Here is a 144,131-nt window from a genome sequence, read left to right on the forward strand (position 1 = left end):
AATTATTTCAAAACTCCCCACTCACGTGCCACGATGCAGGAAAACGTGGCACGATCATCGTTCTGGGTAGCAACGTGCCACGATCATAGAACCATCGTGCCACGTTCATAGTTCTTCCAGCAAACGTGCCACGTTTTGAGAGTGTTCGTGCCACGAAATTTCCAGTGGCGAACAATGTTGGAGCCATTCTCAAAACGTGCCACGATGAAGAACCATCGTGCCACGTTGGTCTAGGTTTTCAAATAAAAATTTCTTTTCAACTTCTAAAAATATTTTTGCTGTTTTTGTTTTTATAAAAAAAATGCAATAAATAAATAAATAGATAAATACAATACCTGAGTGGATTTAAATCCGATGGGTTGCCTCCCATCCAGCGCTTCTTTACCGTCACTAGCTTGACTTATGATGACCCCTAAGGATCATTCAACACCACTCCCGCTCTATTCTTTGGGAGTTCACCTCCAAGGTATGGTTTCAGCCTTTGTGCGTTTACCTTGAAAGTTTCTTGCTCACCAGGCTTACTAAGCTCCACTGCTCCATAAGGAGACATATCTACAATCACGAATGGTCCGGACCACTTGGATTTTAACTTCCCGGGGAATAACTTCAACCTGGAATTAAACAGCAAAACAAGTTGTCCAATATAAAATTCTCTCCTCACCAACCCCTTGTCATGATACCTCTTAGTTCTCTCTTTGTAAATTACGGCGTTCTCATACGCACGCAATCTCATCTCCTCTAGCTCATTAAGTTTTAATAACCTTTTCTTTCCAGCTAAAGTTTGATTAAAATTTAGGGCTTTGATAGCCCAGTAAGCTTTATGTTCCAATTCAACCGGGAGATGACAAGCCTTTCCGTAAACCAACTGATAAGGGGACATCCCAAGGTGCGTTTTAAACGCAGTTCTATATGCCCAAAGAGCGTCATCTAACTTCCTAGACCAATCTTTCCTAGAAGACGCTACAGTTTTCTCCAAAATTTGTTTCAACTGACGGTTTGAAACCTCCGCTTGACCACTAGTTTGAGGATGATAGGGAGTTGCAACTTTATGTTTGATATTAAACTTTTTAAGCACAGTTTCAAGAAGATTGTTGCAAAAGTGCTTCCCCCCATCACTGATCAAAACTCTAGGGGTTCCAAACCTAGTGAAAATATTTTTCTTCAAGAAATTAACCACAGTTTTAGCATCATTAGCAACACATGGTATCGCTTCAACCCACTTGGTAACATAGTCAACACACACAAGTATATGGAGATAAGAGTAAGAGGAGGGAAATGGTCCCATAAAATCTATGCCCCAACAATCAAAAGGTTCAACTTCAATGATTCCAGTTAGGGGCATTTCATTCCTCTTTGAGATACTACCTGTTCTTTGGCATTCATCACACCTCTTTACGAACTCTTGGCAATCCTTGAAGAGAGTGGGCCACCAGAAACCACTTTGCAAGATTTTCGCAGCGGTTCTTTCCCCACTATGGTGGCCTCCATAAGCTGAGCTATGGCAGTGCCACATGATACTGTTAGCTTCCGTACCTGCAACACAACGTCTAATCAAACCGTCAGCACTTACCTTAAATAAATAAGGATCATCCCACAGATAGTGGTTTGCATCCTTGAAAAACTTTTTCCTTCGGTGCTGTTCCATGTCATCCGGAATTATATTACCGGCCTTAAAATTCGCCATGTCGGCGAACCAAGGCCTTTCTTCAATCGACATCAGCTTTTCATCCGGGAATTCTGCTGTGATAGCCTTTTCTTTCTTCGTCACCTCCTCATTTTCCAACCTTAAAAGGTGATCAGCTACTACATTCTCCACTCCTTTCTTGTCACGAATATCGAGATCAAATTCTTGCAATAAAAGGATCCACCTCAACAACCGAGGCTTTGAATCACCTTTTGTCAAGAGATATTTAAGAGCTGCATGATCTGAAAAAATAATGACTTTGGAGCCTATTAGATAAGAACGAAATTTCTCCAATGCAAATATTACTGCAAGCAACTCCTTTTCAGTAGTGGAATAGTTAACTTGATTTTCATTTAAAACCTTGCTTGCATAGTAAATTGCATGGAAAAATCTGTTCTTTCGTTGGCCTAAGACTGCACCAACAGCATAATCACTTGCATCGCACATAAGTTCAAAAGGTAAATCCCAATCGGGTGCAATGATTATTGGTGCAGTCACCAACTTGGTTTTAATCAAAGAAAAAGCATTTAAACATTCAGAATCAAAATCAAAATCATTTTCTTTGACCAAGAGGTTACAAAGGGGCTTAGAAATTTTTGAAAAATCTTTTATAAAACGCCGATAGAAACCGGCATGCCCCAAGAAACTCCTAACTCCCTTAACATTAACAGGTGGTGGAAGTTTCTCTATAACCTCTATCTTTGCTTGATCCACTTCTATGCCTTTAGCACTTATTTTATGTCCCAAAACTATACCTTCGGTAACCATAAAATGACATTTTTCCCAATTTAAAACAAGGTTAGTTTCGGTGCATCTTTTTAGTACTTCATTTAAGTGGAATAAGCATTGGTCGAAAGACTTACCAAACACAGAAAAGTCGTCCATGAATACCTCGATGTTCTTCTCTATCATGTCAGAGAAGATGGAGAGCATACACCTTTGGAAGGTCGCCGGCGCATTACACAGCCCAAAGGGCATTCTCCTATAAGCAAATATACCAAACGGACAGGTGAAAGCAGTCTTTTCTTGATCTTCCGGAGTCACTGCAATCTGATTATACCCTGAGTACCCATCCAAGAAGCAGTAAAAGGCTTGACCAGCCAATCTCTCTAGCATTTGATCCATGAATGGTAATGGAAAGTGATCTTTCCTTGTTGCAGAATTCAGCCTCCGGTAGTCTATGCACATTCTCCAACCGGTGACGGTACGTGTGGGTATCAATTCATTCTTTTCATTAGCCACTACCGTCATTCCTCCCTTCTTAGGCACCACATGAACAGGACTTACCCAAGAGCTATCAGAAATAGGGTAAATCATACCTGCATCGAGCAATTTTAATACTTCCTTCTTGACAACTTCCTTCATTGTTGGGTTTAGTCTTCTTTGAGGTTGAACCACAGGTTTGTATTCAGCCTCCATATGTATTTTGTGCATGCAATAGGCTGGACTAATACCCTTTAGATCAGAAATGCTCCATCCCAATGCGCCTTGATTACTTTTCAACACCCTCATTAGTTTCTCTTCCTCTAAAGGTGTCAATGTATTACTGATGATTGCTGGTTTGGAAAAATCTTCACTAAGAAAGACATACTTCAAGTGTGGAGGGAGTTCTTTCAATTCTGGATTTTTTTCTTTTTCATTGTTCAATGTTTCCGATCCCCCATATTTTTCACCAAGTATGTTTTCAAGTGGTGGGTGGTGCATTTGTTGCTTGCTTGCCTCAAGCTGCTTGACACAATCCTTTACCTCAATATCTTCAGTATCTTCATCATTCTCTATAGAATTAACTAATGTTCTCTCTAGAGGTTATGTTGGTTGAGGCTTACGAGAGTCATCTTCAATTATCTCATCAACAACATCAATTCGGTAGCACTTCGGATTTTCAGCTTGATGCTTCATGGCTTCAAAAATATTAAACACAACTTGCTCGTTGTGGAATCTCAACATAAGCTGGCCCATTTCAACATCAATCAAAGCTCGACCGGTTGCAAGGAAAGGTCTTCCAAGAATGAGTGGCATGTCTTCATCTTCAGCCATGTCTAGGATTACAAAATCAGCAGGAAATACTAGCTCATTGACCTTAACTAGCACATCTTCAAGTATACCAAAAGGGTAAAAGATTGACCGATCAGCTAGAGTAATGGTCATTCTTGTTGGCTTTGGCTCCCCACATCCAAGCTTCTTCATCATTGAAAGAGGCATCAAGTTGATACTTGCCCCTAAATCACACAACGCTCTACCAATGTCTACCGGTCCAATAGAATAAGGAATAGTGAAAGCACCTGGATCTTTTAATTTGGGTGGAAGTTTCTTTTGAAGAATTGCACTACAATTTTCTGAAAGTGCAATGTTTGCATCATCTTTTGGTTTCCTTCTTCGAGTCAGCAAGTCTTTCATAAACTTAGCATACATGGGCATTTGATCAAGAGCTTCACCAAAGGGAATGTTCACCTGAAGTTGTGAGAAAAGCTCCATGAACTTCTTGAATTGACCTTCCTCCTTCTTCTTCTTTTTGGCTAAGTGAGGGTATGGAAGCTTCACATATGATGGAACAACTTGTGGCTGATCTCCATCCTTCAATATTTGACTCTTAGACTTCCTCAAGATTGAATCTTCATCAATCAATTTCTCACTTTTTTCTCCCTCTATTTTTTTCTTCCTTTCATTTTCAACTACTCCTTGATCATTAACTTTTTCAACTACAACCTCATTATTCTTTTCAACTTCACCTTCTTCTTCTTCCTCCACTACTACTTCATCAGCCTTTTTTGGAACTTTTGGAACTAGAGGTGTCAAGACCTTCTTGCTCCTCAACTCAATAGCATTGCAAGACTCATTTTTAGGGTTGTCTTGTGTGTTACCTGAGAATCCGCCTTTGTTTTGTTCAGCCAATTGTTTAGCTAATTGCCCAAGTTGAGTTTCAAGCATCTTCCTGGAGGCTTCATTGTTCTTTCGCTCAGCCTCTTGACTCTTCTTCATCTCTTCAAAGTTGCCTTGAGTCATCTTCATAAAGTTCATCATAGTTTCTTCAAGAGCTGAAGGCTTCCTTTGTTGTTGTGGAGGATTAAGCATCTGAGAGTTCAAAGCGTTGTTATTTGAGTAACTGAGATTTGGATGCTTGTTGATACCTGAGTTGTAGTATTGATTTTGCCTTTGATAACCTCCCATGAAATTAGCTTCCTCACTTGATCCTTCTGGAACACATTCACCATTGGGATGTTCTTCACCGCATAAGTCACATTTGATTGCAGCCACCTGTTGTTGCTTATGAGCCAAAGTAAACCCTTGAAACTCCTTAGTAAGAGCCTCTATTTGTTTGTTCATGGCTGCTTGGTTAGCTAGGATTGCTGTTTGTTCACTTACCCCAAACACTCCTCTTTCTTTCTTCTTAGCTTCAGCACGATATTCATTACTCGCCATATTTTCAATTAAGGCTTGAACTTCATGATCAGTCTTGCTCTTAAGACTTCCTCCCGCGGAAGCATCTAAGAACATTCTAGTGTTTGGTGTTACCCCCTCAGTGAAGATTTGGAGGTATTGTTTCTCGGTGAACTCATGATTAGGGCATCTCTTCAGAAGCAAATTGAATCGCTCCCAAGCATCATACAATGATTCACCTTCTCCTTGCTTGAAGTTAGAGATTTCCATCTTCTTTTCCCAATATTTAGACATAGGGAAATATTTCTCCAAGAACTTCAGCTCTAACTCTTCCCATGTTTGGACAGTCCCGTTTGGAATTGTTAGCAACCAATCTTTTGCTCTTCCCGTCAAGGTGAAAGGGAACAGCCTTAGTTTCTTTTGTGCTTCAGTCACGGTGGCTGGTTGCACACAAAACTCGCAAGTCTCAGCAAAGCGGCTCAAGTGTTCATGAGGACTCATAGCTTCAGTCTGTTTTATCTTGGTTTTCGGGTGTCAAACATTGATTACGTTTGAACCTTTTAAACCGGTGATATCTTATTTTTTCTTGGGAAGGGAAAAAGTAAGCAAAACCCTTGAGAATCGAGGTCCGGGAGTTGTTTTCGCTACGGGAAGGTGTTAGGCACCCATAACGACTATAGTAACCTATAGGAACCGTCTTTAATTTCTACGCGCGCGCTTTATTTTTAAATGCTATTTGAAAGTATTTATTAAACCTAAAAGATATTCTAAGTGAAGAAATTGGAGGGAGAAGAATGTTTTTGGATTTTTATTTGAGTTGAATTGAAGGAATTTTGTTCCTTGCCTACGTACCCGTTTAAGGGATCAAATCCACCGTAGTTCTCTCTCAAAAATGTTTTTGTTTTTGTTGGTTGATTTTAAGTTTGAAAATGGATTTTGAAGAATAGAAAGAGGCCTCAAGGGCATGAGATTTAGAAAAGAGTGGGGTTTGATTAGTTATTTGCAAAAGAATGGTCAAAGTATGATTATTTTTATTGGATTTTTGATTAAGAAAACAAAAGGAAAATTCAATGGGATATTGGATCCCAAGGTTTATTTGGAAAAGATTTGAGTGAAGTTGTTCACATTTGTTTGAAAAATTGATTTTTTCTAAGCATGAATCCTAGGCATTCATCTAAACATACAATCCTAAACATACATCTAAACATGCATATTCTAGCTATTTACCTAAAGTGGTGTGTGTGCATGTGTCGGTGCTTGTGTCGGTGTACATCATTAGAGTCCATTGTCCTTTACATCATATCCTAGATACATTCTATGGCCTCTTTGCCAAGAAATTAAAATGACATGAAAGTAAAATATTACAAAACTCCTAAATCTTTACATTCTAAGTATTGCATGAATGGTAAATTGAAAGAAAATTAAACTAGAATATGAGATGAGATGAGCTTGCATGAAACATGAAATAAAAGGGGTTAGTAGCACAAATGATATAGTAGCAAAGAATGAAGCAAGTAAAGCAAACAAGAACACATTGAAACTTGACACTTTTTAGACATTTTGAAAGGGCAAAGTCATAGAAACGATAAGGCAATGGCATAGAAATAACCAAGAGATTATGAGCATATATTTTGACACACTTTGAAACCAAAGATTTACCAAGAGCAAAAGAAAGATTAAAATGCAAGAAATTGACATAACCACGTGTTTAAAATATATCATTATGAATCTTGTAAAATATCAATCCAATGACCTAAAATCATAACCAAATTTTCAGTCATGATGCAAGAATCAAAGGACTAATATCTCGCAAAAATTCACAATGATTCCCATGAGCGTAGTCATCACATTTATTCCCACACTTTTTATCAAGACCCAAATGCAAATTCAACAAACAAACAAGAATAAAACTCACATACATTTTTTATGTTTTGGAAGTAAAAATTTAGTATGCACAAATTCAAGAAACGCACGCAAGAAAAACTATGCAAGAAATACATGATTAATTTGGAGTTTTTTCCTCACACTTTAACAAAAATGAAAATCAAAGGATTGACAAAAACATTATTTCTTCACATATTTTTTAGATCCCAATTAATCATGTATTAATGCAAAAACATACTAGAGTTAACAAGAAAAACATTGCAAAATTTTAGAGAGTTTTAGTACAAGAATTGATCAAACAGGGGTGTAGACAGCAAGAAAACAATTGAAAAGCACAGGAATGGGGGTGTACATAGCATACTGGGAAAAGGGGGCGTTTGGGCTTGAACAAGCCTGAACCAGATGCGAAAATGGGCATGGGTTAACCCAGCGGGTCGAACCGGTTCAGTGGGTTAATACCCCTTCTTCCTCATCTCTCACGTAAGACACTCTTTTCTTCTTCTCTGCATTCTCGCCAACACCACACACACAGTCCTCTTTATCTCTTCTCTTTTCTCCATTCTTTTCAATTTGACTTTCAAAATTAAAGCCCCAAATTCCAAAAGATCAAAAACAAAGCATAGGAACAAAGGGATATGCATCTAACACATCAACATCAACATCACGTTCCTCTTCTTCCTAAGCACAACCGCACAAACTCTCTTCTTCTCTCAAAGGTTTTCAAATTTCTTCTTCTTTTCAAAACAATCAATCATACAAGCCAAAACATACACATGAACACTAAACACAAAGCTAATCAACGACGAACCTGTGAACGGTGGTTCTGATTCGGTGTGAACGAGAGCCGCAAACGAAACCTTCATCTCCGTCGTCTTCGCCGTCACCACCACTTTCCGTTTACACTTATCAAACACCTCAAAACTCCCTCTCCGTACATCTGCAGCGTAAAACCGGCTTCAGCGACGACAAGCATGAAGTAAGGGAAAGAGCTTCTCGAAATGAGAAGAGTGCCGTCAAGATCAGCGGCAACCGATTCACGCGACGAAGATGAGGAAGTTTCTGGCGTCTTCAATTTGCAATTTGCGAACCACTAAGAGTTGGAAGTCGAAGTTGAATGGGAATTGGAATTAGGATTTTATTGAACCTGAATTTCTTTTGGTTGATTCTTTGCGTTTGTAGATGAAATTGCTGGAATTGAAACTTTGTTGGATTGATTTGATGAACGTGTTTGAGAATTTGTGTTGATTGGTAAAAATTGGTGGAATGGGTGAATTTTTGATGGTGGAAAAAGGTGGTTAAGGTGGTTTTGGGTGGTTAGAGGTGGTGGTTGAAGGTGGTTATGGTGGAGGTGTGGTGGTTATGGAGGTTGTTGAAGCTTTTGGCTATGGTGGAAGTTAGTTAGAGGAGAGAGAAATTTGTTAGAAGAGAGGGAAAATTGAGAGAGAATAAATATGAATCTTGATGATTTTTGTGGAGTTTTTTGTGAAAATGGCTAATTGTGAACCTTGACCATGACTTTGACCCATTTATAGGTGATGTGGGAATGCTTGGACCAATAACAACCTGCCATGTGGCGTAACTAACTTTTGGACCTATTTGCAAATGACTAAGAATAAAGGACTAAAATGCAAAAATGACAAAAAGGACTTAAAAGTAATTAATAATAAAATTGGTAAAAAACGTAATTTGGAAATAAACGTAAAGTGAAACGATTAAAATTGACAAAACGGACTAAAACGAACCAATGGCCTAAATGAGGTACTTTAAAGTACCTCTCTGCCGAAATTTCGTGTGAAATGACCAAAATGCCCCTGGGGGCTAAAACGACTAAAAATGACTCAGATGCAAATTTAAAATGGATTTTTAACAAGGAATTGAAGCAAAGACTTATTCAAGCAAAATTAACAGACTCAGAGACAATTTTTAGGATTTAAACAGTACTTTGACACTTGAAAAGACTAAAATGCCCCTAGGGGCAAAACTGACTCAAAATGACTTCAAATGCTATTTTTGAAATGGATTTTGACATAGAATGAAACAGAGGCTTATTCTAACCAGATGAAAAGACTCAAACAAAATTTAAAAGACTGAGAGAAATTTTGACATAGGAAATGACCAAAATACCCTTGCATGTGAATTTTGCAAATAACATTGAAATAAAATGCAGAGAAAGATGCAATTGATCAGAGATATGTCAAATGACTTATAATGCAAGAGAAGAAAAATTGACTAGTATTTTTAGGTCCAAAATTAGGGTATAACAGCTGCCCCTATTTAAGTTTCTTTGTCCGGAGAGTCAAGAGACGAAGTCTTAGAGTTGACGGGACGAAGATACTTAAATATTAACATTTGCACTGCTTTTGGACATAAAAATACGCTTTCAGAGTTTCAAAGATATGAATGTTATGCAATATTTGATTATGAATGCAAGACAGACAACTGGAGTCTATGGAACCTATCATGTCACTGGGGATTCAGATAGACATTGGCAGGGTAGACAAACCAGGGATAGAGAATAAGGTACAAGCTGTTCTTGGAATTGAACTTGGCACTTGACCGAGGGATACAAAACAAGAGATAGGTGCAAGCTGTTCTTGGGTTTGAACTTGGCACTTGACCGGAAAACATAGACATATAGGCAGATACCAGTTGTTCTTTGGATCGAACTTGACACTTAATTGAAAATACAAACAGATAGACAGACACAAACTGTTCTTTTGGATTGAACCGGCTGTTTGGCTGGGGACATAGACAAAAGGGTTAATACAAGCTGCTTCTTTGGATCGAACTTGCTTGTTGGATTATCACCACATCATGTGGGAAGGTGCAGACTGTTCTCTTAGATCGAACTTGTCGTTTGACCGATAACACAGCATAAGCTGGGTACAAACTGTTCTTCAGATTGAACTTGCCGTCTGACTGATAACAAAGCATGAGCTGGGTACAAACTGTTCTATCGAACTTGCCGTTTGACCGACAACAGAACATAAGCTGGGTACAAACTGTTCTATCGAACTTGCCGTTTGTCCGGAAGCATAGGTATATAAGCAGGTACAAGTGGTTCTTTTTTGGATTGAACCTGGCACTTGACCAGTAACAAGATACAAATTGAGAGTCTGGTTTAACAAGATACCAATTGAGGGTACATTGTCATTGACCTGGTTTGAAAATAGACATGACCATTTTTGTTGGCCCAAGAGTAAATTGACATTGATTTGAATTGAATTGAAAGTTGAAATTGACATTGACATTGACATCGGCTTGGAAATTGAAATTGGAAATTGACATTGACATTGTCATTGGATGTCAACATTGACATTGACATTGACATTGCCATTGGATATTGACATTTGACATTGAAATTGACATTGACATCGGCATTTGACATTAACATTGACATTGGAGATTGACATTGAAATTGGAATTGAAATTGGAAATTGACATTGGGATTGGATTGAAATTGGAATTTGACATTGGAGTTGACATTGGAATTGGAAATTGGCATTGGAATTGGAATTGGAGATTGACATTGACATTGTCATTGGATGTCAACATTGGAATTGAAGATTGACATTGACGTTGTCATTGGATGTCAACATTGACATTGTCATTGAAGTTGAGATTGCTTCGAATTTGACATTTGACATTGAAATTGGAATTGAAATTGGAAATTGCTTCGAATTTGACAGTTTGACATTGAAATTGGATTTGACAGTTGGAATTGAAATTGACAGTTGGAATTGAGATTGGAATTGTCATTGAATTTGACAGTTGACAGTTGGACATGCAACATGTATGCATGGTATAGCAAGATTGTATGTATGAGCACATAAGATGCATGATTATGCATGTATGAATGCTTGGAATGCATGATTGGTTGGCAATTTGGCAGAGAAATTTCACAAAGGTAGACAAGACATTGGAAGATTGGGCACGTAGTGGCTCGTGCTGCAACATATTCACAGGGGAAACCTCTTTGGAGAGACCGTCGTCGAGAGACGTATCAAAACCATGGCTGAGGGCAATAAAACTTGTAAAGGAGGGACCCTTAGAAAGTCCTTGGATACAGGTCGCCGTTGCTAGGCGTGTCAGTGCTGGGTAAACATTGGGTGTTCGCATCTGTGGTCAATGCTTTTCAATATTTCATTCTTTCATTTTTCATTTTCAAACCCCACTTTTGCCTGAACCGCCCTTTCGGGTTTTCGATTCACCGGGGAATAAATTCTTTTGCATTGCCCCATTTTTGCCTGAATTGCCTTCATAGGTTGTCAATCAGCGGGGTGCTCATTTTTGCCTAAGCCGCCCTTTCGGGTTTTCAACTTAGCGAGCTTTTCATTTTTATTTTTCATTTTTTTCATTTTCATTTTCATTCTGTTTTTTTCATTCTTGCCATTGACCACAGATCATCCTGGGGAGTAACCTGCTTGTAACGTGTATTGTAATAGACATTGATGCTCATTCATTCATGCATGTTTCATTGAAATGTACCCTATTGCTCAGGTTTGTTTTCAAAATAGACATAAAAAGATTTTTTAGTTTTCAAAAGATGTTTGTTTCAGATATTGACATTATCAAAATAGAAAGAAAATGTTTTGTATATAGCATTGAAAGTAGAAAGAAGAATAGAATTTCAAACAATAGCACAGGCTCAAATTGATGTAGAAGAGTGAAAGTCAGCCAAGGGCATGACTCCACGGATTTACAAAGCTTGGAAAATGGTAATTTTATTGGTTGGTGATACATTGAACACGATGACCGCTACATTTCATAGAAATTTTGAATTCACAAGTACAGAAGCTTCTGATGAAGACGATCATTGACAGTTGCAGATGTCCCAAGGGGTGATGGTGATTTGTCAGATATAGTTACTTGTCTTTTATTGTCAACCTCACTTTTGCATGAACCACCCTTTCGGGTTTTCGGCTCATCGAGGCGCTCATTCTTGCCTGAGTTGCGTACAATCTCAGCGAGCTCTTTCATATTCATTTTTTTTGTCCCTAACTTTTGCCTGGATCGCCCTTTCGGGTTTTCGATCCACCGGGAAGCGCATTTTTGCCTAGGCCGCCCTTTCGGGTTTTCGACCTACCACGCTGTTCTTTTCTTTCTAGACAAAGTATTTCTTGACTATATCGGCATTAACAGGGTTTGGAAGCTCAACACCATCCATGTGTGTAAGAATCAAAGCACCACCAGAGAAAGCCTTCTTGACAACATAAGGACCTTCATAGTTAGGTGTCCACTTGCCCCTTGGGTCGGGTTGCTGACTTATTCTTCTTTTCAATACAAGTTCGCCTTCCTTGAATTCTCGAGGTCGGACTTTCTTGTCAAAAGCATTCTTCATTCGCACTTGATACAACTGTCCATGAGTCATAGCATTCATACGCTTCTCTTCAATCAGATTCAATTGATCATACCGACTTTGACACCATTCAGCCTCAGTTAACTTTGCTTCCATGATCACTCGAAGAGATGGAATCTCCACTTCCAGAGGGAGAACTGCTTCCATACCATATACAAGAGAGAAAGGAGTTGCCCCGGTTGAACTGCGCACTGTAGTACGGTAACCATGCAGGGCAAAAGGTAGCATTTCATGCCAGTCTTTGTAAGTAGTGACCATCTTCTGAACAATCTTCTTGATGTTCTTGTTAGCGGCCTCAACTGCACCATTCATCTGAGGTCTATAAGGAGAAGAGTTGTGATGTTCAATTTTGAATTCTTCACATAAAGCTTGCACCATGCTATTGTTCAGATTGGAACCATTGTCAGTGATGATCTTGTTGGGAACACCATATCGGCAGATGATGTTATTCTTGATAAACTTGACAACCACTTGCTTGGTCACATTGGCATAGGAAGCAGCTTCAACCCACTTGGTGAAATAGTCAATTGCCACTAGGATGAAACGATGTCCATTGGAAGCTTTCGGTTCAATCCTTCCGATCATGTCGATGCCCCACATAGAGAAAGGCCATGGGGAAGATATAACATTGAGAGCATGTGGAGGCACATGGATCTTATCAGCATAGATTTGACATTTGTGGCATCTTTTGGCATGTTTGTGGCAATCACGCTCCATGGTTATCCAGTAATAGCCGGCTCTTAACAGTTTTCTTGACATGGTGTGACCCGAAGCATGGGTCCCAAAGGTACCGTCATGTACATCATGCATCAATTTCTCAGCTTCTTGTTTGTCAACACATCTTAACAAGACCATGTCATAGTTCCTCTTGTATAGGATTTCTCCGTCCAGAAGGAATCTACTAGCCCATCGTCTCAAGGTCTTTTTATCCCTGTTGGAAGCACCAGGTGGGTATTCACGATTCTGCAAGAATTGTTTGATGTTGTAGTACCAAGGCTTTTTATCATTCACACCTTGATCAGCTTGATCTGGCATATTTTCAATAGTAAACACATGAGCGGGTCTGTCAAGACGTTGTACTTTGATTACAGGCACATCATTCCAGTGATTGACACGAAACATGGAAGACAAAGTAGCAAGAGCGTCAGCCATCTGATTTTCATCCCGAGGGATGTGGTGCAGCTCAACCTTGGTAAAGTATGTCAACAGACGTCTTGCATAGTCGCGGTAAGGGATCAGCTTCTCATGATGAGTCTCCCATTCACCCTTTATCTGATTAATAACAAGTGCAGAATCTCCATAGATGTCAAGGTGTTTGATTCTCAGGTCAAGGGCTTCTTCAATGCCCAAGATGCATGCTTCATATTCTGCTATGTTGTTTGTGCATTCAAAAGTTATTCGTGCAGTAAAAGGAATGTGGTGCCCCTGCGGAGTTACAATGATGGCCCCAATTCCTTTACCATAAGCATTAACAGCACCATCAAACACCAATCCCCATTTGCTATTGGGATCTGGCCCTTCATTGATCAGTGGCTCTTCACAGTCTTTTGCTTTTAGATACATGACCTCTTCGTCAGGGAAGTCAAACTTAATCGGCTGGTAATCATCAAGAGGCTGACAAGCAAGATGCTCGGCAAGGATGCTTCCTTTGATTGCTTTCTGAGCTTTGTACACAATATCATATTCAGACAACAACATCTGCCAACGTGCGATCTTTCCAGTAACAGCAGGCTTTTCAAAGATGTACTTGATTGGATCCATTCGGGATATCAACCAAGTTGTATGATTCACCATATAATGACGCAGGCGTTTGGCAGCCCAAGCTAAAGCACAACAAGTCTTTTCAAGCATTGTATACCGAGTCTCACAGTCGGTGAACTTCTTGCTCAGATAGTAGATAGCATGCTCTTTCTTACCAGTCTCATCTTGCTGACCGAGAACACAGCCCACTGAATCATCTAACACTGACAGATACATAATCAAAGGCCCTCCTTCCACTGGCGGGACAAGGATAGGTGGCTCTAACAGGTATTCTTTAATGCTATCAAAAGCTTCCTGACATTCATCATTCCATACAACAGGCTGATTCTTTCTGAGCAATTTGAAAATTGGCCTACAGGTAGTAGTCATGTGAGATATGAATCTTGAAATATAATTCAGACGTCCGAGGAAACCTCTGACTTGCTTCTCAGTTTGAGGGGCCGGCATCTCTCTGATGGCTCGGACTTTATCAGGATCAACTTCAATGCCTCTCTGACTGACAATGAAGCCTAGCAACTTTCCAGATCTTACACCAAATGTACACTTGTTAGGATTCAACCGCAGCTTGTACTTTCTCAGTCTTTCGAACATCTTTTTCAAATATACAACATGCTGCTCTTCATCACTTGACTTCACAATCATATCATCAACATATACTTCAATCTCTTTGTGAATCATATCATGAAACAGAGTGGTCATACCTCTTTGATAGGTAGCACCAGCATTTATCAAGCCAAACGGCATTACTTTATAACAGAATGTTCCCCATGGAGTGATGAAGGACGTCTTTTCTCTATCTTCCGGAGACATTCGTATTTGATTATAACCAGAGAAACCATCCATGAAGGAGAACACTTTGGATTGAGCAGTACTGTCAACAAGCACATCAATATGAGGCAATGGGAAGTTATCTTTTGGACTGGCTTTGTTCAGATCTCTGTAATCAACACACATTCGAACTTTCCCATCTTTCTTTGGTACTGGTACGATGTTGGCAATCCACTCAGGGTATTCAGCTGTCATGAGGAAACCCGCATCAATTTGCTTCTGTACTTCAGCCTTGATTTTAAGAGCCATGTCTGGACGAGACCTTCTCAATTTCTGTTTGACAGGAGGACATTCAGGTCTTGTCGGTATCCGATGTTCTACAATCTTGGGATCTAGACCCGGCATATCTTCATAGGACCATGCAAAGACATCTGGATAATCATGGAGAAGCTGAATGATCTTCTTTTTCACTTCTGGCTCAAGTGCAGCACCGATCTTGATCTCTCGCTTGTCTTCTTCAGTACCCAGGTTGATGAGTTCAATCTCTTCCTGGTGAGGCTGAATGGCTCTTCTTTCTTGCTCAAGCAGTCGAGTGATCTCATACGGTATCTCTTCATCATCATCATCCTCATCTTCAGCTTCATATACAGGGAATTCAAAATTTGGAGGAACCGTAGGGTCACTGTGTTCAACGGGTTTATTATGGTTCAATCTGCATAATATGATTGGGATGATTTTAGAAAAAATGTTTTTTATGCAGACTTTAATAAGAAAATACAGATGTTTTGGTTTTTTCTGGCATTACCATTATTTCCAAGAAAAAGGCACTAAAAAGTAAAAAACAAAGAGTCGTGAGAAAGACGACAACTTTTATTGAAAACGGCAATGCCGAAACAAACACGCCCTTACAAAGATATCACTTTCGCCTTGGGCAGAGCGAAAGGATTGTTATTTTGAAAACAAAAAACATGAGCAACAAAACACATTACATGGAAGCATGCATGACTAAAGGAACATCAATGGCTTCCCAATTTCTCACAGTGCCTCCTGGTATAACAAATGCAGGCACATAACCACCTTCAGCAGCATCTTCAGTAATAGCATTGATGAACCCAGCACTGTAGAAAGTTCCCTTTGAAACAGCAGATGTCGGGGAGAATCCAAGGCCCTCTTTACGCTTGTTTTCCAGAATCTGAATCACTTTGCCCCAGCCAGCAGCTTGCCCTGCTTGAACAGCCTTCTGGGCATCTTTCAGTGAGGCCATACTAGCACCAGCCCTCCGGGGCTCTGCACCCTCAACAGTCAAGCCTTGAAACGACGTCCCTTCAGCGGACCCTGCTTCAACACAAGAGAACGATGATACTTGGCTAACCAGAAATGCCTCCTCACCATATACAGTGACAACCTTACCGTTCCTCATGAACTTGAGCTTCTGATGCAAAGTGGATGTGACTGCTCCAGCGTCATGGATCCATGGTCTTCCGAGGAGACAGCTGTATGAAGCATTGATGTCCATGACTTGGAAAGTAATTTGAAAGGTCTCAGGACCAATGGTAATCGGTAGATCTACTTCCCCAAGAACATCTTTGCGGGACCCATCAAAAGCTTTAACCAGATAGCTGCTACCCCTCAGAGAAATTCCATGATGGCTCAATTGCCTTAGTGTGGATTCAGGCATTACATTCAGAGACGATCCAGTGTCCACTAACACATTGGATATCATGTCAGATCTGCAGTGCACCGAGATATGTAAAGCTAAGTTGTGGTGTTTCCCTGCTTCGGGGAGCTCATCGTCACCAAACCCCAAGTTGTTGCAGGCAGTAATATTACTCACTATTCCATTGAATTACTCCACAGAGACTTCATGATCAACAAAAGCCTGCTCCAGTATCTTCATTAACACCTTCTTGTGAGCCTCTGAGCTCATGAGCAGAGACAAGATGGATATCTTTGACGGAGTTTGCAGCAGCTGGTCAACAATCTCATAATCACTCCTTTCGATAAGCCTCAGAATTTCGTCTAGATTAGACTCTTCAGTGGGCTGGCCCGAGGGGCTGGCATTCTCTTCCTCAAGGTTAGCCATGTTTCTTCTCTTGTACAATCTTGTCTGATAAACTCTATCTGGTTGGTGAATCTTGCGAGCACGAGCCACCTTTCAGACTGCGGCAGAAGAACCAGGAGACAATGAGCACGGGAAGCCATTTGTGACCGATGAATGATGCATATGATGCATGGTATGCAAATGCAAAAAGACTCTTTTTTTGTCAGAAGGCTTGTCAAAGTGGTTGTGAACATCACGGAGAAACACGATTTTATTTGAAGATCTTGAGCAAAACTAGAAGTTTAGTTGAGATGGTATCACTTGGTGTTCACATCCGTGATGTTCAAAAGATGACTTGTCTAAGTCCTCTGATAAATGCATGGGAAAAAGTTTATACATGTATGCATGTATGCATGAATGCATGATTATGTTCAAGTTCGGAGAAAACATGGTGGGTTTGAAGTTCAAAGTCGAGGAGTCATGGGTGGACACGGTGTCCGGTGAAACTATGGTTTTAGGATAATAGTAACCGGGTTCTAAAAGGTTCCCAAGTTGCAACCTCTCCGACGTATCTCATGGTGTCACGAGACAACCCTCGCTCCATGATTATACGTGGAAGGTCTAACTTGAGTGTAGTATCGCGTGACGACTAAAACTCGAGACGACACTCGGTTTAGCCTCCGCACTACGTCCTAGAAAATGGCCATGGATGGGTTTGGTTATCTACGGTTCATAGCGTCATAGAACAATTAGAAGTAAAGTGCCTAAACGCGACAACCCGCGCCGACAACATCACCTCCAAAATGCCTCAGCTATGTGGGATTGATCGCATAATCCAAAACACGAGGCAACCCCCGGAATGAATTGTCGATTATATCCCTCCTAAATCCTAAGTTCACTCAGCCCGGGTGCAGGACTTTTGATATTCTCACCCCACACGTTTGCAAGAATTTAAACATTTATTCACATAGGAAAGCAAGTAAAAGAAACAAGTAAAAATACAAGCGCAAGCGTGGAAATAAAGACTAGGCGTAACCCTCGAATCTCCCCAGTGAAGTCGCCAGCTGTTTTATCTTGGTTTTCGGGTGTCAAACATTGATTACGTTTGAACCTTTTAAACCGGTGATATCTTATTTTTTCTTGGGAAGGGAAAAAGTAAGCAAAACCCTTGAGAATCGAGGTCCGGGAGTTGTTTTCGCTACGGGAAGGTGTTAGGCACCCATAACGACTATAGTAACCTATAGGAACCGTCTTTAATTTCTACGCGCGCGCTTTATTTTTAAATGCTATTTGAAAGTATTTATTAAACCTAAAAGATATTCTAAGTGAAGAAATTGGAGGGAGAAGAATGTTTTTGGATTTTTATTTGAGTTGAATTGAAGGAATTTTGTTCCTTGCCTACGTACCCGTTTAAGGGATCAAATCCACCGTAGTTCTCTCTCAAAAATGTTTTTGTTTTTGTTGGTTGATTTTAAGTTTGAAAATGGATTTTGAAGAATAGAAAGAGGCCTCAAGGGCATGAGATTTAGAAAAGAGTGGGGTTTGATTAGTTATTTGCAAAAGAATGGTCAAAGTATGATTATTTTTATTGGATTTTTGATTAAGAAAACAAAAGGAAAATTCAATGGGATATTGGATCCCAAGGTTTATTTGGAAAAGATTTGAGTGAAGTTGTTCACATTTGTTTGAAAAATTGATTTTTTCTAAGCATGAATCCTAGGCATTCATCTAAACATACAATCCTAAACATACATCTAAACATGCATATTCTAGCTATTTACCTAAAGTGGTGTGTGTGCATGTGTCGGTGCTTGTGTCGGTGTATATCATTAGAGTCCATTGTCCTTTACATCATATCCTAGATACATTCTATGGCCTCTTTGCCAAGAAATTAAAATGACATGAAAGTAAAATATTACAAAACTCCTAAATCTTTACATTCTAAGTATTGCATGAATGGTAAATTGAAAGAAAATTAAACTAGAATATGAGATGAGATGAGCTTGCATGAAACATGAAATAAAAGGGGTTAGTAGCACAAATGATATAGTAGCAAAGAATGAAGCAAGTAAAGCAAACAAGAACACATTGAAACTTGACACTTTTTAGACATTTTGAAAGGGCAAAGTCATAGAAACGATAAGGCAATGGCATAGAAATAACCAAGAGATTATGAGCATATATTTTGACACACTTTGAAACCAAAGATTTACCAAGAGCAAAAGAAAGATTAAAATGCAAGAAATTGACATAACCACGTGTTTAAAATATATCATTATGAATCTTGTAAAATATCAATCCAATGACCTAAAATCATAACCAAATTTTCAGTCATGATGCAAGAATCAAAGGACTAATATCTCGCAAAAATTCACAATGATTCCCATGAGCGTAGTCATCACATTTATTCCCACACTTTTTATCAAGACCCAAATGCAAATTCAACAAACAAACAAGAATAAAACTCACATACATTTTTTATGTTTTGGAAGTAAAAATTTAGTATGCACAAATTCAAGAAACGCACGCAAGAAAAACTATGCAAGAAATACATGATTAATTTGGAGTTTTTTCCTCACACTTTAACAAAAATGAAAATCAAAGGATTGACAAAAACATTATTTCTTCACATATTTTTTAGATCCCAATTAATCATGTATTAATGCAAAAACATACTAGAGTTAACAAGAAAAACATTGCAAAATTTTAGAGAGTTTTAGTACAAGAATTGATCAAACAGGGGTGTAGACAGCAAGAAAACAATTGAAAAGCACAGGAATGGGGGTGTACATAGCATACTGGGAAAAGGGGGCGTTTGGGCTTGAACAAGCCTGAACCAGATGCGAAAATGGGCATGGGTTAACCCAGCGGGTCGAACCGGTTCAGTGGGTTAATACCCCTTCTTCCTCATCTCTCACGTAAGACACTCTTTTCTTCTTCTCTGCATTCTCGCCAACACCACACACACAGTCCTCTTTATCTCTTCTCTTTTCTCCATTCTTTTCAATTTGACTTTCAAAATTAAAGCCCCAAATTCCAAAAGATCAAAAACAAAGCATAGGAACAAAGGGATATGCATCTAACACATCAACATCAACATCACGTTCCTCTTCTTCCTAAGCACAACCGCACAAACTCTCTTCTTCTCTCAAAGGTTTTCAAATTTCTTCTTCTTTTCAAAACAATCAATCATACAAGCCAAAACATACACATGAACACTAAACACAAAGCTAATCAACGACGAACCTGTGAACGGTGGTTCTGATTCGGTGTGAACGAGAGCCGCAAACGAAACCTTCATCTCCGTCGTCTTCGCCGTCACCACCACTTTCCGTTTACACTTATCAAACACCTCAAAACTCCCTCTCCGTACATCTGCAGCGTAAAACCGGCTTCAGCGACGACAAGCATGAAGTAAGGGAAAGAGCTTCTCGAAATGAGAAGAGTGCCGTCAAGATCAGCGGCAACCGATTCACGCGACGAAGATGAGGAAGTTTCTGGCGTCTTCAATTTGCAATTTGCGAACCACTAAGAGTTGGAAGTCGAAGTTGAATGGGAATTGGAATTAGGATTTTATTGAACCTGAATTTCTTTTGGTTGATTCTTTGCGTTTGTAGATGAAATTGCTGGAATTGAAACTTTGTTGGATTGATTTGATGAACGTGTTTGAGAATTTGTGTTGATTGGTAAAAATTGGTGGAATGGGTGAATTTTTGATGGTGGAAAAAGGTGGTTAAGGTGGTTTTGGGTGGTTAGAGGTGGTGGTTGAAGGTGGTTATGGTGGAGGTGTGGTGGTTATGGAGGTTGTTGAAGCTTTTGGCTATGGTGGAAGTTAGTTAGAGGAGAGAGAAAGTTGTTAGAAGAGAGGGAAAATTGAGAGAGAATAAATATGAATCTTGATGATTTTTGTGGAGTTTTTTGTGAAAATGGCTAATTGTGAACCTTGACCATGACTTTGACCCATTTATAGGTGATGTGGGAATGCTTGGACCAATAACAAACTGCCATGTGGCGTAACTAACTTTTGGACCTATTTGCAAATGACTAAGAATAAAGGACTAAAATGCAAAAATGACAAAAAGGACTTAAAAGTAATTAATAATAAAATTGGTAAAAAACGTAATTTGGAAATAAACGTAAAGTGAAACGATTAAAATTGACAAAACGGACTAAAACGAACCAATGGCCTAAATGAGGTACTTTAAAGTACCTCTCTGCCGAAATTTCGTGTGAAATGACCAAAATGCCCCTGGGGGCTAAAACGACTAAAAATGACTCAGATGCAAATTTAAAATGGATTTTTAACAAGGAATTGAAGCAAAGACTTATTCAAGCAAAATTAACAGACTCAGAGACAATTTTTAGGATTTAAACAGTACTTTGACACTTGAAAAGACTAAAATGCCCCTAGGGGCAAAACTGACTCAAAATGACTTCAAATGCTATTTTTGAAATGGATTTTGACATAGAATGAAACAGAGGCTTATTCTAACCAGATGAAAAGACTCAAACAAAATTTAAAAGACTGAGAGAAATTTTGACATAGGAAATGACCAAAATACCCTTGCATGTGAATTTTGCAAATAACATTGAAATAAAATGCAGAGAAAGATGCAATTGATCAGAGATATGTCAAATGACTTATAATGCAAGAGAAGAAAAATTGACTAGTATTTTTAGGTCCAAAATTAGGGTATAACACAGTCCCATCGAATTGCTTGTCCCTCAAACCGTTGAGGACAGTTGTCTTGATGTCGAAAGCAACGGGGTTAGCTGGTTGAAAAGTGTGGGTCAGTTGACCGCGATGAGTTGCTAACCCGTAGTCCCCTAACTTTGGTCTTGGTGCAGGTTCTCCCATGATAGCAGATTGAGGAGAAGCAGATGTTTCAGATTCAAGTGAGAGTGGCTCAGGTATTTGTTCTCGAACACCCGGTGGAACGGAATGAGACAACCTTTTCAACCGGGCAGCTTTCCGGAGTGCTCTAGCAGTCCTTTCTATTTCCGGATTGAATTCGAGATCTTTGGAGCTCACTTTACCTCGCATAAACAGCAAATACCTTAGTAGCACTGCACAATACAAAGTAATCAAATGAATATTGAAACTAAAAACAGAAAAATAAAATTGCAGAAATCCTAAATTATAACGTAATTGCCTTGTTGAAACAAATCAACAGTCCCCGGCAACGGCGCCAAAAACTTGATAGATATCTGGCAAGTGTACCAAAAACTATCGAAGTAGTAAAAATATCGATCCACAAGGACTGTGTTAATTTCAATTATAGCAAGCGCGTTATATGTTAGGATGTGTAAAGTTTGTATTTTGTTGCCCTAGGCAGTAAAGATTGGTTTTAATCAGAGTTGATTAAAGTAGAAAGAATTTGAAAGAAAATTATATTGAGATGAATGGTTAAGCCGGTGAATCCACTAATGCTTTATATGAAAAAGTCTACCTATCTCTACTCTCAATTACTACTCAGTTTTTACGATAAATTAACTAAGTGACTTTGATCAATCCCTCGCATCAAAGTCCTTTCCTAAGTTATAACCCTATTAATCTCTTAACGTGATTGAATAACCGCGGAAGCAATATTGGAACGTTAATTCATGTATCATAACCCTCAATTTCCTATCTCTAGGTTCCTAGTGTTGAGTTAAACAAAATTACTATTTCTGGATTAAAAGCTAGGGCTAATAGTCATTCAATTCCTAAGATCGATTCATGTGATTGCAAGAAGCTAGGGCTAGTAGTCATACAAAACGATAACATGAAAAGCAATAAACACAAGTAATTCTGAATAAAAACTGAATAGCATTGATAATAGAGAGAGTTCAACTACAAAATCATATATTACAAAAGTTTCATCATGGCTTAACCAAACTAAAGGTTTAGCTACTCATAGCTAAACAATCATAAGTATTAACAAGAGAAAACATACATAAATCTAACCAACGGGGTGTTGGTATGAGATTCAGGGCTCGTTCCTTGGTCTCCTGTCGTCCTTAGTGCTCAAAATCGCAATAATAATCAGTACCAAAACCCTTGCTAGCAGCTGGATATTTATAGAAAGAAATTAGGGTTTCAGAAAAGCCCATCATCGTGCCACGTTGCGGGTTGGTCGTGGCACGATGCTTCATTGATCCTACGTGGCAGCAGACAAAATCAACCATCGTGGCACGTTGCATGTTGCTTCGTGCCACGAAATTTCCAGAGATGAATCTTTGTCCCACGCTTCCTTCAACGTGCCACGAATATAACCAAACGTGGCACGATGCTTTGAGTTTTAGGCAATTTTCCTTGGTTTCTTGAAGTTTCTTCTCTTGAGCTCTTGTTCCTGTTTTGGCTTGATTTCACCATGAATCATTGCAGTTGACTCTCTAAATGCTATAATAAAGACCTAAATATGACTAAATAACTAGTGTTGATGCACTGTCATCAGTCACCTTGTAGAATCTCATATATTAATCATTTTATTACCTCCAAAACTCCCATAGTTTGAGCTCTCACAAGCTTCCCTTAAACAAATATTAGCCCCAAGACAGCCTTGCTTATTGAAAAGAGATGAAGTGACTTACTCCCTCTGGTCGCATTTATAAGCAAAAAAGCACTTTTTAGATTCATTCAATACTTAATGTATTTGGTCAATATATAGACCAAATACATTATGTATTCAATGAACCTAAAAAGTACATTTTTGCTTATAAATGTGACCGGAGGGAGTACATATTAGCCCCACTTTTATATAAAAAAAACATTTTTCCTTTTTCTAATTATTTTTTAAATATTGTTTGAATTTTATGAAAAAATAACGAAGTTTCAATTTTCCTAAATATTTTTGTTTTCAAAAAGATTTAACCCAAAATAATTTTCTTATTTATTTCCTCATTTTTTTTTTTAAATTACTCATAGTTCAACGAGGCTAATCTTTTCTTTTGGAAATGAATAATACTTTCAAAATTTTAGATATTGAGTTTTCTAGAATAAAATACTTATTTGAATAAAATCAAAAGTTATGTTTTGCATAATACTTTCAACTAACATATACACCCTCCGGTCACTAATATAAGCAAAAATCCAATTTCTAGGTTCATTCAATTAATGATGTATGTAGTCTTTATTATAGGCTACATACATCATTTATTGAATGAATCTAGAAAGTGGGTTTTTGCTTATATTAGTGACCGGAGGGTGTACTTCCTCTGGTCCTTTTTATAAGAAGAGAAACCAAAAATCATCAAAACCAAGATAATCATTAGTTGTTGCAATTTTTTGAATTCTTTTTACAAATATACCCTCATAAAATTTTGTGAAGTATTAAATATACCCACTATTATTAAAAAGACAAACATTAAATGAGGGTTAGAAAAGTCTCTTAAACAATAAATGTACCTCAAAAGCTGTGACTTTTTCTTATAAATTGGACCAAATTTTTTTTTGAAAATTTTCTTATAAATAGGACCGGAGGGAGTATATTTTTGGCTTAATTGCATAAATGGCCCCCTAAATAATTTTCAGTTTACATTTTGGTTCCATAACTTGTAAAATCAACGTTTTGGTCCCTCTTGTTTTGCTCCGTTAGTCAAAAAGGTCCCTGTTAACTTCAACCTCAAATGTCTATGATGGACCAACCTAAAGAGTGGTCTACCATAGATCCTGTTAATTATTTTAATTTAAATCGTTTGATCTTTTTTTAAAAGGAAAACCATTAAATTACGCATGTGTATTTTATCTTATTGTGAATCAACATGAACAAATTAATTTTCCATTTCTACATCTTCCAGGTGGATTTCCTACTCACACAAACTACTCAAATTCTCAAGTTTGGGAATCCACACAAACCAAATTAATTTGGAAAATCCACAAAAATGATTGAGAGATGAGAATCCACAAGGTGACTATGGATTCTTTGGAAAAATATTTATCAAACCAAATTTTGTACCATTCCATATTAGTAGAAAATGTGTCTAATTGACTTCTAAAATTATGCAATTAATTCTGCTACAAGACAAGTTAATTTTGTCACTCATATTTTAGTAAGCATGTTATGCTAATCGCCAAAAAAATTGATTGGCAAAGCTTATATTTTTTTCTTTAAGAAAAATCTTATCTTATTTGAAATGTAATCAATTTCTTTATTGTAAAATATAAAATTAATAAACCAGTCGTGACTTTGTCAATTGCCACAAACAAGCCTGGAACATTTTTTTTTATTGAAGGAAAGCCTGGAACTTTATTAAGTAAAAAAAAATAGTATTATATTTTAAATTTGTAAAGATATACTTTTTGGCACAATTTGTAAAGATATACTTTTTGGCACAAAAAAGACCAAGCTCATTATAAATTATTACTTGTAATTAAAAAGAACGGATACATTAATAAACAGAGAAAAATGAACAACAATTTCACCTAAAAGAAACTATATGCAATACCACTATAAAAGATCATATATTAGTGCATATTCATCATCCATAATCATAGCAATATTTATTCTCAATTCACATTTAACTTACCTTCAAATATTTATGAATTTCTTCATCACAACGTCTAAGAAGGTTAACTTTTAATCCATGCTTCATGTAAAGTGTCAAAGAAAGCTTAGGAACAACAGGGTGATTCTCAACAACCTTAACATGGTAATGAAATATGATGCTAGCTGCAACATATTTCATTTGATAGTATGCAAAATCTTTGCCTAAACACAACCTCGGTCTTCCATTGAAAGCAGTGAATTTGTAGGCAGATTCGATCATGAAATGACCATATTTAGTTAGCCATCTTTCTGGCTTGAACTCCAAGCAATCTTTTCCCCATATACGTTCCATTCTTCCCATGGAATAAATTGCATATATCACTTTTGTTCCTTTCTTTAGTTTTATTCCATTCGGGAATATGTGTTGGAACATGTGTGGAAATTGAGTAAAAAGACTAAACACAAATTCCCATGTTGGGTAGAACTAGTGTTGTGTGAATTGAAAAAAGTGGAAGTCCCACATCGGATGGAACACACACATTAGTAGTGTTTATATAGTGGGGGTGTACCTCTAATTAATGGGGGGGTACATAAGCACTAGAGAAAAAATATATATTGATATATATTTTATTATTTGGAAATGATAAATTAAATAATTAATTTAATCATTATTAGAAAGTGCTTTCTTGGTCCCCAAGTTTTGCTAAAATATTTTGGTACATAATATAATATATTTTTGTACTAAATTTAATATATTTTAGTACTCAATTAAGATATTTTTGTACTAGATCTAATATGTGAATTTCTTAATCGCAAAGTAATATGTTACTTGTTCCCAAAGTTTCTCATATTACTTGTTCCCAAAGTTTCTCACTTATTAGTTGTGAATTTTCTCTATAAATAGAGAGCTCACACAGTGCATTCCACACACCGAAAAGAATTTCATTGAGTTGTCGGGAATTCTTTTCTTCTCTTCTCCCTCCGACTTGTGCTAAACGAGTTTCTTCTGCTTCTACTCCTTTCTGTCCCTTTCGGTTTCAAATAGAGAGGTTACGTACCGTATCGAGTGGCTTCGATCAATCGATTGAACCATATTTTAAGAGTGTTCTTAAGACCATAGTCCCTTTTTCGGTTTAATGTCCCTTCGGAATTAAGAGTGGTCTTAAGTTCATAGTCTCTTTCGATAATATAAGTCCCTTCGGAATAAAGAGTACTATTAAGATCATAGTCCCTTTCGTAATAATAATGTCCCGTCGGAATTATGAATGATCTTAACAGTATATAAATTATTTAAATATTTTTCTATTTGAGGAGAAATGGTGGTATCACCATATTTGAGTGGTCGTAGTACCATATTGAAAGTTTGGAGAACTTAAAGGTTAGAATGGTGGAAACACCATATTTGAGTGGTCTTAGCACCATAATAGAATGGTAATAATATCATATTAAAGTGGTTTCAGTATTAAAGAGTGGTCTTAGTACCATATTTGAAGGTGTAATTCTCGAACGATTTTCTACAGTGCAGTAGTTAATCGAACAGTTGTAGCTGGGCTTGTTTTATCCTGGAGGCGGCGTGGTTGATAGTCTACCTTGCACAATTTTGGGTAGTGCCACGAAACGTCTTAAAGAGAGCGACCTGGTCGTGACTCAACCTAGTAACAACTTCGGTAGATAATAGAATTTGGAAATCCAAATACAACAGTTTGGAAATCCAAAAACAACAATTTTAAGACGTTTCGATCTGCTATGTCTACTGAAGAAGTTACATATTGAGGTTAAGTTGTCCCTAAACACATTAAGGATAAATCAAGCTATAGAAATACATCTTATGACTGAAACGATGAAGTGATTGTTGTATTTAAATAACAACACTAAAAATTCAAATACGTTGAATTTGTTTGAAATATGGTTTCGAAATCAGAGTCATATAGTGAAACAATAATTTGTTACAAAACAAATTATTTGTTACAGAACCAAACAAGTTTAGTTTCTTACGAAACATAAGAAATTGTTTGGGTCCGAAAAGAAAAATAATACGATCTATCGAGTACTTTTGTAACAAGAAAATAATTCTTCCAATTGTTACTTAATGGCAGGTACTTACGTGATGCTTTTCAATTACACGAATTGCCATAAACTTATGTGAATGGTCTAGGTGAAGTTATGGCATATTGGGTATACAAAGCAAGTTAGCATATTAAATCGGAAGAATTTAGAATTCCAGTTTTCCTGATGCTAGTGCTAACGTGTTGCATGCTATAAAAATAAGAAAGAATCTGAATTTCAGATTTCTATTGAATAAGACTGAGTTGACTCAGACTTAAGAGAGACTTGTGTACCATGCATTTTTGTGAGAAAAAACTGCGCCTTTGATGGTATGTTAAAAATTAAATTCTCCTTCTATTTTGTTAGTTGTGTGATTTTAATATTTGACATATCAAAATTGATCACGAACAAGTGTTTAAAAACTTGAGTAACTTGAAATTAATTCTAAAGTTATATGATTGAACAATTTTATTTATTGCAGTCAAGATATATGAACCAAAAGTTCATATAAATCAGAATTTAGAGAATATGAATCTCTAAACATAATAAATTATGATATGTGTGAATTTGATGACACATAAATTAGAAATGATAAAATGATATTTTTATCATATTTATTGATGACTGCGAATTTTGGAAAATAAAATTGATATGTTTGATATGTTCAATTTTTATAACGAAAATTGAAATTTATGTTGGATAGAGTATCCAAGTCTAAGAACAAAAATTCTAATTAAGAATTTTTTGAAGAAAAGACAACCCAACTTGTCTTATTTTTGAACTTGGGATTGTCTGGACTATATTTTGACTCTGAACCCCAAGAGAGTTGAACTCACTAGTAGAGCCTATGAATATGTATGCACTGGGTATGTTACAAATAACGAAAATATTTTTATGTAAATGTTTACCCCTTTAACTAAAGAATAGTGGGGGTACTAGTGGGGGCTCTAATGGGAGCACGACATTAGTAGGGGCAAAATAAACTCCCTTCTAAAAATTAAGAACTAGTGGGGGCACTATATCTAATCACATTCATGTAATTAGAAATAGTAATGAAAACATCATACGAGATGTTATAAAACCTCAAGGAGGTAAGAAAGCTAAAATTGCTAAAGAGTATGAACTTGGTTTATACATTGGAAGAAGATTCATTAAGCCTTAAAGAAGTTATATCCTCATTGGATGCTGAATTATGGCAAAAACAATACACGATGAAATGAATTTTCTAGAGTCTAACAAAACATGACACTTGGTTGACTTGTCTCATAGTTGCAAAACCAATCGGTTGTATTTGGATTTTGGAAAAAGGAACTAAAACCTGATGGTACGGTTGATGAATACAAGGCTCTCCTTGTAGTCAAAGGTTTTAGACAGAGAGAAAAATATAGACTTCTTCGACATTCACGAAAATCATATCCATAAGAGTACTAGTCCCTTTAGCCGCCGTTCATAACTCGATAGTACTCCAAATGGATGTGAAAGTTGCCTCTTTTTATGGTGAACTAGAAGAAGAAATCTATATAGAACAACCTGAAAAATTTTGTGATTCATGGACAAGAAAACAAGGTATGTAAGTTAGATAATTCTTTGTGAGGTCTAAAATAAACTCTTAAGGAATGACATGAAAAATTTGACATTCTAATGTTATCGAATGAGTATAAAGTGAATGAAAGTGACAAATAATATTTGCACGATCATATGTCTCTATAAAGACGACTTGCTCATATTTGATTTAAAGATTCATGTTATGAATTATGTGAAATCATTGTTTATCAACAACATTGATAAGAAAGACCTAGACAAAGTTGAAGTAATTCTTGGTTTCAAGATTACTAGATCAGAAAAGAGAACTTTTTTGATAAATCTCACAAAGTTGAGAAGATCTAAAGGAAATGTAATTATTTCACCGTAAACTTGAATTCATATATTATGATCCAAGTGTAAGAACACTTGAGATGGAGTTAGAAAAACAGAATATGCGAGCATCATTGGTTGTACTTAGGTATGCCACTGAATGTATTAGATCCGACATTGCCGATGTCATGAAACTCTTATGCAAGTTTACTAATAGACGGATGAGAAGCATTGCCATGCTATAGAAAGAGTCATGAGGTGCCTTAAGAAAACAATGACTCTAAGATTACTTCACTAGGAGTAACCTATTGTACTTAAATGGTACAAGATATAAAATAGAACATCTTTCAGATGAATATTTAGCGACTAGTGTTTGTATATTGAGCATCACTAGAGGAGTTGTTTGTTAAAACAGATGATATTGACTCAGTCCACTATGGAATGAATCTGAGATGAGAACACTAGAGAAAACTAGTGAAGAAGCAAGTTGATAAGATGCTTGCTAATTGAGATCCCTTAGTGGATAAAACCGTTTCCAGAAGTGTTAAATCATTGTGATAGTCTGCAGCTATTACAAAAATTGAGAATCGTTAGAGACGATAATTAAGGCATGAACACATAAAGGATTAGAGAGCTAGCTACTCTCAAAAGGAACGGTTAAAGTAGATCATGTACGTACTGATTAAGAATTAGTCAATCCTTTGACGAAAGGAATTACTAGAAAGAAAGTCCTAAACACATCCAATAGGATGGGACTAATGCCCAAAGGTCATAAGTGATGGTAACCCGACCTACATGACTGGAGATCCCAAGAAATAGGTTCAATGGGTAATAACAAGTCACAAGTGATAGAACATGCTATGATAAAAGTAAGAAAGCATGATTCCTGCAGCGATAGAAGGATGAGATAATAGAAACTCTTAATGAGATCTATACTCTATTTGGAGTGGAGTACATAGCTATAGGAGTACTCTTGATAGACTCACCTATACGAATGTGGAACTAAGGGCCGGTTCCTATGGAATTCGGGGCAGAATACCTAGAGCGTTCATTAAAACTGGGATACACGTGCAAGGCCATAAACGCACGGGCTTTTAGAATACACCTTATGAAAAGGTTTGTGTGTGGGTTCTATGTCTGAGATAGAGATCAATGCTGTAAGCAACTCTTGTTAATCAGAATTTTACTCGCTATGCAGAGGTTCAAGTTGTAGGCGACACCTTTGTTTACTAGCAAATCTTATGGAGACGTTTTTTGACGTTATTTATGAAACCATTTTTTAAATTCAAGTGGGGGATTGTTGGAACATGTGTGGAAATTGAGTAAAAAGACTAAACACAAATTCCCATGTTGGGTAGAACTAGTGTTGTGTGAATTGAAAAAAGTGGAAGTCCCACATCGGATGGAACACACACATTAGTAGTGTTTATATAGTGGGGGTGTACCTCTAATTAATGGGGGGGTACATAAGCACTAGAGAAAAAATATATATTGATATATATTTTATTATTTGGAAATGATAAATTAAATAATTAATTTAATCATTATTAGAAAGTGCTTTCTTGGTCCCCAAGTTTTGCTAAAATATTTTGGTACATAATATAATATATTTTTGTACTAAATTTAATATATTTTAGTACTCAATTAAGATATTTTTGTACTAGATCTAATATGTGAATTTCTTAATCGCAAAGTAATATGTTACTTGTTCCCAAAGTTTCTCATATTACTTGTTCCCAAAGTTTCTCACTTATTAGTTGTGAATTTTCTCTATAAATAGAGAGCTCACACAGTGCATTCCACACACCGAAAAGAATTTCATTGAGTTGTCGGGAATTCTTTTCTTCTCTTCTCCCTCCGACTTGTGCTAAACGAGTTTCTTCTGCTTCTACTCCTTTCTGTCCCTTTCGGTTTCAAATAGAGAGGTTACGTACCGTATCGAGTGGCTTCGATCAATCGATTGAACCATATTTTAAGAGTGTTCTTAAGACCATAGTCCCTTTTTCGGTTTAATGTCCTTTCGGAATTAAGAGTGGTCTTAAGTTCATAGTCCCTTTCGATAATATAAGTCCCTTCGGAATAAAGAGTACTATTAAGATCATAGTCCCTTTCGTAATAATAATGTCCCGTCGGAATTATGAATGATCTTAACAGTATATAAATTATTTAAATATTTTTCTATTTGAGGAGAAATGGTGGTATCACCATATTTGAGTGGTCGTAGTACCATATTGAAAGTTTGGAGAACTTAAAGGTTAGAATGGTGGAAACACCATATTTGAGTGGTCTTAGCACCATAATAGAATGGTAATAATATCATATTAAAGTGGTTTCAGTATTAAAGAGTGGTCTTAGTACCATATTTGAAGGTGTAATTCTCGAACGATTTTCTACAGTGCAGTAGTTAATCGAACAGTTGTAGCTGGGCTTGTTTTATCCTGGAGGCGGCGTGGTTGATAGTCTACCTTGCACAATTTTGGGTAGTGCCACGAAACGTCTTAAAGAGAGCGACCTGGTCGTGACTCAACCTAGTAACAACTTCGGTAGATAATAGAATTTGGAAATCCAAATACAACAGTTTGGAAATCCAAAAACAACAATATGTCATCTTCCACCACCTAAAGAAAAATCATAATGCATTATGAAGTTCAATCAACAAGAGATAGTTGAATTCAGTTATTACTCCTCTATTTGATATTAAGTGGTCTAGTTTTTTGGGGAAGGAGGCATGCTAATCCAAATTTTAACTTTCTCTTTGTCATCATTGAGAAATCAATTATCAAATGAAATTATAATTAAGATCAATACTTTTAGCTCTTTATCCTAAGAGTTCTAGAAAAAAAAGTGTCCGGACGAATTTTGAGAGGAAATAAAACATGACAAAAGATTGTTTCAATCTTATGAGAAAAAAAAATTGTTTCAATCAACGATTAAACTTGAATACTACCAAAACAACCTGACCTTAGTTGAAGTGCATTAATCAAGTAAACAATCATTTTAGTCTCTAAATGCGAAGTGTAGTCACCACAGTCCTTAAATGTATTGAAACTATAAAAACATCATTTGATGTATCTTTTGTCATACTAACAAATGAAAGACTCATTTGAGAACTAAACTGACTAACAAAAGTCATATTTAGACTTGTTTTTATAATTTTGTTACATTCAGTAACTATTGTGTCTCACAAGAATCAAAATGATTGTTTACTCTGTAAGCTGGGAGAGACACTTCTTCAGTTGCTTTGAGTTGGTTTTTTTGGTTGGTTGATCTGAATCATGAAGTGGAGGAGAAAATATTAGAAGAGATTTGTAGGGTTGTGAGTCAGAGGGAGGATATTAACATGGAAGTGTTCAATGATTGTTTGAGATTCAAGGCTGAGGAGATTAAGAAGATGAATTATTTGCATGCTGCTCTTTCAGAAGCTCTTAGATTATATCCTTCTGTTCCTGTGGATCATAAGGATGTAATAACAGTACAATTCTAGATATTTGTATTTCTGTATTCATTGACATTCTTCATGTATTTTGTGTTGTATTATTGATTTTGATTTACCAAGTGATAACTTACACATATATCCCTCAAAAACTTATCTGAATATGACTTTCCATTTTCATCCTTAAGCCTCATAAACACAGTTAACAAATCCGATTTTTCCTTATCATCTTCATTTTGCAAAGAAAGTTCTTTCTTTCTTGCCCTTATAACATTCTCAGCAAATTCATCAACTTTTTGTATTGATTTCTTAAGCTTTCTTTCCATACCTAAGTTAAGAAACCTCATAGCTTTCCATACACAAATCGGCACGACAAATCGAAACAAAATGCTTCTGTTGCATCCTCAAAAGCTGCTGCAAAGGGAATCTCAGGCAAATGAGCTTGTAAACAACCAGGATCAACACCAAAAGCTATCATACAAACATTATCAAAAGTCAGTCTCAACAAAATATCTTGAAGATCAATTGCAACATTTTTCTTCAATGATGATTCTAAGACAGGTATTAGCCTATTGTTCACAAGCTCAAAAATCGACTCAATTGTTAACTTCCTAAAATTTGTCGAATGAAACTCGATACTCGCAATTTTCCTTTCTTTCTGCCATGTTTCATTGTCAGCAGCGAAAATACCGTCTCCTAGTAATTCAGAAACTGTCTCTGAAGTAGTTTCCTTTAGGGTAAATAGTGAACTTTGTTTTGAGAAGATGTTCTAAATTTTGAGGTTCCGAGGTTATAACGTAGTTGAGGCTCATGAACCATGCCCCTCTGAATCTACACGTTCCATTATGATGTTTAAGAATGTCAGTGATCCATTCATACAAGTTGGTTTTGAGTCCTTTGATTAAATAAGGCAGCATTCCCAAAATAGGGCAATTGGGTAGGCCATGACGTTTTTACGATCTTAAAGAATGAACGAATATGAAAACTATGGCTGCAAGAATGATTTCCTTGATTTGAATATTTTTCAAGAGGAAGAAGATGTGAGAAAACAAGATTTCTGTGGCTACAGCCATGTTTGAAGTGTAGCATGAAGATGTGAGGTTGAAGTTGAAAGTGTTAGTTTTGGTCATGGTATTGGAATGTGGAAATGCATGAACATTGTAAATTTCGTGTGTGATATAATGTTATGTTATTGGTGTGTTTTTTTGTGTTTTCTTGTGGTGATTAAAATTTACCTTTTGGTTTGAATTTTTTTTAGCTGAAATTAATGTTTGTGGCAACATTGGTTATTTTTGAAATGAGTAATTAAGTGCCTTGTAATTGAACTATGGTTTTAGTTTTGTTTTTTGGGGACTTTGAGAATGTTTTGTTGTTGGGATTTGAGAATAGAATTCTTGGTACAATATTGGGTTCAGTGTGAAACAAGAAATATAAACGGGATGACATAATTTTGTTGTTGAAGCATCTAAATTTGTCCGTATATAACAAAATTTGCTTAACTTGGTGTCACTTCTAGTGCACATTTAAGTTACAAGAGCGCTTAATAAGCAGCGTGCGATACATAATTTTCACCTTTACTTCTTTTTTTCACCTTTACTTCTACGATAGTAAAACACATAACTTAACCCCTAGTTGAGTTTAATAGAAAGGATTAGAGTTTTAATGATGAATCAAGATTTAAATTTTAATTGGAAGAAGTATATATATTTGGTGTATAACGCAACTTGAATAAGATTATTGAAGTTATCTGAAGTTTGTTTGGAATCTCATATTGATTAGGTTCTCAAATTGATGTATAAATGTGTTTGTACACCCTCTTTAAGCTAACTTTTAGAATCTAACTTATTCCTAATCCTAGTTAACATTCCTAATACCACTCCCAACCCTAATTCCACTTATTTTGGGCGCCAATAATTCTGGACCATTGGATCTAATCTCTTAGTGCGCCATTAATTTTCAACCCTCCATTTAATCTTGATTATTTCCGGCTCACATCACAACACACAGAATATTCAAATTTTCCCTCTCTGTTTTACGTTACAGTATGCTTTGAACTCAGACTTTCCAACTTAAGCCGTCAAATTAAAATGGCTTTTGTTTTCCCATGCCAATGTGTTGTACCGAGGCCATGAGCTTTTATGGCATATGATTTCATTGATGGTCCAATCAGCTTATATATATATTTTCCTTTCACTCTGTTAAACTCACATCCTTTCTAAATCCCAATCAGTTACGTTTTGCAATGGCTCTGGCTGATATTCAGGTTTTGCTTTCATACTACTCCATGACCGGTATGTCATCCTCTTTTTTTTTTTTTTTTTAATTTCTGTACAATATCAAACTTTAAGTGCCACCCCGTTTTCCCAACGTAAAAATTTCATAATTAAAAATCAGAGTAATTCCACTTTAAACGGAATGCTACACTTCTTAAAAATTCATAAACTGAATAAATAACAATTTATTCTTCAAAATCATTTAACATAAGTAATTCAAAACTTCGCAACGGAATTAGTTCATTCAACATAAAAAGTCTTTGCCACGCAGGCCTCATCAGAAAATCTCATAAGTCTTAGTTCAATATTTATTCATAAAATTTCATAAACAATACGTAAGGAATAGAAGTAAAGTCAAGTCTCATCCCGTTACGTATCAGAGCACCCAGACACACATGTGAGAAGTCCACTCACGACGCCTCTAATCTTGATTACCTGCAAGTTACCCATACGAAGAGCAACATTTCCAAGCAGAGGGGTGAGATTTCTCAAACAATAATATAAAGCATATAAATCATATAAAGTACATTCAACAACTTAAACATCCTATAATTCATTAATCATATCTAGCAACTTAAACTTCCTTAACTAGTATCATTAATCTTCCTACATTAGTCATAAACTTCATCAAACATCATCAAAAATACAATCATAAACATCATCATATATCTTCATAAATATAATCATAAGGCATCATCTTATAACATCATAAGTACAAATATAAACATCATCATATATCATCATAAATATATTCATAAAAGCATCATCACATATCATCAATTAATAATCATAGACATCATCACATATCATCATTTAATAACATAGACATCATATCATAAATCATATAGCATCATATCATAAACCACTTCATAATCAATCATCATAAACAACTTCATAAACATTCATCATAAACAACTTCATAATCATTAATCATCTTAAAACATCATAATAATTCATCATTAGATACTTCTTTAAACTTCACAACTTAACGACTCGACTCGACTATGCAACTCTTATCGTCTTAAATCATCTTGAATCATCATGAAAATGCAAATGCATGTGGTACCAATCTAGGGCATAAGCCCTCGTCGCTTGTGAGCATAAATATACTCCTAGGGCATAAGCCCTCGTCGCTATTGAGCAAAAGCTCCTAGGGCATGAGCCCTCGTCTCTGGTTGAGCATAAGCTCCATCGTCGTGGTTGAGCAAAAGCTCCAGGGCATGAGCCCTCATCTTTAAATGAGTATGCATGGACTCAACATCTTACGTCTTAGAAACTTCATGAACATCTATGACATCTTAACAACTTGACGACTTCATAACGACTCGACGACTTAACAACTCTTATCATCTTAACGTCTTAACATCTTAGCATCTTGACAACATATGGATCACATAAATAATTCATGTCATATCATAATATCACAATATCAAATGATAATAAACAACATCTTAAAACATCATATTCATCAATCATAAACAACTTCATATAACATCGTATTTAAACATCGACAATAATTCACTATGTATCTTTGTAAAAACATAATAAATTATCCACAACATATTTTCATGTCAAACCAAAGCTACTGGAAAGATATCACAAATATCAACAACTTTCATGTTTACAACAAAGATCAATTCAAAACAGAAACATATGAACAAAACGCAAAAACATGAAACAGAGAATGTTGTCACCGTACAATTTTGCTAAGACCTCCCTGTAGTATTTTCATCATAACTCACAGATCAAACATCATTTTCACGTCAAACCAAAACCACTAGAAAGCTAACAAAATTATCTAAAACTTTCATGTTTACGCCTAAGACCAATTCTGTACCGATCAATACCAGTTTTCATTTTAAATTCGGAAAAGTTGTGCTGAAATTCCATAAAAATTCACTGTGACCTACGTGCAGTAATTTGACCATAACTCAAGTTCTATATATCGTTTTGACGTGAGACCAACGGTATTAGAAAGCTAATATCCATACCTACAACTTTCATGTTTACACCTAAGACCAATTTCGCACCGATCAATACAGGTTTTAATATCAAAATTCGAGCAGAATGCAGATTTTCTCCAAGTTTCACCTAATCTCATGGTTCTAACCTCAAAACTACTTCCAATAATCATCATATGGATTATCTAAGGTCTGTACACAATTTCTACATCAATTCAACAAGTTTTCATCATCTAATCATCAAAACTCTCTCAAAACCCTAATTCTCAAATTCTCATAAACTCTCCCCAACTTGTTAGATGTAATCTAATGATTTAACAACTTAATATTAATGCAAGATAGTCTCACCCTCACCTTAGATTAATTCCTGAATCAGCGGCAACATTCTTCTTTCCTAAGGTCTTCTCCTCTTCTCTTGACTTTTCTCTCCTCTTCTCTTCTTTCTTGTTCTCCTCTTTTCCAAAAAGCGGTTTCCGGTAAACTTTTTCTAACCTAAGCTTCTCTATTTATAATACTAAAATATTCTTCACAAATCTATTTAGGCCCAACAACTTATTCTTCTTTCTATTCTAACCCCCAATTCCACTCACACTAATAATCCTCATAATCTTATTTATTTCTAAATTAAATATATCTCTCACAAATAACAAATATATTTCTACACCAAATAACAAATATATCTCTAACAAATAACAAATATATTTCTACACCAAATAACAAATATATCTCTAACAAATAACAAATATATTTCTACACCAAATAACAAATATATATTATTCTAGTAAATACCAACATATAACATAACAAAATATCACTCATCAAAATAAATCGACTAAATCATAAAAAGACATCTAATCTCAAAACTACCTCCAAATCTACTTACTCTAATAATTCTCATATTCTAATAAATAATAGAATAATGCCACATAATAAAATACTAACACCTCATATAAATAAATAAATCACATAAATAGACTCTAACTTAATAAAAATAATTAAATAAAAAGGAGGGCGTTACAATATATGTTAATGTTATCGTAATTCAGAGGATTTGAATCCAAACCCGACGACCGAGTTGGAGAAGATCGTCAATGATCTTCGAATCAAATACCGAACCTATGTCGTCGATCTTGACGTGGAATATGTAAGTATCGAATTGTTTATATGTATGTTGTGAACATATCCACGAAATATATTGATTTAATTGCTGATTTTTTAAGTTTTGATTTATAGGGGATTGGTTGTTTTGCCAACACTGTTTGTTCATGACTTTGGGGACGAACTTGGTCGCTATGCAACGTTGGTGGACCGTAACTACAACGAATTCGAGGTATTGGTTGAGCGAAACAATGGACGTATTTATCTCACAACAGGTTGGCATGCCCTTAAGGATTTTTTCAACGTCCGTCTTGGTTCTTGGGTCTCAATGGTGTATGTTGGTAGGGGCAAGTTTGGGATTTATTTGAAGGATAGGTTTGGTGGGAAAATTTCAACCCCTAGGTTTAACCCCCCTATGAAGTTTGAGCTTGAGAGACAGATGCTGCCTTTCCATGAATTTGATGTTCTCCCTTCCCCTTTTGCTTATGACAACTTTAACTTTGAGTTTTCATATGAAAAGAGGTTGACATCTGATGACTATGAATCTGGCAGTGTGGTGAGTGTGTATTTTGCTTTAATTTTTTAGATAAATAAAATCATTGAGATGCCTTTCTATTAACGCATGCTTATATTGAATTGCAGGAGCTTGCTTATATGGGATTCTGTCAGGCCACATTGGACATTGAAACAACATCTTTGAAGGTAGTGGATGATAATGGCAACGTCTGGGTTGCACTTTGATGTATAATGCTGATGATGGTGGTTCTTTCAAGATTGGAGGTGGCTGGAAAAGGATGGTACTTGCTCGCAGACTTCGTCAAGGATCGCGTATCTTGCTTGGTGCACCTGTTGCTGGAAAGAATGAAGTGCTTTACCTTCGTGTGATCCGCGTATAGGAATGGACAATCTGTTGTTCTTTAGTTTGTTCTTCCAATCAGTCTAAACTATGTAATAATGTGGGGTGTTCTCTTTTTATGGGGTCTGTTTGTTCTATTTGATCGTTTGTTTTGGCTTGATCAATAAATATTTGTATGGCATGGTCTCTTATGACTTTTATTATTGAATCTAATTTTGGTGATGGTCCAATGCATAAAAACAAATCTTTGTTCTATTTTCCTTTGATGCCTCTGCATTATTCCAGATATTAGTTTAATTTTGCGCAGACGATGTAATGCCAACAATAAGCTTATTTAGTTTAATAGCATTCATATTTCAAAATTACAGCAGGGTTGATATTATAAACTATATAATTAGTATAGTAATTAGTTTGTTGTAGTCAACACAGTCAGTTATCTTCAAATTTTTAAACAAGGCAGATGCCATATAGTGTTTACGTTTAACACATGTTCCATAATCAACTTGACATTCGTTTCAGGAAAGTATAGGGACTTGAAAATTGTAATAGTTTTTTATGACCCTTAAAATTTGAGGTGGAGCAAAATCTCAATATCACCGCATCTATTTAGACTAAGTTCTTACTGTTGGGGTGGTTATTCTAATCTCAAGCTCATCTTTGAATATTGCATCAGTTGGTTAACACTCTTAAAATTTTAATTATATCAAATTATCAATACCAAAACTTTGATTTAGAATAAGTTGTTGCGGATAAGGTAGTTATTCTAACCTCTAAAATTAGTTGAGTAAGTGTCTGCTACATGTTAGATGTGGCCACAGTATGTATTTCATTATCACTTATGTTGTATTCAAATTTTAATTAAAGGTTTATCAAGGTTTTAATAGATTGTGTATCATGTCTTATTATATAACACTTTCATATCACTTTGTAATTTTTATTTGAGTACAAAAAGTTTTGAAAATGCCAACAATTTGGAAAAGTTAGGAGTTGCCATAATATATATTTTTATAGTTTGTATGGTGTTTAGTATAAATTGCGGCGTTTCGGTAACATTGGAAGCCATACAATGAGTTTATTTTTTGATCTTCACTGATGAGTGTTTTTTTTTTATTCTATCTCTATTTTTTTTTTAATTCTATCTCTAATATTGCATGGCTGTTCAAGTTCTTTGTATGGGGATAGTTGTATGCCTTTCTAAATTCATGCACGATTTTTATTTGTCTTTATTGGTTTTGATTTGCCATGGAAACTGTAAAATGATTAGGAAGGCCGGTCCCCACCAACATTGAATGGATTGTATGCCCCACACAAAAACTATAGATATTGGAAAATTTCCGTTACCTAGGCAGTACATGCATCTTTGCATACTATTGAGTTGGAAACGTTCCAATCTCAATTTTAAAATGAATGGACACGTCATTAATGATTGGCACTATCCTAACTTCATAACAATTGTATGCACAAGCATAAATAGGGGAAGGGAACTTCTATATTCCATATCTCACTATTCAAACACATAACAAACGATCACCCACTCATAGATTTCATCTCAACAAAAATAGCTAATGGCTCCAGTTTTCACACCTGTTTCTGCCATTGTTGCTGGAAGGATAAAGTATAAGCTCAATGTTCGTGTTGCACGCATGTGGACGGTGACAGATTTCAACAGACCTCATGAAGAGACATTCATCCACATGTTGCTGCTCGATGATAAGGTATTTACAATAGCACATTCTGAGCTTACTCTGTTTTACTAATTTATTATACTTACGTCTCACTATTGCCTTCCTCTTATTGCAGTTGGGTATGATACAGGCCACTGCTAAAAAGCACTTGATTCCCAAAATTAAGCACGAGGTTCAGGAAGGATCGGCTTATGAAGTTGAAAATGTGTTGGTGATGCAGAATGATCCTAAGTATGCTACTACCAAGCATAAGTGCAAACTAAACCTGATTGATAGAACAACATTTACAAAACTGGATGAATGTAGCATTCCAATGAATCAATACGATTTCATGCCGTTTAAGGATATCCTGGTAGCAGACAGAGAGGGTCAATACATTGGTGAATTTCTGATTTCTAATTTATATTCTCCTTTGACTATTTTCAATTCTCTAAGTTAGATCGAAAAATGAATTTGTGTGCTTATTAGGTTCAGATATTTGTTTTCCAGATGTCATAGGTCATGTTGTAGAGAAGGAAGATATCAGAGAGAAGGAGGTTAATGGAAAAAAGAGCAAGCTTATTGACATCACCTTGGAAGACTCTGAGTAAGTACATAACACTGTGGTAGTTCTTTCATGTTATGTATACTAAATTTTAAACTGGTGCAATCATGTCTCATTCGTGTTGCTTTTATATTATTGTGTATGCAAGAATAATAGGATCCACTGTTCACTTTGGGAGGATTATGCTAGGCAAATGCGTTCATTTCTCACATCTAATGATTCATCTTCGCCATTGGTTGTGGTGTTGCAACTGTGCAAGCTCAAAAAATATTTTGGAGTGATGGGAGTGTCCAACGCATTTAACCGCACTAAGCTGATTGTTGATTCTGAAGAACCCATCATAAAGGAATATAAGAGCAAGTAAGTATCAATTATATATGGCAAATCCAAATATCCGGTAGACTATGTAATTTTTTACTAATGGAGCCTACTGTCTTTTGTGTCTATTAGGCTGGATGGTGTGGATATTGATGTGTCCCAGGGCGTGAGTCAATTCACCGGGACAATGACAGTGCCTTTGGCTGATGACATGCTTCAATCCCAAATGATGACGATCGAGGATTTGATTGAGTCGACTGATGTAAGTCAATATATCCATCAGTGTGTTTGACTGAACTTTGTTTTTTGATTTTTAAATTCTTAATTTTGTGTATCGTATTTGCCTTGATTCAGTCATGTATGGGAGTTGTACTTGCAACTGTTTGTGACATTGAGGCTGATTATGGCTGGTATTATGAATCATGCACGAAGTGCGCTGGACGAGTGAAAGTTGTCGCAGGGAGGATGTATTGCGGAAGGTGTAAGCAAGGGAGGAATGCAGTTCCAAGGTATAGTGTGCATCCCTTTAAACTGAGTGTGTCAAGTTGAGTACAATTTTTAAGTTATAATGGCAATGTATCCCTGTATGTAGGTACAAGCTACATGATCAGGTCATGGATAACACCAGTTCCACAAGTTTCATATTGTTTGACAGAAATGTTCAAAACTTTGTTGGTAGAAGTGTTCAAGAATTGATAGATGCCGCCCAACAGATAAACATGGTGTATACAATGTTAGCATTATTTTTACTTTGAGTTTGATTTGGTTGTTATAAGTTTGGATATTTACGCTCATTGATTTGTGTTGCTTTGTTAGGGTGATAATAATAGCGGTTATCCATCTGATCTTGAAATATTTCTGGGGAAGCAAATGTTGTTCAAGGTCGAGATCACTGATGGGAACCTGCTTCACAATTGGCGGAATTATTCAGTGAAACGGACATCCGACGATTCTAATCTGATTAAGCAATTCATTGAGTTGCACAAGATAGAGGTAGAACTCATACTCAATTGTTATATTGAATAGTTTTGGCAATAGTGGAACATTTATAGAACATGTGATTCTCTATGATAAAACGTTTAAGAATCATTTTTAACAATATTCGTTTGAACCGTAAAGGTGATTGCTGATGAGGAAAAAGCTGACCAGGAAACTGTGAACATGCTGGATTTGTCTAATGAAACACCAATTGAGGTAGGACATCAGATACGGTAGCAATCATTATTAATTAGGACATACAACATGCAAGCACAATTCTACCATACTCTTACTATCGGATATGTGATTTGTACTATGTAACAGAACCGGCTGATTGAGGGTGGTGATTCAACTAAGTCTGATAAGAAGGCTGTTGGGACTGAAAAAGTTGTCGAAGAAGTTACTCCATGTAGCAAGTCAAATGGGAAAAGGATTGGTGATGAATTGGGTGCAGCTGATGTAGAAGATGAGGTTGCTCAAGTGTCATCCAATAAGCCACCGAAGTTGAAAGCTGTTAAGGTGGAGAAAATTTGAAGTGATGTAGGTCATGCATTGCCTCTGTAGCGACAAACCTTTCGCCTATGTTTTGAATTTTTATTTAGTTGCTTTTTTCATTCAAATAATTAAGTATTGTTAATGGATATCTGATGTTTGGATGTCTGAATTTTGCTGTGTTTAGACTTTTTACTTACTTGCTTTTCATTCAAATAAGAATGTATTGTTATAAAATATCTGATGCTTGCAAATCTGAATCTGTTATGTTTAATTTTTTATATATTAAGAAGTTGACAATGGTGTTATTAACGGAGTGTCGTCATGACTTTCATAATGTTTAATTTTTATGGCAGATATTCTTCTAACTATAGGCATTGTGCTTATTAGATGTATAATAACATGGTGTAGTCGTTGTATGAGTAATCGTCGACTAATCTTAGTATGTTAAGATAGTAAATTAATAGATTACGCCGATCACTGTGTGGATTATTAACACCTATTTCAGAGGCTGATGTTACCCGTGCAAATAGTTTTTCTTTCATGCTTTACTTTGTGTTATTTATTAATCCACACAACTATACCTTATATACAAAAATAGAGTCTACTTAATGCATTTTCTAAATTGCGGTGTTGCCGTAACCTTGACTGTTAACCATCGTAGCGAAAAAGAATCATGAAATTGATTGTATACATTATTATAATATAGAGGTTAACTATAAAAATGTAAGTAGACCACTTAATAATCACTGATTTGAATTGTTAAATTCAATTACGGTATTATAAAACTAATGTTAAAATATGAGTAGCTATTTAACCCTTCTTTTTTTTTTTTTAGAGAAGAGTAGCTATTTAACCCTGATCATTTAAAATTTGTAAGGCATATAATTGTTAGTTTTCAAGAAACTACTTAATTTATAATCATAATAGCACCATAAAAATGGATGTAATACCTTAAGTTGATTATCAACATTTCATTTTGGATTTCACATAAAATTATAAATAGCATTCATGTTGAGTATTAAACGTGTCCTTGATAAGTACTGCACAATTCTTCTGTATTCCATACATTTAAAACTTAGTGGCAAGACATATATAAGTTCTATAGGTAGCAACAATACATGGATCTTGGTTCCCATGTAATTTACCATCATTAGATAATACATTGGGAGGGGACGCTAATTACAAGCATTCACTGTATGGTAACATATAAAACTTATAGTGGACATTTAATGATTAAACATTTATACGGTGCTCAATAATTGTGGTTGATGGTATTTGTGTAAATTATTCAATTTTTACCAATGCACAATGTGATTACTTACAAATATCTACACAAATTTTCACTATCAGTTGTGCACATTTAACGTAGAAGTTTATAGACTTAGTGTTACAACTGTTGGGAATCTTTGTTCTGTGACCGACCCAAACTAAGTATATCACAAGCAAGAAGATTGTTTTAACCATGACTGCACAAATGAGCTACCAGCTGGTAGTATAACAGATCGAGTCTTCTGCAGTATTTTCAGTCCCTTCATCTGGCCAAGTATCACATATATCAATAGTTGTGGTTGTTTTAGCTTTTTACACAAACCATGGAACCTAACAAGAGGCGGAAGGTTGCGCAACCTAGAACCCCGTTGCGAGACATCACAAATGGTATGAATTTTTATTGTGTTCCTCTCATCATCATGTTCACTGCTTCGTAACGCCTTTTTTTTTGTTTTAGTAAAATGCAAGTATCTTACATTTTACATGGTTGTAGCTCATGGTTCAGCTGATTTTGAAGAAAGATTAACCACTAGAAGGAAGGGAAGGATTACACCCATCCCTCCTGGAAAATATGTTCTTAAACCTAAGAAGCAGTGGGTCAATGGTGAAAATGATGCACAAAATGCACACACCATATGCGAAGGAGAAGAAACATTCATCGAATGCAGCGAGAACATAGAAGACATTAATGTCCCTGATAATAATCATGGTATATATTATATAATACACAGTTCATTTTGTAGCTTGATTGTAAATTTGTTTTGTGAATAGAAAAATCCCACATTTAACTATATTCATATTTTTAACAGTGCCAGAGATACATGACATTGGTCACGACGACATGATTACATCTGATTTATGGGCTGACATTAATGATTACCAAGAGTTAGACATAGATGGCGACGAGGATGCTGAAATATATGATGTTACTGTGAATGATTCTGGTAAGCATTACTATAGATCGCGGTAATGCCGCGACTCTAAAACTTTGTTTCCCTTTCGATGTAGAAATCCACTCCATATGTTTCATGTAGTGGTGTGTGTCTATATATATATATATATATTCATTAATAAAAATTCCTTTCACTATGTAAAATGTTGATGTTGGCTTAAGTGTAGACAATCCATTGCCTCATTTCTTACATTGTCACATTTTTATGTGGTAGAGGATGATGACGAACCCATCATTAGAGCCAGCTTTAGCACAAGAAAGCCAAGAAAGCGTAGAAAGGTTCTTGACGAACCACCATTAACTGGTATGTATCATATGGATGTGATATATGTGCTTTCGATAACTTAGACATCAAGTTATATGCCTTTAACTATTTTTAATATTGTTTATCAATTGTATTATATTTTCAGAGTATTTTGATGTGGGAGAGCCTTCATTTATCTGTAAATGGTGTAAAGCTATAATGTGGTATGAAGAAAGAGTGTCCAAACACCGTAATACAAAGAACCCTGAGTTTTCTATGTGTTGTTTGCAAGGGAGAATTGAGATTGCTCCTTTTGCCCAACTACCACAGGCATTGAATGATCTATACTTCAATAATGATAGGAAAAGCAAGTTCTTCCTTCAAAATATTAGATCGTTTAATAGCATGTTTGCATTTACATCAATCGGTGCAAAGATAGATAAAACAGAGAACAACGGTCGTGCTCCGCCCATATTTGTTATGAATGGGGAGAATTATCATCAATTGGGAAGTTTGCTCCCGCGTGCAGGTCATCAACCAAAGTTCGCTCAGCTTTATATATACGACACCGATAATGAATTGAACAATCGAATGAATTCTGTCAGGTACATCTATGAACATATAACAATATAGATCGTTTAGGCATTCAATAAAAATTATTATAATCTCAATGTATAATTTTTTGTTAACAAATGTAGAATGGAAGACGATAGAAACTCTGTGAAGGCAACCATTGTGCAGGAAATACGAGATGCTCTTGATTCCTCTAATTCCTACGTCAAAACATACAGGATGGTTCGTGACAAGTTATCTGAGAATAATGCTCCAACACTCAAGCTACGTATTATAGGAAAATGAGGTTATGACGGTAGGCGCTATAACATGCCAACTGCCTCGGAGGTTGCTGCCTTGGTTGTAGGTGATTATGACGCAGCCGACTTCGAAAGAGATTTAGTGGTTGAGGAGCGGTCTGGATTACTAAAGCGTTTATCTGTATTTGAACCGTCCTATCTTCCATTGCAATATCCTTTGATCTTTTCAAGAGGGGAAGATGGATTTCACAGAGATATAAAGTTTTCTGATAGGCCCACCAAGAAGCCCATAAAAAGAGTATTTGTTTCCATGAAAGAATGGTTTGCATATAAAATACAACAGAGGGTGCAAGACTATGCTGCATTGTTATATTCTAGAAGGTTGTTCCAGCAATTCTTGGTGGATGCTTACTCAATGATAGAGTCATGGCGATTAAAATGGTACCGAGACCACCAGAAGGAGGTTAGAGCAGATATGTACAAGGGGTTGGCTGAGGCAGTATTGAGTGGTGAAACAAATCCATCTGCTACAGGGAAACGAATTATATTGCCATCGAAATTTGTGGGGGGAGCAAGGTATATGATTCAAAATTATCAGGACGCAATGGCTATATGTGCATGGATAGGATACCCTGATCTTTTCATAACATTTACATGCAATCATAAGTGGCCAGAGTTAGTTAATTACTTGAAGAAGCATAATTTAAAACCAGAGGATAGGCCTGACTTAGTGAGCAGAATATTCAAAATTAAACTAAATCGTTTGATTACAGATATTAAAAAAGGCAACATCTTCGGAAAAGTCAGAGCAGGTATGCTTTATTTATTTTTATTTTTTTAGCAAAGGTATGCTTTATTTATCACTTACGTTATTTAGTAGTTTACTTATAATATTTTGTTCACATTTTACAAACGATCTCTTATTATTTATTATTTGTGCTAATTTATGGCAGTGATTTATACAATTGAGTTTCAAAAGAGAGGGCTCATGCATGCTCACATATTAATTTTCCTTCATCCAGAGTACCGGTGTGTGCATCCCAATAATATAGATAAAATTATATGTGCGGAAATTCCGGATAAAGAGCGTGATCCTGAGCTGTATAATATAGTATCCACTCTGATGATACATGGTCCATGTGGGGATCAAAATATTAATTCACCTTCATGTTCAAGGGGAAGTGTACAAAGTACTTTCCAAAGAGGTTTGTCGACGAAACAGTTATTGATTCAGATGGTTATCCGGTTTATAGGAGAAGGGACAACGGTGTGTTCATAAAAAAAGGCGAAGCTTTTGTCGACAATAGATATATTGTGCCATACAACAGAACTCTTCTGCTGAGGTTCAATGCTCACATTAACGTGGAATGGTGCAATCAGACGCGGTCAATTAAGTACCTCTTCAAATACGTCAACAAAGGACATGATCGTGTTACAACAACTTTCCACAATACAGGTGATCAATGTTACGATGAAATCAAGATGTATTACGACTGCAGGTGTAACGCCCTCCTTTATTAATTTAATTATTTTTATTAAGTTAGAATTTATTTATGTGATTTAATTATTTATATGAAGTGTTAGTATTTTATTGTGTGGTATTATTCTATTATTTATTAGAATATGAGAATTATTAGTGTAAGTAGAATTGGAGGTTAGAATAGAAAGAAGAATAAGTTATTGGGCCTAAATAGATTTAGAAAGAGTGATTAGTATTATAAATAAAGAAGCTTAGAAAGAGTTTTTACGTTAAAACCGCTTTTTGGAGAAAGAAGGGAAAGAGGAGAACTCAGAGAGAACCCTAGGAACGAAGAACGCTGCTTTCGATTTCGGAAAAACAATCTAAGGTAAGGGTGAGATTATCTTTCACTAATATTAGGTCTGTGAATCATTAGATTGCATCTAACATGCTTTAGAATGAGTAAGGGGGGGAGTTTTATTCATCATGATGGCTGTATGAACATGTGGGTAGTGAAGGGATTTTGTTTTCCATTGATTTTTTTTATAACCTCTTAATGAATTCATGTTAAATTTGTGTTGTAATTTGCTGCTGTAATTTTGAGTATATTCTTGTCTCTGAATTCATTATTTTTTTGTGCAAAATTCGTAGTTGATCCGTGGTTATGTCATGTTTGATTTCTTATGATATAATTCACTTTACCGAAAACCTAACTCTATTAATTTGGGGATTGTGAAATTCAATTAATTTGTTTGTGAATTGCCGATTGCGATGGATTTTTGAGTTCACTTGAATACATGTGTTCTCCGAAAACCATTGCTATTTATAATTAAATCTAATTGATCCTTAACATGATTTGGCAATGATACCGAATAATATATTCTATGAGATGCACTGACATATTGATAGTTGTGTGCTACTTATTGCTCTACGAGATTGTTACAATTATATATGTACTTATAGCTTCCTGGATTTGTATATTAGTATAGTTTCTTTGGACTTGTACCTTACTGAATATATATTTTATAAGTTATTGAATGAAAAGTGTCATCTTGTGTTTGTAATTAACGTAAAAATAATGTATATATATGTATCAGTGAAGAGTTAAACAAGGTATTCTAATTTTGAAAGTGAGATACATGTTTATATATTTTTAAAATTGATTCATAAGGATATGGTTATTAATCGGAACAGTAGCGAACATTCATGATACCTTTTATTAGGTAGCAGTTCATTCTTTAGTATTGTTACTTGTTTTAAGTTGATCACTAGGAAGGGACAATTAGCAATTTGATTGTTAATTGGTTTAAGAATTCAATCTTGGTGGGGACATTTTTTTAGTTTATTAATAAAATAAAAGCATCAATTAATTGTCATTAAATTTTGAATTCATGAGTATAAAATATTGATTTGATGATGGATAATTGATGTGAAAATAATGTATTATTTTAAGATGTGAAAAATATTAGACGATGTGTTATTTGAAGATGTATGATTTAATGATGATGTGAAAAAGATGTGTTATATAAGAGTTGTTATATGTTGCACTTGTTGTTGTTTGCTGTTGTTGACCATTAATGTCATAAAGTTGTATAAGTCGGTCTAAGTTGTAAAGATTTAAGAAGTTTTCCATTTTAATGGAATTGTATAAGATGTTCACGTTGTTGTCCAAGTTGTAGGAAGATTGTGTCGTTGCATAGTCAGTGATGGGGGCTTAATGCCCGACAGGTTCTTTATGACCTTAGCGATGGGGGCTTAATGCCCGACAGGTCCAATTATGACCTTAGCGAAGGGGGCTTAATGCCCTGGTGGTACCACATGCATGTTGAAGTTGTCTAAGTTGATGTTGAAGCTGTCTAAGTTGTTGTTGAAGTTGTCTAAGTTGTTGTTAAAGTTGTTGTTGCATTGTAGAGTTGTCATAACTTATATTTAATGATGATTTAATGATGATATTCGATGATGGTATTTGATTGTGATTATGATTTAATGATGATGTTGTTTATGAAGTTGATTATTGAACTTGGTTATGAAGTTGTTTCCAATAAATGCTATGTTTTGATAATGCTATTACGTGAATTACTTTGTGATGCCTTTTAGTATGATGATATGTGACGATGATTGTGACTGCTATATGATGATATATTGCTAAGATGAAATGATGATGTCTATGCATTTGATTATAATTGTTAAATTATAAGATGATTATATTGTTAAATGTAATTTATGATTTATGAGCTTAATATTATTGTTTGAGAAATCTCACCCCTTCTGCTTGAAAATGTTGCTCTTCGTATGGGTAACTTGCAGGTAATCAAGATTAGATGCGGTCGTGGGTGACTATCTCTCACTGCGTCCTTAGGTGCTCTGATACGTAACGGGATGGGAATTTTGACACTGTTTTCTATTCCTTACGTATTGTTTTAAGAGATTTATAATGAAGTTGTTGGATTTGAACTAATTATTATGTTTTAGACTATTTGTGAGACTTTTATGATGAGGCCTTCGTGCCAAAGACCATTTTAGATGATGAATAATTCCGCTGCAAAGTATTAATTAATTGTTGATTTTCGAAGGATAAATATTAATTTATTCCATTTATGATTTTTAAGAAAAGATATGTGACATTCCGTTTACGTTGAAAACTCTGATTTTATTTATGAAATTTTTATGTTGGGAAAACGGGGTGTTACAATTGGTATCAGAGCAGGTCGGTCCGTCCGGCCAAGTAGTGAGTCGAGTTGTGTCTTTTAGCAGTTGGAATACCATTATTATGTTATTCTAATTGTTGTGTGTTGTACAGAGAAGATATCTGGAGGCTGTAAATTTTATCTGTTATAAGAGAACTAGAATGGCTGGAAGAAACGATGCTGTGGTGGCTGCTGCATTGGAAGCTGTGGCCCAAGCTATAGGACAACAACAAAATGTTGGTGCTGGTGTTAATGCTGAAGTGAGAATGTTGGAGGCTTTTCTGAGGAATCATCCTCCTACTTTCAAAGGAAGGTACGACCCTGATGGAGCACAGACGTGGCTCAAGGAGATTGAAAGAGTTTTCAGAGTTATGCAATGTACTGATGATCAGAAGGTGCGTTTTGGTACGCACATGCTGGCCGAGGAAGCTGATGACTGGTGGGTGAGCACTCAAACTACCTTAGAGCAAGAAGATGAGGTGATTACTTGGGCTGTGTTTAGGAGAGAGTTCCTAAACAGATATTTTCCTGAAGATGTTCGCGGAAGGAAAGAAATCGAGTTCCTTGAGCTGAAGCAAGGAAACATGTCGGTGACAGAGTATGCAGCGAAGTTTGTGGAGCTGACTCAGTTCTATCCACACTATATCGGAGACAATGCTGAGTTTTCTAAGTGTATCAAGTTTGAGAATGGTTTGCGTGCTGATATTAAGCGAGCCATTGGCTACCAACAGATCCGTGACTTTTCTGCTTTGGTGAGCAGATGCAGAATCTATGAAGATGATTCAAAGGCTCATTATAAGATTGTGAATGAGAGGAAGAGTAAGCAGCAACAAGATCGTGGGAAGCCTTATAGTGCTTCAGCTGATAAGGGCAAGCAAAGGGTGAATAATGAGGGAATGCCTAAGAAGAATGAGACTTCTGCTGGGATTGTTTGTTTCAAATGTGGAGAAAAAGGTCACAAGAGTAATACTTGTGGTGCTGATGAGGTAAAAGGGTGCTTCCGTTGTGGCGTCAGGGGGCATACAATTTCAGATTGCAAGCACGACGACATTATTTGTTTCAATTGTGGTGGAAAGGGGCACATTTCTGCTAAGTGTACTGAACCAAAGAAGGCCCCGGCCAGGGGTAAGGTGTTTGCCTTGTCTGGTACTCAGACGGAGGATGAGGGTCGTTGATCTGAGGTACAATTTCGAGGACGAAATTCTTTTAAGTTGGGGAGAGTTGTAAAGCCCTCCTTTATTAATTTAATTATTTTTATTAAGTTAGAATTTATTTATGTGATTTAATTATTTATATGAAGTGTTAGTATTTTATTGTGTGGTATTATTCTATTATTTATTAGAATATGAGAATTATTAGTGTAAGTAGAATTGGAGGTTAGAATAGAAAGAAGAATAAGTTATTGGGCCTAAATAGATTTAGAAAGAGTGATTAGTATTATAAATAAAGAAGCTTAGAAAGAGTTTTTACGTTAAAACCGCTTTTTGGAGAAAGAAGGGAAAGAGGAGAACTCAGAGAGAACCCTAGGAACGAAGAACGCTGCTTTTGATTTCGGAAAAACAATCTAAGGTAAGGGTGAGATTATCTTTCACTAATATTAGGTCTGTGAATCATTAGATTGCATCTAACATGCTTTAGAATGAGAAAGGGGGGGAGTTTTATTCATCATGATGGCTGTATGAACATGTGGGTAGTGAAGAGATTTTGTTTTCCATTGATTTTTTTTATAACCTCTTAATGAATTCATGTTAAATTTGTGTTGTAATTTGCTGCTGTAATTTTGAGTATATTCTTGTCTCTGAATTCATTATTTTTTTGTGCAAAATTCGTAGTTGATCCGTGGTTATGTCATGTTTGATTTCTTATGATATAATTCACTTTACCGAAAACCTAACTCTATTAATTTGGGGATTGTGAAATTCAATTAATTTGTGAATTGCCGATTGCGATGGATTTTTGAGTTCACTTGAATACATGTGTTCTCCGAAAACCATTGCTATTTATAATTAAATCTAATTGATCCTTAACATGATTTGGCAATGATACCGAATAATATATTCTATGAGATGCACTGACATATTGATAGTTGTGTGCTACTTATTGCTCTACGAGATTGTTACAATTATATATGTACTTATAGCTTCCTGGATTTGTATATTAGTATAGTTTCTTTGGACTTGTACCTTACTGAATATATATTTTATAAGTTATTGAATGAAAAGTGTCATCTTGTGTTTGTAATTAACGTAAAAATAATGTATATATATGTATCAGTGAAGAGTTAAACAAGGTATTCTAATTTTGAAAGTGAGATACATGTTTATATATTTTTAAAATTGATTCATAAGGATATGGTTATTAATCGGAACAGTAGCGAACATTCATGATACCTTTTATTAGGTAGCAGTTCATTCTTTAGTATTGTTACTTGTTTTAAGTTGATCACTAGGAAGGGACAATTAGCAATTTGATTGTTAATTGGTTTAAGAATTCAATCTTGGTGGGGACATTTTTTTAGTTTATTAATAAAATAAAAGCATCAATTAATTGTCATTAAATTTTGAATTCATGAGTATAAAATATTGATTTGATGATGGATAATTGATGTGAAAATAATGTATTATTTTAAGATGTGAAAAATATTAGACGATGTGTTATTTGAAGATGTATGATTTAATGATGATGTGAAAAAGATGTGTTATATAAGAGTTGTTATATGTTGCACTTGTTGTTGTTTGCTGTTGTTGACCATTAATGTCATAAAGTTGTATAAGTCGGTCTAAGTTGTAAAGATTTAAGAAGTTTTCCATTTTAATGGAATTGTATAAGATGTTCACGTTGTTGTCCAAGTTGTAGGAAGATTGTGTCGTTGCATAGTCAGTGATGGGGGCTTAATGCCCGACAGGTTCTTTATGACCTTAGTGATGGGGGCTTAATGCCCGACAGGTCCAATTATGACCTTAGCGAAGGGGGCTTAATGCCCTGGTGGTACCACATGCATGTTGAAGTTGTCTAAGTTGATGTTGAAGCTGTCTAAGTTGTTGTTGAAGTTGTCTAAGTTGTTGTTAAAGTTGTTGTTGCATTGTAGAGTTGTCATAACTTATATTTAATGATGATTTAATGATGATATTCGATGATGGTATTTGATTGTGATTATGATTTAATGATGATGTTGTTTATGAAGTTGATTATTGAACTTGGTTATGAAGTTGTTTCCAATAAATGCTATGTTTTGATAATGCTATTACGTGAATTACTTTGTGATGCCTTTTAGTATGATGATATGTGACGATGATTGTGACTGCTATATGATGATATATTGCTAAGATGAAATGATGATGTCTATGCATTTGATTATAATTGTTAAATTATAAGATGATTATATTGTTAAATGTAATTTATGATTTATGAGCTTAATATTATTGTTTGAGAAATCTCACCCCTTCTGCTTGAAAATGTTGCTCTTCGTATGGGTAACTTGCAGGTAATCAAGATTAGATGCGGTCGTGGGTGACTATCTCTCACTGCGTCCTTAGGTGCTCTGATACGTAACGGGATGGGAATTTTGACACTGTTTTCTATTCCTTACGTATTGTTTTAAGAGATTTATAATGAAGTTGTTGGATTTGAACTAATTATTATGTTTTAGACTATTTGTGAGACTTTTATGATGAGGCCTTCGTGCCAAAGACCATTTTAGATGATGAATAATTCCGCTGCAAAGTATTAATTAATTGTTGATTTTCGAAGGATAAATATTAATTTATTCCATTTATGATTTTTAAGAAAAGATATGTGACATTCCGTTTACGTTGAAAACTCTGATTTTATTTATGAAATTTTTATGTTGGGAAAACGGGGTGTTACAGCAGGTATCTATCCGCATGTGAAGCGGTGTGGAGGATATTCTCCTTTGATATTAATTACAGAGAACCGACTGTTGAGCGATTAAATTTCCATCTTGAAGGTGAAGAGCCTGTTGTTTATGAGGATCACGAAGACTTGGAAGATGTAATTAACAGGCCACATATTCACGATACTAAGTTCTTGGCATGGATGGAGGCAAATAAAATGTATCCTGAAGCAAAGGATCTAACTTATGGGGAGTTTCCTTTAAAATTTGTGTGGCATGCTTCAGACCACAAATGGAGTCTGCGAAAAAGGGGACGTTCAGTGGGGAGGATTCATTTTGTTCCTCCAGGTTCAGGTGAAAAATTCTATTTGAGGACTTTACTAAACTATGTAAAGGGCCCTACTTCATTTGATGAAATAAAAACTGTCAATGATGTGAAGTATAATACGTTCAAGGAAGCATGTTTTGCACTTGGTTTGTTGGACGATGACAAAGAATTCATCGATGCTATTAATCAAGCATCTCATTGGGGGACCGCAAGTTATATGCGCAAATTGTTTGTTGCGTTGTTAGTAACAAATCAGTTTGCGAGACCCGAAGTGGTCTGGAGCAAGACATGGGAGGCTCTAACTGATGATATATTATACCGTCAGAGACGTGTCATGCGCGTACCAGGTAAATGTCACTTTATATGTCAAAACTTATAATCGAATATTTGATACTATCTCAACTAATAGTGTACAGTTAAGATCCTCATTTTTTTGTTTCGTATGGACTGTGTATAATTTGACTAAAACATATTCCAAATTCATGTTACCCAAATACATTCATGTGCAACTTATATAAGAAAAACTAGACCACTTATAAATGCTAAGTAGTCTCTAATGAGTAAATTCAATTATATATCATTTTAACAGTGAAGTAATAGTTGTGCTCTGTGTGAATCAGATCTGTTGCTGGATGAAGATCAAATAAAAAGCTATGGCCTGGCAGAAATTCAAGTGTTATTGCAAGGGCATGGGAAGGACATGAAAGAAGATTATCCTTCAATGCCTAGAACGGATGTTTCTCTAAATACCGAGGGGCTTAACCATTTGATATATGATGAATTAAGATATAACAGAAATGTTCTCAAAGAGGAACATGAAGGATTAATGTCTACGATGACTTCCGAACAAAGGCAAATATACGATAAAATCATGTCGAGGGTTGCTGAAAACAAGCCTGGGTGTTTTTTCCTTTATGGTTACGGTGGAACAGGTATGACCTTTATTTAGGTTCATATATCACATGCATATGTATAAATTACAATAAATTCTTATGAACTATTTGCATTGTCTCCAACAGTATAGTATTTCCTAAAGAATATGTACCAAAATAAATGCCAATTGCTTGGAATTAATTTATATGCATCGAGACAATAAACTGTGTTTTTTTTTTGCCTTTTTAAAATTAATACCAGCCTCATATTGTTACATTTGTGTGTACTATGTTAGGTAAAACCTTTATTTGGAGAGCCATGTCTTCTGCACTACGTTCCAAAGGCAAAATTGTGTTGACGGTTGCCTCTAGCGGTATTGCAGCATTGCTGATCCCCGGAGGAAGGACGGCTCACTCAAGGTTTTGCATTCCATTCATTGTTGATGAGTTCTCAACTTGCACCATAAAACCTAAAAGCCCTCTAGCACAGTTAATTCGAAAGGCAAAGCTCATCATATGGGACGAGGCACCTATGATGCATAAACACTGTTTTGAAGCTGTTGATCGAACCTTAAGGGATATCATGCTAGAGCAAAACAACGGGAGAAATGACATTCCTTTTGGTGGTAAGGTTGTTGTTTTAGGTGGTGATTTTCGACAAATTCTCCCCGTCATTCCAAAGGGAACCAGGCAAGATATTGTCCATGCAAGCATCAACTCATCGAAACTATGGCCATATTTTGAGGTATTAACATTGACAAAAAATATGCGACTTATGCATGGTTGTTCACCTGAGGAGGTACAAGAGAGAAAAGCATTCAGTGAATGGGTCTTAGGGATCGGCGATGGTTGTATTGGTGATATATCAGATGATTACATACAATTTCGAATCCCACCAGATTTGCTCATTAAAAGTTCAGGTGATCCTATTGCTTCTATTGTTGAATCTACTTATCCATCAATAATTCAGAACATGCATGATGAGTCTTTTTTCCAAGACAGGGCCATCTTGACTCCCAAAAATACGATAGTTGATGAGATTAATAATTATGTTTTTTCTTTGATTCCTGGAGAAGAGAAAACATAGTTAAGTTGTGATACTCCTGTAGTAGACACTGCATCGGTCAACAGACCGGATGATGTACACACCCCAGAGTTTTTGAATTCTATTAATTCTTTCGGTCTCCCGATCACAAAATAACTTTGAAAGTTGGAGTTCCTGTCATGTTGTTGAGAAATTTGGATATCACATCAGGCCTTTGTAATGGTACTCGGTTAATTATTACGAAGATGGGCAGATACATACTTGAAGGCAAGGTTATATCAGGTAGCAATATTGGGGAGAAGGTGTATATACCAAGATTATCGTTGACGCCGTCTGATAGAATTCCTTTCAAGTTTCAGCGTAAGCAGTTTCCTATATCTGTCTGCTTTGCAATGACAATAAACAAAAGCCAAGGACAATCACTTAAGCAAGTCGGTATATATCTCCCACAACCTGTCTTTTCGCATGGGCAGTTATATGTTGCAGTATCACGTGTTACATCAAGGGCCGGTCTGAAAATATTACTGACTGATGACAACGGGGATTGCATCGACACCACTTCGAATGTAGTCTATAAGGAGGTTTTTCAAAATGTTTAAGCATGTGTCGTATTTTGCGCGAGACTATTGTTGCTGTACTCTTTTACTTTCTTTAATGTTGCATTTTTATACCTTATAAACTACTAATGTCCCGGGCGGTAGCACGGGTAAAAGTTCTAGTGAGTTTCAAACTCATTTAACATGATATTAGAGTCGGATCAAGGATTGCAATTGCAATGTGAGAAGTGAACTTAGACCCACGCTAGGCATGATGGTGGATATTGAAGTCGTTTGAAGTTTGTTTGAAGTCTCACATTGCTCAGATTTCCACGTTGTTGGATGTATAAATATGTTTTGACACTCTTATCATTTGAGCTATTTTTTGGGATAAGATTCAAGCTCATTTAACATGATATTAACGTCACGATAATTATTACAATGTGTGGATTAGACTCAGGCTCACGCTACACGTGAGACTGAGTATAATGGCTATTTTAAAAACCTATATGCCATTTTGTATAAGTATTTTAAAATGGAGTACACTTCGGTACTCTGAAGTTTTGTTTGCAAGTGCTTAGTAATTCACCTTTTAAGGTGAATAGGTTAGGAATTCAAGGTTCGAACCTCAACCTATGCATACTAAATTGTTCATGTTAACTGAGTTATGCTCAAAGTGACATTAATACAGAGTTATTTATGTCGAACATTTAATTGGACATGAAATATGGTAATCATTATCCAATCATTCAATATTATGTCATATGTTTATATTAAAATATTTTAAAATAAATTTTACATCTAGAGTACTAGATCAAAACTTGAAGATATTCAAGAATTTACCTTTAAAAACTTACCTGCCATTGATTGTTTACCGTTGGTCCCCGTATACGTGGTCACCATATTTCCGATCTAATAATACTTTGATTTCAGTAAACAGAGAAAGGAACTCAATCATGTGTTAAAGTGGAGTTTTGAGTTGTTATGGTGTGCCTAATTAGTATAAATTTAGGCCTCATTGTAATAGTCAAATTCATTTTAGAGGAGTGATATTTGAACATCCATTTTTGTTGACAACCATTGGGACAACTTAAATATATAAAGAAAGAGAGATGAGTATTGGCACAAAAATCAAAGCAATAAAGAGAGAAAGTAAAAACATAATGTGAGTATGAGAGAGAAAGTTGTCACAAAAGTTGTCAAAAAATGGTTGTTCAAATATCATTTCTCTTCATTTTAGCGATGGATTGTAGTGTAATTAGGGTGTTTGGCTGTTGTCTTGTGTATTTTGACCTGATTTGTAATCTTGGCTAGTACCTATCATCCAATTGGCTCCATTGTATTAATCACCTTAAATTACTAGTGTTGAAAATACATAGATAGATATTTAAAATTTGAAACAATTATAACAACCAATGTAAAAGTATAAATGGTACCATAACCCACCATACATAGCATATCATTCTAATTGGCAAGGAAAACGTGCATCCCACACAAATGATTTGGCTCCATCAGTGTAGCTCGTTGTATCACATGAAGGAAAATTTAACCCCCTACCCCACAATTATATCCTTTCTTGAACAAAATTCCTAAATTCCAATTTTATCTTTGATGTTTTTTTGAAAGAAATAAGTTAAAAACTTCTTATGTGGAGATAAAGGTACAATTGTGGGGTAGAAATAAAACCTTCACACACTAAATAACAAAAACAATAAAAGATAGCTTATTACCCGCTATGAAAGGCTCCCTTCTCAAAAAAAAAAAAAAAATTATAAAAATATGTTCTTAATGTGTGTGTACAATACTTGTCTTTTTAGTATTTTCACTTTGTTTTACATGCAAAAAATATAAATTTTTATGTCTAAATATCTGGATTATTTATTTGTTAATTGTTCGACCAACAAAGCCTCCATAGAGAGATCACAGTCAAAAGAAGTGCCCCAAAAAGATGTATTGGGGACAAGGGGTGGGAATAGGTCGGCCGAGTCAAGTTCATTCAAACAAGTTATCTCACAAATATAAAAAAATATCGTTTGAGAGTTATCTCACGAATGATTTAGACATTTATATGAAACCAAAAAAACAACCATAATTTTTTATTGTTAATTATATCCCAGTCTAGTTTAAACATATTGGCCTATGTTGATTTTTGTGCTTGATTCTCATTTAGATATTCGATTACTTTTTTTCACTTGTAAGTAAAATTGAGAACTTTTTTCCACCCTCATACTCTCTCGCGCCCTCCAAAACATTCATTTTTTTGGTTATTTCAGATTTTATTTTGTAGGAAAAACTATAGGTTATTTCAGATTAAGAAGATAGCCACATGATCGGCTATTTGATCAATCCTCATAGGTATGCCTTCCGGCAACACAACATCCTCATCTTCCCGTGGACCGGATGATGAGAAAGCCTCCATAGGAAGGATGGCCATTGTAGAAGGTGGTTTCATAGGGACAATCAGAGTAGGCACAAGAGGATGACCAATGCAGGAGATGGTTCCACAAAACCATTTAGAGCCAACAGAAGAAGGAAGACCACTTCAGGGATGGTCCTACATGCATGGTCAATCACCTTTGTTGGAGGGGGCGATTAAGCTAGATCCATCAAAGCATCGACCATTCGTTCCTGTTCCGATCTCCAATTTCTAGGGGAAGAGGGCTTGGTAACCCAGAGTTTGGTCGTGAGGTAAGTAAATCCTAGCCAAGAATTGTTCTATCCAGGAATCGAACTCGGTTTCTTCCAAATAGTTCGTCATTTGGTGAAACTCAAAAACCACTTGAGCCCGATTGCTTTGTTGTTCCTACTCTGGTTTATCCAAACAACGCGCTATGAGATTCTTTTTCACAATAGGGTGAAAAAGATGATGATCAACACACTTCATTTTCTTCTTAATGAGAGAGTGATTTTTAGTGTTATCATATAGCTTGAAGGCAAACATGCTGACAAAATAACAAATTAAGAGTAGTATTAACATGTGACCACAATTCCGATTGTATTTGTGGAAATAAGATGAATCCATTTCAAATTCTATTTTCCGAATTGAGTCTATAATCTAGAAAGAAAGAAAAAAACTCAATCAAGCGAGGATGCTTTTAAAGAATGTGTACCAACCTCTTGTTTACATGCATGAAACCCCCAAAATACAAAGGATTCCACCAAGTTTGGTTGAAAACAGACAAAATGAGGGAGAATTCAGATTTTGAGGGTTTTGCGTGTTTTTAGGTTAAATTCTAAAAATAATGAATGAGTTAAAATGTGTATATATTGATACAGTTTAGATTATTTAATCTGAAGTGTGTTTCTACATTTGAATGATAAAATCCAAACGGAGATAAAATGAGTAATTTATAGGACAACCGAGAGGGTAAAAGTGTGGAAAGACAAATACACAACAAGATTACACACCATAAAACTTGGCATTGTAATTTCCCCACCCCCATTTTCACTCATATCCAAAAAGATATGAGTCATCTTTCTCCTTATTAATAATATTTCTATCCTTTGTCAAAAAAAAAAAAAAAGTTTAAACTGGGCTCTATTTAAGGGGAAAAAAAAGGTCAAGAATAAGGCAATCTAATTTTATTTTATTTTTCATAGAGAAAGGCAATCTAAAATTTGTCACTTCTTATATTCATCAGGAAAAATACTCTTTTAATTTTTTTAGTATCATTTTCTAAGTTATTTAAACTTTATTATTCTATTATTTTAGGTGATTTATTGCTCTATTTTGCATGACAAAATTATTATTCTACGAATAGAAAAATGATGTATTTTTTTTGGTAAAAAAAACATGAATTCTTTTTTTTCGACTTATTAAGCCATTCATTTACTTTTAAGAAATACATCGTGTCTTCTAAGAATATCTAAAACGATAAAAGGATGCATGGACATTTTTTATGTTGCCCATTGGTTCGAATTTGCAATATCCTTGTATAAACATTTTTTTAATAATGAAAAATAAGATATATTAATATTAACCTAAATCAAATGAACTACCAAGCACAAAGAGTGTCTTGGAAAAACACTAAAAGTTTACAACGGTTACAAAATTAAGCCAAGAAAAAAAAAATCATGAAAAAGAGAAACGACTACAATGTAAAGTCTATGTATTCACACTTGTGCGTGTGAGTTTTATTGCTAGGATCTTTCAAACTAAAACTTGAAATACTTTGTAAAATATATAACAATTCATTTGATAAAAAAAAAAAAGGAGAATGATTAAGTTTACCATATGATAACATATTTTTTGGGCATAGAAAATGCAAATTGCAAAGTAGTTAGCATTAGTATTATTTTTTGATAAAAAAAAAAGGAGAATAATGAAGATTTTAAATCAAAAGCTCTTGTGTAAACTAAACAATTGAGTACATTACATATAGTCAACCAACTCCATCAAGAACAAATTGAGTTCAATTCATTCATTCATAAAACAATTTACGGCGAGATTTTAATTATTTTTGCCGAGTTTCGAATTACTATAGTCTCATAAAATCCGAGGGTTAAAAAACAAAAGTGGTGTGTCTATAATAAAAAAGAGTGGTGCGAAAAGTAACACAGCCAGATCCCAAAAACCCACAGATCCTCTTACAGTGTCAGTGTCTTCCCCATCGAAATCAAATTTTCCTTTGTAAAATTCTTCAACCTCAATGGCATCTTTCTTCAGCAAATGTCGAGAGGTAATAATTTCCTTATTTTATTACTTAATCGTTTTATTCACATTTCATTGCATTCTCTTTTTTCATCATATATACACAATAATAAAGAAAAAAAAAAAATTCCCACATTTTCCAAAGATTATGCTGAAATATGTATATTAGTTTTTTTTTTTTTTTTTTGGTGTTAACCCTCCGGTTCCTAGGCAAGGGGGGCCTGGTAATCTGGAGTTCAGCTGTGACGTAAGTATAGTCTAGTCAAGAATTGTTCCACCCAGGTGTATATTTCTCAATTGATAGAGTGTAATGTTTATTACATTGTTTCATGTGGATTTTGTGAATGTCAATGTTGTGAAAAAAGGGACTCTGTATCTGTTGATTATTTTGATGCACTCTTGTATGGATCTCAAAGTTATGTGGTGTGTAAAAATGCATCGCAAATGTATTAATGTTGCTTTGTATTTCTTTTTTAGGCTGTGAAAACCCTAGTAAAACGCCCTTCTTTGAGTAAGGATCCGAGACAACTGCAATTTGAAGCTGACGTTAACCGCTTGTTCCTCTATTCAAGGTTAGTGGTTTTCTGTTCTTTACATTAACATTTACGCAGAGGTGGAATTTGTAAAATTTTAAGTTTAATAAGCTATATATGCAGTGTTAAGATTACATAGATAAGTTGTTTATTTGGTGCTTTTTTTGGGTTCATGTTATTTGGATGCCAATTGTTTCAAATTTGTTGTGTATGTGATGCTTTACCGTTGTAAAATCTTCAATTATTTTGCTCATGCCAAGCCTTGAATATTCAGTTATAATCGATTGGGGAAGAGCGCGGATGAATCAGATGTTGAAAAGATTATTGAAGAAGCCAGTAAAACCTCTTTTACTGATCAAGTGACGCAAGTGCAAGAAAATGTTCATTCACAAATTAAGACGTTTAGTGCATTCATGGAAGAAATTCTTATACCAAATGACAAAACGGTGAATGATCCCCTTGGATTATCTCAACAAGAAAGCACTTTGCCTCGCCGAAGTGGGCTTAGTTTGGCTGTCGGTAGGACTGGTTCATCTCCTGATAATTCTGGTGAGTTTTCCGCCTTTTCTTTTAGCCGCCTTTTGCAATCACTTTATTTTATTGAACTTTACTTTTTATCAATAAATTTAGTCGATTGGGGTTTTTGTTTTACTTAGAATGCAAGTGGAAAGAGCCATAGGAATTAGCAGCCAGCGAAGTTCAATTGTGCCAGTTTTATACTGATATATATGACCCTTCCAGAAGTAGCATGTACTCAAAATTCTATATCTTTTCATAATCAAAATATCCTCATCGTTGGTGTGATTCATGTTAAGTACCATTCATAACCATGGTAATCTTTAGAGCCAAGACTTGTACTATCTCTTTATTTGGATTAGACACTGTCTTCTAGATTCTAGAATCAAAAGTCCATGTATAATTTCAATTTTATAAATGAGCATATGAAATTATTATGGTTCTGCGCTTTCCAGATAAGTAGTATCCATACTTTAAAATACTCATGAATTTGACATGTCAGCTTGTTTTAACACAATATATCATTTATTAGCAGCTTAACTATGAAGCACGGACACAACCACAAACACCAAATACGACACTCATAGTGACACGTAGGCACTATTAGTAGTTTGAGAAAATAGAAGTAGTTGAGTATAACCACATGTGTCTATGTAGTGTCGGTGCTCCATGGCAGCTTAGACATTTTTGCAACACTGTACTTATTTTATCTATTTAAAGTTTCATATTATTGGGAAATTTCCTCCTTATTGCCTGTTCACTGTAGCCTTTGTCATTGATATGCTTTTGGAGCAGCTGGCCCTCAGACAAGACCGTTAAGCCAAGCCGAAGTTTCTCAGAAATTAAAAGATCAACTTGGCTTCACACTCGATGTTAAGCCTTCTCAAATATCTCACAAGGATGCCGGCCGGGGTCTTTTCTTAGATGGTGTTGCGGATGTTGGTTCTGTGGTGGCATTTTATCCTGGTGTGGTCTACTCTCCGGCTTATTATCGTTATATTCCAGGGTATCCAAAGGTTGCTGCTCAGAACCCTTATTTGATTACAAGATATGATGCAAATGTAATCAATGCTCAACCTTGGGGTTCTGGAGGCGACAAGAGAGAACTGTGGAACGGTAGATATACTGAAGATGTCAAGCCTGATATGAAAGGAGCCGAAAAAGGTTCAGATAGGATCTGGAAAGCGTTGAGTAAGCCTTTGGAAGGGAAACAAGGAGACAACGGTGAAGTGATCGAGCGAAGAAATCCATTAGCATTAGCTCATTTTGCGAATCACCCTTCAAAAGGGGTGCTACCAAATGTCATGATTTGCCCTTATGACTTTCCATTGACCGAAAACAACATAAGAGTTTATGTCCCAAATATAATGTTTGGAGACGCAGAAGTGAAAATGAGGAGATTTGGAAGCTTTTGGTTCAAATCTGGAGTGTCAAAGAATAACATGTCGGATGTTCCAACGCTGAAATCTCTTGTTTTAGTAGCTACAAGGGCGATTCAAGACGAGGAACTTCTCCTGAACTACAGGCTGAGCAACACTAAGCGGAGACCAGAATGGTATGCTCCAGTTGATGAAGAAGAGGATAGGAGAAGATGGAGCTAGCCAATCCACCATTGACTATATACTTCCTCTGTTGTTTTCTTTCATAGAAAGCTGATTTGCAATCCTTATTGGAATTATTTCTTTTACATAGTTAGATTTTGGTTCCTTTTTAAACTTCAAGTTCCAAGTCCAGATGATGTGCCAGAATCCAAAATTCAATTAAACTGAATAATGATTCATAACATTGAAAGGTATGTGTGAGATTATGTTAACATGCATGAGAGTAATTGTATTTCTGGCTTTGTATTCCATGTAGTTGCAGTAACTCGTGCTACACGGGTCTACAAAGAACTGTGATAGGCACGCGACGAAGTCATGCGAGTATAGAGAGAAACAGTTAGAAAGGAGAGGGGAAATTTCAACAAACTGGGCTGGTGGCACTTTGTGATTGGAGAGTAAGAAAGGTGAGGTAGTTATAAAGGAAGTTGGGGTGGGGTAACTTGTGGGGTATGAAGAGTGTGAAATGGGAATTCCCATGGTGCTCTCAATATTGTGATTATCATTTACTTTCTCTCTTTTGCAACTGCTTTACTGTTTTATTGATCTTGTTTAGAAGATTAATGCTAAGCTTGTCATTAATTCAGTTTCCATCAACAACCAAGTAAGGAGTTGAACACTAGAGTGATAGTGGCCTTGCTCTAGAGAATGAAAACAGTACTAGAGTGGGCATTCTAGACTTCAATGGTGGGACTTGGGAGTGATTTTCTTCTCAACATATATCAACTTGAGCGGTTCAACATTTCTAACCAACACGTTATTGGGCTCATATGTGGGTGGTTGATTTCACATCAATTATGAATGAATTAAATATTAGATATATAAAATATGTGACTCAAATCTTAAAAGTCTCAAGGTTTTGATAGAAATTTGGTGTTTCGATCTCTTGTTGGTAATGAATCGTTAGTCTGTTGTTGCTTCCGACTTTTCTGACCCTCAACACACATAAGGACAACCCCAAATCCTCCACCTACCACTAGAAATGAATCTTATAATGACTTGACATAACTGTCCTCTATCATTTTTTAACTTATCTAATAACTATATATAAATCTTGACAATTTACTTGGTCAAATTTTTCTATAATTTTTTTTTCTTTAAAAACATGTATATCATAAGCAAGCATGCTTAAGTTTTTTGTGGCATGAGAAGGAAGTTTATGTAAATTGAAGTTAAGGTTTATCCCATGACACTCATTACGCATGTCCCAACTCCCTTTTGCCACCTATGAAACATTTTCCTAAGCAGCACTAGAACACATGTATAGTACATATTTCTCAGTCCTTACACACCGACACCCCTTAACTTTCACTATACAATATATACACATCACTATCTACTCAAATTCTACAACCTATATTCATCACTATCTATTCCACTTCTCATTCCCTTTCCCTCTATAAATAGCTAACACAACCGCCATCTTTCACCTTATTGTTTTGTACACTCAACTATTAATTATACCATGCAACTCTTCACATCACTTACCGATTCTTGTTTAGATTTGTCTCTCCCTTTCATTATATTGCTCCTCTTTTTTACTATCCTTCCCCTCCTTCAATGGTGGAAACACCATAGAGACAAAGACAAATGTTTACCCCCTGGTTCAATGGGTTGGCCTTACTTTGGAGAGACCCTCAAACTCTACACTCAAAATCCAAATTCCTTCTTCTCCACAAGGCAGAAAAGGTATACAAAAAAATACATATGTTCACGTCAATATAATACTAACATTTGTCGTTTTAAAAAAGTACGTATCTCTCGTTTCATGGACCGAAAAATTGAACACAACAAAATTGTTATTTACATGATTCTAAGTTGCGGTTGCAGTTATACCCGTAAATATTTAAATCGTAGTAAAATATGGCCGATGTGGTCGAAATTGCAGTAGTGATTGTGAAGAATTCAAAACCTTTTATATTGTGGTGCAATATGTAATATATTTGAAATTGATTTTTAATATTTGATGATTTTGAATTTAATGGAACATAGGTATGGAGATATATTCAAGACACACATACTAGGTTGTCCTTGTGTGATGATATCAAGTCCTGAGGCAGCTAGAGCAGTGCTTGTGACACAAGCACATCTTTTTAAACCAACATACCCTCCAAGCAAAGAGAAGATGATAGGACCAGAAGCTTTGTTCTTTCAACAAGGTTCTTATCACTCCATGCTAAAGAAGCTAGTTCAAGCCTCTTTTTCACCTTCCACACTTAAAAACTCTGTCTCTCATGTGGACCAAATTGTACAAAAATTGGTTCCAACTTGGGCTAATAGAACCATCAACACCTTGCAAGAGATGAAAAAGGTTCATTCATTATAATTACACATTCTTTATTACATTAATTAGTAAAATTTACGTACTTTGTTACATGAAATAGTATAAATAAATTTTTTTGTTTTGGTTTGTTTTATAGTATGCTTTTGAAGTGGCTGCAAATTCAGCCTTTGGTGAAATAAAAGAGATGGAAATGGAAGAAATAAGAGAATTGTATCATTGCTTGGAGAAGGGCTACAATTCTTATCCTTTGAAGCTCCATGGAACTTCTTATTGGAAGGCATTGAAGGTAAATTATATTTTCTTGTTTTATATAGTTTTTAAAACCATTAGATGCATCATTGTGTAATTCAAGATTAATTATTTTTATTTTCAACTATATATCAATCTTTTAAAATTGGTTAGAAAATTGAACTGTTTTAATTACATTTAAACTTGATGACAAATAAATAAGAAAATATTAAAAACGTAAAACAAAAAATGCAAAAACAATTAAAACTAGTTGAACCAACCGCAGTTAGACCAGTTCAACTCGGTTCAATCTTGTTTAAATATATCGTTGTAAAATTAGGATCAAAACAATTGTTGAACATGTCAATTCAACTAGTTGAACTGGCCGATTCGATTTTTAAAATATTATTATATATACTAATTTAGTAGAAAAATGCTTAATTTGTTAATTTTTTATTTATTTTTTGGTGAAATGAATATTGATGAAGGCAAGGAAGGTTTTGAATGAGAGTATAAGGAGGATAATAGAAAGAAGAAAGGAGAGCAGGAATTATGGTGGTGGGTTGTTGGGAATTCTGTTGAGAGGCAAAGGTGATGAGAAGATGTACCAACTAACTGATTCTCAAGTGGCTGATAATATCATTGGTGTCATCTTTGCTGCACATGATACCACAGCTAGTGTTCTAACATGGGTTCTAAAGTACTTGCATGACAATGTCAATCTCTTGGAAACTGTCACAGTAATGCAACATCTCTCTCTCTCTCTCTTGCATATTTTGAATTAATGTAGTTTAATAAAATAGTAAAGAGTAGTGATGTTTGAACGGGTGCAGATCCCTTCCAGTGAAATTTTCAATGGAGAGAGAGCACTGAACATCAATACCATTCAATTATTTCAATGTTGAGGGCCCCACATGGAGTAGTGGAAAATAAATGGTTTAGATCTCACTGGATTCTCCAGTCACAGGAGAGAATCTGATCCCATGTTTGAAAAACCATTTGAGACAACTTTTGATGACAACTTCTTTTCTCTCTCTTTTCATTGGTTAAAAACAATGGAGAGAGAAAAATGAGGAGAGAGAATAAGAGGATAATGTGAGTATGAGAAAAGAAAGTTGTTACAAAATGGTTGTACAAATATCATTTCTCAATAGTAAATGTTAAAAAGATAGTGCACTTTCAAGGTAAATAAGTGAGTGTATGAGGTTCGAACCTTGACCACTATATTTCTGTATATTACAATGCATTGTCTATGTCAACTGAGCTATGCTCGAGGAAACAGATAGTGTTTTATTCTCATACTGTCTTTTTAATACTTGCTACTTTATTGAATGAATTTTACTTAGTTTTCACTCTTTTTTAAAAAAAAAAAATCTTGAATGAAATTTATGTACTTTTCAAAATTAAAAAAAAAAACCTCAAATAAAATGGACGTAAATTTCATTCAACAAGAGAATAAGCGTTAAATGAGTTAAATGCATATTTAACTACTCAAAAATTAGAGTGTTTCTGTCATTTTTCTTTGATTTTTTTTCCATCCTGATTTTATTATTTTCTTGATTTTTTTGACTGATTATTTTTTTTTTTTTTTTATAGAAAGAACAAGAAGAAATAAGATGCAAACTTGCTAGGGAAAGTCGTGGACTTTCATGGGAGGATACCAGGCAGATGCCCTTCACAAGCAGGGTAAAATAATATATACTTTGCAATATATATTTATTTTTCTCTGAAAGAAAATGTATAAGTTGATTACTTGGTCTTTTAGATGTAATGTCCAACAGGCTTGTTAAAAAAAAAGATGTAATGTCCAACAGATTTGACACTGACCAATTCATTGTTCCTATAAATAGGAAAAATATATAACCTTGATGCATATATAAAAATGGATATTTACTTTTTGTTTTAATATTATTCATTATCAATTTGAGCTTATCTAAATTTTAAATGTTCGCCTAGCTAAGCTCCTGAGCCATATAATTTATTACATTGGTTTTTTTACAGGAATATATTACATTGATTCTTATATGTAAGACCCCTTGTAAAATAGTAATTAAAATATTGTCCATTTTTATAGGACCATTTTTTAAATTACGAGATACATTCAAAATCTTTTAAAAATATATAAAAAAATCAATTATTTATCTCCCTTAATAATACAATGATAACCAGAGCTCGGCTCTAATATTAAAAATGACCCCTAATAAAAATAATTAATGATAATTTAAACAATTGTAAATTAACAATAAGCATTATTTTGATTTTAATTTGTTTTGTTGAATTTTTGTTGTTGATAGATGTGTGTGTTTGACCTAACTTGTTCATTTACTCTTTATTTTTGTCATGTGTTTGATTTAGACCTACATAACAAAAGAAAATATTATCCTACATCCCAACAATTATACTCATACCCCTACAAATAATTGAGGCCACCATAAATTGGAGGCTCGGCTCCGTAGAACTCCTTGCACATGCCAAGGAACGGCTCTGATGATAACTTTTCCCTCAAAAAAAATAAAAATACAATGATAACTTTGAAATAGATGTGATTGTTGACAAAGTCAATGTATTTTTTTTTAAATCTTGTACATTGGCTAAGAGGTCTTAATAAATATTTATGCATCGATAATATGCATTAGAATTTGGATAACTCAATCTTACAAAATTTACCAGTGATGAGAGGAGTTTTCCTACTAGTGTGGTCCGATAGTGAAAACCGGATACCATGATGATCTAACGGATTTTGAATAAACGTTAATATCATATTAAAATTTTGAATTTGGCCTAACTCAATCTTACGAAACAACTTCTAAGAAGAAGACTTTCTCCTATTATAACTCATGTTTATGTTTTTATCTTATCCAAACTATTATTTAACATTTATTTATTTTTTTTATTTTATTTCTAAGCAATCAATATGTTTGAAATAGTGCACTAACAACCAAGTAAAATGGGAATCAGGTAATCCAAGAGACATTAAGAAGTGCAAGCATATTATCATTCACATTTAGAGAAGCAGTTAGAGATGTGGAGTTACAAGGTTACTCCATTCCAAAAGGTTGGAAAGTCCTTCCACTCTTTAGAAGTATTCATCATTCACCTCATTTCTTCCCTCAACCACACAAGTTTGACCCTTCAAGATTTGAGGTAAGAATATTCCCTTATGACTCATCTAATATAACACTGTATCCTTATATATTCATGTACGGAATAATAAACATTATATACAAATAAATAAAATAATAACAAGATTATTTTCATGTAGCTACCAAGAGGGGTTATATTTTATCCTTTGTCAGAAACATATAAGGTTATAGATCAATGGTTAGATTATTCTGTCGTATTTTGTCCCTTTCATTTTCTATGATATGAATCTTCCCCTAGATAGGTGATTCAGTATTTTGTTTTTAAAATCTTGCTAGTATCATGAGCACGTGATTTACATTTGTAGCCTAGTACACAAATTAGTTTATCTATATTATTTTTTTAAAATACAAATATGTATATAGTTGCTATAGCTATATATATTGGTACACCAATACCATTAAGACATTAGGGTTGACTTAATTGGTTTATGTGATGGTGCAGAATCCACCTCGACCAAACACATATATGCCATTTGGAAATGGAGTCCACTCTTGTCCTGGTAGTGAGCTTGAGGTTCTTGTCCTCCTTCACCATCTCACCCTTTCATACAGGTAATTTTAAATTCATCCCTCACCAAATTACTATACCACTATTAGAAAAAGTTAAAATAATTGTACCAAACGTTGGTGTTTAATTCTTTCATTAATTTTCACCTCAAGTTCGATTCGTTTGGTTCATGATCCAAGTTTAACGAATCAATTACTAAATCAAGTCTCAAACTATTTTTGAGTTGGTTCAGTTCATTATCAAGTCTACTAGACACCAAAATGGATATAAGCAAGTGATTTGGTTTAAGTGGCTGTTTTATAAAGATAAATTGTTTGAAGAAAGAACTCGTAATTAAATTTTGACCAAAATAAATCATTTGTTAGATTTACCAAAGATTTATTGTGACAAAAAAGAACAACTAAATGGATATTATTTTCATTTTTAACATCTCCAATTTTTGTGGATATCTCAACTTCTTTATTAGATGAAATTTAAGAGGCTAAGATTAATGAATATACATTGTCACGAGCCAGAAAGTAAACGATGATGAAAACAAAATCTTATAACTTATCTCTCAAGCTTTTATTGGTAGTCATGGTTATATAACACCTCAACAGTTTAATAAATCCCTTCCACTACACCAATACAATTAGTATATATATATAGACTAGATCTAATGAATTGCCTACCTTTAACAAAATTGTTTGTCTTCATTCCAATCAAGTGATTTAGCTTAAGTGATTAATAAACTCCTTAAAACAAATCGTTCGTTAAAACTTTAATTTGGTCAGATTTTACGTATATCTCAATCGAATTTCGCATCAGTAGGGCTCTTTTCTCTAGAAACTGAAGAGTTAAAAAAAAATTAGTTTGTCTCCTAGTGGGGATCTGTCACTTGGCCATTAATATATTTGTACATTTATTGATAATGGTGATCCTAATTAGTTACTTATTATAGGATAGTGTTCCTTAAGATGTGGAAGTGGTCCTTCCTTGTATTGTAGTTGAATGAATATACATCTTTCTTGGATTGTATATTCCAATATATATTAGCTAAAGAAAATAGTGTGTAGAGTCGGGACCTCATCAATGATCATGTATTTCATACATACGTGTACGTGGCATACATGCATGTTACTGTTTGCCAAACGTTTCCTTAACACATCATTGCACATGTCATTTGCTACTGACAAAAAAAATAGGCGTATAGATCTCCAAAGTCTTGGTGTAATGTTAAAAAGACGGTCTTAAATTCGAGAGGTTATGAGTTCGAACCCTGTTGTTATTTTTAGAGAAAAGTGAATGTAAATATCTTTATAAAGGTCTCTTTTACTTTGATAGGGTCACATCCTTTCACCCTAATTTTTTTTCTTCTACCAAACAAAAATAAGCATATATATATATAAATATGCATTCAAAATATTTAAGCAAAATTTGTCTGGTTCAACTTGTTCTTATTACTACTACACAAAATATGGAAATAGACACACGCATATGGTGTATTTCGTACGTGCCAGTGTTCTTTGCTTTAAGATTAGGTTTTAGGACTATTTATATTGATTTGGTTACTTAAATATACCCTTTCTTTACTTTATAAAAAAATAAAAACATGCTTATTTCAAATAAATAAATAAATAAATAAATAAAAGCATGCTCCTTTTTGTAGCCACTTAACTAATGAACCAACGGGACTTCGCACTGATATTTTTTTATATGTATACGTATATTGGAATATCACTTTTAATTGTCGTCTGAGTTCACAAGCAAATTTGGCCCAGAATAACTCAAAACCTCACACTAGTAGGACCCTCTCATCTATATTTTCTATGAGGATTGGCTGCGGTGAAAATTTGATTTACTCGTAATCATTTGATTAATATCGAACAACCTAAATTTTAAGTTTCATATTGTGTTTGTTCAAAAAAAGTTTCATATTGTGTTCAAATTTAAACCATTTGAAATCGATCCAACAACCACAGTTACCCACAATTTGTTATGAATCCAAGTTTGCCCCTAACACTTTCTTTTGTAGATAAACAAAATGTTAATAGAACTTTTTTTTTGAGAGAATGTCAATAGAACTATTATGTACACAAATAATTATTTTTCAATTTTCTTTATTGTGATTCTAAGATTACAAATAGAATGGACTGTTCCTTCAAAAAAATAAATAATACAATGGACTGTAATTTTCCTATCTCCATATATGTAACAATTGAGACAGCCTTATCAAATTAATGAAAGGAATGCTTGTGGAACCAAGGCAAACTCCATGATGCTAGAGTATAGTCAAATTTTAAACCAACAATTTTAACTCGACACCACATGTAGCTCTGCATAATCACACACCACACTACATTTCACCATGTCCTTACCACACAACTTTGTAACACAAGGATAGAGTTTGTTTCACGTTTCTTCTCTTATATTTCCCCTCTATTCTTCGACTATTATATATTGAGATTAATTAGAATAGACTGACAGTGTAAAATAATTTTACACTGTCAACCAATTAAAATCACTAAATTAGACACATCAGCTTAATAGTAAAATAGAAAAAATCAAATGAAATCTTTTTCAATAAATACCTTCTATTCATGTTTTTTTAATTTAGGTATTTGAGGTTGCCATTTCCATATGTGTTATGATACTGCATCCTTTCATGCTTCCAAAGTTAGTTTGAAGGAGACCGATTTGAAGAAAAAAGAAAATCATGAACATCACTATCTCCTCCCACACCACCCGCTTCATTACATAACAAAAATATCTCTAATGAAAAAACCAAACAAAATCATCAAAAACATTCATCAACAAACACAAATAATTAACCCCTTTTGTTTCTATTATTAATTTAGTACCAAAAGATCATCCCAACAACCATAGACTAATCAAATTACATTTTTAATTTTTTAAATCGAGCCATTTAAAAAAAACTTTAAATGTTTCAAAAGTTAAACATTTAATCATGAAGAAAGAAACAATCTGAAAAGATAAGCTACATGATTTAGAGGGAGTTAAAAGAAGAAGAGATGAAGAAGAATGAGGATAAGCGTCAAGATAAAAGGAAAAGGGGATTGAAGAAAACAACAACCTTTAAACTAAGAAACATGATTAGAAGAAAGTTATTAGGAAAGATTTTTTTTGATTTTTTTCTATTTTTAACATTAAGGTGATGTGTCTAATTGAGTGATTTTAATTGATTGACAGTGTAAATTGTTTTACACGGTCAGTATATTCTAATTAATCTCTTATATATTTTTGTTTTAAACCTACTTGTATGTATTTTAGCCTTTTATTATTTTGAACCTATTGGTATTTTGCAATTTTAATGTTTAATTAGTTAATGCCCTTGATATCAAATACATTAAAAATAAATACCAAATTAAAAGAATATTTTAAAATTTTGATTCACCACTTCAGCATTTGAATGGTTTACCAAATTTATATCCCTCTTTTCCATGTTATAATTTATTTTTGCAAGAACAATATCTCATTTTATGTTTCAATATTTTACAATTTTTTTTTTGAAGAAACTAAAATGAAATATAATTATAACCAAAACTTAGTCTCTCCGACACAAAAAATGTCAGAGAAAATCAAAGAAAGAAATATATTTTACAATATCAACGGAACATTAACTATTTATTCTATTATACCCTTAATCATCCTTGCCAATTTTTATGAATAAAAATAGAGTAAAAAGTAGTCCAAAAGAGTGTGTATAATATTTTTCATAAAACCTATAGTATTAATTGTATTTTTTTTCATTTATGCTTCAGAATCTTAAAAGATTAGTATAATATGAGACAGAGGAAGATATCATTTATCCATTCAAAATACAAGAGGTGTCATTTAAAACATCGATTCCAATTATTTGAAAAAAATATGTCTGAAATTGATGTGTTGCTAAAAATGTCAAATTTTGTACTCATCCATGTTTTGATGGTGTTGCTTTAGGTGGCAAGTTGTGGGAAATGGAGATGGAATTCAATATGGTCCTTTTCCTGTGCCAAAACATGGATTACCAGTAAAGATAACTCTAAAGAAGAGTTAGATATATTATTCACATAAGGGTGGGAATTTAGGACTTATGTGGAGAGTTCAGAAAATGAGGGCAAAGTGGGGACATGCAATTTGTAGCATGTTAGGATAATCAAATTTATTTTCTTTTTAAGTATTTATTTTGTTTCTGTCAAAAAAAAAAAGGTATTTATTTTGTTGTAGAGATTCTTTTCCCATTTATAGGCCTAATGAGACAAAACTAGTTCCCATTGGCTGCATTATGCATGGCCCATGTATGTATAAACATTATGTTTGTGCAGAAAATTATATTTCTGTAAATAAATTTATAAAAAATGTTTATAAAATTGTAAAGGGTTAAATATGTTTTTCGTTCCTATAAAATTGAGATATTTTAATTTTAGTCTTTCTTAATTTTAATAGGTTTTTTAGTCCCTATAACAAAAATTTGTACTCTATTTTAGTCCCTTCTAAATCCAAATTTGTTTAATTATGCTTAAACTCTTAAGTTTTGTAACCATAATTAGTAGACATGTTAAGAACATTACTAAAAGTTCATACGAAAAAAATTAGTTCAAATTTTGATTTTTACGTCTAAATTTTTGTCACTTTTATCTTAAACTTTTGTCGTTTGAAAAAATTCATATTTAATTCATCTCATGTTAAAAAATTCTAAATTTTAGTAAATGCACCTTATATAATGTTCTAAACGTGTCTCTGAAAATCGTTAAAAATTTTAAGAGATTAAATATTTTAAACAAATTTAGTTTTAGCAAGGGCCAAAATGACATGTAAATTTTATTTATAGGGACTAAAAAAGCTATTAAAATTAAGTAAGGATTAAACTTCGAACTTCCCAATTTTATATGGACCAAAAACATATTTAACCCAATTGTAAATATCACTCTCCATTTCATAATATTTTCTGCATTTGACTATTTCATACGTATTAAAAAAATATGATAAATGAAAGAAAGAGAATGATGAATTTACCCAACTACAATGTATTTTCAATATCATAAATGTAAAATGAAGAAAAATAACTTGATTAGATGATACAATAGAAAAATAAGCAATTGAAGTTGATGTTAGAATATTATAAAATATCTTATAATATATTTTATTTTTATATTAATCTAGAGGATCTCTTTGGATTATATTTATTTGAGATTAATTAGAATAGACTGACCGTGTAAAACAATTTACACTGTCAATCAATTAAAATCACTCAATTAGACACATCACCTTAATGTTAATCAATTAAAATCACTCAATTAGACACATCACCTTAATGTTAAAAATAGAAAAAAATCAAAAAAAATCTTTCCTAATAACTTTCTTCTAATCATGTTTCTTAGTTTAAGGTTGTTGTTTTCTTCAATCCCCTTTTCCTTTTATCTTGACGCTTATCCTCATTCTTCTTCATCTCTTCTTCTTTTAACTCCCTCTAAATCATGTAGCTTATCTTTTCAGATTGTTTCTTTCTTCATGATTAAATGTTTAACTTTTGAAACATTTAAAGTTTTTTTTAAATGGTTCGATTTAAAAAATTAAAAATGTAATTTGATTAGTCTATGGTTGTTGGGATGATCTTTTGGTACTAAATTAATAATAGAAACAAAAGGGGTTAATTATTTGTGTTTGTTGATGAATGTTTTTGATGATTTTGTTTGGTTTTTTCATTAGAGATATTTTTGTTATGTAATGAAGCGGGTGGTGTGGGAGGAGATAGTGATGTTCATGATTTTCTTTTTTCTTCAAATCGGTCTCCTTCAAACTAACTTTGGAAGCATGAAAGGATGCAGTATCATAACACATATGGAAATGGCAACCTCAAATACCTAAATTAAAAAAACATGAATAGAAGGTATTTATTGAAAAAGATTTCATTTGATTTTTTCTATTTTACTATTAAGCTGATGTGTCTAATTTAGTGATTTTAATTGGTTGACAGTGTAAAATTATTTTACACTGTCAGTCTATTCTAATTAATCTCAATATATAATAGTCGAAGAATAGAGGGGAAATATAAGAGAAGAAACGTGAAACAAACTCTATCCTTGTGTTACAAAGTTGTGTGGTAAGGACATGGTGAAATGTAGTGTGGTGTGTGATTATGCAGAGCTACATGTGGTGTCGAGTTAAAATTGTTGGTTTAAAATTTGACTATACTCTAGCATCATGGAGTCATATATCGCGCTATTATTTAGTCATTATTGATACTATTTATAGCTCTTATTTTTCTAACTTCCTTTTATCTAAAATCTCGCAAATTCAACATGATATCTAGAACATATTTTGATTCTCCTTGAATACCTCTACGACTAGCCGTGTCGCGGTGTCCGACACACGTCGGTGTCATCACTCCTATGACACTTGTCCGACACGTGTTAAACAACTAAAATCAGTGTCGTAAATAATTTTTTTTCTTTAATTCGACACTCCTATGATCGGTGTCTGACACCTATATAACACTCATACGAGCCGTGTCGGACAACTCAAACAAATATCTGAAACATTTTTTTCTCTCTTACTTCCATATACCGTAGATACAAGAGTTACATATGTTTTGAGAAATGTTGATCAATTAGGGGGTAATAGACATTACACTTGATTATAACATTTTTAGATTTTTTTTTTTTATAGTAGATGAATAAATAAAGGTCAAATAGTATGATATCTTGTGTTAGAACTTTTTCTAATGAAATAACTTACTCAAATTAGATGTTTATATATGTATTTTGATTTTAGACCGTATGTAAATAAATTAACATATATGTAGCGGTGTTTGTGTCTTATATTTTTTACATTAGTGGTGTCGAAATGTCCATGTCAGTATCGTATCAGGTGTCCGTGTCAGAGTCTATGTTTCATAGCACACGCCATCTTCTCTGGTCACTGTGAAGCTTCTTCTTTGGTCGGTCCGTCCGCGACTCATCTTAACCTCATGGTTCTATATGCGCCGTCACTATCCAATTTCAATCCACTAAAATACGCGTTCCAGTTCAAACAACACTCACATATTCATGTTTTATTCCTATTTCGCTTCGCATCATATTTGTTTTCATTTGTGTTGTTTCATATTCTGTTTTTTCTTGGGCAAGTTAAACTGCTTTGTGCATTCTAGTCCCATTTTTAGCATCTTTTTCTTCATGTTTGTTCGTTAGTATCATATTTGTCACTTATGTGGTTATATGTCGAGTCTTGTTGTCAATTACGAGTTGTTTCATTTGGATACCTAGTCTAAGCCACTCGTGTCGTGTCACACTATAAGTATTATCCTTATTTGTGGCCAAATTTACTAAGATTGTGGACAAAAATCCCTCACAAATAATGTTAAATTCAACTCGGTCGTTATTTGTTATCAAAAACACCCCTCATAAATTGCAAATATATTGTGGCAAATTTTTGAAATTGTGAGAGACAATAAGCCACAAATTTGGTTTTTGTGAGGGCCAAATCCGCCACAAAATTTGGTATTTATGATTCCAAAATATGCTGCAAAATGTTAAAATTGTTTTAGTCGAACATCACAAACAACTTTTTTGTCAATCCGCAGTTTTTTGTGGTAGTTTATAACCACCGCGAATTGGTAATTTTTTTTTTTTATTTCTATTGGTGATTTGTCACGGCCAAAACGGTCACAAATTTGTAGTGGCCAAAACAACCACAAATTTGTGTCCGATTAAACCCTCACAAACTATTTTGCTGAATTATAAAAAATAAGACATTTATGACAGTATTTTTTGCCATAAGTGTTTGTGCATAGCCAATGTTGTAGTGCAACACATTGACGACATATGAGAAGTATGGTAGCAAACTAGTGACTTCTCCTTAAAAGAGCTGATTTAACATCGTGTGATTTATTAGGGCACATCAAATATTAAACTTAATCTATGTATCCTATAAATAGGATGAAATTATTTTTTGTTTGATACATATGAAAAAGAAAACCACGCCTAAATTAATTTAAAAAGAGACACTTTGACATTTAAATTGGATGACATTTATGGATTCAAATGGAACAACAAGTAATAAGTGGTGATTGTTTCAAAACCCAAAATAGCCTGCGTGGCTAACTTACAATGTCGTAAAAGATTTGTTGAATTTGTAGTTCAAGGACAAAAACTAACCTATTAAAATCTCTCTTCATCCTTCATTTTCATGAGGTGAAAAACTTTGTTTTGTTGAACTAGAAATCAATTCTCCACAAACATATTATATTGTCTGGACATAAATCATCTTCCAATTATTTTCTGACAAGATAGTATGTTTTGTCTCACATTAAAATTTACGATAAGCCATGTTAGATCTATGATTTTCACACAACCTCGTCCCTATTGCATTTTCAACTAATTTGTGGATATTCAAACAACTTGCTAAATTCAGGATTACTAGGGTCACTTTCTCATAGAAACCAAAGAGCAAAAACAAGTTAGTGTGACATTTAGTCAAACCAATTTGTTGTTATATTATTAAGCACCATAAAAAGAATAATACTAATTATTGTTCAACATTCACACTGTCTATTAAAACAAAAAGTCCAGGTTGTACCAAGGCAAAAGAGGGACAATATTTCTTCATTCTGGTACTAGTCTATTTTCGAAGTAATATCAAATACACATTAATGTTTAAACTAAAATATCATAATACCGAAACAAGTATATACACCGGGTGTCAACGGATCCTAACTCATATATATGGAAAGTTAATATATGTCCTTCCGCTAGTATCGAGAATATGACTTACCGACTACAAATGGTAGATTCATGTATCCCATGTCCTTTATTTTCATACTAAAATTGGCAGCTCCTTTCCACTATACATTTGTTGAGAGTAATAAATAAATGTTCTCACTCTTTACTTTAACTCTTAAAATCTTATTAGGTAAAAGTTTCCCTGTATCAGCATTTCCATACAAATTACATCCTGCAAGAACTGCATCCGAAAAAACATCAAATAGAGTTTTCAATTGATTATAAACCATAAAGGGGAAATCTGCAAGCAAATCAATATTAAATTTGAAATTCAAAGAAGCTTGGTAGTATTTTACTACATTTAAGTTTTAGAATAAAAAGGTTAAATGGTTAATGAAGTATCGTACTCTTAATGCAAAACTAGTAAAGATGTAATTCACCATCCTCTGTTATTCATATCTCTTCATATACCTTATTATATGTATCTATCCTATCTTTGCTAGTAACCTTTTAAGCATCAATTGAGTCCATCTCTTTACGGTGATGACAACAAGTTCTATTATTGTAATGCCAAACATACACCTAGTAGATGTTGCTGCAACCAACAGCTGTTAACAACTACCAAAGCTAGATATCTACCATATGTTGTTTCAAGCCTTCTGTTCCAACCAACGGAACAAATGTTCGCTAGATCATAGTTAAATCTGCAAGAATCTGAGCCCACCAAATATGATTGGGAAGCGGGAAATAACTATATCATAGAATTTCAGTACTACGTATGTTCTTCTATAGTCTGCTGTTTCTTATTTAGGGTACATGGATAGGTTGTTAATAAGTGAAAACATTAAGATTGTACAATCATGAGTATACAATTCCGATGAAAACAGAAAAATGACTATCAACAAATATCCCTCTTAAACGAAATGAAAAATTATCAACAACCCTGTAAGAAATCAAGGATTGATAAGTATACTTGATAAAATGGATTTTGAATCTCAGATCTAACTTTCATAATGAAACAGCAACTTCCTTATTTAATGTTTGACACTGAGTTCTAAATGAAAATTACATAACCATGTCTTAGCAAAGGCAATATACTCATCTAATAAAAAAAGCTAATATATTCAGATAATAAATTGTCAACACCTAAAAAATTGTATTGTATGCCCTAATTCTATCACAACCCCCCAACTAATTATATAACCCTCTTCCAATCTTTCACTTCGGGATGAATCAATACCTGTCAACCCTCTCAGTTTTTACACAAGTGTTTTCCAACTAAACAAACAGAAACATGACAGTAGCTCTTATAATTAGCAACATTTGCATTTAAGTGATTCCAATCATATGAAGCCAAAGGCAGAATGGTATATCGACTTACGGAATAGAATGGACATGACAAGATTGTGTTGCGTCGAAGCGTCTTCAATTTTCTGTTTGTAATCAGGCCACTTAGCAACAACTCTTGCTTTCAAAAACTGATTCTATAACAAAATTGTTTCATCTAACAATGCACATTTTAGGGCAACCAGGCTGAGTATATGAGTCTGCCAATGCCAGTGAAGCCTTTGAATTCTGAACTCTTTGCTTGCTCGTACATCATGTTATCTCATACAATCAATCAAAAAGTGGCAGATAATTTCACTTGAAATTATTCTGCAAAAACATAAATTCTTAGATTCAGTATTATTTGATGATCAATGTATTCCCAGTTCTAATGCATAATCTCATAAGGAAGGTTCTTTTTTATTGTCTGATTAAACAAGCATTATACAATATATGTATCAATCTAACAATTAAAATACTACTTTGTAAACAAAGACTAAAAGTTTGAGAAGCCAGCTATTCTTTAGAAACATAGAGCATATAAGCTACTCTTGTGTAATTTAAATAACAGTTTACAGTCCTCGAAGGTGTAGCCCAATAGTTTGAGTCGGGACACCGAATGAGTTATATGCAGGAGGTCCAGGGTTCAATCCCTACTACTAACTTTCTCCTCCCCCTAACAAACCAACTACGAACATTTGTGTATCAAAAACTAAAATAGCAGTGTACATGTTAAGGAGTTTGTTTGGGAGGAGAAAGAGACCAAAGTAACTTAATAATCAACAATTTCAGTCAGCAAAAATTAAATGTGTTATGTACCAGGGGCAGTAAATTTCACCACAATTCAACTCCACCGCATAAGCCAGGCTATAATCAACAAGGATTTGTAGTTTTGTACTACTAAATTTCGACATCAACCAATAAGTCATCAACTGACATGTCCCTATTCTTCTTCATTTTTGTATGTAAATCAAGAACTAAATACTTTAGCATCTCAAATTGAGAATGTGATTTATCATTGACTACAAATACTTGCACAGTATTTTCAACTTCAATCCAACTACAACCTGGCTGCTTCTTTAAGCCTTTGGCTTTCATTTTCATCCTAACGTTGGCAGCTTCTTTCCTCATCCCAAGAGAAGCATACATATTTGAAACTAATAAATAGGTGTCTGCATTTTCTGGTTCCATTTTCAAAACTTTATCAGCTACGAACTTCCCAATATCAGCATTCCCGTGCACACTACATCCAGCTAGGAGTGCACCCCAAACAGACAATGGCACCTCTTTTCCAAGTCCCTCAATGATATCTAAAGCTTCATCCAGCCTTCCGGCACGACCACAAAGATCAATCAGACAAGTATAGTGATCTTCTCTTACTTGTATATATCGGTTTTTCAAAAGTTTATCAAAGTATTTAAATCCCTCGTCAAATAAACCAGCATGACTACAAGCTGTGAGAAGTCCAACATAAGTGACATCATTGGCTTGGAAACCTAATTCTTGCATTTTATTAAATAGGCCTATTGCTTCATTGCCATATCCATGGTGTGCATAGGCGGCAATCATACCATTCCAAGCTATCAAATCCATGTGCCCGGACAGTCCATCATCAAACATCTTCCTTGCAACATGAAAATCACCACATTTTGAGTACATGTTTATCAGCGCTGATACCACGTATGTGCTCTCCTGAAAAACTGTTTTACTAATCATTTGATGGATTTGTTGTCCTTCAGGAAGACCTGCCAAATCACTACAAGCACCTAAAACTGTAACGAAAGTTCCAGTGGTTGGTTTTAACCCATCAATAGCTTGCATTTTGTTAAATAATTTCAACGCTTCTTCACTTAGACCATGTTGTACATATCCTGTCATCATAGCAGTCCAAGTAATGACATTCTTTTGTGGCATTGCATTAAATAGCTTTTCTGCCCTATTCAAGTCCCCGCTCTGAATAAAACCTGTAACCATTGTATTCCACGAAGGCATATCCCTCTCCGGCATTCTCTCAAACAACTTCAAAGCCTCATCAAACCTTCCATTCTGCGCATAACCCGCAATCATCGCATTCCAAGAAACCACATTACGAATTGGCATCCTATCAAAAACTTCCCTCGCATCATCAACTCTCCCGTTTTTCGACAAACCCGCAACCATAGTAGTCCACGAAACCACATCCCTCTCCCGCATCTCATTAAAAAGCCTCTTCGCGTCCTCAATCCTCCCACAATGCGCCAATGCCGTTATAACCGTATTCCAAGAAACCACATTCCTCTCCGGCATTCTACCAAACAAATCCAACGCCTCCTGCGTCCTTCCATTCCTCGCATACCCATCAATCATCGTATTCCACGATATAACATTCCTAACCGGCATCTCATTAAACAACCTCGCAGCTTCCTCAATTCGATTCATCTTAATATACCCACTAACCATCGCCGTCCAAACAATGACACTTTTCTCCGCATCCGGTCTATCAAACAACTTCCTAGCTTCATTAATCAAACGACATTTGATATACCCACTTATCATTGTAGTCCATAAACAAGTATCTCGTTCAGACATTTCATCGAATACCTTGCGTGCTTCGTTGATTTTGCCTTCTCTGCATAGCTTTGAAATGAAGTAATTGCAGCGTTTCATTTCTGAAGTAAGGGTGGCAGTGGATGATAATCTGATTCTGAGATTGTTTTGAAATGGGTAGGTATGAGTGATTTTGAGTTTGGGAAGATTGATGAAAATGTGAGATAAATGATTATAAAGTTTCTTCATATTTGAAATTTGGATTATGATTGATGCATATTCTAGAGTGTTGGTGTTGTTGATAGTTCTTCTTCTCTGAATGATGAATAGGAAGAAGCTATAGTTCGTGCAGGCCCGCCTTCTTTCTTTACTCCGGCAGTGCAATGCGTCTCCAATGAAGGGTTAAAGCGGCAGGCAGGCAGGCAGGCAGCCAGTGCATTGAAATAATATTAAAAGTATTTTTGATGCTCGAAAGAAAAGGGTACTTTTTCAATTATCCTTTCTTGCGGTTACCATAGAACTATCCCGACATGCTGTTCACACGTTAAATTCTCATGAATATATTACTTCATAGCATTGTTAGTGCATGTTTCATGTTCGATTTCAGGTGTCGATAGGGGTGGACAAAAATCCGCGGCCCGGAATAACCGCCCAAACCGAGCAAAAAATGAGTGAAACGGGCGGTTTTATACGGGTCATCAGGTCCAAAAGAGTAAAATACAGTTAAGAACGGTTTAGCATGGGCGGGTCCGCGTGAAACAATTGGACCCCTCAGTATCTGAACCCGCCCGAATTACAAGACAAGTAATTTAATTAATTGTTTTTAATTAAATATTAATTAGTGATAGATTTGAGTGGACAGGAGACGCCTAGTTTATGGCGAGTGAGTCTGACTATTCAATGTTTATTGTTACATCTATGCTAGCTTTATTATTATTTAGGGTCTTGCTAACTAGTGCCCTTAGGGCAATGATTAAGGAAAACTAAAAGCAGTAGTTTTACATTAGAAATTACAACTTTTTGACTTTTAAAAAGTTGAATTCAACATTTTTTACCATTTTTCAACAAATTATTTCTAGTTATGTTCTCTTTTTATATGAATCCTATGGCTATTAGCTTGCCAACAATGTCGGGAACCGCTCGGGAAAATGCTTCTCGTGGTCTCTAGCATTTTCCTATACTTTAAGTTAAGATCTCTAACATTTATTTTTAAAGAAATTGTAACATTTAATTCTAAAATTGATTATTACACATATTTTATAGTTTAACTCAATTTTACTTATATTCAAACATCCCATTTTATCTCCAACTCAATTTTAGTCAAAATCAAGTTTATAGAATCAATTCTCTCAAAGTAAATTCTTGTCACCCTGAATCAAATATACACTTGATGAAAATTATTACATGATTAAAAAGCCACGTGGAGACATCCTGTTATACTAGTAACATACGTAATGCAAATGCAGCTTAAAATGAGTAGTATATATATGTTCTCTATCATCAAATATGCATTTCCAAACTGTCCCTTTTTTACGTTTCCTCATATTATTTGATAAACTCGAAACAGCTTGATGCACATGACAACGAGAATGTTGTGAACAAATGTACGCAACACAACAAGTGGAGTTAAAAGCACATCACCAAACTATTATCACCAAACTTTCTCATCAACAAATTAGATATATACACGTCACCAAACTTTCTCATCAATCGTTGTGTTTTTGTGAGTGATTATTTATCTATTATCTATTTACTTAGAGCTGAATTTGTTGGTTTATGATGTTGCAATCTCAATGTTTTTCAACTGCATATATATCATATTGGAGTTTTGAATGTAATTTAAATACATGGCAAGCACAATTTAAAATCATAATAAGATGGAATAAATAGTGTTACATGATAATAATATCAGGTTTACATTGTAGTTATTTGAAAAAATTAAAGAATAGATTGAATTAATGGTTAAAATTTAAAATAATTAATATGCTTGAGCTAGATAACAACAAATTAAAGTTTTGTGTCTAAAGGGTTTGAACTAGCTAGCTAGTTAATTGGTTTTGAGTTATATATCATCACTAAACTTCACAATTGGTAAGTATGTTAAGAAGCAAAACCCTTGTATGGATTAAACGTCTAAACATACACTCCAACTCAATTTCAAGATCTTCAATTGCTATTTGAACCCCCGCTAACCTTTTCTTTGCACTTTGAAGCATCATAGCATCAAAGGTATCATCATCATCACAATTTTGCAAAAACTTTGATGCAAAAGACCTTTTCCCACCATGTTTTGAATCCAACCATGGTGTAGAAATCAATGACAACAATGATTCCACAATGGAAATACTTGTCATCCTTACTTCTCTTAACACATCAACAACTAATTTGAGTTTTTGTTCTTTCATTGGAGGGTGCAAAGTCACTATATTACTTTTCACACCCCTCAACCATTTCAAACACTTCAAAGTCTCTTTCTTTAACTTTTTTCTATAACAATTGTGAGAAGTGATTTTCTCCTCAATTCCTGGCTCACCAATGCTTGCTCTACGCAATGTAAATTGAAGTTCTTGAAGGTGTTCTTTTACAAACAAAAGAACATCTTTGGACATACCACACACTTCTAATATCCTTAGAGACGACTCGGACACGTCGTTAACCCATTTTTCTTCTTTTTCGTTGACAAGTGCTTGTTGTACAATTGATGAATGAAGCATATCATTTGCTGAATTTTGCATGTCTTTAATGGCATCAAAATCAAGTGGAGCCATTCTTGAATTTGAAGTTGTTTACACTTTGTCAAAAATTTAAATTTGTATAGAGGGTTTGAAAGTTGATAATTATGGTGTAGGTTTGTAGGGTGGTTCAATGGGTTTATATAGTAACAAATAAATTAATTAAGGCTAATAATTTTTTTATACTAAGTAGATCTAAGATTCAGATGAGGAAGCAAGAATGAAGTATCCTTTTCATGGTACGGAAATGGGATAATTCTAACAGCTAAGGTACATGTTTTGTCTAAAGGAAAGTTCCCATTGGATATGTTAGTGGTTTTAGGATATTGTTGTTGAATATTAGAACAATATGATTAAGAATATGCATGCATGAGAGGGTATGCACGAGTGCATGCCAACCTGTGTTATAATCAATTGGGAAGTGACAAAATGTTGTTCAAAACAAAAGGGTGAGAAACCAACAAATTGTTTAAGGAATGTTAAAATATAATATGTTTATGATTAATTAAAAGATTATGCTATATATATAATACGATATAAGATATTAGATAATTAATTAAAAGGTTGTGCTATAAGTATAATATAAGCATGATTCAGTGACAACTGTTTTGTGTCTTTTTTTTTTTGAGAGCAACTGTTTTGTGTCTTTGTTGTTTAGTAAATTTATAACATATGATCTGGATGATATCATCCACCGTTTCATTAGATTTTTCCTAGAAATTTCCCATGCTTTCATAGAGGACAAGAGTTGTCGATTTCATATTTGACTTTATAGTTCATTCATGCACTGCAATGCAAAAACAAATTTGGTTATTTGAAATGTGCAAGTCCAATATATTTTGACGATTTAATATCACATACATAAAATAAAACATCTTTTTTGAGAGGATAAAACATTTAAACTTGTGATGTTAGATTTGAAAAACTTAATAAATTGAATGATATTGTTCAGTTTAAGAGAATAAACTATTATTTCGCAAATTTAAGGGAATTTTGTCGATCCTTATAATTTGAAAGACTAAAATGCTGCTGATTTATTTTATAAAATAAAGTATATTAAACATTAGTTTTGTTATCGAGTATTACTGGAAACTGAGATCTTAAGGGTGTATAGTTTTTAGAGGGTTTTATAGGGAAGAGTTTTGGAGGTCTATGTCTATATTTTGATAAATATTTCATATTTGTAAATAATTAAAATAAAAATATGATACATGAGCATATAATATCACATTGTTCGTTTAATTTTTGAAAAATATGTATCAAAATATAGTTGCCCTTTAAAAACCAACTCGCAAGCACACCTTAAATGTAAGGCTTAAATGCACTTTTCACCCCTTATGTTTCAAAAAGTTGGGATTTTGGCCCCCTTTAAAAAAAATGGATATTTTGACCCCCTAACTTTTGGCCCTATTTTGATTAGCTAATTTTATGCCAATTTCTCAGTCTCTGATGGTGTAAATTAACTGACATGGGGATAGAAGGATGATGATAAGTGAGATGATGATAAGTGGAGTCCAAACTTGCATGGTGTCCAAACTGACATGATAAGTGGAGTCCAGACTGATAAGTGGATCCTTCTTTAGGGGGGCCAAAAGTTACACCATGCCAGTTTGGACTCCACTTATCAGCATCATTCTATCCCATGCCAGTTTACACCATCAAAGACTGAGAAATTGTCATAATCTCCATCAAAATCAGCTAATCAAAAGAGGGCCAAAAGTTAGGGGGTCAAAATATCCATTTTTTTTAAAGGGGGCCAAAATCGCAACTTTTATAAACATAGGGGGTGAAAAGTGCATTTAAGCCTAAATGTAATGACTAAAAAAAGAAGGAAATATGAAGCATTTTTAAGGAATATAAAAGTGTATTATGTTTAGATTTTATGGTTGGACAATGAATCAACCATGTCTATGGTTTAACATTTGTTGTTAAGGTTGATTTGTTTTAGTTGGTGAACTAATGATTCTTCTAGGGTAAGGATTCTCTTTATTTTTTTAAAAAACAAAGAAGATTTCGTTACTAATGTTTTGACTTTAAAAACATATCATATAAAGACACTAATTCTTGGGTGACACAAAGACTTAGAATTGGTGTCTTCCTTGAACTCTCGAATATTTCTTTAGAAATGTAGTGGGTTCCTACTCTTAGTGCTAGAGACTAACTCTGATATTAATTCTTAAGTCAAAATTCTTACAAAAATAGCAAATGCATAAATAGCATAAATTCTTATGAGCTCTTCAACTATAGCGTAGACAGTGTTGAAGTCTTGAGTCTAAACATGAAATTTAAGCAAATTCTAGTTAACATATGTACAATTGTTTTACGCTCACATATGTACATCCGATAAACTCGGAAGTTAAAAACATATATTTATTTCCATTTTGATTTTAAAATAACACACAACACAAACGTAATTTATCATAGTACTCGTAAGCTCATAGCATTTGTATGGTTATTTTGAAATTGAATGTGTGACATGGAAAAATTGTGGTATATTATTGGATTTCCGTGTAAATATGATATATAATGACATTTAATGTCATTAAACTTTTTTTTTTTTGGAGTGTTAGCGCTGAGGTTCTCAAAGGAAATGATTCTAGCTAGTAATTCAGGTTTGATCGGTAGATGTAAGTAAAGTCTGGACAAAATTATTCCACTTAAACGAACTTGGATTTTCACGAAGTCTTGGAATCTAATTAACGATTTGAGCTCAATCAATCCATTAAACCTTAATCACAGAATCAAGGTTTGATCGGCCGAGGTAAGTAAAGTTTGAACAAAATTATTCCACTCAAACGAATTTGGATTTTCACGAACCATCAGAATCTCATTAACAGTCTGAGCTCAATCACTCCATTAAACCTTAATTAATATATTAATTATATCAAAATTAATTTATCAAAATAAAAAATAACAGATGTGGTGAAATTTGTAAGGTTGAATTGTGAATGACCCTACGATCAAACGCCGTCATGGGCCTGACCTCTGCAGTACCATCGATGATGAGGTGCTCAAACCACCACTACTCAAGCATACCATGATCGGAGAAAGACTTGTGGCAGTGGCGCGTGAATATGACCGGGACAGAAGCACGACGTTAGAGGATGATGGGGTTGTTAAAGTTGGCAAGAATTGGGGATGCCATGGTTTTGGATTTGTGTTTCTTTTCCTTACCTTGTACTTCTCACAAGATGATGAGCTTGATTTTTTTTTATCAGAACTAGACATTGAGTTTTTGTGTATGTTGGTTTCTAAAAAAAAAAGAAAATGAGAGGAACTAATAGCTCTCACCAATTACTGATTAGTTAATAATTGATTGATAAGGACTTAAGGTGTCTCTTGATAACAGAAAAGAAGCTCAACATCCTGACTCTTGATAGTGTTTTAAGAAGTGTCGACTTTTAGAACAAGCAGTTGAAGGAAGTCCCATATCGTAACTTTGGTAGACAAAAAAGAGGCCAAATGGCTATAAATATGGAGGGTAGAATGAAGGTAAGTAAGTTCAAATCAAAGTGCAGTGCTATTACTATTTTATGTGGTGTAGAATCAATCGTTAACTGGTTAACTGCATTACTTTTTTAGTAATGTGTAACGTAGTTTATTAACTTTTGTTGTACATTACATATGAAAGTAATAAGCACTTCGAACATATACATACAATTTTGCTTATATCACTGTTTTCTTTTATGAGCTAATTTTCGCTCATTAATTGAAAATAGTACCTTTTATTTGGTTGTGGCTTTAAGGAACCAGCTTCTCCAAATATCCAAAATAAACTTATAAGTAATTTTACAAAATTATCTTTTATTAATGATATATGGGAGAGAAATTGAAAGGATTGAAAGAAGATAGAGTATTAAATAGTAAAGAGTATAATTGAAAAAATATTATTAATATTTCATGGTTATTATAAATCCACTTATAATTTAGGACAAATTTATTATTCAAAAGACTTATAATTTATTATTCAAAAGACTTATAAGTTGGGACAAAGAGAGTATATACAGGTGCTGCTTTTTCTTTTGAGTGAGAGCAACGCAAAGTAGAATTTATCAAAAGAGGGGGATCCATGGGAATGAAGGTCCATGTATTTCACCATAAGGATGGAAAAACAATAGTTAATGGAGTCCAATATTCATCAGGATGAATGGAATTCAAAGGTGTTTCATGCATATCGATGACAACAGTGCACATTATTTTGGATTTGGGTTTCCTTTGATTACTTTAAATATTAAAGAAAAGTTTAAACAAGGAACTAACTAAAGTATGTAAATGAGGTCAACAAAGGGCTAATGCAGCTAAGACATGATCTTGCTAGTTGAAAAGGTGTCTCTTGTGATAAAAAATGAATAAATCCCACATCATGATAGTGTTTTTGGGAATGTTGTTTTTTAATACAAAAGTTTGGAGTCCCACATCGCAACTTTGGTAAGCAAAGGAGAAATAAGTAACCTATAATGTAGTTTGAAACATGCCAAGTTCAGTGTATATCTTTTTTATATGAGCAAATTCTTTCAGACCATTTCCTTACTATTAATGTGTAGTGTAATAATGATCTGCACGGTTTTGCTTCAATAAAATAGGTTATAAACACGTCCTAAATCAGACATTAAAATTTTGTATTTATTTTTGTTTTCTTGTTTGAGTTGTTGTTTTGCTTATTACTTGAAAACAGGTTATAATGATCTCAGCTTGGATGACTCTTTTGAAAAAAATTTCCTTCTGGATGTTTTCTCTCTTTGGTACTAATATTGAATCTTTAGAGAAATTGATCTGTTACTATAATGTTAAATTAAATTACTGTCATACAGAATGGCACAACTCTTATATTAATCTCATAAGTCCAAAACTAGAAATGTCTTGTACTCAGAAACTAGAAACTGAAACCGAATACCAAAAAAAATTAACAAAAGTGCAAACACAATGAGTTGATTCTAAACTTCAATTTCAGTTACACTGTGAACCTTGATACTCCGGCAACAATTAAATAAACATGTACAGGTAGGGTAAGTATTTTTATGTTCACAATTGAAAATGATATGGGACACATGAAGATGCCAACTCAGTTAATGACATGACTAAAAACAACTAAATTCATTTTAACACTGTCTAAATGGATACTCATTGAATAACTTATTTTCTAATTATCCATTCAGGTTCCACATAAGTATATTACTTATCACATAACAATAGTTGATGGAGTCCAATATTCTTCAAGATGAATGGAATTTAAAGGTGTTTTAAGTTTGGTGTTTTGTGTATCCTCTTAATTTTCTCTTTGCAGTTACATCTCTTAGCTTACTAAGATTTGGTTCAGGTATTAATCCTACACAACTTTTGTCATACCACTTGTCAATATAACCAATTGGAAATTGATCTTATCGATAGAATTACTGTCACTCTTGATTTTCTTTGGAGGTCTTCTATTCTCTAAAAATATATGTTATTTTGTTAATTTATAATGAAATAATGAGGAATACAAGTTTTGAAGATTAAGAGCTTGTTTGAATTAGCTTATTTAAGCTTATTTCCTCACACGAACATTTGCAATTTATGACATGACATGTTTATAAGTTGCTTTCAACATTTCCATAAGCTCTATAGAATAGCTAATGAAAACTTTTTGTAGCTTTCATAAAAAATTGTATGATACTTTTCATCTTTTGTCATAGAAATAGCTTATATATAAGCACTTATACTGTAAGCTTTTATATGATAAGTGTTAAATTAAAATGCTTAGCCAAACAAACATAAAAGGATGATCCAATGTGCAAGTGATTTGAGGTGTCATGCACTTTGATCTAATTCAACCAATGTAACATTACTTCTAACATTGCAGTCCAAGGTGAATCTTCTCAACACAATAATAGACATATAAGGAATAAATTATAAGCTCCTTTAATTAGCTGTAGCAAAATTGCAAGTACAGAACATCACACTAACATACTATAATAAATAAAAAAACAAATAATTTTCATTGGTAACTCTGTTCTTTCTCTCGGTAATCTTATCTACATAAGAGGAAAGGCTCACTCATATAAAATGTAAAATAAATATATATCATTAAAAACATATCATTATGCAACAATAATCAATATACCAACATTCACAACAGCAACCAAGTGCAGAGGTGCCAGACATAACCCATGGCAGCTTAGCTAAAGCTGCCATGGGGCCGCGCCATGATCAGTTTTTTTAACAAAAGGTCTATGACCGCAATCTGGGGCCACGCCATCAAAGTTTTTCATGTCAACATGACCACAATTTAAGTGATTTGCAAGACATGAAGCCAAGTACTTAATGGTATAACACACACGCTTATGAAACACTGTTCACAGGACAAACTTGTATTGGTTCATCAATTTCGAGTTCGGAATCAGCTCACTGAGAAATAACCCTTGCTCTTCCATAAACTGATTCTCTTGCAAAAGTTTTATCAGCTAACAAAGCACATTTTAAGAATCCAAGATATTTGATTTCAGCAACAAATATAGTTCTCTGCTCACTTTCTGAACCACACCATTATGAATGTATTGGTCTACATATGAGGAATTGGGATAATTGTAACAGCTTTAAGGTACTGCAAGTTTTTCATGTCAACATGGCCACAATCTAAGTGATTTGCAAGATATGATGCCAAGTACAGAATGGGGGTATATACACAGACGCGCACACGCGCACTTACAAAACGCGGTTGAAACTTGAATTGCTTCATCAATTTCAAGTTTAGAATCAGCTCTCAGAGAGATAACACTTGCTCTTCTATAGAAAAAGTTTTATCAGCTAACAAAGCACATTTTAAGAATCCAACGTATTTGATTTCAGCAACATATCTAGTTCTCTGCTCACTTTCTGAACCACACCATTCTGAATGTATTGGTCTTCAGATAAGGCATGCAAGAATTGGGGCTACCATGGAATAGAAGTACTTCTGCATATCTTTTCATTAAATATTTTCCCAAAAAAGGACTAATGGAATAGAAGTCCCACATCGGAGCTTTGCCAAGCAAAGAAGAGTCAAAGTGGTTATATTTTTTTATTTTTTTTTATATAAATATGTACCAATGAGGGTAGCTTTAATATACAGTATGCAAAGTGTAATTTATCTAACCCGCTGCTCATTGCTGCGGCTACTTAGCTGCATGTTATTTATTTCAATTATAATGTGCAGCGTATTAGCGGAGCCTTGAGCTGTGGATTTGATAAAAGTGATAAACACTTCTTAAATCAGATAATTCTTTTATTGTAAGTAATTTTTATTAGTTTTATAAAATTTACTCACTTTTTTATTTAGTCCCTCAAAATTGTCCAACACCACTTTTGGTCTTTCTTTTTAAGCATTTATGTGTAGACTTTATATTTTTGGATGAAATTTTATAGAAATGTTTATAATATTATAAGAATTCCTCCAAAAAAATTTATAACTTTTTAACAAAATATGAATTTCAATTTTTATGTTTCTGGAGTAAAAATTTATATTTAATTCATGTTTTGTAAAAAGGCCTAACAAAATTGCATATAAAGCTGAAAATAAATAGCAGAAAGTGAATTAAAATTCCATATTCTTCTTAGGCTTCTTGGACTCTCTCTTCCCAAGTATCGAGCCTTCTTCCGCTAGTGCTGAGCTGTTAATAGTTTGTGTCGTATCAATATGACCATGGCTGTGAGAAAGGAAACATCTTTTTACACAAAATCTGATCATGGCTGTGAGAAACTCATCAAAAACAAATCATTATACAACAATAACCATTATACTAACATTCATGATTATTGGTTTAACAAAGGGTCTTTAATTGCAATATGGGGCTGCGACGTCAAAGTTTTTCATGTCTATGCCACCACAAGTGACGCTGTATTTGACCACAATTTTAACCAATATCAATGATCGCTGCACGACCACAATTTATGTGATTCAAAAGATAGGAAGCCAAATGCAGTAAGCTACTGAACATAGACACACACTCACACATAGCCAAATGCATTGCCTCCTAAATTTTTGGTTCAGATCAGTCCACCGAGACACAACCCTTGCTGATTCTATAGAAAAAGTCTTTTCAGCTAACAAAGTGCATTTTAGGCATCCAACACATTAAATTTCATCAACATATTGATCTCCGCTCACTTTCTAGTCTTTTAGTTAAAGCCTTTGAATTCCGTGGTCTTTGGATGCTCCTGCTCCAACCCAAACAAATAAGCAATCAATAAAGGAGAGTTAAGACACCAACCCATGGTACAAACAAGCAGTAAAGAGTGTGATTCTTTTCTCAAGTAAGATCTTGGATTTGAGTCGTGAGAGAACTTTCGCACCTACACAATCATCTAATCTGTTATTACCATAATGTTATTTTGTTATAGATATTTGTATATTGGTATCTGCTTGGATGAAAATGTTAAAATGCTTTTCATTATGAGTGCATAAATAGCCATAAAACTCTTCAACTTTGGTACAAATATTGAATCTGTAGAGAAATTGAAATTGAACTGTTACTTTTTCTCTTTTTCAATTTCTGTTTTTTCTTCCTCTCTTCAATTGCCAATTGTGTAAACAAATACAATTAAGTTGTTCATCCACAAGAGACTGCCTACAATTGAAGAAAAATTCTTATAGCCATTCTTGGTTTTACGTACGGTGGCAACCTTTGGAGAATTCTAGCCCAACAAAGATCATTATCAAATAGAAATGAAATTGTTACAGGGGATTCAATGCTATGTTCCATTCTATAGTCTGCTGCTCCCAAACAGTTTTAAGTTTCCTATGGCTAGCTTGTACATAAATGAACAGTTGAAATTGTAAATCTTGCAGGGATTTTCATTGTAATGTCAGACCAAATTCTTATAGTTTTTCCAACATTCAGAGCGTGACTCTTCACTTAAATTATTGGATTTAAGTCAAGAGATTTTTCCCACTAAAATCGACCCTTACCATAATGTTATTTTGTTATTGACATTTGTATAATGGTATCTGATCGGATGACAGTGTTAAGAAGTTGTTCATTATGAGTGCATAGATAGTCCTAAAATCTACATGTTTGGTGCAAATATTGAATCTATAAAGAAATCCAACATCCAATAGTGTTTTTTTAATACAAATACTTGAAGTCCCACATCGAAACTTTGGCAAGCAAAGGCGAGTTAAAGGGGCTATAAATAAGTAGCTTATAATGAAGTTGTAAATAGGCAAACGAATTATAACCCATAAACACTTCACAGAAGTGATAGTGTATACAATTGAAGTGGTAGTGTATCATTTTTTTTCTCATGATGAAGTGGTTGGATTTCTCACTTATTCATGGAATTTTATTTAAGTTAAGTGGTTTAATTGAAATTCAACCGTTGAACACGAGAAAAATGATAAACACTTCCTAAATCAGATTAAAATTGTCTTATAACTGTTTTGTGATTTGAGCTATTTTTATTAAATAGACTTGGATATTATTTATCTATCCTTTACAAAGAGGGTTTGGGTTATCCAGAAACATTTTCCTCTTAAATTCAACTAAATTCAACATCACCCCGCCATGTCTATTTCTTCTTCACCAAACTCCATCAACACGGACTCCAATTTCATTTTCTTCTATTTTGAATCATATAATCCAATCCAATTTCAACAGAATAAAACAACTATATATTTGATAATTTCGATGAAGACAAACAGAAATCAATCTTCAGTGAAAATCGCAGGAACCGACGATGACAAAATCGTGCAAACAATAAACATAAATTGAGTAGAAGATAAAATCGATAGAGATGAAAGATTTACTTCGGCAACATATTATGATTCTAAACCGGTTAATATCATTAGTACAAAACTAGTTGATTCTAAACTGTGATTGCGCTCACAGTTGTAGTTACAATGTGAATCATGATAATTCGGGAACATATGAGTAAATAAGACACGTGAAAATTTGATGACATGAAGGTGCTAACTCAGTTGATGACATGACTGAAAAACAACTTAATTTCAATAACTTAATTTCTAATCATCAAAAGTTTAAACAATGAACTAACGAAAGTATGTAAAAGAGATCAACAAAGGACAAATGCGGCTAAGACATGATCAAGAAAAGAAATCCAACATGCTGATAGTGTTTTTCTGAATGTTGTTGTTAAATACTAAAAATACTTGAAGTCCCACATCGGAACTTTGGCAAGCAAAGGAGAGTTTAAGTGGCTATATATAAAGTAATTTAGATTGTGGTACCCTGACCAAAAAAAAAAAAAAACTTAGATTGTGGTACCAAACATACATACAACATACATACAAAAGCTATGAAGGACAATATTGAGCGTCACTTGTTAACTACTACTGTACTGTTGTGTAGCACTGACCTTCAATATTTTCATTCATTTAATAAAGCAGGTTATAAACACTTCCTAAATAATATTAAAATTTTGTATTTATTTCTGTTTTCTTGTTTGAGTTGTTTTTCGCTCATTACTCGTAAATAGTATTCATTATTGTTTTGACATGACAAGCATTATCTTAGTCTCATTTAGTTTTTAAATCCATGCTTATTACATCTATGTGTTTCTTCATATACTCCCTCCGTTTCAAAATGAGTGTCGCTTTAGGCTTTGGCACACAGATTAAGAAATACAGTTAAAACTCTATAAATTAATAATGTCAGGACCGGTGAAATTTATTAATTTAGAGAGTTATTAATTTATCAATAAATTAATAATTAATAATTTAAAGAGTTTTTAAGTAATTATACTGTACATACCAAACAAAAAGGCAAATTCTACGTGACACGAGCTGGTCACAGATTATACTATACACACAGCTGACAATGGAAGTTAACTCTTGTGACACGAGCTATTTTTTCCTTCCTAAGTAGACTTTACAATTCATACCATGGGATCCGGGTGGATGCTATGTGTTCATTGGGCAGTTCTACGTGTTTTGGAAGCCTCTTGGAAGGGTGCTCCTATCAGCCAACAACATTAGCTTAACTTCAACCTTGAGGTCAAGGTTGATTTTAATGGGGGGAGTAATGTTATGATCCAAAATATTATATGGGACACGTGTCACTTGATCCAATAATTAAGGGAATAATATTTTCTTAACCTCTATTAAAGGGACCAATGATTGGAAGAAAGGATATGAAAGAAAAATGATGAAAGTCTCTCCTCTCTCCCTTTGGTACTCTCTAGTAGAGTAATGGTTAAGTCTTAGACTTAATCTGCTTCTATCTTTTCTTTAATGTTTCTATGTATCAAGAACATCAATTTTAATTGAGTTCTAATCTATCAATTTTACTCTTCATTTAATAATCAATTCACAATTATCAATTTTATTACACTCTCAATTTTGAGATCATTACAGAATCATATAATCCAATCCAATTTCTTTAAAAAATTGACCCTTACAGTATAACTACAACAGAATAAAACAACTATATATTTGATAATTTCGATGAAGACAAACAGAAATCAATCTTCAGTGAAAATCGCAGGAACCGACGATGACAAAATCGTGCAAACAATAAACATAAATTGAGTAGAAGATAAAATCGATAGAGATGAAAGATTTACTTCGGCAACATATTATGATTCTAAACCGATTAATATCATAAGTACAAAACTAGTTGATTCTAAACTGTGATTGCGCTCACAGTTGTGGTTACAATGTGAATCATGATAATTCGGGAACATATGAGTAAACAAGACAACATATAACATAAACATTTACAGGTAGGGACACATGAAAATTTGATGACATGAAGGTGCTAACTCAGTTGATGACATGACTGAAAAACAACTAAATTAATTTTGACACTGTCTAAATAGATTCTCATTGAATAACTTAATTTCTAATCATCAAAAGTTTAAACAATGAACTAACGAAAGTATGTAAAAGAGATCAACAAAGGACTAATGCAGCTAAGACATGATCAAGAAAAGAAATCCAACATCCTGATAAGTGTTTTTCTGAATGTTGTTTGTAAATACTAAAAATACTTGAAGTCCCACATCGGAACTTTGGCAAGCAAAGGAGAGTCAAAAGTGGCTATATACTTAGATTGTGGTTCCAAACGTACAAACATAAGCTATATATGAGTAGTGTATTTCTTCTTTATTGAATGAAAATATTGAAGGTCTCTTGTTTACTACTACTGACCTTCAATATTTTGGTTTAATATGTTATAAACACTTCCTAAATAATACATTAAAATTTTGTATTTATTTCTGTTTTCTTGTTTGAGTTGTTTTTCGCTCATTGCTTGTAAACGTCAACCATTATTTTTTGACATGTCAAGCATTATCTTAGTGTCATTTAGTTTTTAAATCCTTGCTTATTACATCTATGTGTTTCTTCATATATAATGTAAATTTTTCCATTCATTATATAAAGACAAATGGTAACATATAAGGTGTTGGATTTTTCTTGATAAATATTTTCAAAATATTAATTTTTTTTATAATTTTTATTAATAAATAATTAAAGATATTAATTATCAAAATTGTGCGTTGGTATGGGTGAAAAAGGCAACTAGATCAATTATTTTGAAATGTGAAAAGGTTTGAGCTATGGTATGTTGGTTTTATGACAAAAGTTCGTCTGTTCGTTTGAACCGAATGAGTTATTGTGACACTTCACCTATGATTAGTCAAACTGTGGTTAGTTTGTTTTTTCGAGAAAGGTCTGACATTTCTTCTAGATCAAATGAACTACAACGAGACTTCACATATGATTAGTCGAACTTTGGTTTGCTTGCTTTCTGACAAAGGCTCAATCTTTTTTTGGATCAGATGAACTACAACATGGTTTCACTTGTGATTAGCCGAGTTGTGGCTAGTTATTTTTTTTTTTGGCAAAGTTCAATCTTTTATTCTGGATTGGATGGACTACAACGAAGCTTCATTTGTGATCAATTGAAATCTGGTTTTTATTCTGGATCAGATTAACTACACTAAGGCTTCAATTGTGATATGTTAAACTGTGGTTAGTTGGTCTCTATAACAAATGTCTCACCTTTCTTCTAGATTGGGTGAACTAGACTGAGCTTTCGCTTGTAATCAGTCGAACTATGGTTAGTTCTTGTTCTGAAAAAAGGTCCAACCCTTCTTCTGGATCAGATATTCAGATGCATTACAAAGAGGATTCAGGTGTGATCAATTGAATTTGGATTGCTTAGTTTCCAGTCAAGGTGTCGCATTTCTTTGGATCAAATGAGCTACAATGAAACTTCACCTATGATCAGTTGACCTGTAGATGATTTGTTTTTCCAACAAAGATTCGACATTTGAGGCTTCAATTACAACGTGGCTTCAATTTTGATCAGTTGAACTTTGTTTTTTTTCTTTGATGACTCCTCGACATAACATGTATTTAAGTGATTTATCGAGTCTTTTATCGTTTATTATAGGATTTTCTAGAAGATTTAGAGTGAGTTACTGATAGTTTGGGAAATAGTATGTAAGATTTCCATATAAGTTCTTAAGTTAAAATTCTTTCAAAATTATTGGCAGTTTTTAAATGCATGTTGCAAGTGTTAGTTAGTATGAACACTTCAACTATAGCGTAGTTAGTATTTAACTCTTGAGTCTGAACATGAAATTTGACCCATAGAAGAGAAAGCAAAAATGGTGACTTGTTCCAAGAAAAAAATTAAAGAGAAGTAATTGGAAATCAGGGAAGAGAATGTAATTCTTGTTAATGTTAAATCTAAGTCTTGAGCACCAATAATAGAGAAATACGAACATATTATTACCTCATTTATCAGTTGTAGTAAAATTGCAAGGAGAATTAACAATATTTATGAAATGCACCATCTCAGTTTTTTTTTAAATAAAATAAATAAATAAATAAAAGAAAAAGAAAAGGTGTACAGAAAAAAAAAAAAAACAAGAAGATTTTTTTTATTTTTATACATATATGTAAGGAAGAATCGAGAGTTCTCTCTCTTTCCACTCTTCCATCTAACTTTTCCCCTTTCACATTTTTTTCTTCTTTTTCTTATTCTTTCCCAGCGTATCCTTCCCTTCTTCTTTCTCATCCTCTTTCTATTCTTCTTCTCATTGAGTTACAATTCCATTCACAAATCAAACTCTAATAAATGAATTTTACCTCTAAAACAAAATTATCTCTAGTTCTACAATTACACTTGGATAGAATTTTGGGATTAAGGTTATTGCTTCATGGAAGGAGAAGAGTACCCATCACTTGAAAGTTGTTTATTAAGACTCTTTGAGGTAAATATACAACCCATAACTCAATTAAGGCATCTCTAGTCATGGGTGGTTTGATTTAGAAACTTATTTTAGAGTTTAGAGTAGGTATTAAAGGAATTTAGGAATGCATATGATTAGAAAAGTTTTAGAATACTCATTTTAATCTTGAAATTATTATTGATGCTCAGATTGGATAGTTGATACTTTGCTTGCTACTACGGAAGCAGTCGGAGAGAAAATGTGGTTGGTTCGACATAGCTGTGAGTTGATGACGATCATTATCGCTTATTTTCAATATCGTTATTATTGCTATTTTTATGATTTTATATGTTAAAGTATTTATCAAATTGGGAAACACACCTTTTGAACATTTTTCCCGTCATTGTTATATAATTTCAAAGTCATCAAATCTAATTATACTCTATTTGGATTTATCTATGAATTATTGAGCAAAAGATTTGAAATTGAGGTTTGGTTGCCTATACTATGTTGAGAAATGAAGAAATACAGTTTTGAGATATGTTTTTGGGATTTTCGATATTAACATACGATCCATTTCGATATGGATTTTACTTGTGATTTATAAAGTAGAGAAATTGAAACGGAGAATTTGATTGTATGTATTTTCGTAGTTGTGTTGAGATCTTGTGAAACGTGATTTTGAAATATGCGTTTTCGAAAGGTTTGATATTAATTTGTACGCGATTTGGATTTTGAATTGGATTTGAATTTGGATTTACTTATAATTATAAGTAGTAGATTTTCGATTGAGTTTTGATGATACGTATTTTGAAACAAGTTTCGTTATGTTGTGAAATATGATTTTAGCATTGTGTTTTAAGAATGGAGTTTTGAAAATTACGGTTATAATGATGACGACCTAGGTGCACCTAGTATGTGATTTCAATTAGGTAGAATTACCCCATTAGATGGAGCCGCCCCTATGGAAAGGCCACCATTAGGAGGAGAGGGCTATCAATGCGTGGTAAACTCCCTAATTGAAAATGTTTTACACTTTGTTTTGAGTCGAGAGAAAAGAGCTATCCGTTAGATGGAGCCGCCCCTATGGATAGGCCACCATTAGGAGGAGAGGGCTATCAACGAGATGGAGCTAGTTCTCGATTCACCCATTTTGATTATTTTACTAAATGGAGTTTTCTATATTTTCTTTAAAGACTTTTATCAAGATTTTCGACAATATATTTTTAAAGGTTTTTGTTATGATTTTCGGCGGTATATTTTCTAAAGACTTGTAATCTTATTTTCACCTCTTTACAACATTGAGATTAAAAATACTCTTATTTATGATATTGTTTTTCATGTACAATGATATAAAGTAATTGCAAGTAGAAATATTCATGTTGCTTCTAAATGTTAGACATGTGAAGGCTTGTAGTAAGGTTATACCATAAAGATAAACTCATGGTTTAAAAGGTGTTATAAAAATTTCTCTAATAATTTGATTCATTTTATTACAGTTTGGCTAAACAAGCTCAGAGCAACATATTTGTTATGTCGGTGACATTAGACTCAGAAATATTCTTATTTGATTTTGGATTAATAGAATTTTATTCAGTTACTAGTTTGTAAATGAACATTAGATTTTGAGAAACTTAATTACTCGTGCTCATGTGTGTTTCCCTTCTAGTTGGTGGTGGTTGTTGTCTCTCACTAAGTCCTTGTGACTTACTCTTTCATTTTCTATTTTTTTTTTCAGATTTCCAAGCAGTTAAGTAGAGAGCTGCTAGTAGAATCGAGTTCAGCCGCGTCACTCTTTTTGGTAGGTTTCCTTGATGATTGTCTCTATTGTTTATGTATACATTGAGTCAAAGTACCTGCAGCTATTTGGGTTTAGAAATGTCTCATTTTGAGTTGTACAAATATGTAAAATGTCACTTTGAAATTCTGGTTGATGATAATAGTTTATGAACAGGATTTATATCTTGGTAATGTTGAAAGTACAGGGGTTACTCTGTCGAAATTTCAGTAAACATGAGTTTAAGTTGAAAGTTAGTTTGAAACTTGTTTATTTAAATCTTTGGTCTTTAGGCTTGCCGAACTATAAGGTATTAGTTCGTGCGCCGGTCACGAATATATTTTTGGGTCGTGACAATTTATTAGATTAAAGTCAAATCTAGGAGAGCTCTAGCCCAACAAGAATCATTATGGGCACAAGAGATTCAATACTATGTTCAATCCTATAGTCTGCTTGTACATAAATTAAAGAACACTTAAGGTTAATAAGAGTATATTAAACTGTACGGTAAACAAAACAATAAAGATGAAAAGATATATTAACAAGAATTACAATGAAAATCCCTGCAAGATTGGACAGCTGTTCCCAACAATATTGGTCTTCCAGTGAAGCCTTTGAATAATTATGTGATCTATTCATCCTCCTGCAACATATTTTTTCAAACCAAGCATAAACTATGGAAGAGAAAGGGCTCTGCTAGCTTTTGGTGTGATTGAGAACACCGACGTAAAGTCAAAAACTCGATCCTGAATAAAATATGTTCTGAAACCTAACTACAAAGGACTAATGTAGTGATGTCTAGGGGTGTGCAGGAAAACCGGATACCATGAACTGATTTGAAAAATTAGGTGAACTGTTTGTAAAAGCCCACTTCTTTTTGGATCAAAACTGACCCGGTCCATTTCATTAAAAACAATCAGTTAACTGATCCCATTTCAAAAAACCAGAGATCCAAATGATAACCGCATCACACTTGAAGAAATAAAAAAAAAAGGAACTCATGTTATTTTCTGTATTTTGAAGAGAGAGAAAGAGGGATTATTCAAAGAAATCGAAAATATTTTTCTGCTGTGTTTGCAATTGAAAGGTCAAAGTGATAGCGAGAAGAAAGGGAGAAAGAAACGGCGACGGCGACGGCAACCGCAACGGCGGTGTGATAGACACAGAAACGGCGGTGAAATAATCTGCAGAATATGCAGTGACAAATACGCACCATCGAGATTATCAACAAAACTAAACAAAACAAAAAAATTGTTAAAAACAAAGTGATTAAGTTAGAATCGAATCGATGAAATTGAAAAACCCTAAGAAACATAGGAAGAAGATGATGAATCTGGAAAAGTACCGATAAGGAAGAAAAGAATGGAATCAGATCGGAAATGAGAGAAAAATAGTAGACACAGAAATGTTTATAAATTCTGCCTCTATGATTCCAAGCTAACATGTCCTCTTTTGGGTCACAAAGTCAATGTTATTTTCCTTTTAGAAATGAGAAATTCTGCAGGTAAAAAAACGGTTCAGGTAAAAAAACCGGTTCAGGTGAAAATCCGGTTCAGATAAAAAAATTGGTTCAGGTAAAAAAATCCGGTTCAGTAAAAAAACCGGTTCAGGATAAAATCCGGTTCAGATAACATGAACCGGTTCTGAACTGGACTGAACTGTATCAAACCGGTTTTAAAAAAATCCATTTATTTTGTGAAAGTAGTTTTTTGATCCAAATTGTATCCATAAATCTAGTTTGGTTCAGTTTGGATAAACCATTTGCACACCCCTAGTGATGTCAACCCAACAAACTTGAAAATGTGTCTTTTGGGATAAACTTGAAGTCCCACATCGGAACTTTGGCGAGGAAATGAGAGTTGAAGGGGCTATAAATGTAGCTTAGAATGAAGTTTTAGTATGTCTCAGATCCATGAATATTACTCGTTCATTCTAGTTTTTTTCGGTAGAATATTTAGATTTGGTAGGATGTCTGACAAATGTGTAAATAATTAAACATTTGCCAGGGTGCCTAACCAAAAATAAATATTTTACTTAAATCAAAAATTAAAATTTTATATTTACTATTCTTTTCGAGTTGTTTTTAAAATTGTTAAAAATGGGTTGGTGTTTTTTGGGTTGGGTCAAATATTTATAAGGGTCATGCTAATTGGTGTCGTGAAGTACTGTTAAGGATGTCAAAAAAGAAAATTATTATCATAAAAGAAAATTACACAGTTTTCAATGCAATAACCACTATATAATTTTCTTTTTTAACATCCTTAACCAGAGCACCGGTTAGCATTATATTTCCCTATTTATAAAAGACAAAATATATTTAACCCAATTTATTGTCACATGTAATTTTGAAGTTTAAATTTCTTTAAAATCATATAATTATTTATGGTTAAAAAGTTGTTCATATGAGTGCATACATACTCCTAAAACTCTACAACTTTTGCACAAATATTGAATCTGTAGAGAAATTGATCTCTTACATTTTTTTTTCTCTTACCAAATAGCACAACTCTTATATTAATCTCATACTTACAAAGCTAGTATCATCTTGTAATCATAAACTGTCATAGGGGTTGTAGTTGCGATTACACTATGAACCTTATGGCCACATATGAGTAAATAAATAAACATGTAATTGAAAATGTTCAAAATTGTATCTGCAAAGGGTGATGTTGGTGTTGAGGTTGGTGAGAATTGGAGCCGCCATACGCGAATAGTATTTACTGTGCACATGATTTTGGTCATAGAGTTGTGTTTCTCAACCCAACAATATGCTTAAGAGTCCCACATCGGAACTTTGGCAAGAAAAGGAGAGTCAAAGTGGTTATAAATAAGTAGCATTGTATGGAGATGGTAAAATATAAATAAAAGTGTATTTTTATTGAATCAAGAAAATTTGAAACAGTTAATATACTGCATGTAAATGTATTAGATGTAGTATATTACAGTTAAAACTCTATAAATTAATAATATCAGGACCGGAGAAATTTATTAATTTAGAGAGTTATTAATTTATCGATAAATTAATAATTATTAATTTAAAGAGTTTTTAAGTAATTATACTATACATACCAAACAAAAAGGCAAATTAGTCTATGCCTCTTAGAATTACGTTGCAGCGAACCTTGGGACTCAACGTAAATTAGTAACTATTGTGTTCATATGCATTGGAAATCAATAATGACTTTTGAAGTACAGTAAATATAAACAAGAGGAACAAATGTGTTCAATGTATTCTTAATATATTTTTTTCAGTTTCTAAGAATTATTAATTTATGATTTTCTTGGGACCAAAAATTATAAAGGGATCTCCCGAAAAATTATTATCTTATTATTTTATCGAGTTTTTCAATTTTTTACATTGGCCCAAGTCGGGACCGGACAAATTTATTATTTTAGAGAGTTTATTAATTTACCGAGTATTAAATTAAAGAGTTTCTACTGTATATGGTTCAATTTCTTCTTGATTTGATCAAACTAAAAAACACTTCCTAAATCATATATTTAAAGTATTGATAAAATTTTATTTTTAATACTAGTTATTAAAACAAACTTATTTATGGTTTTATTAATTGTAGTTAATGAATAATGATTAAGTGGAATAAAATTTAATAATTATTGACAAAAACCTACTTATTTATGGTTTTAATAATAATTTAATATTGACAAAAAATAGTAGGTTTTCTCCCAAAAAATTATATTAATAGAAGGATTTGTCAATATTGCACTACTAAAACTTGTGCCCTAAGGGCACAAGATAAGGAACTCAAAAGTAGAAATATTCCCTCAAGTTTTGTGCATTCTATTTATTATAAATTCAAAAAATCAATTGAATGCACACATTCCAACAAAAAGTTACTATGTTGGGTTCCTTATCTTATGCCTTAAGGGCACAAGTTAACATTTCTCAAATAGTAATAAATAGTGCATTCACAATTAACACTTTCATAAACAAATCCATCTATACTTTTATAAAAATATAGATCTTACGATTCAAGAAATTAATAATTGAACACTGAAGTAAAGTTAAAAACTGGATCCTAAAAAAATATGTTCTGAATACAAAATGAATATATCAATTTATCATAGTACTCCTAGATCAATTAATGTGGTGAAATTTGTTAATGCCGCCATAAGGTTGAATTGTTCTGAATACAAATTTGTAGAAGTGAAAGCAAAATGTTGAATTGTTCCCAGAAAAAAAATGTAAGAGAACCAAGTCTTGTTAATGTCAAATGTAAGTCGTAATTCTGAACAATTAGAAGAGAGCCAATAGAGCAAGATTATCATGAATCTAGAAATAGTATTTCATCCAATTAAGATAAATTTTAATTATGTGGTGTCTTGCACCTTGTTCCAATTCAACCAGAGAATTTCATACCAACGTACTAAAATAAAGGTAGAAATATAATTTTTATTAGTAACTTATCAAAGTAATCTTAACCATTAATTTCGTTTTGTCCAGGTAAACTCGACTCGAAAACTCGTACAAATTTATCTAAAATTAAAATTAAATAAAATTTATTATTTACATGACATATGTAAACTAATATAATATTGTAAATAGTCCAATATTGCAAAATATGATTAAATTATAAAGATTTTCAATCACCATAATAAAGCATTATGTTTAACTAAACATTAAAATACAAAATAAACTTGCAAAACCATAAATCTCAAGTCTTAACCATCCAAAAAGGCAAGCTTCACAAGTTCATAAAGTTGTTAATAAAACTATCAAAAAAAAAAATTAGACTTACATTCCGATTTTACTCGAGTTTACCCGAGTTTGACCGAGTTAACTCGAGTCAAACTCGTCAAACATTCCGATTTTACCAGAAATCGAGTTTACCTCTGAGTTGACACGATTTTGGTACATAAAAACGTAAACTCGGTAAACTCGGCGAATTAACACTCGATTTGTCGAACATTGGTGACAATCAATAAAGTTAGCAATAGCTATGTTGTCATCACCAAAACTTGAGTCTAATTTAATAAATATAATAGATAGATAGATACATGCTCTTTCGAATCAACAATGAAGTGACCATTGGTAATCCCCACCATTTTTCTTATGTTTGTTTGCAGCTGCATCTCTTGCACTATTTGGTTGCCAATACAACCATTTTGAAATTGATCTTATTTCTTGAATTACTGACATTCTTGATTCTCTTTGGAGTTCTGTTAATTCATAATGAAATAATGAGGAATTCATGCTTTGAAGATTAATAGCTTGTTTGGACTTTGGATTAGCTTATTGGACTACCATAATATGAAATAATAAGATCGAACACCTGCTCTTACATTGCTACGCAGCTGCTTCGACGACATCAAAAGCAGCAAGGTTGGATCTCTCTAACAACTCTGGTTTATTCAAGAGCAGGAAAATCATGGTTCATTTGATGTATCATGCAACCTTTTACTTTGGACATTGCAGTTCAAGGAAAATCATTTTGTCCTTAACATGTTATTATAGATTTGAGCATAGCAAACATCCTTAGGATGCAATACAATCAATATTTATTAGATGAAAGTTAAATTCAGGAGAATTCTAGCCCAACAAAAATCGTTATCAAGTAGAAATGAAATTGTCACAAGGGATTCAATGCTATGTTCATAAACATTTGTATAATGGTATCTGATTGGATGACTATGTTAGAAAGTTGTTCATTATGATAGTCCCAAAACTCTACATGTTTGGTGCAAATATTGAATCTATAGAGAAATCCCACATCCATGATAGTGTTTTTTTTAATACAAATGCTTGAAGTCCCACATCGAAACTTTGTCAAGCAAAAGAGAGTTGAATTGGCTATAAATAAAGCAAACGAAGTGTAACCCATTAACACCTCCAAAGTCTAAATCAGAGGTAGTATATAATTTTTTTTAAGTGGTAGTATATTTTTTTTTGTTTGCTTGTTTTTAGTGGTTGAATTTCTCACTTGCTCACGGCATTTTATTTAAATCTTTAATGGTTTATTGAAGTTCAACCATTAGACATGAGATAAATGATAAACACTTCCTAAATCAGATCACTTTTTTTTTGTGGTTTGAGCTGTTTTTATTAAATAGGCTTAAATATTCCTTTTTTTGTTTGGTTTAAATCACCACATTTTGCATAAAAATTTCTATTAGTCCCAAGTGTCCTTTTTTTTTGTTTAAATCCACACATTTTGCATAAAATTTGCTATAATTTTAGATAAAGAATAAGATAAAGACAATGATTTAAAAGATAGATATTATAATTTTAGACCAGTTTTACATTGAAATTCAATATGAAAATCCCTTACTTTACCTTATTAGTCCCCACTTTTGGAAGGATATTTTTAAAATTGTGGGTGTGGCACAACGAAATGGTGGTTTCTCATTAGATGTCGATGTAAAATTGGTTTGAACACTTAACAAAATGCAACGCACACACGATACAAATTTTCTTATCTATAAGTCGTCAACAAGGCTTTTTGACTCGCCAAGCAACTCAAACCAAGACTAATCAACATTGTTTACGAACAATATAGATCACCCACCAAATCACATGTTACTCAAGCTTGATAATTGAAATGAGTACAATATCGGGCTTATCGAGCCTGATAATTGAAATGAGTACAATCTAATTCTCTTAAAGATGTTACTCACATTGAGATTGAAAAAAAATATACTAAATGTGGGGAAATTTGAAAGGTTGAATTTTGACTCACCGTTGCGGTCTAATGCTGTAATGAGCTCAGCCTCTACCGAACAATCCATGATGAGGTCTCCAAACCACCACTCCTCAAGTGTACCATCGTCGGAACGAGACTTGTGGCAGTGGCACGTGAATATGACGGGGATGGAAGCACATCTACAAAGAGTAATAGTGGTGTTGATGTTGGCAAGAACTAGGGATGCCATGGTTTTGGATTTGTGTTTCTTTTCCTTACCTCGTACTTCTCATACGATGATGAGCTTGATTTTTTTTTTTATCAGAACTAGACATTGATTTTTTGTGTATGTTGGTTTCTAAAAAAAAGAAAAAGAGAGGAACTAATAGCTCTCACCAATTACTGATTAGTTAATAATTGATTGATAAGGACTTAAGGTGTCTCTTGATAACAAAAAAGAAGCTCAACATCCTGACTCTTGATAGTGTTTTAAGAAGTGTCGACTTTTAGAACAAGCAGTTGAAGGAAGTCCCATATCGTAACTTTGGTAGACAAAAAAGAGGCCAAATGGCTATAAATATGGAGGGTAGAATGAAGGTAAGTAAGTTCAAATCAAAGTGCAGTGCTATTACTATTTTATTTGATGTGCACATGCCAGTTAATTGATTTACTGCATTAATATTTGTATTAATGTGTAGTGTAGTTTATTAACTGTCGGTGTACACTATATATGAAAGTAATAAGCACTTCCAATCGCAGTCATAAAATTTTGCTTTTATCACTGTTTTCTTTTATGAGCTATTTTTCGCTCATTAATTGAAAATAGTATTTTTTATTTGGTTGTGACTTTAAGGTCCCAGCTTCTCTAAAGATCTAAAATGGATAATATTAAAGGATCCTTGTCTGACTTTAACGAACCTCTCTAAACTTTATTCATTTTAGAGGATTCTTGTCCGACTTTAACGAACCTCTCTAATGGAGACCAATGTTATACTCCCACTATTCTAAATTATAAGTGGTTTTGACCATTTCAAACAAATTTAAAAACGTAATCAATTTTGTATGGAAAAATAAAATTATAAATTACTTTACAAAATTATCATTCGAGAAATTTAAAGAATTGAAAGAAGATTGAGTATTAATTAGTAAAGAGTATAATAGAAAAAAAATTATTAATATTTCATTGTTACTATAAATCGACTTATAATTGAGTGGGAGTAACACAAACTGGAATTTATCAAAATCCATAGGGAATGAAGGTCCATGTATTTCACCATCAATTTCGAGTTCGGAATCAGCTCACTGAGAAATAACCCTTTAAACAATGAACTAACAAAAGTATATAAATGATCGAAAATGAAAGAACTAACGTAGCTGAGACGTGATCTTGGTAATTGAAAAGGTGTCTCTCATGTCTTGTGAAATCCCACATCCTGGATTTTTGTGTTTTTCGGAATGTTGTTTTTTACTTAAAATCCCACATCGGAACTTTGTGAAGCAAAGGAGAGTCATAGTGGCTATAAATAAGTAACTTAGAATGTTTGGAAATAAGTTAAGTAGTATAGTGTATACTTTCTTTATGGGTTGAAACAATTGCGGATCACTTATTTACTCTTAATATTTAGTATTGTAGTGATCTGCAATGTTTTAGTCCACAAAGTAGGTTATAAACACTTCCTAAATCAGTGATTAACATTTTGTATCTATTTCTGTTTTCTTGTTTGAATTGTTTTTTTTTTGTTCATTACATGAAAACAATATCCATTATTGGTTTGAATCCTTGCTTATTACATCATGCGTTTCTTCATATATCATCATCTATTGCTAGTATAGTTTTAAAAATTTGTGGGTAATTTACCTCCAATTGTGACACTAAAAAAAAAAACCACTTATAATCCACTATCTTTTCTTTAAAAACAATAAAATAAAATCCACTATCTTTGTCACATGTAAGTATACTTTAACAATATATCATTTTGTTATTTCATGAGTAATGATATTAGTAAACAGCCATGCTATATATAGCGAAAACATCCTCAAGAATTTATCCCGAAATACAAACTAACCAATCAACAGTAAGGTTTTGTCGGAAATCAGGGCGGTTGTGGGAGAAAAGGCAAAGTCAAACATAAGTTGTGGACCAAAATACACAGTCGCTATCAATTCTTGAAGTTTTTATTCGCGAGAAATAGCATTTTTCATTAGTAAAACCATTGTGACAACTTCTGGGAGTATGTTCTTCTTATCGGTAAAAAGAAACAGAGAGAACAGCGAGCAAAAACACAATGAGAATATGAAAGAGTTATCTAAAAGTTGTCCCGAAATGATTGTACGAATATCATTTCACATTTCATATTGACCGATTGCATTTATCATGATTTTTGTTTTCAACTTGGACTGTGAAAGCTAACAAAATAATCATTTTACCATGGACTGTGAAAAAATGTAACCATGTCAACAAGGGTCGTCTCATGTAAAATCTACAACTCATGAAAAACAAATCATTACAAAACAATAAGAAGTAGACTAACATTCATGATCAGTGTTTTAACAAAGGTCACTGACATCAAAATTTATCACGTCTATATGACCGCGATTGTGGCCTTATTTGACCGCAATTCTCACCAATATCAATTTATGTGATTCGCAAGATATGAAGCCAAATGCAGAATGGTATACTTACAAAAGGCAGTTGACATGACAAGCTTGTATTGCCTCCTCAATTCTAAGGAATATGATAACAATTAGCATAACTTTTCCAACATTCTAACATTCTAAGGTACAAACAAGCAGTAAAGAGTGTGATTCTTTCCTTAATTAAGGTCTTGGATTTGAGTCGTGAGAGAACTTTCGCCTAAAATCGATCCATCCAACCAGACTCTACACAATCCTCTAATAACATATTCTTACCATAATGTCATTTTGTAATAAACATTTGTGTATCTGATTGGATGATTATGTTAAAAAGTTATTCAATATGAGTGCGTAGATAGTTCTAAAACTTTACAACTTTTTGCAGAAATATTGATTCAGTAGAGAAAGTGACCTTTTACTTTTTTCTCTTTTTAATTTCTGTTTTTTCTTCCTCTTTTCAAGTGGCGATTGTGCAAACTAGTATATTAAATAGAAATACTCTCATACTAAATAGTACAACTCTTATATTAATTTCATAAGTAGAAAACTAGTACTATCTTATAATCATAAACTAGAAACTGGAATTGGATACAAAAAGAATTAACAAAAGCAGAAACACAATTTATGAGTTGATTCTAAACTGCCATATGAGTAAACACAGTAACATATAAAAGAAAAGTGAGTAGAGGAGTTGACTCTAAATTCCCACGTGGCTGCTTCGACATCAAAAACTAGAGCAGCATGGTTGGATCTCTCTAACAACTCTGGTTTATTCAAGATCAGGAAAATCATGGTTCATTAGATGTAACATTACTTTGGACATCACAGTTCAAGGAGAATCATTTTGTCCTTAACATGTTATTTTAGATTTTCGCATAGCAAACACCCTCAGGATGCAATACAATCAATATTTATTAGATGAAAGTTAAATTCAGGAGAATTCTAGCCCAACAAAAATCACTATCAAGTAGAAATGAAATTGTCACAAGGGATTCAATGCTATGTTCCTAAAGAGTTTTAAGTTTCCTATGGCTAGCTTGAACATAAATGAAGAGTTGAAGTTGTAATATCTAATATTTTGTTATCCCTTGAAACATCACAAGGAGAATTCTAAACAATTTTCCTCGCAAAGGCGATATTTATCAATACACAGAAAAGTCTTCTGCTATGTGACAGTATTTTACATCATTTTTTTTCCACATTGGTCCAATCTTGCAGGGATCTTCATTATAATGTAAGACCAAATTCTATAATAAATCTGATCCAACTTATTTGATAGACCTTTCTGCAGTCTCCCATGTTAAGACACTAGGATTCCTGTTTTTCCTGTGAACCCTCTCTCATGTTCTTTGCAACTCAATAAATATCTGTATTGAAATACATTGTATCGAAATTTCAAGAGAGAATTTTATACTCAAATACTTAATATAAACAAAGAAAAAGATAGATACGAAAGGCTCATAACAAATAAATGATTACACAACAATGGTCCTTTGAATTTTTGTGAATCCAAATGCAGAATGGTATATAAACTTACGAAATGTAGTTGACAGAGAAACAACCCTTGCTCTTCCATAAACTGATTTTATGGCAAAAACACATTTGATTTCATCAACAAATATGGCCGTCTACTCACTTTCTGGACCACATTAAACTGAACATATAGGTCTTCAATTGAATCCTTTGAATTATGTTCGTCTTTGCATGCTCCTGCATCCAACCCAAACAAATCAATGAAAGGAAAAGTCTTAAAATTTTTCCAACATTCTCTTAAGTAAGTTATTGGATTTAAGTCATTGAGAGAACTTTCCCACTAAAATCGATCCTTACTATAATGTTATTTAGTCATAAACATTTGTATAATGATATCTGATTGGATGACTATGTTAGAAAGTTGTTCATTATGATAGTCCCAAAATCTACATGTTTGGTGCAAATATTGAATATATATAGAGAAATCCCACATCATGATAGTGTTTTCTTAATACAAATACTTCAAGTCCCACATCGAAACTTTGGCAAGCAAATGAGAGTTGAAGTGACTATAAATAAGAAGCTTAGAATGATGTTGAAAATATGCAAACGAAAGTGTAACCCATTAACACCTCCAAAGTGTCTAAATCAGAGGTAGTATATAAATTTTTTTTTAAGTGGTAGTGTATAAATTTTTTGCTCATGTATAGTGGTTGAATTTCTCACTTACTTCATTTTATTTAAATGTTTAGTGTTTTATTGAAGTTCAAGCATTAGACATGAGATAAATGATAAACACTTCCTAAATCAGATCAAATTTATTTTTTTTGGTTTGAGCTGTTTTTATTAAATAGGCTAAAATATGCCATTAGTTTCCTTTTTTTTGGTTTAAATCACCACATTTTGCATAAAATTTTCTAGGCTAAATTACATTTTTGGTCCCTTAATGAGGAATACAAGTTTTGAAGATTAAGAGCTTGTTTGCATTAGTTTATTTGAGCTTATTTTATCCAACAAACATTTGCGATTTATTTGGGAGATCGAACTTATGTAAACAATTTATGACATGTTTATAAGTTGCTTTCAACATTTCCATAAGCTCTATAGAATAGCTAATGAAAATTGTTTATAGCTTCCATGAAAATTGTATTATTTTTTGATCTTTTGTTGTAGAAATAACATATATAGAAGCACTTATACCGTAAGTGTTTATAGTATAAGAGTTTAATTAATATGCATAGTGAAACAAACATAAAAGGACGGTCCAATGTGTAAGTGTTTTGAGGTGTCATGCACTTTGTTCTAATTCAACCAATGTAACATTACTTCTGTCTAACATTGCAGTCCAAGGAGAATCTTCTCAACTCAATAATAGGGATATAAGAAACAAATTATCAGCTCATTTAATTAGTTGTAGCAAAATTGCAAGTAGAGAACTTCCATGGATTCCGACAAGTTCTTCGCGAGGGAGGCAATTTCTCCATCAATCTGTCATCAATGTGAGATTCTCTATCTTCCTTGAGATAATCTCTTTATGGAACAGATCAGATCTCAATATTAAGGATCTCCAAAGGCTGTAATTTAAGTGATTTGCAAGATATGATCAAGCCAAGTACAGAATGGTATATACACAGACGCACAAACGTGCACTTATGAAACGCGGTTGACAGGACAAACTTGAATTGCTTCATCAATTTCGAGTTCGGAATCAGGAAATAATCCTTGCGCTTCCTTAAACTGATTCTATAGCAAAAGTATTTTCAGCTAACAAAGCACATTTTAAGAATCTAACATATTTGATTTCAGCAACAAATATAGTTAGTTCTCTGCTCAATTTCTGAACCCCACCATTTTGAATGTATTGGTCTATAGATGAGGAATTGGGAAAATTGTAAGAGCTATAAGGTAATGAATGAATCGGGGCTACCATGGAATAGAATGTATTGGTTTTTTTAATACTACAAATACATGGAGTCCCACATCAGAACTTTGCCAAGCAAAGGAATGTTATCTTAATCTCTCACAACGGCAGTGTAGAAGCAACTTAATTTGGGAGAAAAAATTGGAAAAGAGTTAAAAATAAAAAATTGGAAAATGGTTAAAAGTTTTTAAAAATATAAAAATTGTAAAATAGTTAAAAAAAAATCGGTGAGGTAGCACTCAACTAAGCAACACTAAAAAAAATTATATGCATTAGCGTCACAAAAAACAGACAGACGGACATAAAATATTACACTAAACGTTAATGTGTGTGTGTATATTTGTGAGGTTGAATAAAGGAAATAAAAATATTTGGTATCATTAAATGACAGCGTGAATAAAAATATTTGTAAGGTTGTGATGATTAAACGATATTGAAATTAAATATATAAGTGATAAAAAGATAATAAAATTAAATGGAACCTCCTTAAAAAATTAAATGGAACGGTTCAAAAAAAATAAAATAAAATAAAGTTAAATGGAAGAAAAAAAAGTATTCAAATATAATATTAAAAAATAAAAGAAAAGGTTCCCAGCGTGAGTTGAAAAGAGGTGCTTGTGAAATAAATTGTCGTTTTTTAAAGTAACATTCAACAACTTTTGGCCAAAGCTCATTCCATTCAATTTTACGCATTCAACAAAATTACTTTTTTTTTAGTAAGTACTTAATTGATACTGTGTTTGGCCTAACTTCTCCTTAACAATGTAGAGAAGTTGAAAAAAAGTCGGGTCAAACGATACTTTAATCTCCCACAACGGCAATGTAGAAGCAACGAAATTTGGGAGAAAAAAATTGAAAAATAGTTAAAAACATAAAAATTGGAAAATAGTTTAAAGTTATTAAAAATATAAAAATTATAAAATAATTATAAAAAATTGGTGAGGGGCAAAATGGTAAAATGCACCCATAAAAAGGTGAGGTGGCAAAACCAAATTATACTAATTTGGAAATTACAAAAATGCCCCTTCTAGGGGCAAATTGGTAAAATTATAGGGATTAATATTTAATAGATAGTAAGTAGATTCACCATCACCCCGCCATATCTATTTCTTCTTCACCAAACTCCATCAACACGGACTCCAATTTCATTTTCTTCTATTTTGAATCATATAATCCAATCCAATTTCTTTAAAAAATTGACCCTTACAGTATAACTACAACAGAATAAAACAACTATATATTTGATAATTTCGATGAAGACAAACAGAAATCAATCTTCAGTGAAAATCGCAGGAATCGACGATGACAAAATCGTGCAAACAATAAACATAAATTGAGTAGAAGATAAAATCGATAGAGATGAAAGATTTACTTCGGCAACATATTATGATTCTAAACCGATTAATATCATAAGTACAAAACTAGTTGATTCTAAACTGTGATTGCGCTCACAGTTGTGGTTACAATGTGAATCATGATAATTCGGGAACATATGAGTAAACAAGACAAATATAACATAAACATTTACAGGTGGGGACACATGAAAAATTGATGACATGAAGGTGCTAACTCAGTTGATGACATGACTGAAAACAACTAAATTAATTTTGACACTGTCTAAATAGATTCTCATTGAATAACTTAATTTCTAATCATCAAAAGTTTAAACAATGGACTGACGAAAGTATGTAAAAGAGATCAACAAAGGACTAATGCAGCTAAGACATGATCAAGAAAAGAAATCCAACATCCTGATAAGTGTTTTTCTGAATGTTGTTTGTAAATACTAAAAATACTTGCAGTCCCACATCGGAACTTTGGCAAGCAAAGGAGAGTCAAAAGTGTCTATATATAAAGTAACTTAGATTGTGGTTCCAAACATACAAACATAAGCTATATATGAGGGTGGGATTTAGTATGGGAAAGGAAAGTTTTTTCCCACCATGGGAAAGTAGCCTTTTCAGCCATAGATATATTATTAGTTTAATTCAACGGTTTAGATCTTGTATGGGGTACCTTCTAGTAACTTTTTGCTCTTGTACTTGAATGGTTTATAGTTTGTATATTAATTGATTTATTTGTTTTTAGAATGCAAAGTGGGCTTGTAATGACCGAACACGTTTTTTTAACCCCAATTTGAGTTATTAATATCAATAAGTTCTTCATCTTCTTCTTAGTCTTTTCTTCCATCCTCGTCATCTCCATCAATCTTCATCATCTTTGTCCAAGTAAAAATCCCCAAATAAAATTCAAATTTTTTAATTATTTATTCTATTAAAAGTAAATAAATAAAACCTTTTTTTTTGAGAGAGTAAATAAATAAAACCTAAAAATAAAAAGGGAAAAACATCTACAAATACAATTTTCAACCTAATCTCAGCCAAACCCAGATTAATATCAAAAGATGTAAATGAGAGATATTGTTGCCATGTTTCAAGTAGTCACGCTTGCTGGAATATTCGTTAACATGGATATTCCATAGTGTGCTCAACATTATAAGATTAATTTTAGATGCAAACAAATTAATTAATTAAAAATTTAATTGGACCTTAATTTTGTCTCAAACCCAGATTATTATTTACTAATATTTACATACTTTTGGAAAGCACATGAGAAAGGTTATTTTTTTTATAAATGACATTTTTTCAGTTGCCTTCAGTTATCTTCAATCTCTCATCTTTCAGTCTCCAACCTCTAATTCAAAAACCGAAAAGAAAAAAAAAAAACAAATTATAATTGGGTGAAACAAATCATTATAGAACTTTGCAATGTTCTCATCACCATTTCATCGTATCCCTCTATCTCCCACCTTCTTGAAATAAATCTAAACTAAAGATCCCCTCTCTCGGTCATTGACCGGCTTTGTCGTTCAATTCCTCAACTGCTACGGCCACTCAACAATGGGGGATCTTTGTTTTTACATTTACGGGTGAGTGAGACATTGAGAGGTGGTGGTGTGGCGTTTGGCGATGAGTGTCGAGCTTCTTTGTGGGTTCTCAGAAGTGGAGGTTTTGATGATATGGGTGAGGTATGGAATAGATTTTGTTTAGACAGAGAAAGAGGTGTATAGTAAAATAAATTAATACTAAATATTATATTATCATTTAAAAAATAAACAAAAAGAATGCAACCGGTTTTCTAGACAGGTGGCAGTAAAAATGCATCTTTCCCATGGTGGGAAAGAACTTAACTGTCCCAGGCTAAATCCCACCATATATGAGTAGTATATTTCTTCTTTATTGAATGAAAATATTGAAGGTCTCTTGTTTACTACTACTGACCTTCAATATTTTGGTTTAATATGTTATAAACACTTCCTAAATAATACATTAAAATTTTGTATTTATTTCTGTTTTCTTGTTTGAGTTGTTTTTCGCTCATTGCTTGTAAACGTCAACCATTATTTTTTGACATGTCAAGCATTATCTTAGTGTCATTTAGTTTTTAAATCCTTCCTTATTACATCTATGTGTTTCTTCATATATAATGTAAATTTTTCCATTCATTATATAAAGACAAATGGTAACATATAAGGTGTTGGATTTTTCTTGATAAATATTTTCAAAATATTAATTTTTTTTATAATTTTTATTAATAAATAATTAAAGATATTAATTATCAAAATTGTGCGTTGGTATGGGTGAAAAAAGCAACTAGATCAATTATTTTGAAATGTGAAAAGGTTTGAGCTATGGTATGTTGGTTTTATGACAAAAGTTTGTCTGTTCGTCTGAACCGAATGAGTTATTGTGACACTTCACCTATGATTAGTCAAACTGTGGTTAGTTTGTTTTTTCGAGAAAGGTCTGACATTTCTTCTAGATCAAATGAACTACAACGAGACTTCACATATGATTAGTCGAACTTTGGTTTGCTTGCTTTCTGACAAAGGCTCAATCTTTTTTTGGATCAGATGAACTACAACATGGTTTCACTTGTGATTAGCCGAGTTGTGGCTAGTTTTTTTTTTTTTTTTGGCAAAGTTCAATCTTTTATTCTGGATTGGATGGACTACAACGAAGCTTCATTTGTGATCAATTGAAATCTGGTTTTTATTCTGGATCAGATTAACTACACTAAGGCTTCAATTGTGATATGTTAAACTGTGGTTAGTTGGTCTCTATAACAAATGTCTCACCTTTCTTCTAGATTGGGTGAACTAGACTGAGCTTTCGCTTGTAATCAGTCGAACTATGGTTAGTTCTTGTTCTGAAAAAAGGTCCAACCCTTCTTCTGGATCAGATTTTCAGATGCATTACAAAGAGGATTCAGGTGTGATCAATTGAATTTGGATTGCTTAGTTTCCAGTCAAGGTGTCGCATTTCTTTGGATCAAATGAGCTACAATGAAACTTCACCTATGATCAGTTGACCTGTAGATGATTTGTTTTTCCAACAAAGATTCGACATTTGAGGCTTCAATTACAACGTGGCTTCAATTTTGATCAGTTGAACTTTGTTTTTTTTCTTTGATGACTCCTCGACATAACATGTATTTAAGTGATTTATCGAGTCTTTTATCGTTTATTATAGGATTTTCTAGAAGACTTAGAGTGAGTTACTGATAGTTTGGGAAATAGTATGTAAGATTTCCATATAAGTTCTTAAGTTAAAATTCTTTCAAAATTATTGGCAGTTTTTAAATGCATGTTGCAAGTGTTAGTTAGTATGAACACTTCAACTATAGCGTAGTTAGTATTTAACTCTTGAGTCTGAACATGAAATTTGACCCATAGAAGAGAAAGCAAAAATGGTGACTTGTTCCAAGAAAAAAAATTAAAGAGAAGTAATTGGAAATCAGGGAAGAGAATGTAATTCTTGTTAATGTTAAATCTAAGTCTTGAGCACCAATAATAGAGAAATACGAACATATTATTACCTCATTTATCAGTTGTAGTAAAATTGCAAGGAGAACTAACAATATTTATTAGATTAAAGTCAAATCTAGGAGAGCTCTAGCCCAACAAGAATCATTATGGGCACAAGAGATTCAATACTATGTTCAATCCTATAGTCTGCTTGTACATAAATTAAAGAACACTTAAGGTTAATAAGAGTATATTAAACTGTATGGTAAACAAAAGAATAAACATGAAAAGATATATTAACAAGAATTACAATGAAAATCCCTGCAAGATTGGACAGCTGTTCCCAACAATATTGGTCTTCCAGTGAAGCCTTTGAATAATTATGTGATCTATTCATCCTCCTGCAACATATTTTTTCAAACCAAGCATAAACTATGAAAGAGAAAGGGCTCTGCTAGCTTTTGGTGTGATTGAGAACACCGACGTAAAGTCAAAAACTCGATCCTGAATAAAATATGTTCTGAAACCTAACTACAAAGGACTAATGTAGTGATGTCAACCCAACAAACTTGAAAATGTGTCTTTTGGAATAAACTTGAAGTCCCACATCGGAACTTTGGCGAGGAAATGAGAGTTCAAGGGGCTATAAATATAGCTTAGAATGAAGTTTATTTATGACTCAAATCTATGAATATTATTCGTTCATTCTTTTTTCGGTAGAATGTTTAGTTTTGGGAGAAGGTTTGGAAAATGTGTAAACAATTAAACATTTTCCAGAGTGTCTATCCAAGAATAAATATTTTACTTTAATCAAAAATTAAAATTTTATATTTACTATTCTTTTCTAGTTTTGAGTTGTTTTTATAATTGTTAAAAATGAGTTGGTGTTTTTTGGGTTGGATCGAATATTTATAAGGGTCATGCTAATTTCGTGAAGTACTGTTAAGGATGCCAAAAATGAAAATTATTCATAAAAGAAAATTACACAGTTTTCAATGCAATAATCACTATATAATTTTCTTTTTTAACATCCTTAACCAGAGCACCGGTTAACATTTCCTTATGAAAGACAATATATTTAACCCAATTTATTGTCACATGTAATTTTGAAGTTTAAATTTCTTTAAAATCATATAATTATTTATGGTTATATGTATTTACCAAACGTTTTTTTTTTTGTGGTGGTCGAGGTTTAAACTCGGACCTTGCATATTTTATGCATTGTTCATACCAACTGAGCTAAATTCACGAGGACAAACATGTTTGTTCATTCATTACATTTTTTTTACTAAAATTCTTTCATATCGTTTGAAAATATTTTATTGTTAACAAAAAAGGATAAAAATTGTATAACATTTTTTAGGCTTAAAAGGTTCATTTGTCAAACAAAAAAAAATGTATAAGGTTCATGTAAGTTCGCGTTTTTCTTTATTTCCGTCCATGTATCCTTTTTTTTTTCTTCTAAAACAAACTCTGTAAGTTGTTAACCTTTTGATTTTAGTCCCTATTGTTAACTTCTGTTACAAAAACACATTGCTGACAATCGGAGTCACACGTGGCAATCGTTGACATGTCTTGAGAGACCAAAACCAAAAACACAAAATTGCAAAGAGATGAAATTGAAAAAACATAAACATCAAAATTTGAAATTTTAAAACTAAACCTTCTTCATCCCTCTGTTTTTTCTTCTTCATTCCTTTGATTTGGTTTGCAAATGTGAAGGTTGATTCATCTTCTTAACTAATATTATCACATTCATGCTTGGGTATGCACTGCATCCAAATACAAGTAAAAAAGATACCTACCCAAAAAACTAGTAGATATATATAGCTATTATCACATTCATCTTGTTAACTGATATTATCACATTCTTTAATTATTTGCTAACTCGCGACCAGGCTCGTCTTTTTGCATGAATTACCAAATGAAAGCACACAAATACGAAAGCCAAAAGAGTTAAATAATGGACATAATGATTTAAGAGAATGTAATATTACTTCTGACATTGTAGTCTAAGGGCATTATGTTATTTTAGATATGCACAAACCAAACACTCGAATAAACTACATTGACACTTCACTTGTGCACAAACAAAAGCTAGTCTGTTCTACAGAACCAAATAAACTAGAGTGACACTTCACTTATGATCAATCAAACTGTGGTTAGTTTGTTTTTTCGACAAAGGTTTGACATTTCTCCTAGTTAAAATGAACTACAATGAGATTTCATATGATTAGTTGAACTTTGATTTGTTCTTTTTTCTGACAAAGGTTCAATCTTTTTCTGGATCAAATGAACTACAATGTGGTTTCACGTGTGATTAGTCGAGTTATGGTTAGTTTTTTTTTATAACGGTCCAACCTTTTCTTCTGGATTGGATGAACTACAACGAAGCAATGCCCTAAGGGTTTCGTATTTCCCTAAAATAATTGACCTTACTTGACAATATACATTATTCACATAACCTACTCTAACCATATATTTTTATTATTATTATTATTATTATTATTATTATTATTATTATTATTATTATTATTATTATTATTATTATTATTATTATTATTATTATTATTATATAAGACAAATGGTAACATATATATTACTCTAACCATATATTCACATAACCTACTCATGCATCGATGTAGTAAACACATCAGTGGTTTGAATCGAGTTAGAAGATCCAATGTCAAGCATGATGTTCTAATCCAGAGCTCCCAAACATACTGAAATAAATTATGTCTTCGGAATCACTTTTAACTCTCCTATAAGTGAAACTAAACATGCACTAACCTTAAAAATATTTGGTAGCTCTTTCCGTTGTCTCTTGTAATCTTGTCTGAAACTTCTCCACATCTGCAAATATGTTAATAAGAGTAAGGGCATGCCCCCAAACAACTGGTTGGTGAACTGAAGGACGATAACAAAGTTTATAGCTGGAGATTCAAGGGTAAAAATCATGTAAATAAACCTAATTAATTTAGTAACATTTGTGTATCAAAAATAAAATTAAAGGATATCAGGTGCGGCATTCAACTGTTGCGTCAGAATTTAGAGGGTGCAGTTTCTTTTTGTGCTGAAGGAAACATCTTTCTATACACAAAATATGATAAGTGTTTTATTAAAAGTATTTCATGTCTATACGACCACGATTGAGCATTTATTTCATATCAAGTATCGCTACACGGCCAAAATTTTAGTGAGTCGAAAGATATGAAAAAAAAATGCAGAATGGTATAATACCTAGAAGCAAGCGAACACACACTTATGATATGCTGTTGACAGGACAAGCTTGAATTGCCTCATCAAATTTGTGTTCAGAATCAGCCCACTGAGATCTACCGTAAACTGAGCACATTTTGAGCATCCAATCCAACACATTTTTACTCTGATCCACACCATATGAGTAAACACTAAACACAGTAACACATAAATAAACATGTAATTGAAAATGTTCAAAATTGTATCTGCAAAGGGTGATGTCGTTGTTGAGGTTGGTGAGAATTGGAGCCGCCATACACGACAAGTATTTATTGTACATATGATTTTGGTCATAGATTTGTGTTTCTCAACCCAACAATATGCTTAGAGTCCCACATCGGAACTTTGGCAAGAAGAGGAGAGTCAAAGTGGCTATAAATAAGTAGCATTGTGTGGAGATGGTAAAATATAAATAAAAGTGTATTTTATTGAATCAAGGTAATTTGAGACTACTAATATACTACTTATTTAATTGCACTATATTAGTTGTTTCAAATTCTTGATTTGATCAAAATAAAAACACTTCCTAAATCATATATTTAAAGTTTTGATAAAATTTTATTTTTAATACTAGTTATTAAAACAACCTTATTTATGATTTTATTAATTGTAGTTAATGAATATTTATAAAAAGGAATAAAATTTAATAAATTTGAATACATTAATATTAGTAGAAGGATTTGTTAATATTGCACTACTAAAAGTAATAATTTTTTATTGAAAAACTAATTATTTATTAAAAAGCTACATATTCAACATAATAGAAAAAAAATATAGATCTTACGATTCAAGAAATTAATAATTGACTCATAGTTTTAAAAACCGGACCGGTCATCGACTCGATAAGGGTAGTGGGTCACTGGGTCATTGGTCGAACCACTGAGTCACTGGTCGAACCGCATGAAAGAATCGGATGACTCGGTCGTACCACCCGGTCTCTATAAAGTTTTTATCTTCGTATTAAATAAGATGACTCGGTCTATAGAAAAGCATAACACAAATAAATGTTAAAAAAAAACGATAAATTAAGACGATTTCTAAAATTTGTTCTTTAAATTTAAGTTCATCTACTATGACATAATTATTTGATAAAAACACACATATATCATAGTAAATTAAAAACACTTTGATCAAAAAATAATAAAAACACTTACTTTTAGAATATATTATAAATAAATAAAAAAAATAGAGAAATACAAGCTTCTTTGTTTTTGAGGAAAGACAAAATACAAATTAAAATGTAAACTGAAGTGGCAATTGGTCGTGTTAAATACTCCCTCCGGTCATTATTATAAGCAAAAATCAACTTTTTAGGTTCATTCATTAAATGACGTATTTAGTCTATATTATTGACCAAATACATCATTTAATGAATGAATCTAAAAAGTATATTTATAATCAATAACATCAAGAAAACATCACAAAAAATTCGATGGTGCAGTGGTTAGCGTCTCAGTTAGTTTGTAGCCTGCTCCACGCTAGTTCGATTCCCACCGGGTGCACTTATCCCATTTTTTGATATATAAATTCATTAAACAAAGCTATAACTCGGTTGACCCAGAAAACTGCCGGTTCGCCGGTTTTAAGCGAGTTTATCCGGTTCACACCGGTTCATACCAGTTTGATAGCATGACCGATCCAAATTGTCAACCGAACCGGTCACCCCACCGGTTCACGGTCGAACCAGTCCAACCGGCCGGTCCGGTCCGGTTTTCAAAACTATGAATTGAACACTGAAGTTTTTTTTTAACAAGCCAAAATGAGATTATATTAATAACAACGACGTCTCAATATGCACAAGATGTGTAGAAAAGAAACGTCCAAAAAGATACACAGTTACTGGTGCCAATAAAACGGAGGCACCATCGAAAAACAAAACCAAAACAATTACTCGTGGACACCCATACAAAGGAGCAGATGTTTCCACCAGTCAAAAAAACTATAATTAATTGATGCCTGTTTAGATTTCAGCCATAGAAAGGAGTTTAGTTTCACCTGTTCAATAAGAACTGATGAATCTGAAGCGGTATTTTTGAATATACGGTGATTTGTCTCCTTCCATAGAACTCATGCACAAGCAAGCCAAATAATCTTAAAGAATATATGAGAAGATCGAGGCATGCCCGCCATAGAAGAAAACTGAATGAAATGATAACCAAGCACATTAGGAGCTGCCAAATGAATGCCTGGCCAAGTCCTCACATGAAGCCAAACCTGCTCAGCAAAGTCGCATCCTATGAAAATGTGGTGAGCTGTTTCGGAATGCTCGCAATTTGTTATGCACGCAAGTTCCGTTGATGGAAGAATACTCCTTCGTGCCAAATTATCTTTTGTTGGTAATCTGTTGCGAAAAAGGCGCCAGACGAACAAGGATACCTTCGAAGGGATATGTCGATGCCAAACGTTAATGTCCGTAACCACTTCCTCATCGAATGTAGGCAGAAAGCGATAAGCACCTCCCACTGAGTAACCATGAATAGGATCAAACAGCCATTTTCACTTGTCTCTAGAACGTTTGCCTGCAAAACAATGTTATGTAATAAAGCGGAACACTTCCTCACACTCTCCTCCTCCCAAGCTAACAAGCGAGGTCTCCACACCGACGCCACCCCACGTCCGACCAACCTAACCGCCCCATCTCCTCCATCGAAGACTCCTGGTTCACAGCCAAGACAAATATGTTCTGAATACAAAATGAATATATCAATTTATCATAGTACTCCTAGATCAATTAATGTGGTGAAATTTGTTAAGGTTGAATTGTGACTCACCCTAACGGTCTGACGCCGCCATAAGGTTGAATTGTTCTGAATACAAATTTGTAGAAGTGAAAGCAAAATGTTGAATTGTTCGCAGAAAAAAAATGAAAGAGAACCAAGTCTTGTTAATGTCAAATGTAAGTCGTGATTCTGAACAATTAGAAGAGAGCCGATAGAGCAAGATTATCATGAATCTAAAAATAGTATTTCATCCAATTAAGATAAATTTTAATTATGTGGTGTCTTGCACCTTGTTCCAATTCAACCAGAGAATTTCATACCAACGTACTAAAATAAAGAAAGAAATATAATTTTTATTAGTAACTTATCAAAGTAATCTTAACCATTAATTCTTTCTCTATGTATCCAATTAAGATAAATAGTTCTTTCTCTAAGTAATCTTATCAACATATCTCTTATTTCTAAAAGTTAACCCGTGACGCAGTATTAACCTTAGATTTAACCTAATTTTTTCGCGTGACTTTACTATATTAACCCTAGATTTAATTTATGCACCTAATTTTTCCCTCCACACTTTTGCATTTAATGTTTATGTAAAGTAAAATAAAATTATGTTTCTAATTATAAGTTGTTTTTTTGAAAGGAATAACCGTTAACCCGTCTCGCTATACTTAACTTAATCTCTTACTTATAAATCTTAACCCGTCTCGCTATACTTAACCTATTATGTTACGTTACTTATAAATGTTAATCTGTCTCGCTATACTTAACCTAATTTTAATTTTTTTCCCCCACACTTTTGCATTTAATGTTTATCTAAAGTAAAATAAAATTATGTTCCTAATTATATGTTTTCTTTTAAATCTCTTACTTATAAATGTTAACCTGAAACACCCCTACTAGAAAATTACCTAGGATATCTAGCATGAGTGTTAAACTCGGCATCGGGTACATTAAAATTACAATAAATAAAAATTCTCTGAACAATTCATAGAACTTCTCACCTGTTAACTCAAAAATAGTACCACTGACGTGTACTTTATATGGTCCAGCTACTTCTGCTCCTTCATCAAGAACCATCATGACGTATAATAACTCGTATATCTGAAATAAATAAAAGGGATTTGGGTGAGACATGATGTCTCAGTGAGTTCCATCTATCCTAGGTTGTAGGCAACCTCGGGGAACCTAGGATCGCCATCTGTTTCTAACCTCAACCCATTTTGGGTTTATACAATTTCATTATGCATAGCTGAGCGATCAAGGGATAACTAAAATCGCTGTTTGAAATACTACTTTGATCATATAATAATTATAATCATATTCATAACTTTAATCATAAACATAATAATCATAAACATATATCCGGTCTATCGTATTCTGGTATAGCTTATACTTTGACATACTGAATTGAGCATGTCTCTGATTCTTTTCCGATAACAACTAGTTTCGGCTAACTAAGCCGGAGTTTCATAACTAAAATTCCTCATTTCCAACGATTAGTAAAATTTCCATAAAATATTGCTTCGTAGCTAATTCATTTCAAACATAATTTTCATATTGATACACCTCTCGTATACTTTATCATCGCATCTCATGATGTGAATTTACCATCAATAAAGTATGTAAATTATTTTCTCATTTATACAACTCAATATAATTTATCTCATCAATATAAAATATTTTCTCATTTGTACCGCTCAATATAAATTATTTCATCATTTATCTCTTTCCATTATTTGTACATAAACCACATTATATCTTCGTTGTGGCGAACGGGAATATACCACATTATCTCTTCGTTGTGGCGAACGGAATATACCACATTATCTCTTCGTTGTGGCGAACGGAAATATACCACATTATCTCTTCGTTGTGGCGAACGGAAATATACCACATTATCTCTTCGTTGTGGCGAACGGAAATATACCACATTATCTCTTCGTTGTGGCGAACGGAAATATACCACATTATCTCTTCGTTGTGGCGAACGGATAAAAAGTTCTTTACTATGACCCGTACGTCATAGGCTACATTATCTCTCGTTGTAGCAAACGGATAAAAAGTTCATTACTATGACCCGTACGTCATAGGCTACATTATCTCTCGTTGTAGCAAACGGATAAAAATTCATTACTATGACCCGTACGTCATAGGCTACATTATCTCTCGTTGTAGCAAACGGATAAAAAATCATAGTTTCTTTTCTTTTTTATTTTTTCCTATGAGCATGTTACTCATTTCAATTTTTCTTCTCATTTCCATTTTCTTTCAAATCATTACTATAATTATATAAATCATTCGCGTTGATAGAATTTTTCCTCCAACATTTATACTAGCATAACATACTTATTAACATAATTGAGATTTTAGAATAAACAAATAAGGATACCTAACTCAGAATTAATCATTCTACTATCTCATATTTATTATGTTTCAAATGTACCAATCATATGACATGATAGTCATGCTTGCACAATCGGCCAGTAATTATAGAAATGGTCTAAATTATTCATATTATCTAAATAATCTAACATAATCATAGTTGATCCCCAAAGGTGGGTTTTAAGCTAAAGGAACTCACCTTGGCATTAGTCCCGAAATTGCAAGCAGCTTATCCCCAATTTTCAGCTTTTGCTAGCTCCAAAACTCCATAATCCATTTTCCAAAATAGCTTATGTATTGGCTTATAGGTGTTACTCTTTCTGAAACAACTCAACTCATTTGTGACATACTCTTACTTCATCAACCAGCATATACAAAAATTTCCATTCCAGTCCCTGCACCCGAAGTTCACCGTTTGGCTATTTAAGCACTTCCAAAACAGCTTAATTACCATTTAATCACCTTTACCATGATTAGAACACCTTATTCTTTTTCCATTGCTCATATACCAATTCAACATATCTCGCCTAAACTGTTCATCAGAAAATAATACTTGAAACAACTTAACTTTCAACTTAAGCTATTCTTCAACAGCTTAACTAGCAACTTATAACTTCTATCACATAAATTTCGACCCAACCTTTAATACAGAAGTTCCAACATGTATTATTAACCCTATGAATCACTTGTACAGTAGTTTGAACTCACAACTTAGTCATTTAAGGCATTTTGCTCAAAACAGCTTAACTGACAGCTTATGACCTCTAAACAATTCAATTTCTGCTCAAATTTTCCAGAATCAATCCCAACATGTTTAAACACCTCCTAAACCAGTTATACAAAATTCCAACATGTTACAATCAATAATCACTTGAAATAGCTTATGGGAATAACTTGCACACTTTAAGTCCTAAGTTCTCACACCAATGCTCCTAGCTTATTATCATTCTTCATACCATATTTCTAAATACCATTACCACACATAATCCTCTTCCAATTACACATAAAACATATATCAAAGCTTGGATTAAATAAATTCCCATGAAAAGATGATTATGCCACTTACCTTGTGATTAATCCATTCTTTGGTGCTCTAATGCAAACTCATAAGCTAATTCCCATGAGGCTTGAATGAAAATGAAGGTTATGGAGAATCAAAAGGAGAGGCGGTTTTGAGGAATTAAGAATGGAAGGAGAAGTTTTGAAGTGTGTTTCTTCCTTAAATCACCTCTAGAAAACTTATGTGTACCATTCATGTAGTGAAAGCATGGTAATTTGATGAAGTTTTGGTGGTTAAGGTAGTATAGGGAGGGGACCGATTTCTTAGAGGGAGAAGGGGGAAGAAAATATTCTAGAATGAAGAAGAAGAATATGGAAAATGAGAGAAGATTAAGCCTTTGGTCCAACTTTAAAAAAAATCTTGATTAGCAAGTTTACCATTTTGCCCTTTAAAGGAAAAGACACAATTATCCTCCGTTAATTCGTAACCATTAAATTTCTCGAGTTCATTGGAATAATGAGCGAGATATTTATAGATTAATGTCTCATTTCTTAATAAATAATTAACCCCTTTAACAATTATTTATGTTTTGACATGTAATTGATACGACAATTTATTATAAATTCAGCGGGATATTACATAACCCGTCTCGATATACTTAATCTAATTTTAACCTAATTTTTCCCTCCACACTTTTGCATTTAATGTTTATCTAAAGTAAAATAAAATTATGTTCCTAATTATATGTTGTTTTTTTGGAAAGGAATAATCGTTAACCCGTCTCGCTATACTTAACCTAATCTCTTACTTATAAATGATAATCCGCCTTGCTATACTTATCCTATTATGTTACGTTACGGTATCAAGCACGATGTCATGAAAAATTATGTTATGGGATTGATGTAAGTTTTTTACATGTCATAAAACTATTTACACGTGAGTATAATATAGGATCGTTTCCACAGGGAGTTGCGTATTTCATAAGCATTTTCACAATATTTATCACATTAAGTGTTTGGGTATAAATTGTTTGTTTGAGTAAAACTATTTTTCTATTCGACATAAAAGTAAAACGAGAAGAGATGGGCCTATTTCGCTTGGGGTCAGAGATATCAACCAAGCGTAACAGCTGCAATCTCTCGATCAATTAACGGATTCTAGCTTTTTAAACGATATTATCACAATCACTCGACAATATCATTCGTGTCCAAATGATATCGTTATTTCTAAGGGATTGTTTAAATGTCGATTTCCCAAACATTAAAACAATCACAAAGTCGATTGGATCATTTAATCGACGATTTCCCAACCGATTAAATGACCCAAAAACATTAAGTTCTAGATTAAAAGTGATTATCAAATATTAACATCTATGTCTGGAGTGATAACTTAAGATAGATTGTTATTCTATTTCTTAAATCCAAAAGTATTTGTTAATATCATTTTGAATCTCAATAAAACATTAAACACAAGAATAACAACAATATTGAATAAATAAGCTAGAACCATATATTAAAAGATCAAAGGATTACATAATAGTTTGTTTGAATACCTCAAAACCCAAAAGGGTAGATGTAGCTACATATGTCTATGATAGCTTTGCAAAGGATGAATAAAAGACGAAGATTCACTGCCTAGATCCATGATGTCTCAATAAATCTTGGGTTGAATCTACTTCTAACTACCTAGCTTTGTGTTTCTCTCTCTAGAAAATGCCCTATTTTCTCTCTAAAAACCAGAAAATATGTCTAAAAAATAGTAATTAATTATTTGAAAGAGAGAAGAAAACTATTATATGGGCAGAATTCGTGCTCGTTCGCTTAAGCGAACATCTAGGGAATCTTCAGTTGGCCATTGAGGAGCTGCCACGTGGTCCTTATCTTCTGAAGTTTGATGAACTTCGCTCAAGCGAACCGTAAGCGTACTTGTGAGAGAACTTTCTTTTGCTCTCGACATTGTGTACGCTTAAGCGACCAATGGTTCGCTTAAGCGAACAGCTGATTTTTCATAAGCGTCCTAAAAGCATGCTTGTAAGCGAACAGACTGGTTGCTCTCTGGAACTTGTTCGCTTAAGCGAACAGGAGGTCGCTTAAGCGAACTGACATTGGTTCAGGAGCTTCCTTCTTTGGTCCTTGCTTGTCATTTCCTGCATAAATTGGGAAGAATCAGGCATGTAAAGCATAAATGGTACAAATACAATCAAATGGTAGCTTTTCCTTAGATAACTTGCAGAACAAGTCACTAAAATGCCTATATTAACACATAAAATATGTTACTTTTGAGCACTTATCAGGTAGAGTACCAACGTCTATGCTTATTAATATTATGAAATACTATATGACAATCATGACATTCATCTAAACTATTTTGCTACCTATTACCGTCAAATATTACCTTCCATATGACCCGTTAGCACGGGTCGATGGTCTAGTGAGCCTTCATTTTGTAACGCGTCTAGGTTAATAAGAAGGAAGGGCATGTCCCGAACAACTCGGTTGGTGAACTGAAGGATGGTGAAGGAGTTTTAAGCAAAGGGCTAAAAATCATGTAAACAATCTTAACCATTAATTTAGTAAGATTTGCGTATGAAAATAAAAAATAAAAAATAAGAAACAAAGATATGAGGCGGGGTATTCAATTGTAAAAATCAAAATTATGAGAAACTTATTGTAGAATGGTTGTATAGCGTGAAGGAAACATCTTCCTAGACAAAATCTGACTCTATGCTAAGTAAAAGCTAACAAAAGAATACCATTTTACCCTGATTGTGAAAAAAATCTAAAACAAGGTTCACCTCATGTAAAATAACTACAACTCATTAAAAACAAATCATTATGCAACAATAAGAAGTATACCAACACTCATGATCACTGTTTGAACAAAGTCACTGACCAATCCACTTGTGTTGGTCTGATGGTATTTGTTTGGGATCCAGAAATGTGCTTCTCCTCAAATCTCAGGTTCGATTTTTCCCACCTGTCAAACAACCAAGCCTTATCCCACGATGAGATAAGGATTGATTTTTTTTTCTTTTTTTGAGGTGAGATAAGACTTGATTTTTGTTGTTGTACTTGCATAAATACATATGTTATATATGGTTCAATAATTAGTAAAATAGACATCTTCTTGAGCTTCACAACGCTAGCAAATACACAAGTTAGTTTTGCAGTAAAACAGGTAAGTATATACGTAAATTTGATCAAGAAAAAGACCTAAATCAAGATAATGTGCAATAATGGTAACTTTCTCTACATGCTGTAACATATATAACAATGAATTTTAAAAGGACATGTTACAACTATTTGTATCATACCAAGTTTATTTTTTATCGATCTTATTTTGATTTAGGGGTAAGGGCTTGTTTGAGGCTGTGACAATCAATAAAGTTAGCAATAGCTATGTTGTCATCACCAAAACTTGAGTCTAATTTAATAAATATAACAGATAGATAGATACATGCTCTTTCAAATCAACAATGAAGTGACCATTGGTAATCCCCACCATTTTTCTTATGTTTGTTTGCAGCTGCATCTCTTGCACTATTTGCTTCCCAATACAACCATTTGGAAATTGATCTTATTTCTTGAATTACTGACATTCTTGATTCTCTTTGGAGTTCTGTTAATTCATAATGAAATAATGAGGAATTCATGCTTTGAAGATTAAGAGCTTGTTTGGACTTTGGATTAGCTTATTGGACTACCATAATGAAATAATGAGATCGAACACCTGCTCTTACATTGCCACGCTGCTTCGACGAAATCAAAAACTCTAGAGCAGCAAGGTTGGATCTCTCTAACAACTCTGCTTTATTCAAGAGCAGGAAAATCATGGTTCATTAGATGTATCATGCAACCTTTTACTTTGGACATTGCAGTTCAAGGAAAATCATTTTGTCCTTAACATGTTATTTTAGATTTTAGCATAGCAAACACCCTTAGGATGCAATACAATCAATATTTATTAGATGAAAGTTAAATTCAGGAGAATTCTAGCCCAACAAAAATCATTATCAAGTATAAATGAAATTGTCACAAGGGATTCAATGCTATGTTCCCAAACAGTTGTAAGTTTCCTATCCAATGGCTAGCTTGAACATAAATGAACAGTTGAAGTTGTAATATCTAATATTTTGTTATCCCTTGAAACATCTTAAGGAGAATTCTAAACAGTTTTCCTCGCAAAGACGATATTTAACAATCCTAAGAAATGTCTTCCGCTAATGACATGTGACAGTATTTCACATCATTTTTTTCCACATCGGTCCAATCTTGCAGGGGATCTTCATTGTAATGTAAGACCAATTTCTGTAATAAACCTGATCCAACTCATTTGATAGTTCTTTTTGCAGTCTCCCATTTTAGGACAGTAGGTAGGGATTTCTGTTTTTTCTGTGAACCCTCTCTCATATTCTTTGCAGTCTCCCATTGAAATAAGCTGTATCAATATTTCAAGAGAGAACTTCATACTTAAATACTAATATAAACAAAGATAAAGATATATACGAAAGGCTCATAACAAATAAATGATTACGCAACAATGGTACTAAGTACTAACTACATCCAGTCATGAAGCTCATCTAGGTCCTTTGAATTTTTGTGAATCCAAATGCAGAATGGTATATAGACTTACGAAATGTCGTTGACAGGACAAACTTTTATTGCCTCATCAATTTCTGTTTTAGAATCAGCCGACAGAGAAACAACCCTTGCTCTTCCATAAACTGATTCTATGGAAAAAACACATTTGATTTCATCAACAAATATGGCCCTCTATTCAATTTCTGAACCACGCCTCTATTCAATTTCTGAACCACGATAAAACAGAATATATAGGTTTTCCAGTGAACCACATTACCATATTTTCTCATACCAAGCATCCAATCCAAACAAATAAGCAATCAATGAAAGGAAAAATCTTATACTTTTTCCAACATTCAGAGTGTGACTCTTCTCTTACCGCAATGTTATTTTGTCATAAACATTTGTATACTGGTAACTGATTAGATGACTGTGTTAAAAAGTTGTTCATGATGAGTGTATAGATAGTCCTAGAAGTCTACATGTTTGGTGCAAATAGTGAATCTATAAAAATGATAGTGTTTTTTTAATAAAAATGCTTGAAGTCCCACATTGAAACTTTGGCAAGCAAAGGAGAGTTAAAGTGGCTATAAATAAGTAGCTTATAGGCAAACGATTTGTAGCCCATAAACTCTTCCTAAATCAAAAGGTAGTGAATAAAGGGGAAGTGTATAATTTTTTTTTTTTTTGTGTGGAATATGTTGTATTTCTCACTTATTCACGGCATTTTATTTTAAATGTTCAGTGGTTAATTGAAATTCAACTGTTCAACATGAGAAAAATGATAAACACTTCCTAGATCATATTAAAACTTTTGTTACAGCTGTTTTGTGGTTTGAGCTGTTTTTGTCATGTCCTTTTTTTTTTGGTTTAAATCCTTGCATTTTGCGTAAAATTTGCTATTAGTTCCTCCGTTAGTAATGTTAAAAAAACACCAAAACTAAGCCCAAATTAAGAGGACTTAATAAGTTAAATAAAACAATTTTCTTTATTATTATTATTATTATTATTATTATTATTTAAGAAGATTTAATTAAAAAAATCCTCTACGAAGAGGGATTGGGTTATCGTGAAACATTTTAAATTCACCATCACTACCATGTCTATCTCTTCTTTGCCAAACTCCATCAACACCCACTCCAATTTCATCTTCTTCTATTTTGAAGTATATAATCCAATCCAATTTCTTTAAAAAATTGACCCTTACAGTATAACTACAACAGAATAAAACAACTTTGATGAAGACAAACAGAAACAAAACAAATCTTCAATGAAAATCGTGAGAACATCTATCTGATAAAAGATTGCAGGAACCAACGTTTTTCAATTTTTTGTTTTATTTCTCAATAATAAAAGGGTTAAATATGTTTTTAGTAATCATAAATAAACCAACTTTTCGTTTTAATCCTCTAAGTTTCTTTTCGACTTTTAGTCCCCAAAAGTTTTCTATTTTCACTTTTGGTCCCTCATTTTAAGTTAACTCACATGTAGAATTCATATTTTTTTCGACAGAAACGTTCAAAAATAATCAAAGGACTAAGGATGACATGCACCATCTGAAAAACTTGTGGGAGTAGTTGATGGAACAATGTCTAAACCAGAAGGAGCGATGTTTAATGTACAAGTCGAGGTGGAAAATTTCAAATTCTTGGTGGACATAGTGGTAATGGACATGGCTGAGTGTCCAGTGACCTTAGGCAGACATTTCCTAGCTATCGGAAAAGCTCGAATAAACTTAATTGGAGTACAAGGAGATTGTGCTCAGTCAAAAGGTAAATACTTAATACACCATCTTTCACAGGAGAACATTAGGCAAGATGCAAGTACTGAATGCCATGCAGTGGAGGAAGTCAATCCTTATAGTTCCCATGAAGGCATACAATAGCCACGTGCAAATCAGGAGAAGAATGGTGAAGACAACACCAGAAAAATGGATGTCAGGGAAGGAGCTACTAGGGGCTCCTGGGAATATGAAGACTTTGAAGTCGGAGATCGTGTCATGTTAAGACATCCCAAGGAGTTTTATGGATACTTCGAGAATCTACAATCAAGGAAAGGCTGGGACGGATCATTCACAGTCAAGAAAATCCGCAAGAACATAGAAATTGTGATCTAGGATGAAGTCATGTGGTACGCATATGTTGATCTGAGTGAAATTAAGATGGTGGAATATCACGTAGGAGAAGGCTCATCAGAAGAAGACAATGCACTGATTATAAGGGCAAGGAATTCTGCATGGTATTAGGATTTGCACCAATGCACCGATCATCCCTCACCTTGATGACTGTTTTTTGTTCTTCAAAGGCTCTGCTAGTGAAGAAAATGTCATGAAAAATATCCTAGCCTCATACGAAGCTACATCTGGTCAAGCTATCAATTTTCAAAAGTCAGAGACATTCTGCGGCAGAAAAGATCGGATTTGGAACAAAATTAATTCATGGAGCAGCTGCTGTCTCTCGTAAGCAGGATGAGAGGTACTGATAAAATCGGTACTATAATCTATTCCCTCTTATTTGATCAGTACCTTCTTGCTCTACCGAATTCTCTAATAAATGAAATTGAAAAGATGTTTAACACATTTTGGTGGGGAGATTGTAATGGAAACATAAGAGGTATGCATTGGTTGTCGTGGAAGCGACTCACAGCTGCAAAAGGGTTCGGAGGCATGAGTTTCAAAAGTCTCAAAGCCTTTAATATGGCAATGTTAGGGAAGCAGACATGGAAGATACTCACGTAACCTGGATCTTTAATCCCTAGATTACTCAAAGCTAGATACTTCCCCAATAGTGATTATGTTGCTGCAGGCACGGGACACAACCCAAGTTTCATTTGGCGGAGTATTTGTAGCGTTAAACCAGTGCTGTAAAGCGGATTCAGACGGAAAATTGGAACAGGAACCAACATATCAGTTTGGGATCCATTTTGGATTCGAGATGGGCACTTTATCCCGCCACCTCCAATAATGACCCCTGATATCCCGTCACCTAATGCAGCCCAACACAAATCCCCTCAAATTAATCAATCATGTTTATGCATCCATTTATAGAAAATGTCGTTGATGTCCCTCGACTGGGATGTTGAGTCTCATTCCATCATCTGTCTTGATCATATTAGAGAGATAAACAATAACCGTAAGTGTTATTGCAAACTGCTTGGGTCGCAGAAAGGATTCAATCGTATCATAATCCTCAAGGCTGCGATTCAGAATTGTGGAAGTAATGTGACTTGAGTTTCAGAATATGTATATACTTTGAGAACTTATAATTACTTCATATATGTTCATATACCTAACTTAATATTACATGTATCTATTCTATATTCTAATTACATAGATTCTAGTTACACTTTAAGCCTATATTATTATGTACGTCTATCGATTTCTATTTCCAATGTTGGCCACAAATTCTACAGCAACCCTTCCAATCACATACCATGTAGCTGCTACCAACATATATTGCAACCAAGAGCTGTTAACGATTTCCAAAGCTAGAGAACCTCCCCAATGCTCTTTCAACTCAACTGTTGATGATCCAACTTCATGTAACCTAACTGCAGCCATACCAAACAATGAAGTAACCACAGGCAATCCCCATCTAATTGGACTATTTTCATTCCCATATGTTTCAATATCACTTCTTTTTCTTTGTTTCTTCCCTTGAGAAAATGTAGGCTTCTCAATTGGTGCAGTAGTAGTACTAGTTGAAGAAGGAAGAACAACAGTTGATGGAGTCCAATATTCCTCAGGATGAATGGAATTTGAAGGGGTTGTATGTTTGGTTTTTTGTGTATCTCTTAATTTTCTCTTTGCAGCTGCATCTCTTAGCTTACTAAGATTTGGATCAGGTAGCAATTTTTGCGCAACTTTTGTCATGCTTTTGGTGCCAGTTGCACTATTTGGTTGCCAATATAACCAATTAGAAATTGATCTAATTGCTTGAATTGCTGACATTCTTGATTCTCTTTGGAGGTCTGTTTCCTGAAAAGCGATGTTCTTTTGTTAATTCACAGTGAAATAACGATGAATACAAACTTTAAAGATTAAGGGCTTGTTTAGATTAGATTATGTGAACTTATCTACTAGATAAACATTTGTGAGACTGTATCGGAGATTGAGCTTATGAAAACAGTTTATGCATGAATATAAATTGCTTCCAGCTTATTTCCATAAGCTCTTTAGGATAATTTATGACTACTATTTGGAGTGTAACAAATATCGAGGTCTAACTCATCCTTACAAAACCGGCTTGTACAGTGAGGAGTGCCTCCTCTTTTCCGCTAACATATAGCTTATATGAAAATTGAATTACATTTTATCTTTTGTTTTAGAAATAACTTACATATAAGCACTTATATGATAAGTCTTTCTACTATAAGCATTTATTAAGTTGTTTATCCAAACAAAGCCTAAGCATAAAAGAGTGGTCCAATGTGAAAGTGTTTGAGTTAAAAGTGAGTTTATGGTGAAATGATTTATGCTGAGATTTAAATTTATTATCGTGAAAGTGAGTTGAACAATAGATTTAAATATAAAAAACATGTTCGAACTTCGAAGGCAAAAGCTAAAAATCTTATAGCTTCAAGTTAGAATCAACATTAAGGCAAAACCAATTTTAATCGAGAGCCTTCAAACATACTAAAATCAATGTTAAGTTTTCATAATCACTTTTGACTCTCCAAAAAGTGAATCCAAAAATTCACTCACCTGAGAATACTTGGTAGCTTTTTGCATTGTCTCTTGAAATCTAGTCTGAAACCTCTCCACATCTACAAATATGTTTGAGACACGAGCACCTGCTGTATGACTTGCACCTACTCTTACATTGCCACGTGGCTGCTTCGACATCAAGAACTCCAAAGCAGCAAGGTTGGATCTCTCAACAACTCTAGTTTGTTCAAAATCAGAAAAATGACGTTTCACATTAGATGTAAAAAAACAATCAATTATTCAATGAATATACAAGGTTGCAATATAAAAAGATTTCATGTCTATGCGACAGCAATTGAGGCCGTATTTGATTGCAACTCTCAGAATAGTTTAAGTAACTCACAAGATATGAATCCAAGTACAGAATAGTTTATACACAGACGCACGCGCACTTACGAAATGCAGTTGACAGGACAAGCTTGAATTGCCTCATCAATTGTGGGTTCAGAATCAGCCCACTGAGAAACAACCCTTGCTCTTCCATAAACTGATTCTATAGCAAAAGTCTTTTCAGCTAACAAAGCACATTTTAGGCATCCAACACATTTTATTTCATCAACAAATATAGCTCTCTGCTCACTTTGTGAACCACACCAAACTGAATACAATGGTCTTCCAGTGAAGCCTTTGAATTCTGTGATCTTTGCATGCTCCTGCACCACATTTTGTCATACTATAAGCAACCAAACCAAAAACAAATAAGAATTCAATTGGAGGCAAACTCTTATAATTTTTCCAATCTTAATTCTTAGTTACAAGCAGAATAGAGTTTTATTCATCTCTTAACCGATGTCTTGGATTTGAGTCATGCGAGAACTTTCCTTGTTAAATCAATCCATCTGACTAGACTCTTCTACATAGTCATCTAATCAGTTCTCACCATAATGTTATTTTGTTATAAACATTTTGTATAATGATATCTGATTGGATGATTATGTTAAAAAGTTTTTCATTATGAGTGCATAGATAGTCCTAAAACTACAGCTTTAATCTGTATAAATATTGATCTGTTACTTTTTCCTCTTATTTAATTTCTGTTTTTACTTGCTCTTTTTACTGCCAATTGTGCAAACTATTATATTAAATAACACTACTCTCATACATAGTAATCTCATGAGTACAAAACTAGTACTACCTTATAATCTTAAAATAGAAACTAGAATTCGATACAAAAACTTAACAAAAGCACAAATTTGGTTCTAAATTGCAATCGCTGTTGTATTCACACTGTAAATCATAAGATTGCAGTAAAATACAAGTAAACACGGCTATTGTAGTCGTAATTGCGCCATACAAAAAATCCTATGAGATCGTACAATCTCACGATTTTAGCAAAATCAATTCTGGACGCACAAGGGGTTACTGAGATCCTAAAATTGTACGATCTTACGAGATATACGCAGCAACCTTGACACCAGCGACATAGAATTTTAAAACATTTATATTAAGCTGCAATTGAAGTTGCATACCTTAATTTAGAACTATAAATTGACAACAAAAGTACATCACACCATACATGACATGAGTAATAGATTGAACTTCATTATTCACCACAATTATAATAAACTAAAAAGAAAGGAAATAAGAGAAATTAATTAACCTTATCATAGGCAAAACGAGCAAATGGATCCGAAAGAATGGCATAAGCATCATTAAGAATGATAGCCATATCATGACCAGAAGGACCAGCAATATCAGGATGACATCGTTTCTGAAGAGATCGATACGCCGTCTTAATCTGTGACTGATCACATGAACTATCAATTCCTAGAAGATCATACAAGTCAAAATCCAACATGGAAGATGAAAAACTTGATGATGATGCTTTACATGTAAGAGTAGAGAAATTTGATTTAGAAAAACAAGACTTGTTTTGGAAATTAGAGGTTTTTGGAGTGAAGAAAGGAAGAGATGTAGATGTAACAGTAGACATGTTTATGGTTTGAGTTTGAGAACAAGGTGTGGCAGCAAGAGGATAAGACATCATCGTATACGTACGTTAGAGAATTTCATAAAGCATGGCTTGTTTTGTATATATATTATGATGAGATGTCCCACAAATACAACAACCATGCAAGATATTTTGGTTTCTATTTTAACTTTTTCTCTTGGTCAAGAAAAAAAATCTAACTCTTCCTCAAAATGACGTAACATAGCACAAAGATATTTTTGTTTGAAGAATGAGGAGTACTTGTTCATCGGGGAAATCACTTCACACTTTTTTGGAATTGGAAAATTTCTCAATTTTATGAACAAAAGCAAACTTAATTGATATTTTATAAATTTAAGAAACTTAATTAAAAAATCAACTATGTTACAAAAGCACACTTAATGTTTGCCTCTAAAACTTTTTTACACATTTATCTAGTCTAACCACACGATGCAAATTTCTACAATTCTTAACATATCTTACAAATATCTATTTGACATGATTTTTTTAAATTTATACAACGTAATTTATTATAACAAAATAAAATAAGTAGTATAATTCGAAAATAAATCAATACAAAGTATTTTAGAATCCCATTTTAATTGTAAAATTAGGATTCAACATGCATGTGTGGACTTGATCGGGGTTTTACCACTCGTGGGTTTAGGAGCTGGGGCTTTTATGGTAGGACAGACAGCTCTAAAAGTTGCGTCAAGCAAAGTGGCCAAACACGAGAAAACGTATTCTGGCAATCAACATACTTTTATATCATTTGCCTTCGACACTTTTGATATCCTAGCACTAGAGGTTGTTGACCTTCTACATAGAGCTCGAAGCGTCGTGCACAACAATGTCATGACTCCTAGGCCAATGAATATTGTGTTTACAAGAATTGATTTTGCTATCCAAAAAGGTCTAATGATGCAGCTTGTTGCCTGTTTGCCTTCTATTCATGTGTAATTAATCATTGATATATAAATATAAAATTAGGAATCGATTTGATCTCTCAATGTTTTCACGATTCAGTTTAATCTTCTACAAGAAATAATATTCAGATTAGTCTTCCACTTAAAAATGTCAAGGACTGGTTTTATTTTATTTTATTTTTCTAGAGTTAATTTATATTGTAATTTGTCGGAGATTAAATTGGAAGGCAAGATAATCGTCGGAAACTAATTAAATATTGGATCACAATTTTAAAAGATGATTTTTGTTTTAAAAAAGTCTTATGGATTTTAAAATAATTTGCAAGGTTTTAATTACTTGTAAGATTTGAAAGTTCGTCAGGATTTACAATTTGAATTTCAAAAGATATACATCATACGATCTTAAAGGATTTGAAATGACTTTATGAATTTATAATATTTCAAAATTCTCTGTGAATTTTAACAAAATCATTGTAAAGAAATGATTATAACACACTTTATTTCATTATATTCTCAATACACATCCTTGAAAACAAATTTCAATACACACTTTTTAATTTGATGTTTTTATTAAAGATCTTTTCATGTTAAAAATTCACTAATAAAATCATAAACATCCCATAAAAATCCAATTTATTAAACAATCTTTTAAAATTATAATATTTTTTCCCTAAAAAAAATTATAATATTTTTGAATAAAACAAAAACAAGACTTTTTAAGTTACAAAATGCCTTCCTTCAAAAAAAAGTTACAAAATGTCTTGATTTTTTTAATTATCTTAAGATTTATTCCCAGGACTTTTTCTTCTTAAAAAAGTTTTAAAATCCTAACTAAAAACACCTCCCCATAATTCCACAATGTTTTTTTTTTTTAAAATACATTGAGTATATTTTATTTACATGTTGATCTGCAAAATAAATTGTTACTTCCACCTTTATCGGAAATCACTTTTGAGATGAGATGGTGTGAAATAAAGGGCTGAAATTGATTCGCGTGTTTCGTCCCTCCTTTGTTCGAAATTGTTCGTGTTCGTGAGATTTTCGTTTGCGGTTGGGTCGTACTAAATAATGGTCCCCTGTTCCATCTCCACTATGTCCCTTCTTCGTTCCTCAAGTAAAGTAAGTTATATGTGATCATTCATGATTCATGATGTTTTTTAATTCATTTGATTCCTAGACTAGTGTAAATCACAATTAGTGTAATGGTCTTGGACGCTTGACCCAAAACTCGTGTAAATGAAACTAGTTTGTAAATCACAAAATCTTGAGTTTACGATTGCATGCATTAAGCCTCACCGATTTAGTTCGTGCATAGAATCCCGATTTAATGTAATGGTCTTGGACGCTTGACCCAAAAGTAGTGTAAATGAAACTTAGGGTGCGTTTGTTTCAGCTTTAAAAAAAATAGATTTTGAGTTAAAAAAATCTAGAGATTTTTCTTTAGAGATTTTTTAAAAATCTAAAGCCTGTTTGATTTACTATCATAAAAATAATTTTTTTTAAGATTTGAAACTCTTACATTTGAGTTTCTTGTATTTAAAAAAAAAATTGGAAAAGCTACTTGAAATAACTTTTCATTTTGAGGCTATAAATGATTTTTTTAACAAAATGTATTTTTTAAAAATCTAAAACAAACACTACAAAATTAAAAAAAAAAAGTGTTATTTTAGTTAAAAAAAAATAGATTTTTTGTCAAAAAAATCCAAATCAAACTGACCCTTAATTTCTTCTGCATGCGGCCTCTTCAACTTTCCTCGTATCTTCCACTTCCACATAATTGACCTTCCAACATTCAGCAAATCTCCTACAAATAAAGATCATTCATTACCACAACTACTCTTCCATAACTAACCCCTTACATTCTTTTGAGCTCACACCACTTTCTAGTCCTCCATTACTGGTAGTAGAAGTATGAACCCTATAGAGGACAAGAACGCAGTGCCGACTCAAAAGAATGCGGTGTTAGCTCTGGTAGAGCCTCAGGAGATGGATGATGTTTGTTTGTATAGAATATTTGCTGAATGTATTTTGAATTAATGTAATTTATTTGCTTATAGTTTTAGTAAGTTTATGTAAGAGGGTTAAATGCTGTGGCTCGTTAGAAGTATAGGGAATGGTGTGGTTTAAGTTTTCTTCTTAGTACTTAAAGATAAGTTTAGAAGAAGGTGAAGCTCTGGGTTATTGGAATATTGATCAAGACAGAGGTGGAGAGGGTTGAGTTGTTTGTTAGAAATACTGGATGAGACTTGGGTAGTAGTATGGTTTTAAAGGGTCATAGGTATAACAAGATAATGGTAGGTGAGAGAATGAATGAATACAGTGGATGTGATTATTATTATTGGTATCGGATAAATTAACCATAGTTCTTGAAGTAACAATCGAAGTCTCACAAATGAATAATTTTAGAACAAGACTTATGAGGTCACAACCACAAATTTATATCATATAGATACACATAAATGAAAAAAGGTAAAAAGAGAAAAGATCAATTTTATAACTCGTAAAAAAAATATAAATTTTTGAGTATTGTTTATTGAAATGGTTAAATAATGTACAATTTTGTATTTGCTCGAATGATTTAAATTTATAGTTGTGACTATACAAGAATTATCCGTAATTTTAAGGAAAATAGGGTACTACTCTCCTTGGTAAATGAGCTGAATAAGTTTTTGACTCCTATAACTTTTTCAAATTTCATTTTTAATCATTATAACAAAATTTATCTAGTATTTGTTGAACAAATGTGGTCACGGTTTGTGGTCTTTATTTGTAAGTCAATTCATGTGTATCATTCACATTTTTTTGTTGTCCCCGTGAGTTTAGCTCAGTTGATAAGGACAATACATATGTAAGGTCTGAGGTTCAAACTCCGGACACCACCAAAAAAAAATGGAGTACACCACCAATATATTAATACTATCAGTCCTTTTGTGCAAATATTTTTTTTGATAGATAGATGAAATGACAATAGCAACTTGAGAACTCACACACACAAAATTGATGAGGAGTTGAGATTTAACTTATCAATTTCTACTATATATACTAATATTATCGGTTGTTCATCTAGTATTCGACGTTTCAATATTCTTTTCAATTCAACTATGACTTGTGTACTCATTTAGTTCAAATCTAACTAATGTGAAACTAACTTGTCAGATTCTTAAGTTCCAATATGATTTATAAGCCAATTCCAATTATTTGATGGGCTCAAGTTTGAACAGCTATGGCAGAGAACAAAAAGAAAACAAACTAAAAGAAGGTGCTAGAAATTCTTTAAGTTTTATTAATTGCATTAACTCGGTAGATATAGCATTGAAATTTTAGACTTTTAAATAGAACATGTCACATTCACGGCTTCATAAAAAACAAGTGGGTAGATAAAGTTTATAGTTGCACTAATTGATTGGTAGATATAGCACGTCCATTTCACCTGCACATGTTACTTTACTTACTGCATTAGTTCATGGGAAGATATAGCTTTGATGTTTCACCTTGTTAATCTACATTTCACATGTTTAAAATTTATACAAGAATGGAA

The 144,131-nt window shown here is 33.5% G+C and overlaps 8 protein-coding genes, 4 long non-coding RNA genes and 3 pseudogenes across 14 annotated transcripts; 7 read left to right on the forward strand and 8 right to left on the reverse strand.

Annotated features, from left to right (window-relative positions):
• Nucleotides 1–340: 340 nt before the first annotated feature.
• Nucleotides 341–21,919, reverse strand: LOC146953716 (uncharacterized). The gene is made up of 6 exons (XM_085742401.1): nucleotides 21,693–21,919; nucleotides 20,122–20,267; nucleotides 7,755–7,883; nucleotides 4,007–5,502; nucleotides 1,534–3,088; nucleotides 341–1,029 (listed from the first exon to the last, which is right to left on the reverse strand). The coding sequence occupies exons 1-6, from the start codon at nucleotides 21,917–21,919 to the stop codon at nucleotides 413–415; spliced, it is 4,170 nt and encodes a 1,389-aa protein (XP_085598527.1). The 3' UTR covers nucleotides 341–412.
• A 3,427-nt stretch (nucleotides 21,920–25,346) lies between these two features.
• Nucleotides 25,347–34,101, reverse strand: LOC146953717 (cytochrome P450 86B1 pseudogene; annotated as a pseudogene).
• A 3,900-nt stretch (nucleotides 34,102–38,001) lies between these two features.
• LOC146953718 (uncharacterized) lies at nucleotides 38,002–38,594 on the forward strand. Its single transcript, XM_085742415.1, has 2 exons — nucleotides 38,002–38,054; nucleotides 38,144–38,594. Exons 1-2 carry the CDS (start codon nucleotides 38,002–38,004, stop codon nucleotides 38,592–38,594), a joined length of 504 nt encoding a protein of 167 aa, XP_085598541.1.
• A 65-nt stretch (nucleotides 38,595–38,659) lies between these two features.
• On the forward strand, nucleotides 38,660–42,923 carry LOC146953719 (uncharacterized; annotated as a pseudogene).
• Nucleotides 40,351–41,457, forward strand: LOC146953720 (uncharacterized). The gene is made up of 4 exons (XM_085741414.1): nucleotides 40,351–40,579; nucleotides 40,665–40,929; nucleotides 41,048–41,135; nucleotides 41,250–41,457. Exons 1-4 carry the CDS (start codon nucleotides 40,430–40,432, stop codon nucleotides 41,455–41,457), a joined length of 711 nt encoding a protein of 236 aa, XP_085597540.1. The 5' UTR covers nucleotides 40,351–40,429.
• Nucleotides 42,924–44,476: 1,553 nt separating the features above from the next.
• Nucleotides 44,477–57,004, forward strand: LOC146953721 (uncharacterized; annotated as a pseudogene).
• A 4,534-nt stretch (nucleotides 57,005–61,538) lies between these two features.
• Nucleotides 61,539–64,454, forward strand: LOC146953722 (uncharacterized). Its single transcript, XM_085711572.1, has 4 exons — nucleotides 61,539–61,620; nucleotides 62,070–62,164; nucleotides 62,400–62,674; nucleotides 63,437–64,454. Exons 1-4 carry the CDS (start codon nucleotides 61,591–61,593, stop codon nucleotides 64,240–64,242), a joined length of 1,206 nt encoding a protein of 401 aa, XP_085567698.1. The 5' UTR covers nucleotides 61,539–61,590; the 3' UTR covers nucleotides 64,243–64,454.
• Nucleotides 64,455–65,672: 1,218 nt separating this feature from the next.
• CYP707A2 (cytochrome P450, family 707, subfamily A, polypeptide 2) lies at nucleotides 65,673–74,751 on the forward strand. 2 transcript variants are annotated; one of them, XM_085711560.1, is made up of 8 exons: nucleotides 65,673–65,928; nucleotides 66,232–66,550; nucleotides 66,660–66,809; nucleotides 67,240–67,491; nucleotides 68,348–68,437; nucleotides 69,710–69,895; nucleotides 70,337–70,446; nucleotides 74,342–74,751. In XM_085711560.1, exons 1-8 carry the CDS (start codon nucleotides 65,705–65,707, stop codon nucleotides 74,436–74,438), a joined length of 1,428 nt encoding a protein of 475 aa, XP_085567686.1. In that variant the 5' UTR covers nucleotides 65,673–65,704; the 3' UTR covers nucleotides 74,439–74,751. The 2 variants fall into 2 exon arrangements, with proteins under 2 accessions (XP_085567686.1, XP_085567693.1); XM_085711567.1 differs by lacking the exon at nucleotides 67,240–67,491.
• Nucleotides 74,752–78,815: 4,064 nt separating this feature from the next.
• On the reverse strand, nucleotides 78,816–83,631 carry LOC146953724 (uncharacterized). 2 transcript variants are annotated; one of them, XM_085711578.1, is made up of 3 exons: nucleotides 81,247–83,631; nucleotides 80,483–80,757; nucleotides 78,816–79,342 (listed from the first exon to the last, which is right to left on the reverse strand). In XM_085711578.1, the coding sequence occupies exon 1, from the start codon at nucleotides 83,200–83,202 to the stop codon at nucleotides 81,328–81,330; it is 1,875 nt and encodes a 624-aa protein (XP_085567704.1). In that variant the 5' UTR covers nucleotides 83,203–83,631; the 3' UTR covers nucleotides 78,816–79,342; nucleotides 80,483–80,757; nucleotides 81,247–81,327. The 2 variants fall into 2 exon arrangements, with proteins under 2 accessions (XP_085567704.1, XP_085567709.1); XM_085711583.1 differs by having other exon boundaries at nucleotides 81,495–83,354.
• Nucleotides 83,632–84,917: 1,286 nt separating this feature from the next.
• Nucleotides 84,918–85,877, reverse strand: LOC146953725 (uncharacterized). Its single transcript, XM_085749347.1, has one exon. It carries the CDS (start codon nucleotides 85,719–85,721, stop codon nucleotides 85,029–85,031), a length of 693 nt encoding a protein of 230 aa, XP_085605473.1. The 5' UTR covers nucleotides 85,722–85,877; the 3' UTR covers nucleotides 84,918–85,028.
• Nucleotides 85,878–99,657: 13,780 nt separating this feature from the next.
• Nucleotides 99,658–102,161, forward strand: LOC146953726 (uncharacterized). Its single transcript, XR_015011151.1, has 3 exons — nucleotides 99,658–99,881; nucleotides 100,049–100,120; nucleotides 101,578–102,161. It is a non-coding gene; the product is annotated as an uncharacterized LOC146953726 (long non-coding RNA).
• A 4,401-nt stretch (nucleotides 102,162–106,562) lies between these two features.
• Nucleotides 106,563–107,695, reverse strand: LOC146953727 (uncharacterized). Its single transcript, XR_015029984.1, has 2 exons — nucleotides 106,918–107,695; nucleotides 106,563–106,794 (listed from the first exon to the last, which is right to left on the reverse strand). It is a non-coding gene; the product is annotated as an uncharacterized LOC146953727 (long non-coding RNA).
• Nucleotides 107,696–111,782: 4,087 nt separating this feature from the next.
• On the reverse strand, nucleotides 111,783–112,597 carry LOC146953728 (uncharacterized). Its single transcript, XR_015011152.1, has 2 exons — nucleotides 112,426–112,597; nucleotides 111,783–112,255 (listed from the first exon to the last, which is right to left on the reverse strand). It is a non-coding gene; the product is annotated as an uncharacterized LOC146953728 (long non-coding RNA).
• Nucleotides 112,598–125,986: 13,389 nt separating this feature from the next.
• On the reverse strand, nucleotides 125,987–129,081 carry LOC146953729 (uncharacterized). The gene is made up of 2 exons (XR_015011153.1): nucleotides 127,652–129,081; nucleotides 125,987–126,171 (listed from the first exon to the last, which is right to left on the reverse strand). It is a non-coding gene; the product is annotated as an uncharacterized LOC146953729 (long non-coding RNA).
• Nucleotides 129,082–136,257: 7,176 nt separating this feature from the next.
• On the reverse strand, nucleotides 136,258–139,738 carry LOC146953730 (DNAJ heat shock N-terminal domain-containing protein). The gene is made up of 4 exons (XM_085711603.1): nucleotides 139,338–139,738; nucleotides 138,134–138,390; nucleotides 137,735–137,915; nucleotides 136,258–137,008 (listed from the first exon to the last, which is right to left on the reverse strand). Exons 1-4 carry the CDS (start codon nucleotides 139,722–139,724, stop codon nucleotides 136,403–136,405), a joined length of 1,431 nt encoding a protein of 476 aa, XP_085567729.1. The 5' UTR covers nucleotides 139,725–139,738; the 3' UTR covers nucleotides 136,258–136,402.
• Nucleotides 139,739–144,131: the final 4,393 nt, after the last annotated feature.

Source organism: Medicago sativa, chromosome 1 (genome assembly GCF_051527215.1).
Source record: "Medicago sativa cultivar Bolivia chromosome 1, Bolivia_mono, whole genome shotgun sequence".
NCBI lineage: Eukaryota > Viridiplantae > Streptophyta > Magnoliopsida > Fabales > Fabaceae > Medicago > Medicago sativa.

What these genes read in the sequence shown, in the direction of transcription:
- LOC146953716 (XM_085742401.1), bottom strand. Translation starts at nt 21,919, where the DNA reads ATGCGAGGTAAAGTGAGCTCCAAAGATCTCGAATTCAATCCGGAAATA. An exon ending in CCAAAGTTAGGGGACTACGG is followed by an intron (nt 20,268 to 21,692) that starts GTTAGCAACTCA and finishes TCGTCGCTGAAG; the next exon opens with CCGGTTTTACGCTGCAGATG. An exon ending in ATCAGAACCACCGTTCACAG is followed by an intron (nt 7,884 to 20,121) that starts GTTCGTCGTTGA and finishes TTTACGCTGCAG; the next exon opens with ATGTACGGAGAGGGAGTTTT.
- LOC146953718 (XM_085742415.1), top strand. Translation starts at nt 38,002, where the DNA reads ATGATCTTCGAATCAAATACCGAACCTATGTCGTCGATCTTGACGTGG. An exon ending in TCGATCTTGACGTGGAATAT is followed by an intron (nt 38,055 to 38,143) that starts GTAAGTATCGAA and finishes TTTGATTTATAG; the next exon opens with GGGATTGGTTGTTTTGCCAA.
- LOC146953720 (XM_085741414.1), top strand. Translation starts at nt 40,430, where the DNA reads ATGGCTCCAGTTTTCACACCTGTTTCTGCCATTGTTGCTGGAAGGATA. An exon ending in TGTTGCTGCTCGATGATAAG is followed by an intron (nt 40,580 to 40,664) that starts GTATTTACAATA and finishes CTCTTATTGCAG; the next exon opens with TTGGGTATGATACAGGCCAC. An exon ending in CAGAGAGGGTCAATACATTG is followed by an intron (nt 40,930 to 41,047) that starts GTGAATTTCTGA and finishes CAGATGTCATAG; the next exon opens with GTCATGTTGTAGAGAAGGAA.
- LOC146953722 (XM_085711572.1), top strand. Translation starts at nt 61,591, where the DNA reads ATGGCATCTTTCTTCAGCAAATGTCGAGAG. An exon ending in CGCTTGTTCCTCTATTCAAG is followed by an intron (nt 62,165 to 62,399) that starts GTTAGTGGTTTT and finishes TTGAATATTCAG; the next exon opens with TTATAATCGATTGGGGAAGA. An exon ending in TTCATCTCCTGATAATTCTG is followed by an intron (nt 62,675 to 63,436) that starts GTGAGTTTTCCG and finishes CTTTTGGAGCAG; the next exon opens with CTGGCCCTCAGACAAGACCG.
- CYP707A2 (XM_085711560.1), top strand. Translation starts at nt 65,705, where the DNA reads ATGCAACTCTTCACATCACTTACCGATTCTTGTTTAGATTTGTCTCTC. An exon ending in AGATGCCCTTCACAAGCAGG is followed by an intron (nt 68,438 to 69,709) that starts GTAAAATAATAT and finishes AATGGGAATCAG; the next exon opens with GTAATCCAAGAGACATTAAG. An exon ending in CATCTCACCCTTTCATACAG is followed by an intron (nt 70,447 to 74,341) that starts GTAATTTTAAAT and finishes GTGTTGCTTTAG; the next exon opens with GTGGCAAGTTGTGGGAAATG.
- LOC146953724 (XM_085711578.1), bottom strand. Translation starts at nt 83,202, where the DNA reads ATGAAGAAACTTTATAATCATTTATCTCACATTTTCATCAATCTTCCC.
- LOC146953725 (XM_085749347.1), bottom strand. Translation starts at nt 85,721, where the DNA reads ATGGCTCCACTTGATTTTGATGCCATTAAAGACATGCAAAATTCAGCA.
- LOC146953730 (XM_085711603.1), bottom strand. Translation starts at nt 139,724, where the DNA reads ATGATGTCTTATCCTCTTGCTGCCACACCTTGTTCTCAAACTCAAACC. An exon ending in CTCGTTTTGCCTATGATAAG is followed by an intron (nt 138,391 to 139,337) that starts GTTAATTAATTT and finishes AATGTGGTGCAG; the next exon opens with GAGCATGCAAAGATCACAGA. An exon ending in TGTCCTGTCAACTGCATTTC is followed by an intron (nt 137,916 to 138,133) that starts GTAAGTGCGCGT and finishes TGAACAAACTAG; the next exon opens with AGTTGTTGAGAGATCCAACC.